The following is a 137,971-nucleotide window of genomic DNA, read 5'->3' on the forward strand; positions in this document are numbered from 1 at the left end:
CGCCTAGCCCCTCTGGGCCCTGGCTGCACTACGTGATTTCCATGAATCTTTCCAGTTCTTGCGATCTGTAGTTCCTTGAGTCTAACTCACCCTACAACTAGCCAGTAGCCAAAGTCCTGCTGCCTTACCTATTGAGTGACCGTGGGGAGACCTGTTCTAAAATGTAGGCTTGTTCTAGTCCAGAACAAAACAGAACCAAAGATCTCCATAGCTGAAGAAATTATGTGGGAGAGGTAGCCAGCCAGTCCACAAAAAATCAGTCCACAAAACTGATGAAAACAGAGATATAACAGAGGCTGGGCTTTCATGGCAAAATAAGGCAATCTAAGCAAAGAGACAGAGGAGGTGAGTGAAGACCGGGGGTGGGGGTGAGGGGGTGCCCTGAAGGGCAAAGTGGAGGACATTTTCATGAAGGACAACATGTCAAATTTCTGTACCTGGTTCTGCCCACTGTGGGCCACCATAACATTTATAACCATCCACTTCCCATGTGGACAATGCTTGTCAAAGGAAAGCAGAAGTCAAAATTCTGTATATATATGAACAACTGATGTTTTAAAATGTTTATTTGTGAAAGACAGAGAGCATGTGCAGGGGAGGGGCAGAGAGAGAGGGGAACAGAGGATCCGAAGCAGGCCCTGCACTGACAGCAGCGAGTCCGATGCGGGGCTCAAACTCACGAACAGTGCGATCATGACCTGAGCCAAGGTCAGGCGCTCAACCTGAGCCACCCAGGTGCCCCAGAGCAACTGAGTTTCAACCAAGTTACAAAAGGTAATTCAATGGGAAAAGAAGAGACTTTTCGACAACAGCAACGACAACAAAAACCACAGTGATTTCCAGTGCTGAAACAATGAAATATCCAAATAAAAAATAAATAAATAAATAAATAAATAAATAAATAAATAAATAAAAAAGGAGGAAGAACTTCTGTCCATATCTCATGTCATACACAAAAATGAACCCAGGGTTGCTTGGCTGACTCAGTCAGTAGAGCATGTGACTCTTTTTTTTTTTTAAGTTTATTTATTTTTTTTTAGTAATCTCTAGACCCACTGTAGGGTTCAAACCCATGACCTCTAGATCAAGAATCGTATGCTCTTCCTGCAACCAAGCATCCTGCATGTGACTTGTGGTTGTGAGTTCAAGCCCTAGGCTGGGCCTAGAGCTTCCTTAAACAAACAAACAAGCAAACAAACACCAAAAGGGATCAGAGACCTAGATGTAAAACCTAAAGCTATAAAATTTCTATTGGAAAATGTAGAAGAAAAAAAATTTTTTTTTTTTTTTTTTTTGGCTAGGCAAGGAACTCTTAGATATGATATCAAAAGCATGATCCGTAAAAGAGGAAAAGAATCAATAAACTTGACTTTATTAAAATTAAGAACTTGGGCTCTTTGAAAGACATGAGTGAAAAGACAAGCCACATAGCTCATGAGAAGCTACATATATTATGATAAGGGGCTTATATCCAGAAAAGAGAAGAACTCTCAAAATTCGACACTAAGAAACAAAGCAATCCATGGGCACCTGGGTTGCTCAGTCAGTTGAGTGTCTGACTCTTGATTTTGGTTCAGGTCACGATCCCAGAGTTATGGGATTGAGCCCTGTGTTGGACTTGGCACTGGGCATGGAGCCTGCTTGAGATTCTCTCCCTCTCCCTATCTCTCTCTCCCTTTTTCCCTCTCCCCTGCTCTCTCTCCTTTAAAAAAAAAAAAAAAGGCAATCCAATTAAAAATAGGCAACAGAGTGGTGCCTGGGTGGCTCAGTCAGTTAAGCATCTGACTTTGGCTCAGGTCATGATCTTGTAGTTCGTGAGTTCAAGCCCCGCATCAGGCTCTGGGCTGACAGCTCAGAGTCTGGAGCCTGCTTCAGATTCTGTGTCTCCCCCTCTCTCTGCCCCTCCCTTGCTCGCGTTCTGTCTCTCTCTCTCTCTCTCTCTCAAAATAAATAAACATTTTTTAAAAAGCTTAAAAAATGGACAAAAGATTTGAGCACCAAGGGGATGTAAGGATAGCAAGTAAGCACACAAAAAGATATTCAAAAGATATGGCACTAGGGAAATGCAAATTAAAACCACAATGAGATACTACTACATATCTGTTAAAATGGATAGATTCATAAAGAATCACCTTACCAAGGAGGTAGAGGAACTAGAAATGTCATCCTGCAGGGGTGGGGGTGGAGAAGTAAAATGGTACAACTACTTTGGAAAACACTTTGGCAGTTTCTTACAAAGTTAAATATACACTGACTCTATGATCCAGCCATTCTACTCTGAGATTTGCACCCAAGAGAAATGAATGCAGATGTCAATACAAAGACTTATTGTGAATATTTATCGCAGCTTTATTTGTAATTGCCCCAAACTGGAAGCAACCCACATATTCATCAACAGGTGACTGGATGATCAAAGTGTTGTATATCCATACAGTGGAATACTACTCAGCAAGAAAAAGGAATCAACTCAGGATACACGCAACGTGGATCAATCTCAAGATAATTATGCTGAGGCAAAGGAGCCAGACAAAAAGGACATCATATATAATTCCATTTATAGAAAATTCTATAAACTGCAAACTAACCTATGATGACAGAAAGCAGATCAGAGAGTGCCTGGGGAAGAGGGAGGGAGAAGAGGGTGGGATAGTGAGGGAGCACAAGTAATCTTTTGGAGTCACAGACATATGTTCGCTATTTTTGTCGCGATATACACCACACGTCAGAACATAAAATTGTTGGGGCGCCTGGGTGGCTCAGTCAGTTGCGCGTCTGACTTCAGCTGAGGTCATGATCACACGATTTGTGATTTCGAGCCCTGCATTGGGCTCTCTGTGGTCAGCACAGAGCCTGCTTTGGGTCCTCTGTCTCCCTCTCTCTCTGCCCCACCCCTACTTGTGCTCTCTTTCTCAAAAATGTAATAAACATTTTACAGGTCATGATCTCAAGGCTCGTGAGTTTAAGCCCCGCGTTGGGCTCTGTGCTGACAGCTCAGACCCTGGAGCCTGCTTTGGATTCTGTGACTCTTTCTTTCTCTGCCCCTCCCCTGCTCATACTCTGTCTCTCTCAAAAATAAACATTAAAAAAAATATATATATATATATATACACACATATATAATATATATAATAAACATTTTTAAAAGACACATAATGTCAGTTATACTCCAATAAAACTGTTTAAAACTTGTGATGAGCCTAGAACAACTTGTTACACCAGAAAGTAGGAAGCTAGACATTTTGCCAAAAGGATTCAGAGGCAACTTGAATAGGCACCCACTAGCCAAATATGGTTCTTTATTTTATTTTACTTTTTAAGTGAATTCTACACCCAAGATGGGGCTTGAACTCACAACCCCGAGATCAAGAGTCATATGCTCTACCAACTGAGCCAGCCAGGTGCCCCGAGGACAAATCTGTTTAAATCCATATGTTCAAATGATAGATATAAAATATGTCCTATGCGGGGGCGCCTGGGTGGCTCAGTCGGTAGAGTTATGTGACTCGTGATCTCAGGATCGTGAATTAAAGCCTCATGTTGGGGGTAGAGCTTACTTAAAAAACAAATAAAAATGTAAATAAAATATGTTTTGTGGTCATAATGATAATAACAATAAAAAATCTCATTGATCAATCACCTTTGAAAGATACTAGGGAACCAGTTAATTATTTTGAAAACTGCTAAAAATAGTCACGCATTTATCCTGCCTTTCTTCTATGAAGTGTACTTCATATAATCAATTAACCAATGAAGGGATATTCCTCTTACAGATGGTCCAGCTAATAAATGCTGAAATGATGTCACTATTTACAACCCCCAGGCAGTGTGGTGATATTAATGACTGCAAACATCACAAAATGAGAGACACGCAGGCACTGTGATTCTCCTTATAGAAGTCCGCAATACCACATAAGTAATCTTGTAAAATAAAAAATCAAACCTGATCTGATCAGACCTCCTAGCAAACAACACAGGAGGCAGAGAAAGATGTTAAAACAATGCCGTGCAGATGCCACAAGCCAGATCCAGACTGGGGAAAACGCTACGGGATAAACCACCTAGTTTCTTAAAAAACAAATCGAGAAAGGAAAAGAAATGAGAAGAACATGAAAGAAATTGCAAGCAAAAATCAGAGAAGAGGGAAACCATAGATTTGAAAAGACTTGAGACATACTAACCAGTTCCAGTGTATAGCCTGGATAGCAATTAGCCCAACTTTAAAAAAAAATGACATTTTTAAATGTCATTAAAAATGATAGGCCAATCAGGGAAATGTAAACACTAATTTGATATTTGATAATATTAGAAAAATTATAGTTAATTTTTTGGGGGGTGGGGATGGTAAGTTTGGGGGATATGCTTTAAAAGGGGAGTGCTTGTCTTTTAAAGATACATTCTGAAATGTTAACTGGTGAAATCATATGTTGTCTGGTATTTACTTCAAAATAATGTTAGGGGGCGACATAGGTGCAGGGATAAGGGACACAAAATTGACCATGAATTGGTTCATTGTTAAAGTTGAGTAATGACTGTATGGTGTTCATTAGGCTATTTTACTTTTGTATATGTATGAATGTTTTAACTTGTGCAATGAAAATGGTTTAAAAGTGTGCGTCAAAGTGATTGCACTAATGTGGAAAATGCAATTTAAAAATCGGGAATACTGTCCTGCAAAAAACGCTGATGCTACTTGGCTTGAGTGGTAGTATGACTCACTTCCTCCCTTCGTTTCTACATTTTCTGTAGGGTCTGTAATGTATTTCTATATCATTTTTATAATGAGAAATTATGCATAATAAACTCTAGGGGAAAACAAAACCTCTACATTTTTGCCGTCTTCTTCCTGGTTTCAAAAACCCATCTAGTCTCACTCCCAAGTCCTCCAGGTTTTAGCTAAACTTCCCGCCATCTCTCCCAAGTTTAGATTGTCCGGGTTCTGAGACTACGAGGGTTTTGAGGAAAACGGGTCAAGTTCAGCGCACCCCAAGCTTCCACCTGCCGGTTGGACGACGAAAGCCACACACCACTTGGCGCCGAGACCTCCAAGGGCGCAGCCTGACTTGGGGACGCGCCACGCGCGCGGCGAGACTACATCTCCCAGAAAGCTCTACTTCTTGCACGGGGACCCGCCTTCGTAGCGGCGGACTACATTACCCAGCTACACCTTGCGAGAGGTGTTGCGGTTCTACGGCTGTACAACTATTGGTCCAGCGTATGTCGGAAGCTGCGCAGTGATTGGCCCCGGAGCCCGTCAGTTACTGCCGAGTTCAGTTAGGGTTGCTGTGAGACTGCTGGAGTAGATAGGAAGAGAAGCGCGCGGAGCCGGGCCGCGCCCTTCGTGCCGGGTGAGTGACCTCTACCTCTTACTTCCTCACCGTGCGTTTGGGGACCCGGGGGTCGCACACGCGCGCCAGCACTCACGAGGGAGCAGGGTCTGTACGCACTCGTGTCACGCCTGACCTAAGAAGCATCTTCAGCGGCGCAGGAGGCAAAACCGCACACACGCGGGACACCCATACACGTGGGTGCCTGTTTGGCTGGCATCTTCTCGGACTCGGGGAGAAGACGCTCCGAGCCACTCCTGGACACCTGCGTCCACACGCGGGGACACCTGCGGGGACATCCCCCCCCCCCCCCCCCCCCCCGTTGAACACTTGGGCACACGGGCACCCGAGCTCACCATTCATATCCGATCTCAGGGGCTTCCGCAGTAAGAGAAGGGGGATGGCCTGGCCAAGGCAAACTCTCACGCACGCCATCCACCCTGCCACTCACTCCAGCGGCCCCCCATCCTCTGGGTGCTCTAGTCTATATATCATGCGTATAGCTCTATTTCATTTTTATTTTGTCTCTAGATAAATATCAAGGCTTACTGGTACAAGAAGGAAATCCAGCAAGCGGGAAACGTAAGGTCACTACTGAACTATATTTAACCAGCCCTTTCACGTGTATAAAACTTTTACCTTTTTTTACAAAACTTTACCACATATGTTATCGTGCATGATCCTCCCAGCAGTCTGGGCTGGGCAGGGCGGACATCATTCTCATTTTCCAGGAGAGGGATGGGAACCCAGGTTAAATAAGCCTCTCGGGGTACTAGGGAGGCAGAACTTAAGTTTATTGATATGAGATTTAATGTTATGTCCAGCTATGCACAGCAGCTTATCTGTAGAAATACCTCATTCCCTTCCTGATGGCAGAGAGCTCACCCTGCTCAGTGAGACCTCAGCAGTCGAGGTTTTGCCTGTCAATCATCTGTTTCTCACAGGTGCCTGGAGAGAAGCAGCTTGAATTAATGTCTCAGAAGTTGGTGGGCAAGACCAGATCTCCCTCCTCCTTTGAGAGTGTGGGGAAGAAAGTGCCGAGAAACGGACACATTCCTGGAGGGGTGGCAGTTTCACATCATGAGGCTTTTTTTGTTTTTGTTTTAATATATGTTGATTTATTTTGAGAGGGGAGGGACAGGGAGAGAGGGAGATAGAGAATCCCAAACAGGTTCCACACTGTCAGTGCAGACTCTGATGCGGGGCTTGATCCCATGAACTGTGAGATCATGACCTGAGCCGAAATCAAGAGTCAGATGCTTAAACGACTGAGCCACCCAGGTGCCCTGAGACTTTTTTCTTTTTAAGTAGGCTCCGCGCCCAGTGCGAGGATTGAATTCATGACCCTGAGATTAAGAGTTGGATGCTCTACCGACTGGAGTCACCCAGGTGCTCCCATACCATTAGACTTTTAATAAAATATTTTAGAATACTTTGCTGAGAGAGCCCCATGGAAATGCCTTGTTAATTTTAAGGATGGATTGAAGCACTACTTTCCTACTTTCAGAAGCGTGAGTTTGGGGCTCTCAGAGTTCCAGAGGAGAAAAAGAATCAGTGGTGGGATGGACCTTGTCTCTCTGTGGGCACCGACTTTATTGTAACTGTTAGTATTCAAAAACTAGGTTGGTTCTGCGGTTCCTTCTAAAATCATTTATATTTAGTTTTGTAACAAATTCATATGATATAGAATTATGTAAAGAAAAAGGGAGAGGAGTGCCTGGGTGGCTCAGTCGGTTAAGCGTCTGACTATGGCTCAGGTCATGGTCTCATGTTTTGTGAGTTCGAGCCCCACATTGGGCTGTCTGCTGTCCGGAGCCCACTGCAGAACCTCTGTCTCCCTCTCTCTCTGTCCCTCCCCCGCTCACGCACGTGCACGCACACACTCTCTCTCCTCTCTCTCTCTCTCTCTCTCTCTCTCTCTCTCTCTCTCTCTCTCCCAGAAGTAAAATAAACATTAAAAAAAAGAAAGAGAAAGGGAGAGATGTATTTTCTGTCTTCCTTTCCCAACCCTTCCCGTAAAGGTGATCTTAACCAGCCTGTTGGGGGGTGCGCTGTTCCAGACTTTGCCCCGTGCTCTCTACTACCCTACACAGTGTCATAGGTCTTGCTGGTTTACTTTTGCAAAAATGGGGTTTTGCTAGACACGCAGTTCTGAAACCTGCTGCTTTTTTTTTTGCCTCACGTTTCAGTGTATTATGGACATCTTTTCAAGTGTGCGTATCACTCTGGCTCGTTCTTCTTAATGGCGACGTACGAGTCCATTGCTTGGATGTGACTTAGTGTATTTATCCATCCCTTTGTGTTATATCCAGTTTTACAAAGAGTGATGTAATGCATGTCATTTTATACACCATTGCTAGTGTTTCTTGACAACAGTGGTTCTCAACCAGAGCGAGTGCTGTGAATGCTAGAGAGGACAGGAGTCCGGTCCGTGGCGGGGATGCTCTTTAGCTGAGCCCTGGTGCAGGGGGAGGAGCTACAGGGGAAGAGTGAGTGGGGGCATATGAGGTGGGGAAGAGCCACTGTGTTTCAGACATGGGGGACAGTAGATGCAGAGGCGAGGCTGGCAGTAGGAACTCAAGCAGTGTTTTCCAGAAACTTGTCCGGAGCGGAGCCCACCCTGATTGAAGTGGCTGAAGAGAGGTCCAGGGTGAGGTCGAGGAGGTCAGTGGAGATCGGGTGGGCCAGGAAGTATCATTTCAAAGCCTAGCAGCACCCCCCCCCCCCCATTGCTGCAGCTGGGGAGGCAATGGAGAAAGCTAAGGAGTCTCTGGGCTCTTCCTTGGGATCACGTGGGCTTGTTGGAGAGTCCCATGGGCCGTTCCTGGAGCCTGCATGTCTGACGTCTCCCTCCATGCTCATCTGCTGTCATGCTGGCTCAGCCTGGGACTTTACCTTGGATGGGAGTTGGCCATAGAGCCAGGTGTCTTGGAAAGCAAGCTGATCTCTGGAAGTGAATGATTTCCGCCCAAGCCTGTTTGTTCATTCAGTTAACAAATATGACCACTCACCATGCTGGGCTCTGTTCCAGGCTCTGGAAATACAGGGATGGGCAAATGGGAGCCAGGCCACATTTTCACGGGCTCACATTCCAGGGGGGGAGGGTGACAAGAAGCGTGCAGAATAAACGTCCAGTGTGCTAATGCCATAAAGAAGACTAAATCAGGGCGAGGGGACAAGAGGGCATGTAGGTGCTGTTTTAGATGGAATGGTCCGGGAGGACTGCTCTGAGGAGGTGGCATATGAGCAGAGACCCTAAGAACTTGCTCTGGTGTTTACTCCACGTCTCTTGCTTGCAGCCTGAAACTGATGGACGTTGTATGGGCCAGGGGCAGGGATGGTTGGCTATGACCCCCAAGCTGATGGCAGGAATATCTCCAGTTCCGAGGTGGCGGTGGCTGGGTCTGTGTCTGGACTTGTCACGCGGGTGATGATCAGCCCCTTGGATGTCATCAAGATCCGTTTCCAGGTACCTTTTTCCCCTCGTTCCACATAATGGGCTAGAGGGCAAGTTCTCTCTTCTTGGAGTTTTGTCAAGGAGAAGCACTTTGCTGCCTTTGTTAACCTTTTCTGAAAGTTCTCCTTCTCACCCCACACCTGCTCCTGTTGTCCTGACTTTTTCAATTTTGATCCCTAGCTTCAGATTGAGCGCCTGTCTCGCAGTGATCCCGGTGCAAAATACCACGGGATCCTCCAGGCTGCGAGACAGATTTTGCTGGAGGAAGGCCCGACAGCATTCTGGAAAGGACACATCCCAGCCCAGCTTCTCTCTATAGGCTATGGAGCTGTCCAAGTAGGTGGCAGGGGAACGGGCCAGGCCCCTGGGTTGGAGTTGTTCAATAGAGGAACACAGGGAGGGTGGGGCCTGCGGGGACCCTGTCTGGGTAGGGCAGCAGGAGCGGTCACCACACTTCTTACTTGTCTTAACTGCGAAACTACCTGAAGTTTGAAGTCTGAAATTGAAGATAGTCAGACTGAGTTATACCACGGGTATTCCCTTGCGCACCTCCTCCCCACCGCGGGCACTTTGCACCGACTGAATATTAGATGTTGCCCCTAGGAGACCGTCTTGACGCCATGCTTGGCAAAGGGCGATACAAATCTTTGCATTTTTTCAAAATAGCATTTTCACGTCTGTGCTTCCTTTAGACTTCCCAGCAGCATTGTGAGGGAGGTAGAATAGACGTTACGTGGATCACAGAGAGGGTCAGCGAGCCGCCAGAGGCCACACAGCCTGGCAGTGGTGGGGCCAGGATGAGAATTCAGGCTCCTTGGCTTTTGTTCACACATTCGTGCGGCTCGGTGCCGGTTGATTTCGTGGCGGATGGCTTGCAGCCGTACAGTCGGAGTGGTGGTAGTGGGCTGCCTGCGTGTGGTGCTAATGGTGAGCCCGGCTCTGCTTTAAGCGCTTTGAGGGGTGTTCTGTGGTCACTCCTGTGTTATAGACGGAAGACCAGGCAGAGAGAGCTTAGGTAATGACCCCAACCAAAGTCACTAGCCGGAAAGGCAGCCGAGCCGGGATGCCCACCTGGGCAGCTGGGGCCCGAGCAGTCCCTGCCTGCTTTTCTATGACATCACAGCGATGGCTCGGGTCGGGAGCTCATGAGTTGACGTGCCCGTGCCTTTCAGCCTCAGCAGCTGGCACTCAGGTACCGCAGCGTGATGAATAAATACAGCAGCGTGCTCTCGGGACCCTGGCCCATCTGAGTTGGCTGGGGAAGATCTGAGCAAAGGGGGTTTACGCCATAGAATGTGGAACATGTGGAATTCTCCCAAGAGAATTTCTGCTCCAGGGCAGAACGTCTGTCAAACGGTGCCACCGCCAGGTGAGCCCCGGGGTTGCCTACCGAGAATCAAATAAGGGCCTTGCTTCCCTGGTTGTGAGGAAACTCAGTTGAGGAGTAGAACTTTCTGATGTAAAATTTTTTCTCGGATATTTTCTTAACCCTTTGGATATTTGGCTCTCCTCACAGTAGAAAATGTGAGTAGAAAATGGCATTTGTGCTCTGAACAAAATTAGATGTTTATCGTGTCCCGTCGCTGCCTAAGAAGAATATTTCCTCGCCTGTAGAACCAGGCCGCGCGTGGATCATGGTGGCGTTTTTGGGTGGGGGGGGTTGTCAGTAACTTTGTCGCATGCTCTTGCAGTTTCTGTCGTTTGAACTGCTGACCGAGCTGGTGCACAGAGCCAGCAAGTACGATGCCCGCGACTTCTCAGTGCACTTTGTGTGCGGAGGCCTGTCTGCCAGCACGGCCACCCTCGCCGTGCACCCTGTGGACGTCCTGCGCACCCGCTTTGCAGCTCAGGGTGAGCCCAAGGTGAGTGGCTGGGCCAGAGGGGGCGGGAATGAGCTGCCGAAGGTGGTCCAGGAGGTGGGGCTCTTTTCCTTAGAGGAAACAAAGTGGGAGCACCCGGGGTTTGCGTCCCTTCCGCTGGTCCATCTGTGACACCCGTAACTGTGCTGAGCCCCGTGCAGGGTGCTCACAGCCTCACGTGGGAGACAGAACAAATCCTGAACAGCAGGCTGGACGGTGAGGGCGTCCGGGAGAGTGAGACTTGAGATCGTATTGCTGGGTTATTGTGAGAGTTGTTTTTGGTTTACGCCGAAAGTTTGAGTCAGATTCCAGGAAGAACTTACTGAGTGAAAGGGAGGGATTAAATCCTGAAATAGAGCTCCCCACCATAATCTCCGTTTCCTGGACTTACATAAGAACAGCAGTACGTGTGCGTGCACGTGTATGTGCGCGTGTGCCCATGCTCAACCCGATTCTTCTCAACGGAAGAATTTTTCCGTCTCCCTTCTGCTTTAGGGTGGGGAATGACGCTCTGCTTAAGAATAACTGTGGTTTCAGTTCTGCTGGTTCTTGGTGTTGCCTGGGCTGGAGATCCTGGGTTGGTGAAGCCCTTTTGTTCAAGAGACATCCTGATGACTTTTGTGGTTCAGAAGGGCAAAGTGCCCTGGGAACAACCTGCGAGCTCATGAATGGAGCATGAGAACTAGATCCCTCTGTATGGCACTTCAGTGGGAAATAGAGGTTTCTCCTAATGGGGAAATGAGATGAGGGGCCCTGGGCACTGAGCAGAGAGATGGGGACGAAAGGTGTTTGTAGATGGAAAAGACAGACAGACCTCAGCAACATGGTGGCTGCTGGGATGAGGAAAAATGAGGGATGACACTCCATCACCTTCCCTGCTCTGGGATGCTAGAGTCCTCTTCCATGACTGCCCAGCCTTTAGGGAAAAAAAAAAAATCTATGAGAAGGTGCGCCTTGAAACTAATATAACATTGTATGTCAATTATACTTCAGTAATAAATTAACCAAAGAAGTCTGTGAGAAGGAAAAAATATAAGAGAAAAGAGAATAGCTCATTACCTCTAGCTAAGGTGATTGAGATGCGGATTCTAGATTCTGGAATGATCAGGAAATCATCTGTGTGCAAAAGTGAATGGAAAAGATCTGTTTAAGAGCTGCAGATCAGGGGCGCCTGGGTGGCTCGGTCAGTTGAGGGTCCAACTTTGGCTCAGGTCATGATCTCGCGGTCCGTGGGTTCGAGCCCCACGTCGGGCTCTGTGCTGACAGCTCAGAGCCTGGAGCCTGTTTCAGATTCTGTGTCCCCCTCTCTCTCTGCCCCTCCCCTGCTCATTCTCTGTCTCTCTCTCTCTCTCTCAAAAATAAGTAAAACACTAAAATTTTTTTTTAAAAAAAGCTGCAGATCAGTAGTGGCCATGGTGTAAATCCTCAACTTTAAAATGTTTCTGGTTTTTTTGGTAACATCTTTTTTTTAATGTTTTTATCTTATTTTTGAAGGAGAGAGAGAGAGAGAGACAGGGCATGAGCAGGGGAGGGGCAGAGAAAGGGAGACGTAGAGTCTGAAATAGGCTCCAGGCTCTGAGCTGTCACCACAGAGCCTGAGGTGGGGCTTGAATCACAGACCACGAGATCATGACCTGAGCTGAAGTCAGATGCTTAACCGACTGAGCCCCCAGGCACCCCTAAAATGTTTCTTAATCAGCAATATAGGTTAAAAAGTCTGGTGGTTCTGCATGAATTATAAAGAAAACACCAGCCACCCTGATTCCAGTCCCCAAGAGGCAACCACTTTAATACTCGTGGCTCTTCTCCCGTTATTTACTTCCTAATTCTTCATAGCATGCTTAACCTTCTACATCTCTGTCTCTTTTTCTTTCTTTCTTTTTTTATTTTATTTTTTAAATTTTTTTTAACGTTTATTCATTTTTGAGAGACGGAGAGACAGAGCATGAGCGGGGAAGGGGCAGAGAGAGGGAGACACAGAATCTGAGGCAGGCTTCAGGCTCTGAGCCATCAGCACAGAGCCCAACGCGGGGCTCGAACTCACAAACTGCAAGATCGTGACCTGAGCCAAAGTCGGTCACTCAACTGACTGAGCCACCCAGGCGCCCCTGTCTCTTTTTCTTTCTAATTTTTAAATTACAGACAGTAACTCTTGATGGCTACTGTGGAAGATGAGAGTTTACCTCTTTACCATCACCCTCGTGTGCTTGTGTTTCCTCCTTTGTCTGATTACAGTATACCTGATTTCTAGATTTTGGCTAGATCAATATCAGTGTCTTGCAGATATGATTATGTAAATGTTATTGCTGAGCCTTGAAATACATTATGATTACATTTTCTTTTATATTTTTGTCTTGCCTGAAGTTAGTGATTGCCTTGTATTTTATTTGTTTAGCTTTCTGCATGCTCATCACGAAGTTATCCTCTTGATAGGGTCAGCCTGTGGTCATCTGTCCCACTTTATTACAGAGCCTCTTCTGGAGCCCTCCACTCTGGCAGCCTTCACCCTCTGGCTTCAGTGTGGACTCTTTGTCCCAGGACTGTTGCCAGCTGTTCTGTTAGAAATTCTCTTGCTGGGTCCTGTGTCTTCTCTTGATTAATCCCTCATTTTGGTGGAGCACAACATGAGATATGGCTTCTTTAGAGAAACCTTGATAGAAAATGCCTTAATTTGACCCTTACTTACACTTGACTCATGATTTGGGTATAGAATTCTAGGTAGCTCTCAGTGTTGCTGGGGAGAAGTCCAGAATCACTCTGATTAATGACCCTTTATATGGAACTATCACCCTTCCTGCCTTGGGAGCTTTCAGGATCCCTTCCTGATTCCTGACATTCTAGAAGTTTACCAGTGACGTGCACTGGTCCCTCTGTCATTTGTTGTGATGGGTACTTCCTGGACCCTTTAGTCCAGACCTTTTTCCTGGACACATTGGACAGAGGATCTGAAGTGGGCTTTGCAGCGAGCCCGACGCAGGACTCGAACCCACAGACCAGGAGACCATGACCTGACCCGCAGTCAGATGCTCAACCAACTGAGCCACCCAGGTGCCCCTGTCTCTTATAGTCTCTTTTGAAGATGCTTTTAATTTGGTAAGGTCCAGTTTATCAATTTGTTCTTTTATGGATTTGGTTTGGGTATTTTATCTAAGAAATCTTTGCCCAATTCAAACTCACAAAGATTTTTCTCTCAAGAGCTTGTCTTGTTCTCTGAAGCTTACCTTTTTTTTTTTTTTTAATGCTTATTTATTTTTGAAAGAGAGAGAGCACGAAAGCTGGGGAGGGGCAGAGAGGGGGGGGACAGAGGATCCAAAGTGGGCTCCGCACTGACACCAGACAGCCCGACGAGGGGCTCAAACTCACAAACTGCAAGATCATGACCTAAGCCAAAGTCGGACGCTTAACCGACTGAGCCACCCAGGCGTTCCCCTTACCTCTTTTAAAAATATCACGGAGGTGATCCCTTCTCTGTGGCCTGAGAATATCACTTCCAATTCTGTGGTTGGTTTCCATTTCCGTTAGTTTTCTTCTTTTGTCTATACTGTTTCTTCCTTCCAGATGATTTCTGTGCCTCCCATCGATCATTATGTTTTCTGGGTTTTTTATTTTTTTATTTTTTTGTAAGTCATCTTTATGCCCAACGTGGGTCTCCAACTCATGACCCTGAGATCAAGAGTCGCACACTCTACTGACTGAGCCAGCCAGGTGCCCCTGGTCTCCGTTGTTTATGAAGGCTCTCCTCAGATGTGTGTGTCCCTTGGCTGCCAGCCTGGTGTTAAAGGGGGCACAGGGAAGCAGAGTGGGACTGTGGGTGCCTGGCAGGCTTGTTGCCTCATGGCCTTCCTCTGAGTCCTGGCCCTTTCGTGGACATCCCCCGGGGCGAAATCCTTCAGTGTGGCTGTCTGCGTCTGGGAGCCAAGTGGTGAGGAGGCGGCCAGGGTCCTCCCTTCTCCGTGCAGAGTAACTCCCTCAGCTGCCCTGTCTGGGCCGTGCCTCACTGCGCCCACAACCCCCTCTGGTCCACTGCAGAGAGTATATGTTGAGTAGAAGGAAAATCCATGCCCTGTTGTCTTCCTACATGGAGATGGCCTGCTGACAGTTCACAAAAGGTTAAATATATGCACCTGGCAAATACCCAGAGAATCTAAAATGGTGAAAGTCAATCTCCCTCTTCCCCTGCCCCCACCTTTCCCCGCATGGAGGTAATGCTCGCCCTTCCTTGTTTCCTGTGGATCTTTGTGCGGGATAATCTCTGCATAGTTTTTTTCCTCCATAAGCACCATACCTGTTCTGCATTCCGCTGTGCTCATTTAGCTGTCTATTTGGGGGATGATCCCTTATCAGCCGCATAGATGACGTTTTAACAGCTGCTCTGTGTTCTTTTGACGTCATGTGCCCAGGGGTGGACATTGCGTCTTTGCTTTTGTGCGGAACACTGTGGCAGCTGTCTTTGGGCACATTCTTGTGTGCACTTGTGCAGACAGACGAGTTTTGTAAAGAGCTAGACAGGTTGTTGCTGGAAAACCCCACCGTTGGAGTTTTTGTCCAATATTTTCTCTGTCCTCTTGGCAGGACAAGTAATGCTCCTGGCAGCTGGGATTTTCGATGAGGGGAGATGCATGTGATGGGCGGCGTTCTAGGGCTAAACCGGCACCCACGCTCACTCGAGCTGCACATGTCTGTCCAGGTGTATAAAACCCTTCGAGATGCCGTGGTGACCATGTACAGGACCGAAGGCCCCTTGGTCTTCTACAAAGGCCTGAACCCCACCTTGATCGCCATCTTCCCCTACGCTGGCTTCCAGTTCTCCTTTTATAACGCCCTGAAGCACGTTCATGAGTGGGTCATGCCTGCCGAGGGAAGGAAAAACGGTGAGACAGCCCTCACACGAAGGGAAGCTGGGTCACCGCTGCACCCCCTCCCCCAAGCCAGAACATCTCCTTCTGAACCACCTGGGAAAGAAGGGCTTCCTGTCAGAAGCTAAGACATCCCGCTCTCCAGACCTTGCTCTGTAATACACCCAGCCAACCAAACCAGTCCCGCTGCTTGTAGACCCTCCCTCGCTTTCGGATCTTGCCACCCCATCGGTGGCACCGTCAAAATTTATTTCTGACTTTGGTCATGGTTTTCATTTTTGTCTGAGGTCCCACTTACACGCAGCCTGGTTTTGGTTGTGTCTTTTGTTTGGTTCTTGTTTGAGGAGGATGGGAAGAGCGGTGGGCGTCCTGGTCCCTCCCGAGCCTTGAACCGAGTCACACGGCAGACGGCAAGCCCTCACTTCTGTTCCATCCTCATTGTCACTCTTCCCCAACATAGCTGTGTGTGGTTCTCAGACTCAGGGTGCTGGTGGGTCTTTGTTTCACGGTGGAGGGCTAGGCTCTTGACCTTGAACTTGTCTGCCCCCGATAACACTTCTCTCCTTTATCCCCCTCAATCCCACTTTGATTCAGAGAACCTCAAAAACCTCCTCTGTGGCAGTGGAGCCGGAGTCATCAGCAAGGCCCTCACGTACCCCCTGGACCTCTTCAAGAAACGGCTGCAGGTCGGAGGGTTTGAGCAGGCCCGAGCCTCCTTTGGCCAGGTGAGCCGTCCCCCTCAGAGAGCTCTGAGTCTTGTCCCTCACCTGCCCATTGGGCAGCATTAGCCCCCACAGCTCTGTCATCCCTGACCTGTCCCTGGGGACCCCAGAAATGCGGGAAAGCCACACACAAAGCCCCGTGCATGTTGGGCACTGTGGGACGATCCAGGTGAAGGAGAGCTCGGTGTTTCCTCTTAAAAAGCGTTCGATTCAGTTTGGGCCAGAGAAAGGTCCCCAAAATACTAAAGAACACGGAGAAGGAGACTCCCACCGGCACATAGAGTTGTTTGCTTTATTCTGTAGTGGTTCCTGGAGAGGAATGAATTAAATCTGATCGACTCATACATGGATTCATTCTTCACCCAGAAGAGAGGGGTGGGATGGATTGGGAGTCAGGGAAGGGCGGGAGCATTTCTTACTTGAGGGAAGGGAAAGAATGGAGTTAGTTGTAATATATCTTTGTAGGAAATTCAGAGAAGTCTGCTAGACGGAAAGATTAAAATCACACATGACTCCCAACACCACCTACCCACAGGTAGCAGTCATGCAGAATCTTTGGCTCTAGGTTTGTTTCTTTGCATAAACATACGTGTATACATTTTAACAAATATGGAGCTGTTCACAAGGTTTTTATAACCTCCTTTTTCCTCCTTGTCCTGAAAGGACGGTTTGAGTTTGGACAGTTGGCGAGAGCCCAGGGCAGAGGAGCTAGGCCCTGCTTCTAACAGACTGTGTGGCTGGTTTTGTGGGAGGACCGGTGGTGGATGACGACAGATCAGGGAGGGAAGTTGAGGCCAAATGGAGCAACACTCTGAATACAGGCCACGGAGTGTGGACTTGATCCCTTCCCTTCCTTCCCCTTCCCCTTTCCTCTTCTCTTTTTCTTTCTTTCCTTCTTTTCTTTTTTCTTTTTTCTTTTCTTTTCTCTTCTTTCTTTCTTTCTTTCTTTCTTTCTTTCTTTCTTTCTTTCTTTCTTTTCTTCACTTAACGTGGGGCTTAAACTCACAACCCTGAGATTAAGAGTTGCATACTTTACCAACTGAGCCAGCCAGGCACCCCTTGGTTCTTTATAATACCACTGCCAACACCACGGGGAGTTACTGGAGATTTGGAGGGAGCTGTGTCTTGGGGACGCGAGTCTGGCAGCAATATGTGGTCAACTGAGAAGGCCAGACTGGAGGCTAAAGCTAACAAGGGCTAGATTCAGATCAACCACCCAAAGAGAACCAGGTGGGATGGGATAAAGGGTTGGAGGCGCCTTTCGGAAGAGGGTCCTTAAGAGGCGCAGTCAGTAGAAGCTCTGTCCAGTGCTGATTTCTAGGTACATCTGTTCAGTCTGAATTATTAGTCCACTTGGAAGAGAAAGAAAAGGTCTACTTTTCTGTCCTTTTTGCCTTGTCATTTCTTTGTCCAGCAAGTGTTTATTGGGAGCTGTGATGTGCCGGGTGCTGGGCTGACAAAAGAGTACAGCCAACACCCACATGTTGAGCTCTTCTTCTGCTCTCCACCAAGTACCCTCCCTGTTCCTCTCCCCAGGTTCGCAGCTACAAGGGCCTCGTGGATTGTGCCCGGCAGGTGCTTCGAGAGGAAGGCCCAAGGGGCTTCTTCAAGGGCCTGTCCCCCAGCCTACTGAAGGCTGCTCTCTCCACCGGCTTCGTGTTCTTCTGGTATGAGCTCTTCTGTAACCTCTTCCACCACATGAAGAAGGCGGACAGCTAGGCCCGAGGGCAGGAAGGGCAACCTCCCGAAGGAAGGCAGGCTCACCTACGATCTTGTGTTGCACTGAGAGCTGCCGCCCGCTCCATCCCTGCCAGCCAGCGTGTCTGTCACCAGAAGGGCAAGGAGAGCACACAGGACTCGGTCTGTGGGGACACAGCCATGCTGGTCCGAGGAGTTTGCGGTGGTTTCTCTGTAGCCCATGCTCACAGGAAAGGCAGCAGCTGCTACCCTGTGTTCTTAGCCCCTTCTACCCAGAGAACTGTCCCTGCTCTGGGTGGGGCCGTGGCCGGAGCACGAAGGCTGGGACTGGGCCCGGGCCCTTGGCAGGGGCCTGGTCCTCACGTGTAGGCTCTTACTCCCACCAACTAATTTAATACACATTGAAGCTACAAGCACATTCCTTAATCTCACTTCCATCTTCCCTTCCTCATCATCCCTCCTCACAAAGTGTGAGGGAGGGGACCGTTGCCTTCCTCAGATGCCATTTTTCTAAGTAGTTGCATCCCTCACCCAGCTTTGCTTCTAGTTCTGGGGGAAGAACTGGTCACTTTATAACCGCCCCCCCCCCCACCCGCACCCCATGCCCAGATCTTCATGTCTTAATTTCCACTCAGGCTGTTCTCTCCCCTGGACAACGGAGCACAGCTGAGGGCCTCTGGGGGGGGAGGGCGGGGGGGGGGTGGTAGGCAGGTCCCAGCAGCCTGAAGGCAGTGGGGGGTTGTGCTGATGGGAAGGACTGTGGGTGAAGATGGGGGCCCTTCTCCCTAGTCTACCTGGGATCACTCCTCTTGCATGGGGTGGGGGGAAGCTTACAGCTGAGCCAGTTGGCATCAGCTGCCCTCTCAGGGCGCCCCAAGGTGCTGTGTGTATCCTCTGTCATTCCTGAAGGGCCACAGCTCTGAAGCAGCCGTGTGAGCAGATGGTAGAAGGAAAAGGTCGGACAGACAGCCTGCTGAGGGCACAATTGGGGGCGGGGGGTGTCAGCGCAAGAATTTACATCTACTCATCTGTGCACAGAGGAGACACCGCACTTAGGGGGACGGGGGTGAGAGGGAATTTACAGAACACAAGCACCACCCTTTCCACCCAGTTCTGCCCCCCTACGTACCCACCCAGGGCAGCCCAGCCTGCAGGGTTGGCTGTGCAGGGGAGGCCAGCATGGAGGAGTACAGGAGTCCCCTGCAGGACTTCACCCTGCTCTGAGACTGGGATCTGGCTCCAGCCTTTGCAGTGACTTAGGATGAAGGCACAGGCTGGGAGCAAGCCTGTGTGGGTGTCGTGGCCCTCGGACTCCTGTCATAAGAACTGTTTGGGCTCTGACCTGGGGCTTTGTGGTATGTTTGGGACCCTGACTCCTGACGCTTCCCTGCTCTTGGCTGCTAATTCTGAAGATCTAGGCTGTGGGTAGGGTTTGGGGCACTGGAGGCCTGGGTTGGGGCTGCAGGAAGGCAGCTGCCTGAATGTATTTTTAAAGAAATTCCACTTGAGTGGAATAAAGTACACTTTATTCTTTTCATCTCTTCTACTCATTACTTTCTTTTGCTACAGCCGTCCTTCCTCATTTTTCTGGTGACCACTCCCGCCAGCTGTTTTAATCAGAGGAGAGAACTCTGGCAACAGGAAGTCACCATGGACACTTCTTGTCCACACCATGAAACGAGGCAATTCTCTTCCAGCCCCTTCTGGTTGCCCTTCTGCAACCCAGGGCCGACCTCGGGGAGGGCCCTAAGCTGCTAGGCCTATGCCTCTTTCCCAGCCCCAGCCAAGACCAAGCTAGGAGCTTAACCAACTTCGGGGTCACCCCAGAACTTCGCGGGTCACAGGCTAGCAGAGGGATGGGGTTCTTGGGCTGGTCCACTGGTTTTCAACTTATTTTACCAGTACTGTTTGTACTTGGGAGTAGGAGAGAAGGAAAGGGGAGCAGTGATCCAGCCGTTACAGGCACCCCTGCCTTCTCGCGTCGGGGGCAAGAGGCCACCACCTGTAAGTTCCTACCCCTCCAGCCATCACTGCCCTACCTCCGCAGGGTCTCTTTAAGTCTCCTCTTTGGAACCCGTTTTAGCCCGAGCCCCAGGCGTTGGGACGGGGTAGGGTGCCACCACTTGCTACCAATGGCTTCCTGTGGGCGGAGGAGTAGGTCTCGCCCGGCGCGGGCGAGTCGAGTGAGGACAGGGTGGGGACAGCGTCGCGGATGTTCCCCGTGGTACCGCCACTGACCTCCGAAGGACGAGCGGTGAGGACAGCGTCCCCGGGACTCCGGCAGGTGGCGCTGGCGAGACTGCTCCCGCCCCTCCCGAGCCGGGCCGGGCCCCGCCCCATCCACGCCGGGCTCCGCCCCGGCGCCGCGCTCGGAAATGACCTAAGCGGCTTCGAGGCCCGACCAGCCACTCCAGCTGCTGCTGCGCGGCGGCCGGGGTCGCGCGCACCATGCTCTCCGAGCAGCCTCCGGGCACGCGGGCGCGGCGCCGGCCCGGCAGGTGGGTTCCGACGCTCGTGCCGCCTCTCGCCCGCGGGACTCCGGACGGCGACCCTGCGCCGCCGGGCAGGGTGTTCCGGGTTTGGAGAAGCTGCCTGGCTCTGGAGACCCCAAGGTCGTCTCCTTTGACCAGCGGGGAGGCACCGCGTCCGGAGAGGGGACTCCCACAGGGACCGCCGCTGGGAGACGCGTCATCCCGCTCCTCTCTTCTTTAAGAGGAAGGGTCCAGAATGGAGCTCAGGAATTGGGAGTCCTGAATGGGCAGGACCGGGTTTCTGCCGCTCGGGAGGCGAGTTTAACCAGTCCGTCCCTGGGAGAAGTTGACCGGGACGGCGGCAGTTCGGGCTCCCGCACCCGCCCACACAGGCCAGGCCTAGGGCTGGAAGGGCGGGTTTGGGGACTGAGAGGGACTCTGATTAAAGCCGAAGGAGGGGAGACGGGACTTGGAACCCTGCTGAGACAGCTGCCCGGTGTCCCCAGCCCGGCCATTCGCCGAAGTCTGCTGGGCCAGCAGCTTCCAGGCTGGCTTATATAGACAGGGCAAGTGTCTGATGTGCCCCCATCCACACCCCCAGCGCCGCGCACCCCACCCCAACATTGGTATGAGCTGAGAATAACCCTACCTCCTGTGGAGACAAGAGGGTAGGCACGTTCACCTTCACCTCTTTACGCTTGTGTAATCCCAGAAGCTACTGGGGTTCTTAAACTGAGCAGCAGGTGCCTGGCTGGTGCCCAGTCTCCACCAGAAGCCAAACTTGGTGGGCGTTCAGCCAACCGCCCAATGCAACGGACTGGCTGGGAGGACCTGTCTCAGTGTGCGGGCCAGCCCTGCCTGGGGCGTGCAGGATCGGAACCTGGCCCCACAGTGCACACCTGAGGCCTCTCCCTTGCCCCTCTCCTCCTCCCTAGGTGCTGTCATTAGTCCCACCCCAGTAAAGAGCTGCTGGGGCTGAATGGTCATGGGGGAGCCTGGTAGAGAGGAGTATAAAATCCAGTCTTTTGACGCAGAGACTCAGCAGCTGCTGAAGACAGCACTCAAAGGTGAGCATGGGCACCCCCCTGAGCTGTACAGAATGGTCCAAAGTGTCAGGCCTGGAGACCTGAGTCTCAGCCCAGAATGCCCAGCTGTCCCTTTGCTTTCTGTGAGCAGGAGCGAGTAAGTCACTCTTGGACTGGAGGACAAGCTACATTTAGACCAGCATTTCAAAGTGTGAATCATAGAGTCATCTCTCAGGCAGTAAAGCCATTTTTTAAAGTTCAAGTTCCCATGAAAGGGGCTGGAGCACAGAGAAGAGAGTCGTCTCCTGAGCCCTGACATTGGACCAGGTTTCAGCCACAGGAGGCTGTCTTGAATGTGCAGAGCTGGCTGACTTGGGACAGAGGATGGAGCGTTGTGCTTGGCAGAGGAGATGTAGTAATTGGCCTGGATCTGTGCCTTCTGCAGCACCCAGAAGTTTGACTCAGCTAACAGTTAGTAATGCCCATCACATGCCAAGCTAAGCCTGTTGGGGAGGCCCTGCCTGGACCGCTCTTGTCAGGGTTCATGTATTAGAAGAACACTGTATTGTTAAGAACACTTTCTTCCGTGAAATTGCTGTCAAGTACATCGCTGTTCAGTGCTCCTTCCTCAGCCTAGTGCCAGGAAATGACGTGTGCCCTAAAAAAACTGGCCTTCTTTGATTAGTCTGTAGTGGCCACATAACCCTTCTGGTTTCCTCTGAGTGGGCCATCAGGCTCACGGTAGAGCTGCTCCTGTGTGTGGTTACTTCTCCATGTATCTTCTGGTCTCTTTACACGTCAGGTTTATAATGGGAGTGCTCTTTTGTAAGTATCTCCCATCCCTGTAGAAGCAAGTAGAGGCAAATGTGGTAATTCAGCAGCTCTGGATTCCCACCTGTCTCTACCCCAGATCCAGGTGCTGTGGACTTGGAGAAGGTGGCCAATGTGATTGTGGACCATTCTCTGCAGGACTGCGTCTTCAGTAAAGAAGCAGGGCGCATGTGCTATGCCATCATTCAGGTTGGCCGGGACTGGTAAAGCGGAAGATGCTTTGAGAAAGACCTCAGCACAGGGCAGAAAGCCTGGCCAGCAGGGCAGAGATGCACAGGGCTCCCCTCGGGTGGAGAGAGATGGACAGGAGGGTCCTCTGTCACCGAAGCTTGGGTGAGGGTTGCCATGGCACCGCCCTCTGCTCACCATCCTTTCCCTGGCTCACAGGCTGAGAGCAAGCAAGCAGGCCAGAGTGTCTTCCGACGGGGACTCCTGAACCGGCTGCAGCAGGAGTACCAGGCTCGGGAGCAGCTGCGAGCCCGGTCCCTGCAGGGCTGGGTCTGCTATGTCACCTTTATCTGCAACATCTTTGATTACCTGAGGGTGAGGCCCCGGTAGTCACCCTGTGCAGCAGAGACAGCCTGTCTCCTTCAGCCACTAAACCAGTGCTCTGGTCCCCACTCTCCCCCCACAGGTGAACAACATGCCCATGATGGCCCTGGTGAACCCCGTCTATGACTGCCTCTTCCGGCTGGCCCAGCCTGACAGTCTGAACAAGGAGGAGGAGGTGGGTGACCCGTTCGGACAGCTGTGGAGGGGGGGGGCAGTCTCAGATGCCTGTTGTCCATGGAGGCATCCGAGAGCATCACTTCTTAGGGTAGGAGCCTGGTGGGGACATGCGAGGCCTGCCTCAGTTCCAGGATAAGCTGCCAGGCCTGGAATTTATCCAGAACAGAGCAGCCAAAACCTACAGGCTCAGAGGCTTTGTCCCCAGTAGGAAAGCTAACCTGCGATAGGAATCCAGCTGTGGATACACATGGCCCAGAAACCCATCAGTTAGGCAGGTGAGGAGAGGGGTAGAACGGCTGGGTTAAGTGGCAGCTTACAGAGAGGGCCTGCACCCAGCCTGGCCCAAGAGACCTTAGGTAAGTCCTGAACTGGTCTCCTTTCACGTAAAATGTGGCTGATGCCCACCAGGTGGTGTGAGGATGACAGGAGAAAATGAGCATATGGGGCCAAGCACGGAACCCTGCAAGCGCTCCGTTCACGGCTGCTCGGTGATGGGCTGGCACTGCCTTGGGGGTCACCTCCCACTGCCCTCCCCCACAGGTGGACTGCCTGGTGCTCCAGTTGCATCGGGTGGGGGAGCAGCTGGAGAAGATGAACCGACAGCGCATGGATGAGCTCTTTGTCCTGATCCGGGATGGCTTCCTGCTCCCAAGTGGCCTCAGCTCCCTGGCCCAGCTGCTGCTGCTGGAGATCATCGAATTTCGGGCAGCCGGCTGGAAGACGACCCCGGCTGCCCACAAGTATTACTATAGCGAGGTCTCCGACTAGGCCTCCCAGTCAGGCTGCCGCACCAGAAGCACCGGCCTCTCACCTACCCGACTTCCTGCCTCTCCCAAAGACTGTCCTTCCAGACTCTCAACAGCTCCTGAGCGGTTTCCCACTTATGCTGTGGTCCTGCCCCGAGCCCCTTTCCTTCTGGATTCGGGAACTGGGGAAAACACCAAACAGACTTGCCCCCCACTGTCCCATCACCTCCAACCTGGGCCAGGCAGAGAAATGCAGCTTCTAAGAACCACTGCCTTGTGTAGCCACTGGTGCAACAGCCGTCTTGGTGCCTCAGTTTCCCCATCTGTAAAATGGGTACCCATAGCTACTGGTGGGATACTTTGGGATATCAAGGGGCAGAGCACAAGTCCCACCAGAGAGTGCTTTTTACATTTTGTACAAGGACCACTTCGGAAGCAAACGTATTTCTAGTCGGTTTTAGTAAACGGCAGCACCCCATCACATGCTACACCAGTTCAGGGTGACAGTTTTCTAATAAAGCTTTTCTAACATTAAAACTGCTTCCTTTCGTATCATCCTAAGTTCTACCCCCGAATTGAGGGGAGAGACTGGATGGGCCCTAAGTTTCCTGCAGGAAATCTAAAGTGGTATGTTCCTTCATTGTAAGGAGATGGGATAGGAAGAGCAAGTTCTAGGCCCGAAAGAAAGGACTAACAAGCAATACATATGTTGCTCCATCCTTATGAGGCCTGCCTGCCCTGAAAAAGGAACGACATCCTTAACCCTTAAGTGTTTCATTACTTCTTGCAGCAAAGAGCCCCGGGCTCCTCCCAGGGCCCCTACCCTCCCTCTACCACCAGCGGTAGTGAGCCAGCGCACGGTTGGCCTCGGCCATCTTGTGCATGTCATGCTTCTTCTTGATCACAGGGCCCTGGTTGTGAAAAGCCTCCAGCAGCTCATGGGACAACTTCTCCGGCATCAGCACCCGCCGGTGCTTCTTCTCCCGGCACTCAGTAATCATCCACTTCATGGCCAGGAAGCGACGGCGCCGGTCGGCTAGTGGCACGGGGACCTGAAGGAGACAAGACGTGGGCAAGTTAGTCCAAGAACTTGCCAGGCCTGCAGCCTCCTTCCTCCCTAAGCTGTAAGGGGTAGCCACAGGTTCCCTCTGACCCAGCCCTGGCAACGCTCCTGAGAAGAAGGGCCTCGCTTCTCCTCTTGTGAGTTACCCACACCCGAGTGACCTCAGTGTAGCAGACACAAAAGCGTTCACTGAGCAAACGCTCATTAAGCACAGACCTCTTTCACCTCTAAATGGAACCTTAGCCAAGTTGATACAAACATCAACTGGGAAAAGCCCCATCGAGCTGGGGTGACTCAGCTAACTCAGATCACAGGTGCCTATAAACACAATCCTCTTGTCCAAAAATTATCTGCTAGACCACCACTATATACCAGGTACCACACAAGACCCCAGGGACACAGTCATTAATGAGAGTCTCTTCCCTTGTGAAGTTTATGTTAAAAAAGCAGATGATGGGTGCCTGGGTGGCTCAGTCGGTTAAGCGTCCGACTTCGGTTCAGGTCATGATCTCACGGTTTGTGGGTTCAAGCCCTGCATCGGGCTCTGTGCTGACAGCTCAGAGCCTGGAGCCTGCTTCAGATTCTGTGTCTCCTTCTCTCTGCCCCTCCCCCACTCATGCTCTCTGTCTTTCAAAAATAAAGCAAATTAAAAAAAAAAAAAAAAAGATGAGAACACTGGCTTATAACAATGATGTGTAATTAAGTGCAGTAACAGACCCCTCATTCAGTTCAGGAAATCGTGATGAAGTATCAGTTACGGGTCAAGCGCTACTCTAGGCACCGGGAGATGAAGAGGAGTTATAAACACAGTCCCTCACTGCAAGAAGCTTACAATTTAGAACAGGGCATAGTGGACAGAATGGGGGTGGGGTGGGCTTCCAGAAAAAGTAATTCGTATGATTCTTTGCTCTCTTCCCCTCCCATCTTCGGCCTGTGAGTTTTACACTAGGACTCCGACGAGTAGATTCTGACAGAACCTAGTCCCTATAAAACTATCAATCTTGGCCTTGCTCTGGACCCTACCCCTCGCAAGCACCCCCCCAACCATCTTGTTTCATGGGTGGGCAGCCCTGCGTTCCGGCCCTGACCACTCACTTGGTAGAAATGGCCGCCTCTGAGGATGGGTACCAGCCCAATCACAGGCTCACAGTTTTTCAGTGCTTGGTGGAAGATGGTATAGGGGTTGCGTTCGATGGATGCCCGTTCCTCTGCAGAGGCAGCATGGTACTTCTCAAACTGCTTCCTTTTCACAGCTTCCAGAGTCTGCAAAGGCATACATTGAAAGACACCGCACCAGCCTCCCTACAGGGTTTTCCCAGTTGAGCTAGTACCTTGCCCTTTACTCCTCCCATCCTGCTCTCCTACAACAGTGCAGCTCCTCTCTCAGAACTTCTAAGGCAAAGTTCCTAAGTGCCTCCCTCTTTCTGAGCGAGGACCAGGCAAACAGGCCAAGATTTGTGATTGGGGGAGTGAATGGTGGTGGCCGACTCCTGCAGGATGTATTAAAGTCACCACCTCCACCCATACATAGGAAGGTCATTCTAATGGCAGGTATGCGAATTTGTGCTTTTTTATGCTAAAGTGAAAGCCACATACAAAGCTGTAAGAAAGCAGACGGGAGACGAGCTGCTTACCTGCGCCATGAGGGATCTGGCCAGGACTTTGTTTCCTCCTTTCATTATCATGTTGGTGAATTTACTTCAAGAAGAAAAGCAACACGTTTAGGTTTCCAAGGCCTAGGATTCCACAGAATCCTAACTGCAGACCCTCCCTGGTATAGTCCCAGTCTGTGGAACAGAAGTATTTGCTTCCATCTGACCTGATCACCGGGTCTTCAAACACAGAGCTTGTTTTCGACGCTGGGGCAGCTTTGATATGCTGAGTCTTCCTGAGTTCCCGCTCATACTTCTCCTCCTCCGTCAGCTCTGCCAATGGCTTACGGTAATATTCTTTGTCAACCTGTGGATCCTTGTATTCAGGACCATAGCGGCTCCCCCTCACCTGGGTTAGCCTAAGAGGGGGAAGAGGAAGAGGCGGGCAAAAGTTGACCCCACAAGAGAAAAGGCCTTACTTAATAGGCATGTTTGCCAACCCGTCGAGGAGAGAGAGGCAGGGTGAGCGTTAGGCAAACCTGAACGCAGTAATTCTGGCTCTTGTCCCAAGAGGTAAGTAAACTCCCCCCAAAAAGGCCAGGAAAGTCTCCCCCTCGTCAAGTGCCAACGGTAAGGAGAGCCTCCTGAAATCACAGGATAGGCGCCCCGCCTAGGCAGCTCTCCCCCCACCTCTCCCAACACAGAAAATCCCAGCACTGAGCTCTTTTCGTAAGACCGCACTTTCAGCTTCCAATCAGAACCCCATAGCCGGGAACAATCACGAAACCTTCGCACTGGCCCAAAGTCACGCCGCTAATTCAGAGTCTTGGACCCAGGTGTCCTGGCCCGCAGGCTCTGTCCAGGTCCCCGCACGGTCCGCTTGTGGTCCTTTCCTTCCCTGCAGGTCTCTCCGTGAAGACCCAAGCGGCCCCCCCGGCTTCCCGCCGCCCTCCTACCCTGGAAACCGCAGGAGACGATTCCGTACGCCCAGCGCCAGAACCGACCACCCTCGCGCAGCCTTCACCGCGGGCGCAGCCATCTTGGCTGGCCACAAGGACCCCAACAGGGCCGTCCTCGGCGTGCCTGAGCGAGGGACGGCAGGCGGGGAAAAAGCTCCACAGGGTCCTAAATCTGTGCGTCACCCTATTAGTCCGGACGTTAAGAGTCTCTCACTCCGAGGTCCAAAGGGAAGAATCGAAAGGAAACATTCGGCTTCTCATCCGTCGCAGTCTGATTCGACCGTCGGCGGCGGGGCTCTCTCCTCTCAGGCCCCATGCACGCCCCGCCCCGGCTCATCTCTTGCAAGTTCTCGCGAGGTTTGAGGCCGCAGGGCCGGCCCGGGCGGCTGCAATATGGCGGAGGCGGAAGGGGAGAGCCTGGAGTCCTGGCTGAGTGAGTAGCCGCGGCCGCTTCTGTCTGTCCTCGAGCCCCCTCGCCGCCCCCGCTGCCCCCCCTACACCTCCTCCCAGGGTCCAGTGGCGGCGTCTCCTAGCAGCTCGCGCTTCGGCTTGCCCTCGCCGCAAGCTGTCAGCGATCACGCCCCTTCCCCAGCAGGGCGCCCGGTCCCCCTCCCGGCGCCTCCTCCCACTGCTGCGCGCGGCGGCGGGAGCTGCGTACTGTCCCGGCCCCGCGGGCTGCGGAGAAGCGTCAGCTAAGTGCTCCCGGCTGACATGCATCGGCGATTTGGGGACATTGTGGTGGGGCCCCGCTTCTCAGACCCCCGTGCCTCAGTCTCAGACAGAGGGAAAAGCCGCGGATTGGGGCTGAAACTTCGGGAGCGGTGGGCACCAGTGAGTATACACATACTGCTTCAGAATTGCGACCATGTATTTGAGAAGTGGCCGCTTCGCTGAGGCAGAATGTTTGAAGTGAGAATAATCCAAAGTAGGGTAAAGAACAGAGCTCTATTTTCCTGCAGCGGCCAAAGCTTGGTTATGTCTGTGTTGGGAGACACACACACTTGAACACCTTAACGAGTCATCGTCGATAGCGTACTCTGAGCAAAGCTGAGGAACACAGCCTAGTGCTGTAGTTAGAGCGGCCTTTGCTCTAATTGCTAAATCATATTTCTGTTAAGGAAATACAGGTTAACCTTGTTAGCAGGTAGTACTCTGCTGAAGGGTTAATAAGTTAACTTTCCTATGGGCTAGAAGAGGCCCTTGGAGGCCTCTTTAAGTGAACACAGATTGGGCAGGATGGTGACAGGTAGGATGCCTAGAGATTGCCTTGCGCAGAGACCTCTTATGTACCAGAGCCTCCAGGCTGTTTCCTCCAATGGCCTGAGCTTTCTTAATAAGAACCCCCCTTCAGGTTGTTGAACCCAGGTTACATTTGCAAAATCTGCAGTTGCAGGCAGGTCACAGTCTTCTGTATATATGGAACTGTTCTCTAAGGAGCTCAAAGCACTCCAAAGACACTCATTTAATTCATTTATCAAGTATCCTAGTGAAGCAGGTACTAATGGCACCATTTCACAAAAAGAGGACACCCTGACTCTAATCAAACCACTTGTCCAGAGACATCTAACCAGATATAGATAAAACTACACTGGAATTAGATGTTGTTGTTGTTTTTTAAGTTTATTTATTTTGAGAGAGAGAGAGAGAGAGAGAGAGAGAATCCCAAGCAGGCTCTGTGCTGTCAGTGCAGAGCCCATCCCAGGGCTCAATCCCACGAACCGTGATAACATGACCCGAGCTGAAATCAAGAGTCAGATGCCCAACTGACAGAGCCACCCATGGGTCCCTGAAATTTGTTTGATTCACGAATATGAATAGGGACGTTGAAGTAATTTGACTTAAGCTGAGTTTAATAGGCTAGATTTAGAGTTATATTTTGAAATAGGAGAGGGACAGACCTGTTTTTGAGGGAGAGTAGAGATTGTGAGTGGGGGAAGGACAATGGTGTCTGTAGACTTTAGAGCTGATACTGGCCTTTGATTTTTCCCATTAGAGTGACATTAGGGGCGGTGTTCAGATTCCTTCCATTCTTATCCGTCATTCACCTTCACAGTTCTTGTGACTTATTGGTGTGAACTTGGCCAGGTGAACGAACCAGTGCTTGGGGTTTAGCACTATTTTAGTCTAGGTCCTTGTCACTCTGTGGATTGCCAGAATTATTATAGAAGCCTCTACTGGTCCCAGTGCTTCAGGTGTCTCCCCACGTCCCTTCTGTCCACTTGGCATTCTGCTCCCAGAAGAGCACTTCTGTGGAATCAGGTCGTCCCACTGCCGCACGCCTCCTGCCGCCTCTTGGTGGCTTCCTGAGCGTCTTCTTGCTTTGCTAAGTCAGATGTGTTCTTGTCCCATCAGCACACATTGCTCTCCTTCCCTGGAAACCCTGTTCTCCTTTGCTTAACTGAATGCTTTAAAACCCATCCCAGATTCTCCTTGTCCACGGACTGTCTCTTGATGACTTCAGCCTTTTCTGAATTCCTGTCATTACTATAATCAGTCCATAAGAAATACCTGTTATGTGGGGCGCCCGGGTGGCTCAGTCGGTTAAGCATCCGACTTCAGCTCAGGTCATGATCTCACAGTTGGTGGGTTCAGGCCCCCCATCAGGCTCTGTGTTGACAGCTCAGAGCCTGAAGCCTGCTTCGGGTTCTGTGTCTCCCTCTCCCTCTGCCCCTCATCTGCTCATGCTCTGTTTCTGTCTCAAAAATAAGTAAACATAAAAAGATTTTTAAGAAATACCTGTTATGTGAGGTATTATGAAAATTAATTAAGTTCAATCTGTCTTTACCTTAAGTTCGGTAAAGGTGATCCTGGGTGGATAAAGCATTATTAAAAAGATACAGGTACAAGGCAAGAACTGTAAATGCTAAAATGCAGGCAGTTTCTTCAGGAAATTGGGGAGAAGTGGAATGGAAACATGATTCTGTCAGTGAGGAGGTAGCATTTGATCCAGGCCTTAAAGACTGGGGAAAACTGGCTAAGAAAACACTGGACGGTGATGTAAATAGAGAAACCATATAGGAACAGGTTTTTGGCTGGTTCAGGCAGGTAGTTCCAGTAGGAGTGTGGTGGGAGAGAAATCTGGGAAGTTAGAACCAAATTCTAGAAAAGCTGGAATTCCAGCTCAAAAAGCTTAAATTTCGACAGTTATCAGGTCCCCGTTCTTACCATCTCTCGTGAAATCAGTGTTTTACAAGGGTTAGTATAGGGGTTTTATATAGGATGGCCAGGAGAAATTCAAGAAGCAGGTGAAGAAGGGGTTGGGGTAGGGGCAGAGGTAAGAAAGGAAGGAGAGATTTAAAAAGATTTTAAGAGGGGGACACCTGGGTGGCTTAGTCGGTTAAGCGTCTGACTTTTGATTTTGGCTCACTGTGAAATCAAACCCCATGTCGGGCTCTGTGGTGACAGCATAGAGCCTGCTTGGGATTCTATCTGCCCATTCCGTGCTTATGCTTGCTGGATAAATAAATAGACCTTGAGAAGGAAGGGACCCTAGGTTGATGGAAATGGGTAAGAGGGAAGGAGTCAGCAATGGGGGTTCAAATCCGGATGCCTGGATGTGGGGGCAAAAGGAGTTTTTGAATGATGGCACCATTTTTCTTTAATTTTTTTTTAATGTTTTATTTATTTTTGAGAGAGAGACAGCGTGGGAGGGGGACAGAGGATCCAAAGTGAACTCCGTGCTGACAGCAGTGAGCCCAGTGTGGGGCTCGAACTCATGAACCGTGTGATCATGACCCGAGCAGAAACCGAGTCCGATGCTCAACCAACTGAGCCACCCAGACACCCCATGATGGCACCATTTATAGAAATAGGGAAGTCAGGAAGGAGAAGTAATGAGCTTGTTTTAAAACTTGTTTCTGTAACAAATCATATACTCTAATTTTTTGCTCTGGTTATTTTGCACGTGTTGCACCAACAGAGTATAACCTCCTCAAGGCTAGGCTCTGAGTCTTGGACTTTTTCTGTAGTCCCTCTATGGCCAAATGCTCTGTACTTAGTTTTCCTTTAGTTACGTTATTGATTGATTGAATAATATAGTACAATACAGTTGATCTGTGTACTTAATTTTCTGTGAGCACTTAACAAAGACTTGGTGACTAAGACCCTCTTGATTCAAGACCCTAGCACTGAAGGCTGACTCTTGATTGCTTTTCCATCCTGTATTCTTGCCTCTCTTAATCTCTAAGTAATATGTTACATAGAATTTGTCATCTGTGAAATGTTTGAGCTGTGTTGGGATTGGGTAGCCAGTGTTGCCCCTATTTGAACCATCCCCACTTGACCTTTTGAGGCCCCACAACAGTCAAACCTAGTGTTGGAACTAAGCTGAAAAATGAGAGCAGAAAATCTAGATGCACAGACACACAAGAGAATAAGGCTTTCAAGAAAGACCTGAAAATAGAAACCTTGAGTCAAAGTAGAGTCCAGGGCTAGTTCTAGAGGGTGGGGTCGACAGGTGAGGCTGTGGTGTCAGCTCTGTGCCAGGTAATAGAGCTTGTTTTGTGGGTGGAAAGTTGTGTGCATCTGCTGGAGGGAGGCAGTGGGCAAATGGAGAGATCGAGTCACCCAGAAGTATCCCCAGTTTCCTTCCAGTTCCTAAGGACGCTGTGGTCAGCTTCCTGAGTAGGCTGGAGAGCTGGAGCAGATACTCAGAACCAGGACTGACCATTGCTGAACAGGGGCTGTTTGTGCCCACATGTAGGCAGAGAGCTCCCTGCAGAGTTGCAGTAGAAAGGTCTGTCCAGATGAAAGGAAGTGGGATTCTGGAGAAGTTGAACCCGAGTGAGAAGGGAGTGGGCGTATACTTGGAAGCAGAAGTGCTACAAGAATTACAGGAGGCCTGGGGAGAACACGTGTGGTGGCGGTCCATTGCTCATGCACGTGCGGGGGCAGGGGAGCATCCATGCAGCACTCCCCGCCGTCCTTTTCCAGTTGTGAACAGTGCAAGTGAATGCGTTAGTCTTTCTTACGCCATGAAGTACGTGACTCTTCTCAAAATGATAATAGCAGCGATGGGAGGGGTATGGCTTCTCAGACCATCTTCTTTTTGCATCCTTCAGCTTCTTGATGTCATGTGAGAACTTTAAGCATCTCAAATGATGGGGATTAGTAACACGGCCATGCTAACACCTGAGAAGATATCAGGCAACTGATGGGAGAAACATGGGGCTTCTGGAAGGTGACAGCTTGTAGGTCACCATGGCAATAAATAGCCACTCTTGACGGAATTAAATTAATTTGCTTCCTTTCTAGCTTGACATTTTAAAGGGCCTGCTAATTCTCTCTTCATGATTGAGGACAGACATTTCTCTTTTCCTCCAAATAGGAGCTCAAAGCATCAGAATCTTCTTGCGATCAGAGCAGAAACACTGCCAGGCACGCGCGCTGCGTCTGTGGGTCCTGCACGCCTTCCCTCCGCCTCCGGGTGGCGTCTGCTGACTTCTTGCACCTCAGAGCCCTCTTTGGGGCAGGGTGGGGGTGGGGAGATGCTGGGAGGCCTTGTTAGGATTTGGTCACGGAGCAAGTGATTTTTGATATTAGGAAAAAGGAAGTTAAGAAAACAGAGTCACGAGAAACCAGAATTCAAGAACTTCTGACAACACCCCTTGTGTGGAGGGGCTTTTTCAAGGTTCTCTTGCTCTGCTTTTGGGACTTGTGGAAATGTGTGGGAGTATGGGGATTTAAAAACGATTTACGCCTTCAGCCTTCCATTCCTCTTCTGAACCTGAAGTCCTAAATTTAGCAAACAGCTTGAGAGTGCTTTCTGGAAGAGGCAGACTCCAAGATCTGAATCAGAGGTGGGAACACCCTTAACCACCCCTGGCAAGGTTCTGGGGGATAACAGGGGAGAGGGGACCCCACCAAATATTAGGAGACTTGACATTTAGCACGTGGGTTTTAAACCCTCAGTGATCCCTCTGAGAACTCTCCAACACTTGTCTTGGTCCTTAATCATAGGAGACCACTTATTTTTTTATACTTTTATTATTTTCAAAAAAAATGTTTCAAGTTTCTTTCTTTATTTTGAAAGAGAGCGAGAGCAAGCAGGGAAGGGGCAGAGAGAGAGAATCCCAAGCAGGCTCCTCACTGTTTGCACAGAGCCAGATGTGGGGCTCTAACTCACAAACCGAGAGATCATGACCTGAGCTGAAATCAAGAATTTGATGCTTAACTAACAGAGCCACCCAGGTGCCCCATAGAAGGTCATTTAAACTGTAGGGGCGGTCTGTATCTGCGGTCCTGGGGATGGAGCACGATGATTGGTGTTCAGTAGGGGCTCATTAAATATTAGTTTCACTTAAAAGGATGACATCGTGGGGGTGCCTGGGTGGCTCAGTCGGTTAAGCGTCCGACTTCAGCTCAGGTCATGATCTCATACTCTGTGAATTCGAGCCCTGCTCGGGCTCTGTGCTGACAGCTCAGAGCCTGGAGCCTGCTTCAGATTCTGTGTCTCCCCCTCTCTCTGCCCCTCCCCTGCTCATGCTCTGTCTCTCTTTGTCTCAAAAATAAATAAAAAGATTTAAAAAAAAATTTTTTTAAAGGATGACATTGTGTACAATTTAAAAAACATTTAAAGCGTTAAGGAAAGTTGGGTCTTGAAAAAATGTTTGAAGGGTACATAGGAAATACATTTCCTAAGTATATATATATATTTTTTTTTTATCAAGTATCACCTGACTTTAATTTCTCCAGGAAACACTTCTTGATAACTCCTACTTGCTTAATAGCTTATTTTTATGTAACTAGAATTATTTATACTTATTTGTTACATTAAACATTTTTGCGTATATCAGTTTGAAGATTTTTATCATTTGTGTTTATAATTATTCATCTGTACTATCGACCGTGGTCAACTCTAAGCTTTGCAAGGCTAGAATTTGTTTTCCCTTTCATCTGTGACTTTCAAAATACTGGACTGACCTGTTGAGGATTTTCTTATCAGAAAAGAAATGTGGAAACAAACTTAGCTTCACATCAATGCCTAAAAATTGTTGGAACACTTTCCATTGTGTCCTCAATTGTCCTCCGCTTTGCTCTGTCCCAAGATAAAGCCACCAATCCTTCCAACCGCCAGGAAGACTGGGAATACATAATTGGCTTCTGTGATCAGATCAACAAAGAGCTTGAAGGGTGAGTCTCAAAGCTGTTGGGAGGCAAGTGGGAGAGAGCTGACTGTAGAAGTAAAAACTGGCCAAGGAGGGCCAGTCACGTGGTCCCAGGGTCAGTGCCTGAAAGCAGGGTCTGCTTGTCTCCCAGGCCACAGATCGCTGTCCGACTGCTGGCCCATAAGATCCAGTCTCCACAGGAATGGGAGGCAGTCCAGGCCCTGACGGTATGTGGTTTCATTGCGATGGTGGATTTCAGTGAGCCCAAGCCTTTCCTCATGCGCCCACTGGGTTCTCTGGGGTTTTCATGGCTCACGTCCTAAGGCAGCTGGAAGTCCCTGATACTAGATCTATCTGGAGCGCGTTCTGTAAACTGTCCCACGAATGCGTATGACTGAAGTGCAGTCCCTGCACCATGGCCACCGGTCTTGTGGGAGAAGCTGAGTGGCTAAGGGAAGGAGCCAGAGGCAGGAGCCCTGAGCCCAGGGTGGAGCCCAGAGGCGGCTTCTTGAAGAGATGCTAACAGCTGTGTTGCCAGTTAAGAGTTAGCCAACTAAAGGAAAATGAGGCAAGTAAAGTTGTTCTGTAGCTAAAAGTGACGCTAGCTCCTGCTGAAGGCACCACCGACAGGTGGAGCTTAGTGTTTATTATTCAGAGGGGACAAGTGTGGCACTGAGCCAGAGGTGGCTGAGCTCACAGGATTCCTAGGTTCTCCCCGACTTCAGCCGGGTCATGCATGGGAAGGGCGCTCAGACGGCTCACGTGCACACCTCTGTTGCGTTCACTGCAGAGAGAAGGCCTTATAAAACAATGCTTCTCAACCTGGAGTGGGTTTCCTCTCCAGGGGACCTGTGGCAGTGTCTAGAAGCACTTTTGGGTGTCACGTGTCATGGGGCATTACTAGTATCTAGTGACTAGAGGCCAGGGATGTTGCTGAACATCTTACAATGTACAGGACGGGCTTCCACAACAAAGAATGGCCCAGAACGTCAGTAGCGATATGCTGGAAAACCCCTGCTTTACAAAGTCAGAAGCCAAAAAAGGGAACACTGGGGTGGAGCTCTCCTGGGCATAAACCGCAGGCCCCAGGGCCCCAGGAAGCACCGAAAACTTAAGGTAGTTTATGTGCCTCAGAAGGAAAATCGATGGGAGCAGGGAGGGAAAATATGTCTTTGAAAAAGAAAACTGTTTAAATATTATCTTCCATCTTCCCCAAACATTGATCAGCTTATAGCAAGAGCCCTGGACCCAGAGTCAGAGAAACTTTCTGTCTCTGGGCCTCAGTTTCCTCATCTAAATGATGAGGGCGGAATCTTGCAAGCAGGCACTTTCTACGACAGACATTCAACTGTCTTGGTATCTGGGTCCCAGTGCTTTGTTCTTTAGTTCCTATTCGGCTTCTCCAGAAGAGGTTTAAGGGGCCCAAGGTGTCCGTGATCCTGTTGCCCTGATGCTCCGGGGGGGGGGGGGGGGGGGCGGGCAATGCACACAAACTTCCCGATCGGTTTCTTCTTGTGAAGGTCTAGTCACTGTGATCTATGTGCAGGGTCCTGGCTGAGCGCCAGCTCCGACCCTCACCCGCACTGAGCACCTCCCCTCCATGTGGCTGTAGGTGCTGGAGGCGTGTATGAAGAACTGTGGCAGGAGATTTCATAATGAAGTAGGAAAGTTCCGGTTTTTGAATGAGTTAATCAAAGTCGTCTCTCCAAAGGTCAGTCAGTGGCGGTTTTCTCATTTCTAGGAACTCCTTTCGTGTTCCTCCCCCTCTCCCGTCTTACTGGCTTCACCTTGCAGCCGGCATCTCCACAGAGCTGTCTTTAGAGAGCTGTCCACATCTTGTCCTCAGAGAGCTAGGCCCTGAGTGTAGCAGGGTGACCATGAGGCCACAGGGACAGGCAGCCCTCTGATGGACTCCTGGCCTTAATGTGACAGGTGATGTGGCCGCAGGTGTTAACGCGCACCCTGGCTGGGGGCGGGGGGGGGGGGGGGGAGGGGGGCTCCTGGGACCGCGGTCACTTTTCTTTGGTCCGTCTTCCGTAGGTCTAAGGAGTTACTCTTCTCATCACTCAGCTGCTCAGCTTCTGTTGCTCGCTGGTGTTGCTTCGGCTCTAGGCACCACTTAAAGCACAGAGACCAATTTTTCATACTTCAGACATTCTCATTAATTCCTCTGAGATAAATTGCCATTGTTTCTGGGAGATTGTGCATGGAAACTCCCTGTCTGAGCACAGACTGTAGCCCTGATAGATCCTGCTCTGCCACGGTGGTGTCCTTCTATGTCACACACACCGGACACCTGCCGCTCTGGGACAGGCCTGAAGACTGGGGCTAACCAGCCACCTTTCGTTGCCGTGAAGAGAGCTTTCCCGTGGTCTCTGCCTCTGACACCAGTTACGAGGTTTTTCCCTATTTCCTTTTGCCTCTTAGTACCTGGGGGACAGGGTGTCTGAGAAAGTGAAGACCAAGGTGATCGAGCTGCTTTACAGCTGGACATTGGCCCTGCCAGAAGAAACAAAGATCAAGGATGCTTATCACATGTTGAAGAGACAGGGTATGTGCTTACCTTCCCTCGGCCTCCGAGCAGCCCCAGAGGCTGGTTAAGGCCAGGAAGAATGAGGGGGTGTCTGCCATCCCCTCCTGAAGGGAAGATCCTGGGAAGGGCCCAGCTGCGGTTTGATAGGTTGAGATGGTCCTCACCCCTTGCAGGTCCTGGTCACAGGGCTGTGCCCGCCCTCGTTGTGTGAGGAACGGCCACAAGGTGACCCCAGCCTGAGCAGACACTCCGCCCCCTTATGTTCCCTTTCAGGCATAGTGCAGTCTGACCCACTGATCCCCGTGGACAGGACACTGATCCCCTCTCCACCACCTCGTCCCAAAAACCCTGTTTTTGATGATGAGGAGAAATCCAAGGTAAAGTGCATCCCAGCCGATAGCGTCCTCAGATGAGGCGTGGGCTCACTCAGTGCCACGGGAGCTCCGGTTCCTCTGCGGTCTCCCAGGTGGGGTGTTACCTTTCCCTTTACCTTCGGTACCTCCTCTTCCAGCTTTTAGCCAAGTTGTTGAAAAGCAAAAACCCAGATGACCTACAAGAGGCCAACAAGCTCATCAAGTCCATGGTGAAGGAAGTGAGTGGGCCCTGGGCCTTGGGGCGGAGGAACTCTTGACCACAGAACAATAGTCCCTTCCCCTGGTGTGAGGCCTGCTGCTTGCCCTTGCCCCCAGCCCTCATCTGGAGAGGCCAGAGAGCGGGAGGCGCACTGGAGCTTCTGGGGGGAGAATGGACTAGAGGAGCAAACCTGGATGGGGCCAGCCTGGGGGGTAGGGCGGGCCGTTATTTTAAAAGAAAAAGTGCGTCAGGACTGGGACTTGTGTTTCCCAAGAACCGTGCATGAAAAGGAGCTTCCACTGGGACTGGCCTCTGCGCGTGTCCTCTGGTGCAGTCCTTGCTGTGGGGCATCAGGGGCCGTGGGATGAGTCTAGTTGAGCTTTTTCTCCTTGATCATCTTCGATACAGGACGAGGCACGGATCCAGAAGGTGACCAAGCGTCTGCACACTTTAGAGGAGGTTAATAACAACGTAAAGCTGCTCAATGAGATGCTGCTTCATTACAGCAAAGAGGATTCTTCAGAGGCAGATAAAGAGCTCATGAAGGTAGGCGCGTCTCCGGGGGGCTGGGCTCTGGGAACGGGGGCCAGCCTTTGCTCAGTACCTGCCATTCCTCATTAATCAGCACGGCAGCCGGGTGGCGGTGGGAGCAGTGACACCCCCATTTTACACGAGCTGTGGCTAACTCAGGCTAGAAGAGCCGTGTGTACACCCGAGTCTGTGTGACCCCGCGGACCCACCATCAGGGCTCACTTCTCTCTGCCTCAGGGACATTTGGGTAGAGAGACCCACCCTGTGCCCCTGACGCTGCTGCACCTTAGTCCTTGGTCACATAGATGCTCTGAATTCTGAGGCATGTGCTCACCTCGGGGACAGGAAGGGACACACTCCCACTGGTCCTAAGCAGACCTTTCGGGTGATCCACCGTGGTGACAGCTGGGAGCAGGAAGATGTGTGCTCTGAGCCCAGTTCTGCCGGTAACTGACCATGGCACTAGAGGAGCCCCCTGAGCGCCTGGACGTGAACACCGCACCGGAGGATTTCCAAGGGACTTTGTAGCTCTCATTTTTAGGTCTGGGACTCTTTCAGGAGCTGTTTGATCGGTGTGAGAATAAGAGGCGGACATTATTCAAACTAGCCAGTGAGACAGAGGACAATGACAATAGTTTGGGTGAGTTCAAGAGTAGTTGGCAAGGATGACCCAGGAATGTGGGTTTGGCCCGGAGGCGTGGAGTGGGGGAGTGTCATGGCCTGGAGTGAGAAGTACCTCTTTTCTGCTCTAGGGGACATCCTCCAGGCCAGTGACAACCTCTCCCGGGTCATCAGCTCTTACAAAACAGTCGTTGAAGGGCAGGTGGTCAATGGTGAGGTAGCCACCTCAGCCATTCCAGACTCTGAAGGTAAAGTGTTCCAGTTCTCCATTCTGGACCCGTCCAGACCAGCCCCGGGCCCCACTACCGAGCCATCCAGACCAGCCGTGGGCCCTGACACCGAGCCCTGAGCCCTGAGCGCTTGACCCACAAGCCATCCTGCAGGGCCCGAGGGGATTCTGAGCCACTCCAAGTGGTCCTCCAGCTTCCCAGAGGCCAGGAGCTGTGGACAGGGTTTTCTTTGCTTGCTTCTTTTCAGTGTTGCCCAGGCTGGAGGCCGCGCTCAGGGTTCTGCTTCCTTCTGTGCAGCCACTAGAGTGGCCCCTAATCAGTCCCGTCCCCCTCCATTCGCCCATCCAGGAAACCACTCCAGGGACCAAGGCACTCTCATCGACCTTGCTGAGTTGGACACACCAAGCAGCTCATCCTCAGTGTCGGCCCCGGCCCCGGCCCCACCGTCCTCCGGCATCCCTATCCTCCCTCCACCCCCCCAGACCTCAGGCCCTGGGCGCAGCCACCCATCCAGTCATGCCGAGGCCGCCCTGGGACCCAACAGCACAAGCAATGCCCTCTGCCTGCTGGACGAGGAGCTGCTCTGCTTGGGTGTGTCCTGGAGGGGCCAGCAGAGCAAAAAGGCGTGTGGAATCGGGAGGAGGGCTGAGGGGTGGCTGTGTACTTAGCAGAGGTGGAGAAGGGGGCTTCAGGTGGAGGGATAGAGTCCAGTTCAGTGGCCTTCAGGGCAGTCTGCACCCAGGCTCCAGCGTGGACGCAGTGGACTGTCCTGCCCTGCTCCCCACCTCTGCGCCCCCCGCCCCCCACCACATACGGAACATAAGGACTGAAGAGGATCCCTCTCCCCCTGGAGGCTGCCTGGGGGAAAACCTCCCCGCCTGTCACCCCTTGATGCTCATTTTGCCATGTGACCTTCCCTGGGTGAGGTGGGACTGCCCAAGGCAGAGCCCCTTCTCACCATCATCTTCTGTTTTCAGGCCTTGCTGATCCAGCCCCCACTGCCCCTCCCACAGAGTCAGCTGGAAACAGCCAATGGCCCCTGTTCCAGGTAGGGACATAGGGGACAACACTAAAATGCTCGGCGAGCTTCACTTCTCTTTCCCGACTCATCCTCAGCCCCAGTTGGCTGCAGCCAACTGCGGCGACTGTCCTTACTCCTTGGGGCACTGCCCTGCGTGCATTTGGGAACGTGGATCACATCCAAGGGCTGGCCTTGGCCTCAGGGAGCTGCTCGTCCAGTGGTGGGGTCACAGGGTCCCCAAGGGAAGGGGGCCAGAGTTGGAGACCCGAAACCTGCCATCTGCGGCAGACCCCTCCACAGCCTTTGCTCATGCACTTTCCATCCCTAACAGAACGAGCAGCTGGACCTGGACTTTGGCGGCCCCGAGCCCGGGAGTGCTGCCGCCAGCCCCTCGGATGGGCCTCTCGTCCCGCCCTCAGCACCGTCCGCGGGCAGCTCCCAGGCTCCACTGCCGCCCTCCTTCCCAGCTCCTGCGGTCCCAGCCAGTGTTCCCGCCCCCAAACCAGGCTCCTTCTTGTTCGCAACTGGACCAGCCCCAGCCCTCAAGGCTGAGCCCACAGCCCTCGGGTGCCACGGCTCGGCTTTGGGCGATAGCACCCTGCACCAGCTGGATGCCCTTGATCATCTTCTTGAAGAGACCGGAGCGTAATGAGTGGGGGAGAGCTGGGTTGGGGAGGGCTGGACCTGGGTTTGGCAGAACCAGGGGCAGCTCCAGAGGGTCTGGGGATGTGCCCTTTTGGCCTACTGAGTCAGCTGGGAATCTGGAAACGGTGGGAGGTGGGGTAGTAAGAACCTCTCTGCCTGGCAGGAAGGGGAGAGGTGCTTTGAGGGTTGGCGCTATAGCTTCCCCAGGTCTCTGACTTGCCTTGTCCTCCTTCCTGCCTCTCAGGACATCAGGTCTGGTGAAACCCGTCTCCTCCATCTTCTTCCCTGGGGCCACCACCTCCCCTCTGGTCCCCACCAGCACCACTGCTCGGCCTCTCCTCCCCTTCTCCCCTGGGCCCAGCAGTCCTCTCTTCCAGCCCCAGGGCAGCCCCATGAAGGGGCCAGAGCTCTCCCTGGCCAGTGTCCATGTTCCCCTGGAATCTATCAAGCCTAGTAAGTGTCGGAAGCATGGGGCAGGAGGGGATGTGGGGCCCGGGCTGTGGGGTCATAGGGAATGAGGGGCGGGCCTAGGCTGTCTGCCCAGGTCCCTTAGAGCCAGACATGACCCGCTTCCCTGCTGTCTTGGGTCTCTCCTTGTTGCCACTGGACTCTCGGGAGGTTCTGAGAGGCTCTTTCCCAGATTCTTGCAAGGAGCCTGCTGGCCACAGGGTTGCCCGGTCCTGCCCACTTGGCTGTGGCCAACACCCTCTGGGCTCTGTGAGGTTTCTCCTTCACCCACATGATCTCTCCTCACAGGCAGCGCCCTTCCTGTGACAGCCTATGATAAAAATGGCTTCCGCATCCTCTTCCACTTTGCCAAGGAGTGTCCGCCTGGACGGCCTGACGTGCTGGTGGTGGTAGTGTCCATGCTGAACACAGCTCCCTTGCCCATCAAGAGCATCGTGCTGCAGGCCGCAGTGCCAAAGGTACCCCTGGCTTCCTGGGGCCTCTAGAGGCAGAGAAGTAGCCTTATCTTGAACCCACTGGGTTGAGGGGCCCTGAGGCCAGCAGGGAGCAGCCATGTGTCCATTGTGACTCCAGTGGGCTCCCTCCTAGGGGCACCTGCCATCTCTCTTCAAAGGAGCTTCTCTTTTTCTTCAGTCAATGAAGGTGAAGTTACAGCCACCCTCTGGGACAGAGCTGTCTCCATTTAGTCCCATCCAGCCGCCTGCAGCCATCACCCAGGTCATGCTGCTGGCCAATCCGCTGAAGGTGAGCTAGAACCAAGGTCCATCCTGAAGCCCTAGCTGCCCCAGATTAGGACCTCTGCCTCCCAGTTTGAAGTGCCGTGATACCGCAGCATTAACTGTGTCCCTTCCCTACCCTGGTTCAGTGGCCGAGTGAGCCTGGGGTGGTGAGGGGAGCACAGAAAGGGCCCCCAAGGTTTGAGGAGAAGAGGAGGTCTCACACGCTTGCCCCTTTGTCACAGGAGAAAGCGAGGCTTCGGTATAGGCTGACCTTCGCCCTGGGAGAGCAGCTGAGCACAGAGGTGGGCGAGGTGGACCAATTCCCTCCTGTGGAACAGTGGGGTAACCTATGACCCCAGAGGACTCCGTGTCACCTCCGCATTGAAGCTCAGGCAGGCTGCCACGAGACAGGAGGGCTCTCTGGTCCAGTCATTCTCCACATCCTGACTGCAGTGCTTAGAGCTTTGATACGGAACAGGGGCCCTGGGCATTGCTGCTGGGAGCCAAGCTGCTGCCGTGATGATCTCTCATTGGCCCCCTAAAAGGACCTGGTTTTTTTGTCTACCTGTGTGACTTGAAGTGGCCATGTGCTGTCAGGGGTGGGGAGTGGCTCCAGACTCTGCACTATTGCCCTGGGAACGTGGACCCAAGGCAGGGGAGTAGGTTTTTTCCTCCCATGCTGGCATCCTGATGCCATAAGGGGGGAGGGCTCTAAAGAGACTTGGCACCCTCCCTCAAGGACCGTGTTCTCACCCCCCCCCCCAGAGGCCTCAGCCCCCTCATCACTACTTTGTGCTTCCCCTGCTGGCAGGCTCCTCTTGGGAGGTAGGCAAAACCCAGTGGTCCCAAGTGGCCCTGGGCATAGAGAAGTTGACGTACTACCGAGTCTCCAGCCCTGCCTTCCATGGGCAGCAGCATCCTGGAATGGCCGCTGGGTGAGGAGTTGTGTGCTCGTCTCTGGTGGTTGCAGGCTGTGTCCTATGGACATCGCAGTGGGATATGAAACTCAGCCTATTAGAAACAGAACTTGGCCTTGTGGCAGCCAAAACTAGGGATACAAAAGAAAATGGAAGAGAACCAGTGTCTCCCCTTCTCTGGAAGCAGGTACTCAAAGCTTTCTGGGAAAAGTGTGCCTCCTGCCTTGGGAATAGGCCATCCTACTCACTACCTCTTGCTTGGCATGAAATAAACTCTCCTGCCCTTTGAGTCTCTGAAGGAGAGGACAGCTCCCATCGTCCTCTGCATTCTCCTGCTTAGGCTTCCCCCTCTTCCATTTGGCCTGTGGTATGGCATGTATTTGGGAACAGGCAGCCTCAGGGTCAGGCATATTGCACTAGACTTCTTACCTGTTGCCTAGGAACCTTGACTGTCCCCAGCTGCTGAGGGGCATGTCCGCAAGATACGGGGTCTGGAGGTGGTGAGATTAGGAGCCGTGCTTGAATCGAGTCACCAGACCCTATTGCTTCGGCAGTGCTCAACCTCCGACCGCTTGTCCGAGTTGCTCCTCCTACCAGATGCAAGTGGGCCAGGGACTCCAGGCCTCACAGGGCAAGAAAGGGACAACCACCAGCTGAGGAAAGAGCACTCAGCTCATCTGGGCTTAGCTGGATGGCTCCAAGCCATCTCTGGGGAAAGGTGGCACATGCCACAATCCCTGATCCCTCCCTGCACTTTGCCAGGTTTCCTTACTGTATCAGAAGGTCCCCTCCCGCTTCCTTTCCAGCTTCCGCAAGCAGAATTCACTGCTTGATTATTAGAACAGGTCAAAAGTGAATCCATTCACAACATACAGAGTAAATCCAAGAGCTTTCCAAAAGCCAGCTGCTAGCAGCCCTGGGAAGGTTTATGGGATTACTGTGTGAAAATACACCTTTATAATAAGCTTTAGACATTAAAATTGAGTGTTACTACTGAGGTCACTGCTTTGTGACAAATGGCTGTATACAATATCCCAACTCTGCTGCCCTTGTTCTGCTGCATGTCAAATAAAATCATTTTTGCCGTAGCTGGAATCCTAATACCCATTCACCCCACGGTGGACAGAGTACCATTTAATGAATTCCAAATGTAGACACATCTGCTGGCATCACCTGAGGCTTTTGTTGATGAAAGTACAGGTTCCTGGACCTTTTCCTTTTTTAAAGGACAGAACAATTAACAATGTTCCAGTTGATTCTAAAATGAGGCTCAATTTCAGAAGCCTAAGTAAACCACTGACTGCTCTCGTTTGATTTTCAAATAGGAAGAGGGCAATGCACTCATCATAACCTCCAGGAGTGGCTTTTTCTTTTGGGAGACCAGGAAAAAAGTTCCATGCTAAGGAGAACAGAACGCGTACTTTCTAACACCTTAAGTTCACAGCAGAGGTAGGAAAAACCCCTAGCTGAACTTTTAAGAATTTGCCTTATATTTGAGGGGGAAAAAAATGTTTTTATTCTTTCAAAAATTTATATACATTGTCATACAAAGATGCCAGGCTACAGCAGCTCTTGGCTAGCCTCAGGAGCCTTCCAGTGAGCCTTCTTTTATAATGGCCCGGGCAAGATTTCGCGCAAGAGCAAGTCTCAGCATTTCCAGCTTGGTGTTCTCTATGTCCTCCTAAAAAGTAAAGAAGGCCAGCATAAGGTATGGCAGGAAGTGTTCCTTCTTTAAAGTTCTGCAAGGTTCTATGTGACCCGGAGGCAGACCAAGGGCATTTAACCCTTAATAGCTTCTAGCAAGTGGTTTATCTGAGGGAACTGCATGCAAAGAACCTCTGCGACTGACCAACAGACAAGTAGAGACCAGAACACTAGGATCACCCCACTTTCTCCTAAAACAAGCTGGTGTGTCAATTACAGGTTAAGAGCTAAACCAAGAAGCACAAATTTGTAAGGGGCCAGCGTTTCAGGAGGGAAGTAGGGGAGTCCAAGATAGAGGGAGCCTTTTCTTCTCGCCATTACAGAATCAACAACCCAAAAGCTAAAATGACCTGGAGTCGCTGAGCACCAGGCTCTCCCCGCACTGGCCTTCCTGAGGCCAAGTCCTCCAGACATCTCATCAGCTCATATGTTTGCTCTGTTGTAAAAATCACCTAAAAGAGAAAAAAGAAGCTGTTTTGCTTAGATGCTTCCCAACCAAGGCCTGCGCTGATCTGGGCATGTGCCCGGGTTCAGAGATTGCCTTCCGTGCATGCCCTTTGGAGGGGCAGGCTTCATATATGCAGCCCTGGAAGAACAGCACCTGTACTGTCATCCCCAGCCTTTCTCGTCAGCGCACTAGTCTGAGTATTGTTAGTAGACAGCTGCCTCATTTCAAATTAAGTAGCTTTTCTCGTTGTAGATAACTCTCATTTCCAGACAGGGCATTACGAGAGAATGCCCCACACACAGGGCTCTACTTGGGAGATGATGTGTGGATGTGCATCTGCAACAGCTACAGAATGAAGCATTCTGTCAAAGACTATAAAACACAAAATCACTGTGGATTAAAACCGTACCTGTTTCTGTTCCAAAAGGGGCAGGGCATCTGTTAGTAGTGTTACCCAGAAACATCGTGGAGCAATCTGAGAAGTCATCAATGACAGGAGAAGAGAAGCCGCATCAAAAAAGCGCTTCTCCCCATAAAATCGGTGGAACTCACGGTACTTTCCTATTGTGAAGAGAGAACACTAGGTCACCTCTCGCCCTAAACAAGCCAAGAGAAACCCCAGACCAGCCACGTGAAAGCAGAGAGATTCTTTCAGAACTGACTCCAAACGTCCTGGACCAATGAGAACAACAGGATTAAAAACAAACAAACATGTTTTGGGTGCCTGGGTGGCTCAGTGGGTCAAATGTCCACCTCTTGATTTCAGCTCAGGTCATGACATCACAGTTTGTGAGTTCAAGCCCTAAGTCAGGCTCTGTGCTGGCTGTGTGGAGCTTGCTTGGGATTCTCTCTCCCTCTCTCTGCCCCTCCCCATTCACGTAGATTCTAGAGAATGTTCTATGAGAGCTGAACAGATTCTTCAAAAATGTCACAGTGAAGAAACACCAAGAAAGGCAGGGGCACTAAAGAGACAGGACAACTGAATTTGTGAACGTGGAGTTGATAAAAGACCTTGCTGGGACAGCAGATATAATCAGAATGTAGATTACAGATCTGAGGAGAGCCGTGCATTCTGGTAACTGGTTATATGAGAGGATGTTCTTGTTCTTAGAAAATACATGCTCAAGTATTTATGAGGAAAGGGAAACAAAGTCTCCAACTTACTTTCAGACTGTTCCCTAAAAACCTAATAAAATAAATGAGGCAAAATATAAATGGTGAATCTGGATAAAGTGTACATGGGAGTTCCTTCTTCCTGCAACTAGTTTTGCACCTTTCTCTTTAATTTTGAAATTACTGGGAAATGTTAACCAGAAAGTATGCTTTGCAGAGTCTGGCACACAGGGTTCTACGTGGTTTGGAATTTGGGCTTAACAGGAAGGAAACACTGGAGAAGTCTAGATAGTACCTCCCATCTCCACCATGCCGAAGGTCCAGGGGACAGAGCCCAAAGACTCACCCAAGAATGTCAGTCGATCACTGAGCATCATGGCTGGCCCAAGGTTGTCAATGAGATCCAGATCGGAAAAGCAGCCTCGCTCACAGTAATCCCTGAGGAACCTGCAAGGCCAGGCCCAGAGGTCAGAGCGGCAGTCCCAGGCCCCACTTCCTCAACCTCCCAACTTCCCATACGGCTCCCAGAAAGCCAAAAGGGACTGACTGAACCCACCTGTCTGACACCAGCGTGGCAAAGGCTGCGTCCTTGGCTCGGATGCTCCAAGACAGGGCAGAGCCCAGGCGATTGTTGCGGACAGCTTTCATGGCTAAGATCTTACAAATGCTGCGAACTTGGCAAGAAAAAAGAAAGAAGGTTAACTTTTCACCCTGCAAGTCACTCCATTCATAACCCTTGCTGGAGAGAAACAGGCTTCCCGACTCCTCTGAGCTTTCTGCAGCCTGTCCACAGGCTCCAAATACAAGTTGGTCGGTAACACTGGGAACTTTGGGGTTTATAAATTGTCTCCTGACTCTGATCACACTATGACCCACCCTGGCAGGACTGGCTTTGTGAGTGGGTTTGATTTCAGGGATGGCAAAAAATTTTTATTGCTCTCCACAGGTCAGCTCCTTCATTATCTGTCCAGGTGTCAAAAACCCTTTGGGTCTTGAATGCCATGTGCTTTCAGAGATGGTCATATGCAAGCAAATGCCTTGAAAAGAAAACTTGAGTTTTTGCACTCAACGGTGAGGGGAGGAGGAACAAATAACACTGCTTTCCTTTCTGTGCTCCTCCTGAGCTGACTCTGGTCCTACTTCTTCCCCACTGAGCAGCCTTAGCAACAGCAACCCACCTGGGAGAAGCTGACCCCAACCCTGAACTTAGAGTAGGCAGGAGACAGAAGTGGGTAAGAATCTTTTTAAAAGGTAATGTGCTCCATTGCTTTCTAAGTCTCGGTGGATCCCCAGCTCCTTGTCCTTCCTTCCTCAATAATTTTCCTGTTTTGGCTTATCTCTTGGCACGCACTGCCCGGCCTCTCTCTAGTGTGGCTGGCACGGCATGAGGAGAAAGTATGCCGGGAAGAGGGCAGGCTCACCTTGCTCAGTCATCTGCCGCTGCTCACAAATCCGCAGCACCTTAAGGGCTTTCTGCTCAGTGCTCAAAGGGATCCGCTCAATGTGCAGCTCCAAGGAAACTCGGCCCAGCTCAGGGCAGTAGTCAAAGTAATCCACTCCCAACTGCCAGAGGCTGCAACAGTCCGAGGACAGACATGAGGGCCTGGAGAGCCCAGGTGCTGCCCTGGAGCTCAAGGATTGGCACTGAGATGGCTCCTCCCGCACGCCCCGTAAACTTCAGGGAACCAGATGGGAAAGAACACCATCTTGCATGCTGAAAAGCACCGTTGGGGTCTTCCTACCTATGATGAGCGAACAGGCCGGAGGCATATTCCAGCAGGAGGAACTCTCTCATGTTGGATCCGAAGCTGGAATAAAATGTAACATGAGACCAAAACCCATGGCCTGCTCCATTCAGGGCCCTCCCATAGCCCAACCGTGCTTCCATACAGTGGACCCCCCTCCCCCCGCCAAGTCCCAAGGACTGGCCTGGCTGCCACATACTTACTAGAGGTTGTGTGACTGGAGGAGCTTGCAGTGATCCAGCAGGTCTGTCAGATGGGCCACAAACCACCAGTTGCTTAAGGCAATGCTGTGGGTTCAAACCCAAGGAGGAGAGTCGGGGTCAGAGAGTAGGATCCATATGAGCAGAGCATGACCAGGACCCCTCATGTTCTTTGAATAAAAGGATAGGTGGGACAGTGACAAGCTGAAATCCGTTTGGAAGAAATTTCTCTGTGTCGTGTGAGGACTGACAGTGCATACCCAGAAGGAAGGTCAACCCTCAAAGTGGCAGCCAATAATCTGTATCTATGGAGAATGTCACAGTGAAAATAAAATTCAGGGATCCAATCAGATGCAGACAATGTGGATACAGAATAATGTGTAAGAACAAAAAGAAACAGATTTATAAAAACAGAACTGGTGGTTGCCAGTGGGGAGGAGGGTGGGAGGATGGGAGAACTAGGTGAAGAGGTACAAACTTCTAGTTAGAAAATAAGTCAGTCATGGGGATGAAAGTTACATCACAGGGAACATAATAATCTTTGTGTGATGACATAGTAATTACACTGCTGGTGGGGAGTATTTTGTAACGTACAGAATTGTTCAATGTCGTAAACCTGAAACTAACACATCAACTATACTTCAATTAAAAAAAAGATGGGATGGTTGTAGGTTAAGTGTCTGACTTTGGCTCAGGTCATGATCTCATGATTCGTGAGTTCAAGCCCCACACTAGGCTCTCTTACTGTCAGTGCAGAGCCCACTTCAGATTCTTTGTCCTCCTCTTTCCCGCTCCCCTGCTTACGTGCTCTCTCACTCTTGCTCGCTCTCTCATAAATAAACTTAAAGATAAAAAAGAAAAGATCACGGCACCTGGGTGGCTCAGCTGGTTGAACGTCCAATTTTGGCTCAGGTCATGATCTCATGGTTCATGAGTTCAAGCCCCAGGTCCAGCTCGCTACTGTCAGTGCAGAGCCCACTTCAGAGTCTCTGTCCTCTCTCTGCCCCTCCCCCACTCATGTTCTCTCAAAAATAAACAAACACTGGGGCACCTGGGTGGCTCAGTCAGTTGAGCATCTGACTTCTGCTCAGGTCATAATCTCACAATTAGAGAGTTTGAGCCCTGCATCAGGCTCTGAGCTCTGTGGTGCCAGTGTGGAGCCTGATTGAGATTCTCTCTCTCCCCCCTTTCTCTGCCCCTCCCCCACTTGCATGAGCGCGCACGCGCTCTCAAAAAAAAAAAAAAATTAAAAAAAAAAAGACTAAAAGATTAGTGGTTTCTGATGCTTCAGGAAACATGGAATTCAGAGGAACATATTTTCATTTGGATTCACTGTTAATGTTTCTCATTGTATAGCTTTTGATTAGCGTACTTTATGAATACAACTGTAAACATAAGACAGTTTAAAAACCATCTTGTGTTCAGGTTTCTTTTAATACTTTGCATGAAGAAATTTTTGTTCAGTTACAAGATTTGTAATTTTACTGTATTTATAGTCTGACCAGGATGAAGGTTAAGTCCTTCCCCAAACTATACTTCACCCCCCCACCCCCCCTCAAATCAAACTTTTAATCAAAGCCTAGAATCATCTAGGGCCCTTGTGAAAAATGAAGGTTTCTAAGCCCCTTTGAAGGTCTGATTAAGTAAGTTCCTTGGAAATCACTGTTTTACATCATCAATGTTTGTAAGCTCCCTAGCATCCTTTTGTACGGTGTACCAGAACACTTATCAGTGTGCCTCCATCATTTCAGGTTAGGTTATTCATTTGTTACTTGGCATAGGCCTTCTGTATTTGATGCCTATTTTTTAAATCTTGGGAAAAGGGAAAAGAAGCTTTAATGATTGCTTTCTGTAACAAAATCAAGCACAAATGAAAGGAGCAGACTATCAAGGCAGACAGAGTCTCGGAGGTGTAATAATGCATTACAGTAAAAAATGCTACTTTCGTGATATAAAAATAGGGATTGGCTTACACTGAATTATTGGGACAAATGTTTAAAACTTCTGCCTCTGCCTCATTCTTAAGGATGTGGACATACTCAGAGACTCCATCTGTTCCAGGATTCCACCATTAGAGAATAAATATGCTTGTTGGCCTTCCTAACATTCATTTTGAAGGTTAGCTATTTTCCAACTTTATTAATAGCTCTGTATTATTCATTCAAAAAACTATGTGTGCTGGGGTACCTGGCTGGCTGAGTCAGTAGAGCATGAGACTCTTGATTTCAGAGCCATGAGTTTGAGCCCCATGTTGGGCACAGAGATCATTTAAAAAATGATCTATGCTGGGGCATCTGGGTGGCTCAGTTGGTTCAGCATCCAACTTTGGCTCAGGTCATGTGCTCACAGTTTGTGCGCCCCATTTCAGACTCTCTGCTGTCAGGGCAAAGCCCGCTCTGTCCCCATCTCTTTCTGCCCCTCCCTCCGTCTCAAAAATAAACATTAAAAAAAAAATTATCTGTGCCAAATTTCAAAGATTTTCCTCTATTTCTATCATCCTCCAATACTAAGTTCTAAAAATTCATTACATGCTACACGAAGTCCTAACATGCTCAAGTTTTTAAAGAGTTCTCTCTTGGGGCACCTGAGTGGCTCAGTCAGTTGAGCACTGGACTTGATCCAAGTTCATGATCTCATGGTGCATGAGTTCAAAGCCCATGGGCTTTGATCTGGGATTCTCTCTCCCTCTCTCTCTGCCCCTCCCTGCCTCTCAAAACAAATAAACTAATAAGCAAACAAATAAACAAAAGAGTACTCTCCTGGGCCATGTTTTCCTTAGCTATGGCTCTACTAATTTTGTTATTCTGCTATGTTCCTTCCTGACCTTGTCCTTTCTAGACAAGAATTCCAATAAATCTCTGTTTATGGCAGCCCCCTAAACAAAACCCCAACTCATCAGATAATGTTGTTGCTATTAACTATTCTAACTTCGTCATACGTCCTTATGTATCAGTAATTCAACTGAACACTGTCATTGGGTTAACTAGACAGTGCTTTCGTGGAAAAGACACTACAAATGGAACTCGAGACCACCATTTCAGTCAGTCCTTACCTCTCTGTCCCTGTCATCTGGAAAATGGAAGTAATTTTATCTCTTGCCTACCTGGACTGTTTAAAGAAAAAAATGGGAAAATTGATACAAAATATCTTTAAAAAATTCTTTTCAGTAGTGCTCTATAATACAAAAATCAGTAAATCCAAGCTTTGAGGTTAACACATAAATAGTGCCCTACTAAACTGCTTAGAGACCACCATGGATGTGCTCTAGCAGCACTGCAAATTGGTTCAAATCCAGTCCTGCTAACTCAGTGACTGGCCAGTTATTTAACTTCAGCTTCTTTGCCAAAGTGGAGGAATTATGATGGTCAGTACAGCTCTCTGAGACTCTGAAGCTATCTTTAGAGACTGAAGTTCTAAAAAATTCAAGGGTAACAGATGAAATCAGAAGTGGCCAGTCTTAAGGAAGAATATTAAATAAGGTGAGCAAATGTTAACCCATAAGATCTAAAAACAAGTTGCCTCCCCTACTCACAACTACAGGCACAGTCCACCCTCCTAGAATAAGGACCATAGAGAACATTAATGACGAGGGACTAGTTCTTTGAACAGAGGGCTGGAGGAGGAGGGAGAACCTGCCACAGGAAGACAAGAGAAAGGAACAGCCCTGAAATAGAGGCAACAGTCAGTGTAAAGGCTCTGGAGCAGGAAGTCAGTCTTGTTCCTACTTCAGACTGAAGCCCGTGTGACTCAAACTTCAAGTCAGGCAAAGGCCAGCTCACTTAGTGCCTCGTGATGGGAAGCCACTGGGACAGAAAGCAGGAAAAAATGGTTCAACACTGAAAACAAGTAGCAAATCAAAACTACAATGAGATATCACCTCACCCCTGTCAGAATGGCTAAAACCAACAACACAGGAAACAACAGGTGTTGGCAAGGATGCCCAGAAAAGGGAACCCTCACGCATTGTTGGTGGGGAGGCAAACTGGTACAGCTACTCTGGAAAACAGTATGGAGGTTCCTCGAAAAGTTAAAAATAGAGGGGATGTTTGGCTACCTCAGTCAGTAGGCATGCAACTCTTGATCTAGGGGTCATAAGTTCAAGCCCCACATTAGGTGTAGAGCTTAGTTTAAAAAAAAAAAAAAAAGTTAAAGATAGAACCACCTTGGGTCACTAGATCTCTTTTGATTTCCACTCAGGTCACGATGCCAGGGTCATGGGCTCCATGGGGCATTAGGCTCCATGCTCAGCATGGAAGTTGCTTGGGATTCTTGGGTTTCTCTCCCTTTGCCCCTCCCCACCTCACTCACAGGTGTGTGTGTGCGCGCTTTCTCAAAAATAAATACATGAATAAATAATAAACATAGAACTATCCTATTATCCAGCAATTGTACTTCTAAGTATTAACCCAAGAGATACAAAAATACTAATTCAAGAGGATACATGCACCCCTATGTTTATTGTAGCACTATCTACAATAGCCTAATTATGGCAACAGCCCAAGAGTCCATGGACCTATGAACGGATAAAGAAGCTATGGTAGGGACACCTGGGTGGCTTGGTCTTTTTAGTGTCCGACTTCAGCTCAGGTCACAATCTCACAGTTCATGAGTTTGAGCCCCACTTCAGGGGTGGAGCCTGCTTGAATTTTCTTTCCCTCTCTCTCCCTCTCTTGAAATAAATAAAACTTTTTAAAGAAATGCTTCCTGGGGCACCTGGGTGGCTCAGTCAGTTAAGTGTCCAACTCTTGATTTTGGCTCAGGTCATGATCTTGCAGTTTTTGAGTTCTAGCCCCACATCGGGCTCCATACTGACAGTGCAGAGCCTGCTTGGAATTCTTTCTCTCTTTCCCTCTCCCTCTGCCCTTCCCACTCTCTCTTAAAAAACAAAAACTAAAAAGCCTGGCTGGCTCAGTCAGCAAAGCATGGGACTCTTGATCTCAGGGTTGTGAGTTTGACACTCACCTTGGGTGTAGAGGTTACTTTAAAAAATCTTAAAGGGGCTCCTGGGTGGCTCAATCGGTTAAGCGTCCAAATTGATTTCGGCTCAGGTCATGATCTCATGGTTCATGAGTTCAAGCCCTGCACTGGGCTCTGCACTGAACATGTGGAGCCTGCTTGGGATTCTCTCTCTCCCTTTCTCCCTCTCTGCCCTTCCCCCATGCTCTCTCTCAAAATAAATAAACTTAAGAAAAATAAATGTTTAAAATAAAATAAAATCTGGGGCGCCTGGGTGGCACAGTCGGTTAAGCGTCCGACTTCAGCCAGGTCACGATCTCGCGGTCCGTGAGTTCGAGCCCCGCATCGGGCTCTGGGCTGATGGCTCAGAGCCTGGAGCCTGTTTCCGATTCTGTGTCTCCCTCTCTCTCTGCCCCTCCCCCGTTCATGCTCTGTCTCTCTCTGTCCCAAAAATAAATAAACGTTGAAAAAAAAAAATTTTTTTTAAAAATAAAATAAAATCTTAAAATGAGCAAAGAGGGAATAAAAAAGAGAGAGAAAAGAGGCAATCCAAGAAACAGACTCTTAACTCTAGAGAACAAACTGATAGTTACCAGAGGGGAAGGAGGTGGAGAGATGGGTTAAATAGGTGATGGGGATTAAGGAGTGCACTTGTGATGGGCACCGGGTGTTGTATGGAAGTGATGAATCACCATACTGTTCACCTGAAACTAGTACTATACTGTGTGTTAACTAATGGGAATTTAAATAAAAACTTAAAGACTGAAAAGAGTACTCGAACGGTTGTGTCCAAATGGACAATGTAGAGATGGGGACAGTGGTGAAACCAGTCAACCTGCAATAGTTCAGGCTGTTGATAATGGCAGCTGGGCTAAGGTGGCAGCTGAGGAGGGAACGAGAAGTAACCAGTTGTGAGATAATTTTGAAGTTAATAGAACTTCTTGATGGCTTCATTAGTGCTTAAGAGCTCAGCAAACTGTATGGGCTTTAGCAAGTGGCTTTGGGGCCAAACAGCCACAGGGCCCTTGTTAGCTGGCAGTGTGACTTTACCAGGGCTCACTTCCCTCATATGTGAGATAGGCTTGAAAAAAACAGCACTTTTGGGGCGCCTGGGTGGCTCAGTCGGTTGAGCGTCCGACTTCTGCTCAGGTCGTGATCTCACGGTCTGTGAGTTCGAGCCCCGCGTTGGGCTCTGTGCTGACAGCTCAGAGCCTGGAGCCTGCTTCAGATTCTGTGTCTCCCTCTCTCTGTCCCTGCCCTGCTCATGCTCTGCCTCTCTCAAAAATGAATAAACATTTAAAAAAAATATAATAAAGAAGAAAAGAAAAAAACAACACTTTTTATCTCAGGGCACCCGGATGGCTGTCAGTTAAGTGTCCAACTTCTGATTTTGGCTTGGGTCATGATCATGAGATCGATGCCCCACGTGGGGCTCTGTGCTGTGGCGCAGAGAGAGGAGAGACAGAATGCCAAGCAGGCTCCGCACTGCCAGCACAGAGCCCACCGGAGGGCTCCAACTCACAAATCATGAGACCATGACCTGAACTAAAATCCAGAGTCAGACGCTTAACCGACTGAGCCACCCAGGCACCCCAAAATAAGTAAATAAACTCAAAAAAAAAAAAAAAAGGCACCCATCTCAAAGGTCTGTTCCAAGATAAATTGAAATAATCCATTAAAACTTAGTCTAGTAAATCTTAACTATTATCACCATTACTGTAGTTACTAACCATTTTAGTAATTTTGTTAAGTTACCAGCTGCCAGCCTTGCTGTCCTCCACACTCTTCAGATTGTTCTTTCTCAAATACAAATTTCACAGCACTATCCTGCTAAAATCCTCAGTGGCTCCCCATTTGGATACAATCAAAACTACTGGGTACAGTGTATCTGGTCCTTGATAATCTGACTCCTTTCTGACCTCTGTCATTTCAACCCCTCACTTAGTGTTTTGGTCCTAAGAGATGTTTAGTTCCTTCAGCAGGTAACAGGCCTTCTTTCTTTCCTGTCTTTCCCTGTGTTTTTGTTTCTGCCCAAAATGATGTTTTTGGCTGAACTTTTCAGGACTCCGCTTTGAGTGTAGCCTCCTTTGAGAAGCTTTTCCTCACCTCACAATCTGATATAGGGTCCTCTCTTAAGGGGTTCCACAACATCTGGCCTAGATAATACATTCAGGAATACAAGAAAAACTGCTATAATCGCAAAGCTTGGCACAGGGTGGGGCATAAAGGATGGGTGAGGGGAGATGGTACCTTGGCCCTCCTGAACAGCTGCTGTTGCCCAGACTGATGTGACAGTTAGTGAGACAGCCAGTGAGGTGGCTGAGGAGCCACAGCATGCCCTAGTCTGGCAGCCCTCAAGCATCTCCCAAAGGGATACAGCAGCCTCCAAGGCCACAGGGCAGCGACCACTGAAGGCAGGTGCTAATGACACTGCTCGAGTGACCAGGACAGGATGGAGTGTTGAACAAGGCCGCCACACCCTCCCTGCAAAGCCAGACAAGTCTCAACAACAGATTTTGGAGCTTCACACACAAATGATGGAGAATTCCCAAGGCAACCTCTATACAAACCAAGCAAACAGCCTCATTGTTCAAAAACGTTTGAGGAAGACTCAACAGCTCTGGAGTGGCCTCTGCCAGAAAAGAGAAAATTGTGGAGCTGGGAAGACCAGCCGTGGCGAAGGCCCTACCCAGAGCAAACAAGTGTAACTCTCCACGGGACTGTTTGCCCTGCACTGGGCCACTGCTGCCCCCTTACCCCAACTCCTGTATCTTGTTCTGGCACCTCTGCAGCAACCACTACCTAACTGAGCTCTGGCGGCTGTGGACCTTCTTCTGTAAATGGTGTGTGAGGGTCTGCACACCGCCATAATCCGCAGCCAAAGTTATGGGCCGGGACAAAGTTCTGGCAAGAAGATTCTAGATTAGGTAAACATTAAACTGGACCTCTTCTTAATTTTTGAAGGAAGACCTGTTTCCTTCTAGTTCAATATTGTGACAGGACTTTAAGGGCACCAGAAAGCTGCCATCCTGCCTAGCTCCCAGTGAAGTACATGCCAGCTCCCTGTTTCCTTTTGCCAGGTAGCAAGGAACTGGCTTTTAGAGGAAGCTGTAAGCCAGAGAGGAGGAAATGAGCACTTGGAGGATTCCCAACTTCTCCTTTCGGCTGTGGGGATAATAGGCAAACATGCAGCTCTCCAGCAAGGGCTGATGAACTATAGCCTCTGAGGGCCTTTATGCTCCACTTCAGCACCCTTCACTGCCCTTTGTGCCTCTTAGGGTCTGGCTAACATGGGGATCATCGAATACTCATTTAGAAATCTCCTTTTTAGCACCTTTAGAAAGGATTCCCTTCATTCCCCTTTACAGGGTAGTCATGAACCCAGTTGACGTCATACCCAAAGAAAGCTGCGAGACTTGCCTACATCACCAGCCCACTGGCCCAACACCAGACGTTCCCCACTTTCCCAGGAACCAAGCTTGGGTCTGACTGGTACAAACCAAGAGAAACCAAGTGTTCGTAAAATGCCAAATCCAATCCTTCCCCATCCAGGAGGGCACATTCCTAAAGCTCTACTACTCTCTCTAAAGGTACTTCAGCCTTTCCTCCAGTTTCTGGGATGAGGTTTCAAGACTTGCATTATGGTGCCTCTTTCAGAACAGAGTAGGAAGTAGCTCCCGGATCAGAAAAACCCAAGCTCCAGGGGCGCCTGGGAGGTTCAGTTGGTTGAGTGTCCGACTTTGGCTCAGGTCTTGATCTCGCAGTTTGTGGGTTCAAGCCCCAAAGTCAGGCTCTCTGATGACAGCTCAGAACCTGGAGCCTGCTTCGGATTCTGTATCTCACTCTCTCTGCCCCTCCCCTACTCACACTCAGTCTCAAAAAGAAAAAAAAAAAAAATGTTAAAAAAATTTTTTAGAAAAACCCACACTCCAAAGTTTATAGCAAACAGAAATACTTTAGACTCTTTCCTGCTTGCCAGGAGACAGAGGTGCTCAGACTGAGGGGCTGAGAGCCTGATCCCTATGTGTGAGTAGGAGGAGGGTGATGCCATTTTCTGGGACATTCATGAAAGCCACTCCTCTTCTCTGGCATTCCCCTTTTTCTTCTACTGTCACTGCAAAGAACAGGGTGTTTTCCCTTTTCATTATCCTTCCTCCTGGTTCTGTTCAAATCTGATTTGTTCCTAAAAATTCAGATGTGGCTTATGAAGGAAGCCTTAATGGAAATAACCCAGTACTATAACAGACAGTATATTTGGGAATGCCTATTACTCCGAATTATAGGCTGAGGCAATGACAAAGCCAAATAATGACACGTGTGTGCCTTTGTAAGTGATTCTCACTAACGGTTCCGTGCAGATGCCCCTCATCAGCTGGATTCTGAGTCACCTTCCAGCTCCAACTACAGGTCTGTGAAAAGGATATAGACATAAAACTCGGTTTTCTTTCTCCAAATCTAGCACCATTTCCTTCAAGCCCTGGTTCTCTTTTCGCTCCAACAGGAGCATAGCAGGAAAGGATCCCTTCCCACTGCCCAAATCTATTAAAAATTATCCAGTTGAGATCAGTGAATTTGATAGTTGAGCAAGGTCATCTGCTATAGTTCCCAACTCTCTCCCTTCCGGGAGTCTTCAATTCAATACCCACTTGTCCAGGATGCACAAGAAGGGAAGATAAATTGTGTCTGACTTCCTATGTATGGAAACTCCTAGTAAGCTTTACCTGTGACTCATTACGTCTGATACTCCTTTTCCAGCCTTGCTGAAGGTTCAATGCGATGACAAGATACCCTTTTGAGGAGAGGGGTGGTGTAGAATCCCTGCTCTAAACAGACTCAACCAGCAGTTTGCTGGTGTGGTAGCCCTTGGCTCACTAGAGAGGGAAACTAATGAGAAGTACTGTCCCTTAAGGTGGTATGCATATCCAGCAGGTTCCAAGAAATAGGTCTGCTGGCTTTTTATGGATTTCAAATACCAAAGTAATTTACTGCAATGTTGTTCAAGTAAACATCCCTGAAATGAAAACTGCTGTAAATACAGTAGCCCCCAAGCCTTAGGAAGGTCCCCAAGCTTGTCCAGAGAGAAGCCAGGATCTACCTACATGTGGCCTAGGAGAAGAGCATGTCTGTGGGAAGAAAGTTAAGACACCAGTGAGAAGGAACAAGACATTCTAAAAAAGGATGGTGGAGGGGCGCCTGGGTGGCTCATCGGTTAAGTGTCTGATTCACAGTTCTTGAGTTTCAGCCCTGCATCGGGATCTGCACTGATAGTGTGGAGCCTGCTTAGGATTCTCTCTCCCTCCCTCTCCCCTGCTTTCCTGTGCACATGTGCACTTGCGCATGGTCTGTCAAAGTAAAACGAAACTTAAAAAAAGAATGGTAGAGATGGTTGCACCAACACTGGGAATACACTTAATGCCGCTGAACTGCACACCTCAAGACAGAATGGTGGGGGTGTAGCAGGTCCTACCTGCACTCCTTGATCACTTGGTGGATGTCAAACTCAAAGGCCGCCATCAAGATGTTGTCCAGGGGTTCTGGGCTGCTCTCTCCTCCCAGAAACAGGTCAAGGCTGGACTGTGAAAAGGTGGTGACCAACTCAATTCCCAGATGTAAGCAGAGACTCAAGGGGGCAGGTAGGGCTTCTGTGTAGGGAACCCTGGAGAAGGATGATGGGTCCCTCAAAAAGGGCCAAAGTAGGGGATGCTGAGCTAGCTCAGTTGGAAGAGCATGCAACCCTTCACCTCTGGGTCATGCTTTGAGCCCCATGTTGGGGACAGATGACTTAAAAAATAAAGAGGGGCACCCGGATGGCTCAGTTGGTTGAACATTCAACTCTTGATTTTGGTTCAGGTCACGATGTCAGGGTCTTGGAATTGAGCCCTGCATTGGCCCCTGCACTGAGCGTGGAGCCTGCTTAAGATTCTCTCTCTCCCTCTGCCCCTACCCTGCTCACGCATACATGCTGTCTCTTGCTCAATTAATTGATTGAGCCTGGCTGGCTCAGTCAGAAGAGCACGCAACTCTTGATCTCTGAGGTCATGAGTCTGAGCCCCAAGTTGGAGGTAGAGATTACTAAAAAAAGATAAACTTAAAAAAAGGAGGGTGCAAAAGGAAAGACCTTTCCTGTTCTCCAGGGAGGTTCAACTCAAAGAGGCCACACAGTGAAAATGACCTACCCCCATGATTCCTACTCCCTCCTCCCACTCCTTAAAGCTCAGGCTCACCTGGGCATAGAAGTGCAGGTCAATGGGTTTTACTGTGGGATGAGAGTACAGGAGCCGGGTCACTAGGAAATGATACCAGTTATTCAGAAGTTCCTTTTGCTCCAACAAGGCAGCTTCATCTCCCAGCATGATCTAAGGAGAGAGACATTTTCCTTTAGTTCCAGGGGCAACTTCTCTATTAACTCTCCTAATCTCAAGTAGAGCATTTGGTCTGAAAGCTCTCTCCTTCATGACAGAGATGATGGACAGCCCTGTCCATCATGTTCCTGCTATTGCTGCACTGGAACCACAGCTCCAACTTGGACCCCAACCTGAACTTCCTTCCCACAGACCTTGCAGAGAGACTCCAGGTGAGGACTGGAGGCGAACGTGCCATCCTGGAGATGACGCTCACATTCCTCATGCCAGTGCTGCCACTTCAGTTCCAGCTCTGTCAGCGTCTGGGTGTTTCCAGGCTAAGGGGAAAGACACAGTGAGATGCCATTGCCACTCACAGTGAGTGACCCCTTGTGCTTAGTGAACAAACCCATATCTCATGGCCCAACAGAGCAGGTCTGCTCCCACATACACTGAGAACGGGCATTGTCCTCATCAGGTCCCCCAGAATTCGGCACATGCCCGCAGAGGTGGGGCTGACGTCGGCTTCTTTGGAGAGCATCTGCCGGGCCTCATCCAGCCGGCCCTGTAGCACCAAGATGGTCACCTGGGAGGGCACCAAGAACATAAGCATTCAAGTAAGGCCTGGAAGTCAGTCTCCTCGATCCACATTTTAACTTCCTACATTGGGGAAGTATGATGGTTCCTTTCCTCCAGAGGTAATCTAGCTCATCTAGTCTCATGGTTTTAACCTAAACCATACTTTTCAAACTGCATGTTGTAACCCATCACAGATTGCAACCAACATGCTTTTTATATATTATATATTTTATTGTTTATTTTATATCTTAAAAAAAATTTTTTTAAATCTTTATTCATTTTTGAGAGAGAGAGACAGAAGGACAGAGCATGAGCAGGGGAGGAACAGATAGAGAGGGAGACACAGAATCTGAAGCAGGCTCCAGGCTCCGAGCTGTCAGCACAGAGCCCAACGCGGGGCTCAAACCCACGAACCGTGAGAACATGACCTGAGCCGAAGTCAGATGCTCAACCGACTGAGCCACCCAGGCGCCCCCTTTTTTTAATTTTTAAGCAATATTTATTTTATATCTTATATTTATTTAATTTTTATTTTTCGACAGGGCACAAGTGAGCGAGGGACAGAAATACAGAGCGAGAAGCGGGGATCGAACTCACGAAATGTGAGATCATGACCAGAACCAAAGTCAGAGGCTTAATTGAGCCATCCAGGCACCACTGCAACCAACATTTTAAAAATAAATGATGGGGGGGGGGCACCTGGGTGGCTCAGTACGTTAAGCATCCAACTCTTGATTTTGGCTCAGGTTATGATCTTGTGGTTCATGGGAATCAAGCTCCGTGACAGGATCCGCTCTGACAGTGCAGAGCCTGCTTGGGATTCTCTTTCTTTCCCTCTCTCTCTGCCCCCTCCCCTGTCCCTGCTATCTCTCAAAATAAATCAACTTTGAAGAAAAAAAAAATGAAAAAATGAAATAAGGGCGCCTAGCTGGCTCAGTCAGTAGAGCATGTGATTCTTGATCTTGGAGTCACGAGTTCAAGACCCACGTTAGTCGTAGAATTTACTTAATGAATAAAACAGAAAATGGCAGAGTATAAATAAGATTGATTTATAAGTTTCAGTTCAATCTTTCAAATAAAAATTGATTCATAAGTTTCAGTTCAAATAAATAGATGCACAGATGCATACACTCAATATAGTCAATCCTGTTTATTCATAGATTTCATGTTTCTGAATTTGCCTACTTGTAACCCCCAAATCATTATATGATGTGCTTTCACCGTTACTTGTGGACATGTGTAGAATGGCAAAAAATTTGAGTCACTTGATATGCACATTTGCAGCTGAGGTTAAATAGGTGGTGCTCTACCTTCTTGTATCAACTCACACTAAACAAGTATCTTTTCCAGGATCTATTTAGTACCACTTTTTTTGTATATTTTTTTCAGTCTTTTTTTTTTTTTAAGTTTATTTATTTTGAAAGAGAGAGAGTGTGAGTGCGGGAGGGGCAGAGAGAGAGAGAGAGAGAGAGAGAGAGAGAGAGAGAGAGAGAATCCTAAGCAGGCTCTGTGCTGGGAGTGCAGAGCCCAATGTGGGGCTCAAACTCATGAACCATAGTAAGATCATGACCTGAGCAGAAACCAAGAGTCAGATGCTTAACGACTGAGCCCCAGGCTCCCCTGTATGTCTGTGCTTTTTCCTGAGCCCCTGAGCATAGTGCTGAAGTGCTATACAGTGTTTTAATTTTATTTTTTTAAATTTTTTTTTAACGTTTATTTATTTTTGAGACAGAGAGAGACAGAGCATGAACGGGGGAGGGGCAGAGAGAGGGAGACACAGAATCGGAAGCAGGCTCCAGGCTCCGAGCTGTCAGCACAGAGCCCGACGCGGGGCTCGAACTCACGGACTGCGAGATTGTGACCTGAGTCGAAGTCCGACGCTCAACCGACTGAGCCACCCAGGCGCCCCTATACAGTGTTTTTAAGTGTTAATGAAGGCCGATAGGGAGAAAATACATGTCAGATAAGCTTCATTCAGGCATGCATTACAAGGCTTTTAGCCATGAGTTCAATGTTAAGGAGTCAGTGATATATATTAAAAATTTCTTTTAATATCCACTTATTTTTGAGAGACAGAGTGCAAGCGGGTGAGGGTCAGAGAGAGAGAGGGAGACACAGCAGGCTCCAGGCTCTGAGCTGTCAGCACAGAGCCTCACGCAGGGCTCGAACCCACAAACTGTGAGATCGTGACCTGAGCCGAAGTTGAACGCTAAACCGACTGAGCCACCTAGGCACCCCAGGAATCAATAATATATATTTAATAAGGTATCTTTTTAAACAAAAACATATATAACACAAGGTTACATACTGATCAGCTGACAAAACATGATCAGAGGCCAGAAGAACCCTGTATTACAGTAATCAGTAATACAATGTTCCAGGCAACTTTACAGACCCTAACCGTTATGAATAATGACAATCAACAGTAATATACACACAAGTATACATGTAAAACATACATAGTAACATTCTCCCTTACTAAGTCATGCTGAAAAAAGCCAAGGATATATATGCTGACAAATCCCCAATTTCTCTAACCTGGACTTCCTTCTCTGGATTCCAGACTTGTATATCTTACAGCCTTAGTCAGTGTCTCCACTTGGATTTTATAGGCATCTTAAACATAGCATGTCTAAAAGTAAACACCCAGATGCCTCCAACTCACCAACCTGATCATCCTACCTTCTCTTCTTACACACACACGCACGCACATCCAATGCACGCACATCCAATCTATTAGCAAATCTCACCAACTGTATCTGTAAGCTGCACCAGAATCTAACCAATTCTCACGACCTCCTCTGCTCAGCTCCTACACTTGTCCAAGTCCCCAACATCTTTGCCTGGTTTAGTACCATAGCCTCTAGACTGGTCTCTGCTTCTGCCCTTGCTCCGTCCTCAGTAGGGCAGCCAGAGAGCCTTGAAAACCTACATCAGATCATGGTGTACCTTTGCTCAGCTCTCCAAAGCCCCCCTCACCCCATCTGACTCCAAGGTAAAACAGGAGCTCTGTGTCTATCAACCAGCTTACACACATTTATGTGCTTTAATTTCATCATTACATGATCTTAAACATGATCTGATCACTATCCCTGTTGCACAGAAGAAACTAACGGCAGTTAAATAACTCATTCAAGACCCCACAGCTAGTTAGAGGCAGAGCTGGGATGCTAACCCAGACAGTTTGGCACCACAGACCATGTTCCTACCACTCTGCTCTACAGCCTCTCTCAAAGCTAAAGTCCTAGGACAGTCCAGGGGGCCCTATGATCTGGCCCTTTGGCTCTCTGCCCTTACCTCCCCAACTCCAGCCCTTGCTCCCTCTGCTCCTCGTCCCACTGTGCCTCCAGGTCAGAGCGCTTGCAGGTCTCACTGCCTGCAATGCTCTTTCCCCTCCTTTGGCCCAGCGCCCCTCCTCCCATATCACCTCATGAGGGTGGCCTTCCCGGACTCCTCTGCTCTCCATACCACTGGGCTTCACTGTGAGGCATGCTACATATTTTACTTGTTTCTGTATTTATTTTCTGTCTCCCCACCCAAGATGTAAGACTCAGAAGAGCAGGAATCTTTGCCCACTTTGGTCATAGTTGTTTTCCCCCGTGCCTTGCAAACAGGAGTGCTTGATAAATATTCAGTGAATGAATCAGAGACTCAAAATCTGGGCCCAAGATTTCCTGTCTCAAAGGCAACAATTCTTTACCTGAATTCCATATTTTATAAGTTTAATCAACCTTCCATTATTCAGGTCAACTGCAATCTTCTCCCCAGGCCCTCCCAAATGGGTCACAAGTCAGGAAAGGTAAATGGAAAAAAGCATTGCTTTCATAGGCACAGAATACATACATACATACATACGTACATACACACACACAACACCAAGAGACATGCTGACCTTCTTCACGGTTGTTGTTTTTTTTAAGTTTTTATTTATCTTGAGAGAGAGAGAAGGTGCGAGTGGGTGAGAGGCAGAGAGAGAGAAGAGAGAGAATTCCAAGCAGGCTCTGTACTGTCAGTGCAGAGCCCAATATGGAGCTCGAACTCACGAACCACGAGATCATGACCTGAGCCAAAGTTGGACACTTAACCAACTGAGCCACCCAGGCGCCCCTGAGACCTGTTGACTCCCAAACTGATAATCCAAAATGACTTCAGGATCATCAATCTTTAATAGCTGTATGGACCTATAATTTACACACCACCAACATTCACCTATTTAAGTAGTAAGTTTACAGAGTTGTGCACCATCATTACAATCCAGTTTTATAACATTTCTATCACCTCAAAACCCCTCATGCTTATTTACATTAAGCTCCCACCCCCAGCCCCTATCAATCGGGTTTGTATTACCCCATCTTCTCTTCTCTTCCTTAGATTCACAAAGAAACTAAATTTCCCTGCTCACCAGAAAGCCTACAAAGCATTACTTTTTTTTACACGACAACTTAGTTCTAAACTCTCCTGTGGATCAGGGAAGCAAAGATCTAAGAGCATCTCCATAATCACAGACCCAAAAGCCAGTCTGAGTGTGAGCAGGCTCAGCAGGCAACTCTCAGGCCTGCCTATGAATACTGGGAAAACACTGTGAGGTGAAAGTCAGGAAGGCCCAACCTGCATGAGGTCCTTACCAAGTTCCAGAAGCTCTCATGCTTGCTTGGATTCTCACTGCCCAGGACATCTGCCAACAAACTGTCCACCTCACATACATGCAGTCGGACCCAGTCAAGGAGGTGGAGGAGGAGAGGGCCGGCTAGGAGGAAAGACTCTTGTCACACACAAACCTCAGCTTCATCTGTAGCAAATTCCACTTTCCCACAGTACGGACAGAAAGTATAGGGCAGAGAAGAGAACTATGGAGAAGTGGCTTATCCCTCGTAGGTGGGCACACATATGGTCCTGAATAAAGGACTGGGCTGACAAATGGACCTTTAGGAATACTTCCTCTGAGCCAGGCAGCTCCACCTTTCACTGAATCTTTGATAGGGCTGAATCTCACCACTTGCACCACCCCCAATGCTTCACAACGATGCAGTGTGCAATGGCCAGGTAAGGAACAGCCACTTAGGGACTGGTACTGATTAGGTGCTAGGTAAGCAACAATGACAGAAACACAGCAACAGCCCTCAAGATATACTGGAGGCAGTAAACATAGAAACAACTAATTTTCATTTCAAGTTGCTCAGGACTTTAGCAGGAATGGGAGTAAAAAGCTATGACTACAGAGATTACTAACACTCATTTATGGGTAACAGCAAACATAAACTATCAAGAGATACAAAAAAAAAAAAAAAAAAAAAAAGCCTGCAGCACCTCCACAGAGAGCAAGGATACCGTACCACCCACAGTTTGGTTCAAGAACATGCGATAATTCAGAATGGACAGTTCACGTGTAGGGCTGCCCCTGCCCCAATCACTGGTGACAGAATTCTCCAAGTGACTTTGCCTCCCACCATATAATCCCTCACATCCTTAAAAGTTTCTCTTTCTTTTAAATTTTTCAACAACAGATCTTTATTATTTCACACTTCTGGAGGCCAGAAGTCTGAGATCAAGGAGTAAGCAGAGTTGGCTCCTTCTGAGCCTAGGAGGGAGAACCCATTCCATGCCCCTCCCCTGACTTCTCCTAAAACTTTCATAAGCTTGACCAGTCCACAACATAAATACTGACCACCCCTGTCATACAGCAGTTTAACACGTTTTACTGGTGTTTTTCAGGGGCCACCAGCCTAACATTTTAGGTTTTCAGGAGGCATTTTCTAAGAGGTGACAAAATGGCAGGCTTCTTTGGGTGTTACGTACAACTTTCTGATGGTTACGTTGATGGAGAGTGATAAAAAGAGCATTCTGGGCAATTAAACTCTCATCATGACATGCAGGAAAGGTAGACACCTTTGATGTTGGGAAGGGATGATTCCATGCTCACCTGGGGCTACTTCAATAAAAAGAATCTCACAAAGATTCCAAATAAGCTCCATTGCTGACAAAATGGAGACCTAAGGAAGAAATGGAGACAAGGCTGTAAAACTGAAAACATTCCTGATATTTGCTCTCAGAGCAAAGGAATGAAGCACATGATGGTCATTCATTATTAACCCAACATTTACTGAATATTCCTATGGAAATCCCACAGGATTTCCCACAGGGAATTCAGTGAGAGAATTTTAGGGGATGGTACGCAGACTAACATTGTTTTTTTTTTTAATAGTTCTCATTTTAGTTTAATGTGCGTTAGAGAAAAATATAATTAGCCCATCCCGCCCATGGTCTTGATGAATATTAGGATTTAGAAAGAGGCTCTGAGTAAAATGGAAGATGATTTTTAGAAAAATTTATTCAGTAAATAATATTAAGAATTCTACAGATATACCAAAAATCATGAAGGTGGTATTCAAGGGACTAAAGTTTAAGAAAGTCTACTAAAAAGCAAACCTAATATAAGACCCAAAAATAAGTCAGGTATGGACCCTGCCCTAGGAAATATTCAGTCCCCTTCCCCACCATCCTTTCATACAAAAACACAGACGACCTTATTCAGAGAAAATAAATGCTTTGCTGCACCAATCCCTACTCACCACTGAGCTTGAACACTATCAAGATTCTACCAAAGAAAGAGAATTCTTTCAGCCATCTTCCAGCTCCAACAAAATAAACAACTCAGTAAAAATGCTGGGTCACGAGCTGAGTCCAGCTTATAAAAATAAGCAGTGGTTCCAAAAGCTCAGTTCACTAACTCAGGTGACACAATGTGGTTAGGACTGATATTTCCCCGTAAGAATTGTAAATTCATACAAGTACTTATCAGGCACACCCTTGTGTTCCAATGCATTATGCCTTGAAGGGGGCACCAAGAAGTTCAAGATGATCCTTACCGCCCCCAAGGAGTTGCCTGTCTACCTGGTAAGAAGAAAGACTTGTACATAACAATGACTGCAAAGCCACCCCAGGTGGGTGCTGAGGATGCAGAAGGACAAAACGGTGCCAGGACAACAAAGGCAGGCGGCGCCCCTACCTGGCTGCTGAACTGGCGACCACTGGCTGGATCTTTAGCAGCAACTAACAAAACACAAAACATTTTGAAGTAAGCAATGAAACTTTTAGTCTCATAGTTATAGCTTCATATACAAGGTTCTTTGCTTGTGCCTATTTCCTCTAATGACTACCAATTTTCACTGTAAGTTTTTAAAAAGTGCTTCATATCTCTTTGTTGCAGATCAATGATTTGTAAACCCAATGCCCTTAAGTTACAAGCAACACTTTCAACCGCAATAGAACAGAGACCATCATGTTATAAAAGACTTTACTCAGCACCCAGAAATCACATGGCTCTCAAGGTTATGGTGACTTTAAATTGTGAAAGTAAAAGAACTGGGAATATGATTTTCAAAGATCTTTAATTTGGCCGTTAGTCTCACACCTGTCAACTCAATATGTTCTAACTTGAAAAACGTACTCGACGATTGCCAAAATATTAGGTTACGTAAGATGGGAAAGTAAGATTTTTGAACTGTAAAGTCAAATAGACTTTACCTTGCAGTACTGACAAACATTTCAATTACTGTAACATGTACACACACAAAATCCTTACTTGCAGCCTGGTGCATTTCCTCCATACAGGCTCTTATGACTGATCGGTAGTTCTTACTCACTCGGACCAATCTACAAAAATGAAATGACATACAACAGGAACATGGAGCATCTTGTAGTGACAAAAAGCAAGGAAGTCTGCAATAGAAGATAAGAGCTTGCTCAAATACAGGAGCCAACCTGAAGGAGTTCCTAACGGCCTAGGCTGGAACAACTTTAGCATCAAAATAAGTAACATATAAGATAACCCATTGAGTACAAAAAATATCCCGGAGGGGCGCCTGGGTGGTTCAGTCAGTTAGGCGTCCGACTTCAGCTCAGGTCATGATCTTGCAGTCCGGGAGTTTGAACCCCGCGTTGAGCTCTGCGCTGACAGCTCAGAGCCTGGAGCCTGCTTCAGATTCTATCTCCATCTCTCTCTGCCCCTCCCCCACTTTCACTGTGCCTCTCAAAAATAAAATAAAAACATAAAAAAATTATTTTAAATAAATAAATATCCCCAAATCCATAGTGATATTAATTGTTGCAAATGAGATCTACTGATAGACACTAAAAATAATGGTTGAAAATTTAAAGAGAAATAGAATTTGCATAATCTCAAAGTTTCTCCTCCAAATACCCATTAGTTACAAAGGAAAGATGGTAATTTTACAGTGGAGAAACCCAGGAGAAACCACATTAACCAAGTGATGAAGGTCAATAAACTCAGTAATAAAACTTCAACATGATAAACCCCGTAATATGATGTACTGAAGACACATCATACCAGTTCTGTGGTATTCTTACTAAAAATGCATTATCTCAAAAACGATACATAACCTTTGTCTAATCATGAGAAAACAGACAAACCCAAATGGAGGGACAGCACCAAAATAACTGGCCAATATTTTTCAAAAGTGTCAAAGTCATAAAGAAGACTATGGGAAAAAAATTAAATGCAACCTCAGTCACAGAAGAGAAAAAAAGGACATTAGTGTAAAAACTGGTGAAATTCAAATGAAGTCTTCAAGCATACTGCATTGATGTTTAAGTTTCCTGGTTTAAGTGACAGTAATATGGTAACATATAGATATTAACATTATAAAGCTAGATGAAGGATATGCAGTAATCCATTATTCTTGTACCTTTTCTGTAAGTCCAAAATTACTTCAAGATAAAGTCTTTTTAAAAAAGGAAGTGACGGGGTGCCTGGGTGGCTCATTCAGTTAAGCTCAGGTCATGATCTCATGGCTCATGAGATCCAGCCCCACATTGGGCTCTATACTGACAGCACCGAGCCTGCTTAGGATTCTCTCTCTCCCTCTCTCTGCCCTTCCTGTGAGCACACATGCATGCACGCTCTTTCAAAATAAATAAACATTAAAAAAAAAAAGAAAATGACAAAACATAACAAACATCCATAAGAAAGTAACTGGTTTAGTTACCAAGATGCAGTCCTTAGCAACAAAAACAGTTCTAGAAGAAGAGACCTAAAGACCACCTATTCGTTCCATTTAAAAATGAACAGCATGCTTACTTCAGTAGCACATATACTAATATTGGAACAATACAGAGAAGACTGGCATGGCCCCTGAGCAAGGATGACATTCAAATTTGTGAAGTGTTCCATATTTTTTAGAACATATAGAATTGTTAAATCACTATATTGCACACCTGAAAATAACATGACACTGTATGTTAATTATCCTGGAATTAAATCAAAAAAAGAATAGCAACATTCTGCATATGACCTACAACAAGACTGGCAGGAGGTAAAGCAATCTGCACGTATTCCCTCACCCAATCCTCACTACCCCACATCCCCTTTCACTGCCGAGATTCAGGTCCAGATAAATAATTCAGCCAAAAAAATAAGGTGATATGCTAACCCCGATACACAGAACAGGAGCTATCACCCCACCATTAGGATGGCATTCATTCATTCATTCAACATTTTAGAGCATATATTTTATTTTTTTATGTTTACTTATTTTGAGAGAGAGCAAGGGGGGAGGGGCATAGAGAGAGGAAGGGAGAGAATCCCAAGCAGGCTCTGCACTGACAGCACAGGGCTCAATCTCACATACTGATCTCACATATCATGAGATCAAGACCTGAGCCGAAATCAAGAGTTGAATGCTGACTCTTGATTTTGTCTGAGCCACCCAGATGCCCTTAGAGCACGTACTTTATAAACGTGCAAGGGTATGTGGGAACAGAGGGCCCACATAAATAAGACAAGTTCCCTGCCTTCCAGGAATTACAGGATCTTCGACATGTTTTTCTCTTAGAATAATGATGTTTGAGTCACCAATATTCTGTTACCAGAGCCTCTTGAAACCAGTGATTTCCCCTTCTATCCTTCCCTCCCTCTCTGCCATCCCCCGAAGCTGACTAGGGTATCCTCCAGAATGAGTCATTTGTAAAATTTTACGAGGAAGTAAAATACTGTGATACTGTGATTTATAAGAAATAAACATCGGGGCAGCCGGGTGACTTAGGCAGTTGAGTGTCCAACTTTGGCTCAGGTCATGATCTCCCAGTTCATGAGTTCAAGCCCCCAAATCAGGCTCGCTACTATCAACCTGTCAGCACAGAGCCCACTTAGGATCCTCTGTCCCCCTGGGGCACCTGGGTGGCTCAGTTGGTTGAATGTCTTCAACCAACTTCAGCTCAGGTCATGATCTCATGGTTCATAGGTTCAAGCCCTACGTCAGGCTCTGTGTGGACAGCCTGGAGCCTGCTTTGAATTCTGTGTCTGTCTCTCTGCCCCTCCCCTACTCATGCTCTTACTCTCCCTCAGAAATAAACAAACACTGGGGGACCTGGGTGGCTCAGTCGGTTGAACATCCGACTTCAGCTCAGGTCACAATCTCACAGTTCGTGAGTTCGAGCCCCGTGTCAGGCTCTGTGCTGACAGCTCAGAGCCTGGAGCCTGCTTCAGATTCTGTGCCCCTCCCTCTCTCTCCACCCCACCTCCTGCTTGTGCTCTGTCTCTCCCTGTCTTTCAAAAATGAATAAACATGTAAAAAAAAAAAAAAAAAGAAAAGAAACATTAAACAAAATTTAAAACAGGGAAGCCTGGAAGGTTAAATAGGTTAAGTGGCCAACTTTGGCTCAGGTCATGATCTAGCAGTTCATTAAGTTCAAGCTCCTTGTCAGGCTCTGTGCTGACGGCTCAAAGCCTGGAGCCTACTTCAGATTGTGTCTCCTTCTCTCTCTGCCCCTCCCCAACTTGTGTGCAGACACTCTCTCAAAAATAAACAACCTTAAAAATCTTTCTTTTAAAAAAAAAAAAAAAAAAAAAAGGATCCTCCGTCCCCTTCTCTCTGCCTCTCCCCATCTTGCACTCTCCCAAAAATAAGTTGTTTTTTTTTTTAAAGAAAGAAAGAAAGAAACATCTAGTCTTTATCCTAGTCCCTGACACAAGATTCCTATAATCCTTGTGAATTCCTAAGTGATGAGCGCATCAGGAGCACCTTACGTTCTATTGAGGCCATTCTGGGTGGGCTCCTGGATTGGGGTTGGTCAAAGAAAGACTCAGCCATCAACAGAAGACCGAAATCTTCTGCTGTGCTAGGGTGGCCTGTCAGTCAGTCTAGATCTCAGCTCTTGATCTTGGCTCATGATCTCGGCTCAGGTCAAGATCTCCTGGTTCCTGAGATAGAGCCCAACAGGCTCAGGTCACGATCTCCTGGTTGAGACAGAGCTCCATGTCAGGCTCTGCACTGAGCATGGAGCCTAAGATTCTCTCTCTCCCTCTCCCTCTGCCCCTTCCCCAATCACACACTTCCTCACTTTCTCAAAAACAAATAAAAATAAAAAAAGAGAGGCGCCTGGGTGGCTCAGTGGGTCGAGCATCCAGCTTCAGCGCAGGCCACGATCTCACGGTTCATGGGTTCAAGCCCCGCGTCGGGCTCTGTGCTGACAGCTTAGAGCCTGGAGCCTGCTTCAGATCTGTGTCTCCCTCTCACTCCACCCCTCTCCTGCTCGTGCTCTGTCTCTCTCAAAAATAAACATTTAAAAATATAAAATTAAAATTAAATTAAATTAAAATAGAAATTTTCAGCCCTGCACCCTACCTCTCTGGAGAGGGGAGAGGGGCTAGAAATGGAGTTAATAATTGATCATGCCTCCCTCCATAAAATCCCATTAGTATGGAGTTCAGAGAATTTCCAGGTGGGTATATAAATCCACGTACCGGGAGGGGGACACACCCAAACTCCACAGGGACAGAAGTTCCTGTACTCCAAACCCTCCCAAACCTTGTCCTATTTATCTCTTCACCTAGCTGTTCATCTGTATCCTTTATCATATTCTTTAATAAATTGGTAAGCTAAGTGTTTCCCTGAGTTCTGTGAGCCACTCTAGCAAATTCATTGAACATGAGGAGGTTTAGGAACCTCCAATTTGTAGCTGGGCCAGAAAAATGCTTTAAGTAATGTGGGAATGCACTAACTGCAATTCACATGTGAAGCGGGGAACAGTCTTGTGGGACTAAGCCCTTAACCTATGAAATCTGATCTCCAGGTAGATAGGGTCAAAACTGAGATAAATTATATGATACCCAGGGGACCTGGCAGGCTGTCAGTAAAGCATGTGACTTTTTATTTTTGAGAGAGAGACAGAGAGCAAGTTGGGGAGGGGCAGAGCAAGAGGGAGACAGAATCCCAAGAGTCAGATGAGTAACCAACTGAGCCACCCAGGCACCCCAAGCATGCAACTCTTTATCTTCCGGTCGTGAGTTCAAGCCCCATACTGGGAAATACAGCTTACTTAAAAAAAAACAAAAACAAAAACAAAAAATTATAGGATGCCCAGCTGGTGTGACAGAATTGTCTGGTGCCATACATCTGGCATCAGAAAGGAATATGGGGGTGCCTGGTGGCTCAGTTGGCTCAGTGTCCAACTCATGGTTTTGGCTCAGGTCATGATCTCACTGACAGTGCAGAGCCTGCTTAGAATTCTCTCTCTCTCCCCACTCTGCTTGGAATTCGGTCTATCCCTTTCTCTCTGCCCCTCTCCCGCTCATGCTTTCTCTCTTTCAAAATAAATTTAAAAATTTTTAAATAAACAAACAAGGGGAGCCTGAGTGGCTCAGTCTGTTCAGCGTCCAACTTTGGCTCAGGTCATGTCATCACAGTTCATGAGTTCGAGCCATATATCGGGCTCTCTACTGTCCGAATGGACCGAGGACTCTGTTTCAGATCCTGTCTCCCTCTCTCTCTGCTCCTCCTCCACTTGCATGCACTCTCCCTAAAATAAACATTTAAAACAAACAAAAAAAACAAAGAAATGAATATGGCAGTAGTGTGTAACAAAGGAGACACTCAACAGGAAGGAAAAACTTTTTTCCCCCAATACAAATACCAACACTGCTCATGCTCTAACTGTATTTAGGGACACTGATAAAAAACTAACATAAAGGTTCTCACACTCCATGGTGCTTAAGACTCACCTGGAGATTTTAGATTTGAGGATCCACCCCAAGAAACTTTAATTTTTATGATCTGAGGTGGGGCGCAGATATCTGCCATTAACAAGTATCTGATATTGATGCAGTTACCTCATGAACCACACTTCAAACAACCCTAGTCTATATACAGTATAATAGTTTTCTGGTCTCTTACCAAAAATGCCTTGAGAATAATTCTTTAAAGATACAACAAAACTACTTTTTTAAACTCATTTTTATAGTAAGATAATTCCAAAATCTTCCCACAGTGGGACTTCTTTCAGTGATTTTCAGGTGCTTATTTGGCCTAAATTTTCTTCTTTGCAGGGTAAATGAAACAGGAATATAAACAAACAAAAAGTTTATCAAGCCACCAAATCGATCAACAGCCATTTGCACAGTCCCTGAAAGACATTTCATCCCTACCTACCTCCACTGCCCAGGACAGAAGCCTCAAAATAGAACCAGGAGCCCCTTATTTCTCCAGGCACTCCATCCATCATGCAAAAGGACGAGGCAGTTCATTTGGCTTTCACGCTTTAGTTGTGGACTGCAGTACCTACCAGCAGCCTACTTACTGAGCTTTTCTGGATTTTCCAGTCAATTCTTCTTCAACTCTCTGGAGGCCCACAAAGATTCCATGGGATTCATTGAAGAGTTTTCTCAAGATCTGAGAGTAAACATCTATATCCTTTCGGATGATATAGATAAACGGGCAGCCTGGCACAGTCTCTGATTTTTCTGAAACAGGAAAAATTTAACATCGATCACCATTACTCTCATATAACAACTCTAAAATTTTTAAATTGAGTTATCTAATTACAACAGCTTCAGCTACTTTGCTAGATTTCATTTTTTAAAGTATGAATTATTTATCAATTATCCACACATGAATTATTTAATATACATGTTTACTTTCAGACTTTACTCCTCAGCTGACTGGCTTATTTTATTTTGTTAATGTAACTTCTAGGCCTGGAGTGCCTGGCTGGCTCAGTCAGTGGAGTGTGCAACTCTTGATCTTGGGGCTGAGTTCAAGCCCCATACTGGGTATGGAGATTACTTAAAAATAAAATGTTTAAAAAAATAAAGTAAGCTCTAGGCCCAAAATGGGGCTTGAACTCACAACCCTGATATCAAGAGTCACATGCTCTACTGACTGAGCCAGCCAGGTCCCCTCTCACTGGCTTATTTTGGAACTTTTGCCTCCAACAGTTGAAATATACTAAAAAAAAAAATATGGGGCGCCTGGGTGGCGCAGTCGGTTAAGCGTCCGACTTCAGCCAGGTCACGATCTCGCGGTCCGTGAGTTCGAGCCCCGCGTCGGGCTCTGGGCTGATGGCTCAGAGCCTGGAGCCTGTTTCCGATTCTGTGTCTCCCTCTCTCTCTGCCCCTCCCCCGTTCATGCTCTGTCTCTCTCTGTCCCAAAAATAAATAAACGTTGAAAAAAAAAAAATGAAATATACTAAAAAAATTAAACTCACTTCATATTAGCCTAAATATAACTCAAAAAATATGATATATCTACAGACAAAATTTTACATAACCTCAAATTCAAGTAAAATTTTTATATCACTTTGTACTGCCATTACTCCTAAAGCAAAGAATCAAAAGTTAACTGAACTATTTTGCAACAGTGATAAAAAGGCTCTATAATGATAAAATATAAACAACCAATTTGTGGGAATTTCTTATGCAACAGCTTCCCAAACAAGCTATGATGATGTTCAATGGCTCATCTCTGATGAGACTGCAAGAGATGTAAACCTCACGTTTTCAACAATTGAGGACAAACTATCAAATGTTGACAAGCCTTCCCATTAAGTACGAAAAGAGGACAGACATATTCAAAGAAGGTTCTCCTCTGAGCAACTGTCCCTTTGGCAGCTTCTATAGCTCTGCCAACCTTGAAATCTTTAATACCAAAATATCCCAGAAACAGCAACATCAGGGACAATTCTTAACTACAAAATCAAGAAAAACTACATCACTTAAAAATTGCATGAACTGTGCTCACTTCAGCAGCACATATACTAAAGTTCAAACAATACAGACAAGATTAGCATGACCCATGCGCAAGGATGACATGCAAATTCGTGAAGCTTCCATATTAAAAAAACAACCAGAGCACCTGGGTGACTCAGTCAGTTAAGTGTCTGACTCTTGATCTCAGCTCAGGTCTTGATCTCAGAGTCATGAGTTCAAGCCCCACACTGAGCTCCACACTTAGCATGGAACCTACTTTAAAAAAAAAAAAAAAACAAAAAACAAACCAGGGGTGCTGGGTGGCTCAGTTAAGTGCCCGACTCTGGCATAAGTCGTGATCTCAGTCCACGAGTTTGAGCCCCATATTAGGCTCTCTGTTAGCACAGAGACCGCTTCAAATCCTCTGTCCCCCTCGCTCTCTGCCCCTCCCCCACTTTCACGCAAGTGCTCTGTCTCTAAATAAATAAATAAACTTAAAAAATAAATAAAATCGGGGTGCCTGGCTGGCTCAGTTGGTTAAGCATCCAACTTTAGCTCAGGGCACGATCTCATAGTTGGTGCCCGGCTCTGGGTTCCGCACTCTCTCTGTCCCTCTCTCTCTTCCCCTCACGCACTCGAACTCTCCCATAAATTAATTAAATAAATAAACAAACAAATAAATAAATCTGCATGAACTGCACACGATTTGCCAAAATTTTAAGACTTTCATTAGCTCCATCTCCTCTCTATAATAAAAGAAAGCCTCCACATTTGAATAATCTGTCAAAGATCTGCACAAAAATATCTTCAGCATTTCCCAAGACTCGTCTTGAAAAAAAGAAAGCAAAATCAAATGTCAAAATTTAGTTTTATCTTACTAGAAAAGTCTATATCAGAAAGAGAATATCCAAAAAAAAAAAAAAAAAGAGAGAGAGAGAGAGCGCGAGAAGATCCAGGGTGCCTGGGTAGCTCAATTGGTTGAGTGTTGAACTGATCTTGGCTCAAGTCATGATCTCATAGTTCGTGGGTTCAAGCCCCACATGGGGCTCTGCACTGGTGGTGCTGAGTCTGCTTGACATTCTCTGTCTCCCTCTCTCTCTGCCCCTCCTGGCTCATGCTCTCTCAGGGAGAAAAAAAAAAAAAAAAAAACAGAGAGAGAGAGAAAGAAAGATCGATCCATGTCCAAAACCTGATGGAACTTAGAGAATAAAGAAGAGCCATTTCACTCTCCAAATCCTTTGTGCTTTTATCAACAGCCTACAGAATTCGATTAAGTTCATAATAATAAAAGGTAAGGACTTCAAAGTCTTCATAGATCTGCAGTTTCACAATAAAGGGGCTGCTGTAAAGGGAATTTAGTGATTCTGGACAAGAAGGGGAAAAAACTTGAAGTTTTTAAATACACAGGAAACATTTCAGGGTGCATGGCTGACTCAGTGGGTAGAACATGCTACTTCTGATCTCAGGGTTGAGTTCAAGCCCCACGTATGTTGTAGAGATTACTTAAATATATTAAAAAATAATAATAATAAAAGAAACCTTTAACACCTGGAAGATTATTAATTTTTTTCCCCTGGACTCAACATCTGCCAGGTCTCATAAGTTAATGAAAATCTTAAATAGCTAAAGTTTCAAAAGTGAAAATGGTACAAAATAAGTTTAACTGTTTCTTGCCTCAGTCAAATCTGAGAGAAGAAAACAACCAAATGTGCCAAGATGGATAATCTGGAAGAAAAAAAAAAAAAAACCTACCTTTTTTGTTGAAGGAGGTTTCACACACCAGCATCTCTCCTGGACCCCAGTCAAAACACATTTGCTTCTTCTTGGAATTCACTCCTGGAATCAACTAGTAAAAAAAAAAAGCCAAAGAAACTTACTTTTACTAAAGGCTTTGCTTTCAACTGATTTGCAAGTATAACCCTAGAAATCAATGTTCATGAAAGTTAAGTGCTACTCTATGTATACAGCTGAGTGTGGTTGAGATCAAACTAATCTGTTAAAGTCCGAATAAGCAAGTGAGCTTTGTCGGGCACCTCAACCCAGCCTGCCACTTAACAATCAATTACTATACGATAATTTAGTGATCTACAGTTCAGAAAAAGGGAATTTAAAAAAATAAAGAAATTGAAGTGTTTGTTACTCACTAAAAGGAGCCCTCCAATCCCATGGCTTCTGTGCCATCTCTTAGATGAGGACTCTCAATTTTTCTGACTCAGACCAATCCCTTTGAGTCTCAGCTTCATACATCCAACTACCTAATCCACACTTTTATAGGTTACCTAACCTAGGTATAGAGCTATATCCATAACATAAGAACCAATAAAGGACTCTTGACGCTCATCTCTAATTCTCCCCCCACTGGAGCAAAGCCTTCCCCAATTGTTAGGACTGATTTGTGATTCTTCTCTTTCCCTTACCGCCTTTGTCCAATCTATCAGTAAATCCTGTTCTGCTCTTAAATAAGCCTGAATCCAACCACTTACCACGTCTACCAGTCTAATCCAAGCCACCATCAACTCTCACCTGACTGCAACAGCATTTCTCAGTGCCTGAAATGACTCTCCTACATGGTTATTGCCTCTCCCTGTAAATAGATAAAAGCTCACAAGGGCAAAGGACTCCGGGATTCTCATTCACTGCCTAGAAGAGAACGTGGCACAAAATTGGCACTCCATAAATATTTTTGGCAGACAATAAATTTGTTATCAAGACAAATGCACTCAGTTCTTAGGAAGAACTAATGCAGTCATTCAACAACTAAGCAATGTTTAGTAAGCCTTTTTCCGTGCTGGGCTCTAGGAATACAATGTGTAATACAGTTTCTGTCCTCCAAATGCTAGCAGTCTACTGAGGAAGTCCAATAAACAGGCAGTAAAAAAAAAAAAAAAGTGGAAAAATGCCAAAGCAGAGAAAAACACAAAAGAGGATGTTTTAGTAGACTCTTAATGGATGAGTGGGCAAGGCAAGGGGGAAACGTTACACACAGTGCTGCTGAGGCAAATGGGTACCCACATGCAGAAAATAAACCTGACATCATACACAAAATAAAAGTTAGAAACAAATGTAGAGCAAAATCTGTAAAACTTGAAAAGCACAGTAGAAAACCTTTTGATCTTAAAGTAAGCAAAGAGAGGACAAAAAAGTACAAACTACAAAACAATTTATAAATTGGGGCTTCGTCAACATTAAACTTTTGCTCCTCAAAAGACACTGTTAAGAAAATGGAAAGACAAGCCACAGACTGGGAGAAAATATTTGCAAAACACATATTTGATATCTAGAATATACAAAGAACTCTTACAATTCATTAATAAAAATAACCCAATAACAAAATGGGCAAAAAATTTTAACTGCCACTTCACCGAAGATATACAGATGACTCATATATAAGCATATAAAAAGATGCTCAATATCTGTCATCATTAGGGAAATACAAATCAAAGCAATAATGAGGTACCACTATATACCCACCAGAATGGCAATGGCTAAAATTTAAAAAGATTGACCACACAGGGGCGCCTGGGTACTCAATTAAACATCCGACTTCGCCTCAGGTCATGATCGTTTATGAGTCCGAGCCCCATGTTGGGCTCTGTGCTGACAGCTCAGAGCCTGGAGCCTGCTTCGGATTCTGTGCCTCCCTTTCTCTCTGCCCCTCCCCAGCTCTTGCTCTGTCCCTCTCTCTCTCTTTCAAAAATAAATATAATTTTTAAATAAACAAACAAATAAATAAAAAGACTGACCATACAAAGAGTTGATGAGGATGTGGAACAACTGGAACCCACATGTTGCTGGTGCAAAAATGGTATTTGAAGAAACGAGTTTATTTTAGCTAAATATGAATCTACCCTATAACCCAGCAATTCTACTTCTAGATATTTGTCTTAGAAGAAAATAAAAAAGGCAACAAAAACCAAAACTTACATTTCTTAAGTATCTTTGAAACAAAAGGATAAAACCACTGGTCTAGAAAAAGAACTAAAAGATTATTCTACCCTCTACTTTGAATCTATACATAAACATCTTTAAATGTGATTACTAACTGGCCTTCACAAGCCTTAATGATAAGCAAATGGGACACCTGGGTGGCTGAGTCGGTTGAGTATCCAACTTTTGATTTCGGCTCAGGTCATGATCCCGGGGTCATGAGACTGAGCCCACATCGGGTTCCACACTGAGTGTGGAGACTGTTTGAGATTCTCTTTCTCTCTCTCCCCCTCTCCCCTGCTTGCTCTCTCTAAAATAACTGAAAAGAGGCGCCTAAGCAGCTCAATCAGTTAAGCATCTGATTCCAGCTCAGGTCATGATCTCACGGTTCCTAAGTACGAGCCCCGCATCAGGCTCTCTGCTGTCAATGCAAAGCCTGTTTTGGATCCTCTGCCTCCCTTGCTTTCTGCCTCTCCCCGACTCACGCTGAAGCTTTGTCTCTCAAACTTAAACATTAAAAAAAAAGGTTGAAAGAGGGGCACCTGGACAGCTCAGTCAGTTAAGCATCCGACTTCAGCTCAGGTCATGATCTCACGGTTGGGTTCATGACTTCAAGCCCTGCATCAGGCTCTCTGCAGTCAGCATAGAGCCCACTTCGGATCCTCTGTCTCCATCTCTCTCTGCTCCTCCCCCACTTGTACTCTGTCTCTCTCAAAATAAATAAATAAACTTAAAAAAAAAAAAAGCTGAAAGAAAGGAAGAAAGAAAAAGTTCCATTGGGGGAGGAAAAAAAAAGAAGTTTCAGCAACTCTGATATTCTAATTTTTCTTCCTGCGGACAATGACATAGTCCCTCCTGATAGATATAAAATATTTCAAGTACTTTATATAGATCTTCAAATTTTAATACTCTGCAGCAGTAAACTTTTTGGAGTTACAACCCACGTTAACTGCTATTTAAGATCTCAGGTCTCATTTTGTCCAGTTAGCTTTGAAATGACCCCCATCTTTAATTTTCGGTTTTCTCAGACACTGCTTTGCAATCTGATGGCTTTAGCTCAAAACTGGAGGCACATTTCGACTTTCTAAAAAGCAAAGATACAAGATCAGGCAACCAGCAGTTTAGTGAAGCTTATCGCTTACCAACAGCTAAGAGGGGCAGAACAAGCCAATGATGGACAAACATATTTTACCTAGCCAGGGAGGGGAGGGAAGGCTTTCCTGAGAAAGAGGATGCAGGTTCTTGCATTTGAAAAACGAGGAGAGAAACCTAATAGAGAAAAAGAGAGGATCCCAGGCAGGGGGAACGGTAGGTGTCTGCGACCTAAAACCCATGAATCTCTTTATGGACATCACAGATCATTCACATTCGACATATGCTCTCGTCAAAGTCCAGACAGAAGTGGGAGCAAACAGCAATAAAGACAAGAAGTCTCCGGGGAGAATGTGCTTTCAGCAAACCTCGGGCCAGGACGGCACACGAAGCAGAAGCCAAGCTCACGGTGTCGCGATGTGAAGCTGAGCTCTGCGAACGAAAAAAAGCCCCAACTGCTCTATATGGTCCGAGCCCGCTCACTAGAGCACTAGCCCAACGGGAGAAGCTAGGCAAAAATGGGATGGGAAGGCGAGGAAGACAAGGCAGGGTGAGGGATGGAGTGAGGCCTCCGAGCCAGGCATTTCTGAGTACACAAAAGAGTAGACACCTAGCGAACACCACGACCCAAACACAAGCACCTTGCTAATGGGACCTCCGAATTGTGGCAACTGAGCTGAGGGAAGGGGAAAGGAGCCTCGAGGGAGCCTGCAGTGACGAAGCAGACACACTCCTCGGACAGCGAAGGCAACACTTTTGCAGGCGCCCTTACAGTGACCGTCGGCTCGCCGTCGAGTTCCTCCATAGCGCTCCGCTTCAGCCACCAAGAATTTCCACAGCCGCTAAAGCTCCCAGCTCAGGCCTCCCGCTCACAACCGGCTGCGAGAGAGGACCCCTCCCGAGCGCCTCCTGCGCTGCCTGCAGGCCCCAACCCCCACCCCCCCATGTAGGGGCCTCTCCTCTCCGCCACGATCCTCCTTCTGCCACACTCTAAACGTGTCGTCCCTTCTTTGCCGGCGACAACGCGTCAGGGAAAACAGCGGAAGGGCAGCCTGTCAACCCAGTTATCTTCCAGCCGGGTCAGGCGCCGCCGCGGACAGGCCCGCGCCGGGCAGGGAAAAGGCCCCCCGAGACGGCGGGAGCAGCAGCAGTGCGGCTGCGCGTGCGCGGGCTGGGGCGAGTGCTGGGCCTGGTCCGGGAGTCAGCGAGCGAGCGCGCGGTGTTTCCAGACTCTGGCAATTCTCTGCCTTGTGCGTCTGCAAGTCGCAACTGCTTCGCTGAATGGTGTCCAGGCCTTGTCCAAGTCCCGTCGGGCCACTGGGCTGTGTAGGAAGGCGGTCGCCACCACTCCCACCCCGAAATGCTCAAAAGGCACGTGGACAGAATTGTTGCAGCTAGAAACAACTGTGAAATGGAGACAGCTGGGCTTGCTTAATTAAATACAAATACTGGTTTGTTATCTCACCAAGGAAAAGCAGGAAGGGACACTCAAATCAGGGAATCCCAGAATTTGTTATGGAAAACTCAAAAGTGCTCCAATAATTTAAAGGAGCCGTTTGTTGTAAATGTCATATTCACAAGTACATACACGTACAGGGAAGAAAATAGGAATGCTTCTAAATTTCCAAATAAACTTTTTGAGCAAATTGAAGATAATTGGAAATTTAAAGATAAGTCGTAGGAAATTCCGCCTGGAAATGTAGTAGCTGCTTTTATTTAGAAAAGAAATTTGATCTGAAAACAAGACATAATTTCAAGATGCTCCTTTCCCTGAGGTGCTGAACGGCCTGTCTGAATTGGTTTAAAAAAAAAAAACAAAAACAAAAAAACCCACGACGGAGTGGTTAGGAAAATCCCGTCTCCCCAATAGTTTGTTCTTTTGAGATACAGACTGTTGGGCAAGGAAGAAAAATCTCGGGGCTATCAAAATTTCATCGAGATCCTTGTCTCTGAAGACAGCCATCCAGAGGATAAAATTTAATGTAGTTTTGCAAAAAATTCCACACTGTCCTACCAACTAGGTCTTCCTACATGTTCCAGATGTTTCAGTTTCACTGATCTGTTTCTTTTCTTTTTTTGATTATTATTATTTTAATTTACATCCAAGTTAGTTAGCATATAGCGCAATAATGATTTAAGGAGTAGAATCCAGTGATTCATCCCCTACATATAAACCCCAGTGCTAATCCCAAGTGTCTTCCTTAATGCCACCTGCCCATTTAGCCCATTTCCCCACCCACAACCCTTCCAGCAACCCTCAGTTCTCTATATTTAAGAGTCTCTTATGTTTTGTCTCCCTCCCTGTTTTTATAGCATTTTTACTTCCCTTCTGTTCATCTGTTTTGTATCTTAAATTCCACATATGAATGAAGTCATATGATACTTGTCTTTCTCTAATTTCACTTAGCACAATACACTCTAGTTCCATCCACGTTGTCGTAAATGGCAAGATTTCATTATTTTTGATTGCCAACTAATACTCCATTGTATATATATATACCACATCTTCTTTATCCATTCATCTGTTGATGGGCATTTGGGCTCCATCCAAGCTTTGGCTATTGTTGATAGTGCTGCTATAAACATTGGGGTGCATGTTCCCCGTCGAAACAGCACACCTGTATCCTTTGGATAAATACCTAGCAATGCAATTGGTGGATCATAGGGTAGTTCTATTTTTAATTTTTTGAGGAACCTCCATACTGTTTTCCAGAGTGGCTGCACCAGCTTGCATTCCCACCAGCAGTGCGAAAGAGTCCCTCTTTCTCCGCATCCTCGCCAACATCTGTTGTTGCCTGAGTTGTTAATGTTAGCCATTCTGACAGGTGTGAAGTGGTAATCATCTGAGGTGTTTCTAACACCAGTGGTATGACTATGAAGTATGAGGAATGTATTCATGTCCATTTTCCGGGGAGTAAAAAGAGGCTGCTGATATTTTCTGAAAGTAAAATAAACATTTGGGGGTTGCCTGGCTGACTCAGGAGAGCATGCGACTCTTGATCACATTGAGTGTAGAGATTACTTAAAAATAAAATCTCCTGGGGCACCTGGGTGGCTCAGTTGGTTGAGTGTCCAACTTAGGCTCAGATCATGATCTCACAGTTTGTGAGTTCGAGCCCTGTGTTGGGCTCTGTGCTGACAGCTCAGAGCCTGGAGCCAGCTTTAAATCCTGTCTCTCTCTCTCTCTCTGCCCCTCCTCCACTCACATTCTCTCTCTCTCTCTCTCTCTCTCTCTCTCTCTCTCTCTCAAAAACAAATAAACCTTTTAGGGGTGCCTGGGTGGCTCAGTCAGTTAAGCACTGGACTTCAGCTCAGGTCATGATCTCACAGTTCGTGAGTTTGAACCCCAAGTCGGGCTCTGTGCTGACAGCTCAGAGCCTGCAGCATGCTTCAAATTCTGTGTCTCCCTCTCCCTCTCTCTCTGCCCCTTTCACGCTTGCACTCTGTCTCTCTACCTCTCTCAAAATAAATAAACATTAAAAATAAATAAATATTTTTAAATAAATAAAATATTTTAGAGGTGCCTGGGTGGCTCAGTTGGTTAAGGGTCCAACTCTTAATTTGGGCTGAGGTCACAATCTCACAGTTGTGGGATCAAGTCCCATTGGGCTCCATGCTGGGCATGAAGCCTGCTTGGGATTTTCTCTCTCTCTCTCTCTCTCTCTCTCTCTCTCTCCCTCTTCTTCTGACCCTCTCCCACTCTCATGCATGCACATGGGCGTGCTCTCTCTCTATAAAAAGAGTAAGAAAAATAAAATCTTGTTTAATGTTTATTTATTTATTTATTTTGACAGAGAGAAAGAGAGAGAACGCATGTATGGAGAAGGGGTAGAGAGAGAGAGGAAGAGAATCGAATCCCAATCAGGCTCTCCACTGTCAGCACATAGCTGGACGCAGGGCTCAATCCCATGAACTGTGAGATCATGACCTGAGTCGCTTAACTGAATGAGCCACCCAGGTGCCCCTAAAACAAAGTTTTTTAAAAAATTAAAAATGGGGGTGCATGGCTGTCTCAGTCATGGGAGCATGTGACTCTTGATCTGGGGGTTGTAAGTTTGAGCCCCATGCTGGGTTATAGAAATACTTAAAAATAAAAATCGTGGGGCACCTGGGTGGCTCAGTCGGTTTAGTACCCAACTCTTGATTTCAACTCAGCTCATGATCTCACGGTTTGTGATTTCACGCACCATATCAGTGCAGAGCCTGCTTGGGATTCTCTTTCTACCTCTCTCTGCCCCTCCCCTGCTCGCTCTCTCTCTCTCGCTCTCTCTCATCCAAAATAAATAAACTTTAAAAATTTTTAATAAGTAAAACATTTATTTTTTTTTTAAACTTGGGGTATCTGGGTGACTTAGTCAGTTAAGCATCCAACTTCAGCTCAGGTCATGATTTCACAGTTCCTGGGTTCGAGCCCTGCATCAGACTCTCTGCTGTCAGCACAGAGCCCTCTTTGCATCCTTTGTCCCCCCATCTCTCTGCCTGCCTCTCTCTCTCTCTCTCTCAAAAATAAATATTAAAAACATTGTCATGTTTAAAATTAAACATTCAGTAGCAGATCAGTTTTTAACTGAAAACATGCCTAATTTCCTTCTTTTTTTTAATTTTTAAAAAATGTTTAATTTTCAGAGAGAGAGAGAGGGACAGAGCACAAGCTGGGGAGGGGCAGAGAGACAGGGAGACACAGAATCCAAAGAAGGCTCCAGGCTCTGAGCTGTCAGCACAGAGCCCGATGCGGGGCTCAAACCCACAAACTGCAAGATCATGACCTGAGCCAAAGTCGGACCCTCAACTAATTGAACCACCCAGGTGCCCCCATTTTTTTTTAAATGTTTATTTTTGAGAGAGAGAGAGCACAAGCAACAGAGAGGCAGAGAGAGAGGGAGATACAGAATCCAAAGCAGGCTCCAGGCTCTGAGCTGTCAGCACAAAACCCAACACAGATGCCTAATTTCTTTCAGAGAAAATTATTCTCGGGAACAGGATTAGCAGAAGAAAAAAAAAATAATAGGATGAAAGATCAAAAAGGAAATCAACCCTTTCAAAAGGAGATCTGAGGAAAAAAATAATTTGAATGACAAAAGACCTTAGAGAATTTTAGTACTACAGTTTCTTGATATTTTAAGACTGTCACCTGAAAGGGCACCTGGCTGGCTCACTCAGTAGAGCATGCAACTCTTGACCTCAGAGTTCAAGCCCCATGTTGGATGTAGAGATTACTTAAAAATAAAAATTAAAAAAATCTCAAAAAGAAAGGCTGTCATTTGAAGATAATAAAAGTAGTGAAATTGTCTGACCTAGAGCTAGATAATACGAGGAAAAAGTATTGGAAACATTTTTTAGTCTAAGTGCACTATGCACCAGCAACTTTACACGATCATTCAAAACCACTTTGTTTTTTTTTTAATTTTTTTTAACGTTTACTTATTTTTGAGACAGAGAGAGACAGAGCATGAACAGGGGAGGGTCAGAGAGAGAGGGAGACACAGAATCCGAAACAGGCTCCAGGCTCCGAGCTGTCAGCACAGAGCCCGATGCAGGGCTTGAACTCATGGACCGTGAGATCATGACCTGAGCCGAAGTCGGACGCTTAACCAACGGAGCCACCCAGGCGCCCCAAAACCACTTTTTAAAAAAATGTTTATTTATTTATTGGGGGGGGGAGGGACAGAGAGAGAGAGGGAGAGCGAGAGTCCCAAGCAGGCTCCACACTGTTAGCACAGAGTGGGGCTCAATTTCACAAATCCTGAGATCATGACCTGAGCCAAAACAAGAGTTGGACATTTGACTGACTGTGCCACCCAGGTGCCCCTACTTTTTTTCCCCCCTAAGAAAACTACAGCCAATGGAGCTATTATTATTGTATGTATGGACCTTTTTCTTCCTTCTAATCCTTCTCAGTATACTTCCAAGAATGAGGTTTCAATTACACAGTTTATGTATCCTCCTTTTTTTACATATAATCCCAAAGGAATACTTTTGGAAAAACAAATTAAATAATCAGCATGCAAATCTTTTTGTCTTCTTTGCTCTCCATAGGCTCTTCCTCTCCCTATATTGGTTGGTTGAACTCTAGAATTCCTGTATCTATTCTGAAGAGTCTTGAAATATGCAAGAGACACTTCAACCTGAGGTATATCAGAACCTGAGAAAGATAGTAAAATATTTCTGGAATCAGGGGTGCCTGGGTGGCTCAGTCTGTTAAGTGTCTGCCTCTTGGTTTTGACTCAGGTCATGATCTCATGGTCATAAGATCAAGCCCTGCATTGGGCTCCATGCTGAATATGAAGCCTGCTTCAGATTTTCTCCCTCAGGGCGCCTAGATGGTTCAGTTGGTTGAGCGTCCGACTTCGACTCAGGTCATGATCTCACAGCTCGTCAGTTCAAGCCCCGCATCAGGTTCTGTGCCGACAGCTCAGAGCCTGGAGCCTACTTCAGATTCTGAGTCTCCCTCTCTCTCTCCCCCTCCTCCGCTCATGTCCTGTCTCTCTCTGTCTCAAAAATAAATAAACATTAAAAAAAAAAAAGATTTGGGGCGCCTGGGTGACTCAGTCAGTTGAGCGTCCGACTTCAGCTCAGGTCATGATCTCACAGCTCGTGAGTTCAAGCCCTGCGTCAGGCTCTGTACTGACAGCTAAGAGCCTGGAGCCTGCTTCTGCTTCTGTGTCTCCCTCTCTCTCTGCCCCTAACCCACTCACATTCTGTCTCTGTCTCTGTCAAAAATAAATAAACAAAACAAAAAAAAAATTAAAAAAAAAAAGATTTTCTCTCTCTTCCTCTCTCTCTCTCTGCCTCTCCCCTGTGTTCACATGTGCTCTCTCTCTCTCTCTCTCCCTCTCAAATAAGTAAGTAAATAAATAAATAAAAATATTTCTGGAATTAAATAAAAACCTCCTAAAACAAAACATATATATTGCACAACAGTCAAACCAGAAATCCCTTTCAGTCACTCCAAAGTCAAACTAAGAATCATTCTCAGATCAAGCCAGAATTGTGCTAGAGATGTGACCTAGGTAGTAAAGTACTAAGTGGAGGCATATAATGCTCCCTAGCCTGCAGAGAAAGAAATACATAATCATTTCAAGAGACATAACTATTTTGGAAAACAAGGTAGACATCTATTATCAAGAGACCTATCAATATTTATGCACTTTGACCCTGCAAGTCCTCTCTTGAAAATTGATTTCAAATAATTCCAAAACAAAAGACGTATATGAATTTTGGTATGTGCTATATATAATGCAAAAACAAAGATTTCTCGAGCTCCAGGCTATTGACATTTTGGGCCACAAAATCTATGTTGTGAGAGCTGTCTTCTGCATTGCTGGATGTTTAGTGGAATCCCCAGCTTCTACCCACTAGATGCCAATAACAGCCCTCATCCATTGTGAGGACCGAAAATGCCTCTAGATATTATATTCCCAATGTCCCCTAGGGGACAAAATCACCTCTGTTAAGGGTTGCTGGTATAGAGGTGCCTGGCTGGCTCAATTGGAAGAGCATCTTCATCTTGTGGTTGTGAGTCTGAGCCCCTCGTTGGGAGTAGATATTACTTAAATAAATACAATTTTAAAAACAAAGAATTACTGGTATATATGTTCACACATAGAGGAATAGCTAAGAAAATATAATAGCAATAGGATTACTCAGCTATTTCAAAGAACTATGAAAAACATGGAAAAATCAAGAATTTTTAAAATGTTCACGTTTTTTGTACCCATAATTGTAATTCCAGGAAATAATCAAGAAGTACATTTTGAATAATGACCCCCCCAAAAGGAAGTAATTTAAATGTCTCACAGTATGAAAAAGCTTATGCAATCATTAAAAGGTAACTGTAGCAAAAAATTTTAAAGCTAAAACTCAGGAAAATTTTGTAAAAAATTAAAAGTATCTATCGATATTTATGTAGGAAAACAAAAAGACTAGCAAAGAGGGGTCCTGACTGGCTCAGTCAGTGGAACACATGACTCTTTAACTCAGGGTCATGAGTTCGAGACCCATGTTGGATGTAGAGATTATTTAAAAATAAAATCCTGAGGCACCTGGGTGGCTCATTTGGTTAAGCACTTGACTCGTTTTAATTCTTTTAATGTTTATTTATTTTTGAGAGAGAGAGAGAAAGCACAGGTGGGAGAGGGGCAGAAAGAGAGGGAGATACAGAATCCGAAGCAGACTCCAGGCTCTCAGCTGTCAGCACAGAGCCTGACGTGGGGCTCGAACTCATAAACGGTGAGATCATGACCTGAGCCAAAGTCAGATGCTTACAGACCTAGCCACCCAGGTGCCCCTAAGCATTTGACTCTTGATTTCAGCTCAGGTCATGATCTCATGGTTTGTGGGATTGAGCCCTGTGTCAGGCTCTGCGATGACAGTGCAGACCTTGCTTGGGATTCTCTGTCTCCGTCTCTCTCTGCCCCTCCCCTGCTTGTTCTCTCTCTCTCTCTCTCTCTCTCTCTCTCTCTCTCTCTCTCTCTTTCTCTCAAGATAAATAAACATTTAACAAATAAAAATAGGGGCGCCGGAGTGGCTCAGTCAGTTAAGCGTCTGACTTTGGCTCAGGTCATGATCTTACAGTTTGTGAGTTCTAGCCCCACATTGGGCTCTGGGCTGACAGCTCGGAGCCTGGAGCCTGCTTTGAATTCTGTGTCTCCCTCTCTCTCTACCCCTCCCCTGCTCACACTCTGTCTGTCTCTGAAAAATAAATAAACATTAAAAAAATAATAATTACAACAATAACCAAAGTATGGAAAGAGCCCAAATGTCCATAGATGGATGAATGGATAAAGAAAATGTGGTGTGTGTGTGTGTATATATATATATATATACATACATACATATACAATGGAGTATTACTCGGCAATCAAAAAGAATGAAATCTTGCCATTTGCAACTACATGGATGGAACTGGAGGGTATTATGCTAAGTGAAATTAGTCAGAGAAAGACAAAAATCATATGACTTCACTCATATGAGGACTTTAAGAGACAAAACAGATGAACATAAGGGAAGGGAAACAAAATTAATATAAGAACAGGGAGGGGGACCAAACAGAAGAGACTCATAAATATGGAGAACAAACTGAGGGTTGCTGGAGGGGTTGTGGGAGGGGGGAGGGGCTAAATGGGTAAGGGGCATTAAGGAATCTACTCCTGAAATCATTGCTTCAATATATACTAATTTGGATGTAAATTTAAAAAAATAAAAAATAAAGTTAAATTACAAAAAAAGAAAAAATAATTAAAAATGAAATAAAATTAAAAATTAAAAAATAGAGATAAAATCTTAAGGGGCATCTGGGTGGCTCAGTTGGTTGAACATCTGACTCGATTTCAGTTCAGGTCATAATCTCATGGGTCTGTGAGTTCGAGCCCCGCATTGGGCTCTGCACTGTCAGTGCAGAGCCTGCTTGGCATTCCTGTCTCTCCCTCTGGCTCTGCCCCTCCCCTGCTCATTCTCTCTCTTTCTCTGTCTCTATCTCAAAATAAATAAATCAACTTAAAAAATTTTTAAAAATCTTTTAAATACATACATGTATACATATACTGTGTATATTCAAATACATGAATAAGGCTATATTTATGAAAACACCTGCTTTCTAGCCCTAGTAATGTTTATCAGGCCACATAAGACTTCAAGTTGAGAAATAAAATTACGAATGTGACAAATTTAATATTGGCGGAGTGTAAGTTGCTCTGACTCTGTGGCTCTCAACCACAGCTTCAGCAAACTTCAGCATTATCTAGAGAGCTTGTTAAACCACTGACTCCTGGGCTGTATCTCCAGAGCTTCTGATTCAGTAGGTCTAGGGTGGGCCCTAGGTATTTGCATTTCTACCAAATTCACTAGTGAAGGTAATGTTGTCGCCAGGGGACCACCCTTTGAGAACCATCCTTCCAGCTTCCAGTTACCTTCTCCACCTCAGGCTGAGAGTGATCAATCACAAACAGGAGCTTGAAGGGTACACAAATTATCTATATTTGGCATGACTGTGAAATACAAGCTTTGTTCAACTTGCTTCTGTTCATTTTATGAAACAAACAGCCTCAAGTCACTGGACCCTGCTTGAATCCAGTAACGGACAGAGAAGTAGAACTGGAGTGTTAATGGGATTAGAGGAAATTCCAGTGTAGAAGCTGCATTCAGGAAGCCCAATTTAGGCATTTTTGGTGTTCTCATGACAAGTATTACGTTACTATTGCATCAATAAGTCAGTAAATATTTATTGATCCCTGGCTATCAGGACTTTGTTACTTGCTGAGATTACAAAGTTGAACAGCAGTGATACGTGCCCTCAAAAAGCTTATAGGGCCATCCTCTAAGTTATGTTTGTGTAATATGTACATTACTAAACAGTGATGTATGGTATTATGAAGTGGGACAATATTTCCCTACAGTTATACCCCAGCTGACACATTTAAAGTGTAATATAGCAGGTTCTTGGCTTTGACTGCTGGCACTATCTTGAGTCCCATCTTTGCCATGACGCAAAGATAGAAAGCTGGAAGTTTTCTATAATATCACCATTCTGCCTCCAGATTTCCTGCAGTATTTAGGCATTAAACATTCAGTGTTCACAGAGATAGCTCAAGTACTCAACTAACCTTTGTTAGAATGTGAAGGAAATTTGATGGTATAAAGTACACGCTTTGGTTGTCTGTTATAAATTCAGTGATGTGTTTCTCGGTGTTTTTGGCAAAGACTTAAAGCTCAAACAAGACTCTCTGTGATTCCTGCTTTCCCACCCCTTGTAGGAATAGTGCTTTTTCTTTGCCAGCTGACCCTGAGGTCACCCTCTTCTTACCCTCTTACACAAATTATTGATGTTTAATTTGATTTCTGGAGAGGGCTTTCTTGACCAAGTTCCTACTCAACCACTAATGGTGAAAACACTCACCACACAGCTTCCTCCTCCCTCTCTTCTTCTTTTATCCTTTAGGACCCAGGAGCTGAGCAAGCAAGGTGTTGGGGATAAAACTGCCAACAAGGCACCCAGGTCTCTGCTTTCATGGAAATTTTATTCTGCCGGGACACAACCAAACAAAAATTTAAGTCAAAACAACTTAACTGGTGCTCCTGGCACTACTCCAGGATTTTTTTCTGCATGTTTTTTTCTCTTCCTTCTATAGGGATCTGTTATATGGTCCTGCATTAACTATGCACTGGGCTCTGAGCCAGAAAGCCCAAGTTCAAAAGGATTCTGGCTCTACCACTTCAAGCTGGGTGATCAAGTTGCCCAAACTGTTTACGTCTCATTTTCTTCTTCATCTGTAAAATGGGGATAATAATAATAATAGAGGTTTCCTGAAGATCTAGAACTTAGCACAGAATCCCTAGGTTATAATCACTCCATTAACATCTGCCATTGCTCTTCTTTTCTGTATTTACTACCCCTTCTACTTTCTTATTCTAAAGCACCCTTTTCCAGTGCACAGCCATCTCCTTCCCACCCCTATAAACATGATGAAGGGAGAAACTTTATTTTGGGAAATTTCTATCTTTTCACATTCCTTCCCCCCCACCCCCCGCCTTGGAAATTGGAAAGAGATTCTCAGTATATAACTTCAGTAGATCCCCTAGGTTCAGCTCACACAATCCCAGTCTGCCATTGGAATATATATTGCTCACACATTTGAATATGCTTAACTACTTTTTAAAGGAGCTCCTCCTTTGCCTGAAGGTGATTTTGTAATTTAGCGTAACTTTGGAAAAGAAGGATATGGTAAGATACACCTGTCGCCCAAAAGCTAAGGACTAAACAGTCATTTATTGGAGGCCCTCATATATTAATAAGGGTAAGTTTAACATGACCTATTCCTCTTTGATGGTTCTGCAGTTTTACAAGGTTGGGAAGGTATGTAATGGCAACAGAAGACCTGGGTTCAGCAGACCAAGGATAGCATCTCTTTCTTTCTCTATAGTACTTGGCATAACACCCAGCATGTTCTTTCCCAAGCATACCATAGAAGCTCAATCAACGCTACTTGCCAACTGTCTGATATTGGGCAAGTTACCTAACTCTTTGACCCTCAGTAGCAAATAAATACCACACCTTTTTTGTAAGTGTGTGTAAGGAGAAAATGAGCTAATATTATTAAAGCCCCCCTCAGTGCCTAACACAAAGCAGTTGATTCTCTTCCCCTTTCACTTCTTGTGTATTTCCTACCCACCACCAACTCCCCCCCACCCCCACCCCCCGATTGATTATAAGTTATTTCAGTGAGGGACTTTTCCCAATGCCTAGCATAGGACCCTACACATAGTGATAGCTTTAATATATTTACTCATTCAGTGAGTCTTTGAATACCTACAGTGATATTAGAGTTGGTAGAGAGCGCACATTTAGGAACCCTGGGTAATTCAGTATGACCGAAGCAGAGACTTTCCAGGAGGAAATGATGAGAAAGCTAGAATGGTCAGCATGGATTAGCTTTCAAAGGGCTTTGTAGGTCTTATAAGACTTTTGGACTTTACACCATAAGGCAGAGGATTGCCACTGAACCAAGGAGTGGCAGAAACTTCTTTTATTTTGTTTTTATTTTAGAATGGCTTGTGGTTCTCAGGTCAGTGTGTGAAGAATCACCAGGGAAGCTTGTCAAAAAAAAAAAAAGGGGGGGGTGGTTCCAGAGCTACACTGCCTGAGAATATGCATTTATTTTATTTTATTTTATTTTTCTGAGAAAATGCATTAAACCAGTACCCTAGGGGCACCCGGCTGGTTCAGTTGGTAGAGAGCATGCAACTCTTGATCTCAGGGACATGAGTTCAAGCCCCACGTTGGGCATAGAGCTTGCTTAAAACAAAACAAAACAAAACAAAACAAAAACAAAAAAAGGGGCACCTGGGTGGTTCAGTCAGTTAAGCATCCAACTCTTGATCTCAGCTCAGGTCTTGATCTCAGGGTGGCGACCTCAAGCCATGCATCGGGTTCTGCACTGGACATGAAGCCTACTTAAAAACAAAAATACCAACAAACAAAAAACAGTACTCTAGGTGATTCTGATCCATTCACATACTCAGACACAAGAGGGACATACCTTACTGTAACAACAGCAAAAAAACAAGAGGCTATCGCAGTAGCCTTGGCGTAAGCTGATTTGAATTCGGGCTTCCCCTGCTTCCCCTGATCAATCTGCCTTCCTTGGCCTGTCTTACGTCTAGTAGGGCCTTAAGCTTCTTCTTCCCCACAGAGGATCAGCTGGAAGCCCAGCAAATGTAGACTAGCCCAGAGACCAGACATAGGTTAAAGAGAAGTAGCTACCTTTGCTAGATATTTGGAAAATGGAATCGACAAGACTCAGAGATCTATTGCAGGGGGAGGGGCCAGGGAGAAGAAGAGCCAGGAGTCAAGGATGCTCCCTGCCTTTCTGGCTTGGAGGAACAACAGTTGCATTGGTGTGCCATTCAGTGAACTAAGAACTCAAAGAGGGAAGGTGAAGTGGGGAATTTTAATTGAGATTTGCTGAGTTTGAGGTGCCTCTGGGACATCCAAGTGGAGATGTTCAGAGGTCAATTGGATTTATAGGTTGGAAGCTGAGAACAAGATCTAGGTTAGAAACACATTATTTGAGAATCATTAGCTAATCAATGGTAATAGAAATAGGTGAAATCATCCCAGGAGAGACAACGGAATGATAAAAGGATCTAAAGCACGATGCAAGGAACATTTAAGGGAAGGTCTGAGGAGGAAACAAAAAATGGCAGTGGGATCAAGGACAGGCTAGAGTCAACAGCCCAAAGTCACAGGGAGGGAATTCAGAGGGGTGAGAAACTGGGAAGCACACTGGATTCAGCACAGAAGTCTGTGGTGACCTTGCAGAGAGCAGTTTCAGTGGAGCTCCGGGGACAGCACCAGATTGCTGTGGATTGAGGAGTGAGTGGGAGGTGAGGGAGTGGAGGCAGCTGGCATGGACAGTTTTTCAAGATGTTTGGCCAAGAATGGAGCGAGATTTGGTGGTAACTTAAGAAGGAAATAGAATCGAGGGAGAGTCTTTTTCTATGCTAAGGGAGGAACGGAAGAAAGCATAGGGACCAAGGAAATAATCAATAAAGCCTACCTAGAGGAGCGGGAGGTATCCACTGCACTGGAGTCTGGATTGTTTGTTCTTAAGACAGGAGGGACCTACTTCTTTTTTAACTTGACTGATTGGTTTGGAAGCTCGATATGGGGTAGTTCTCGGACGGATCCTGTTTCCTCTTGGAGGCTGGGAGCCAGGCCATGAGTAAGGGGTTTGTAAGGTGAACATCTTTCCTCAGCTAACGAAGTACGGGTTTACCAGCAAGACACAAGTAGGCACCGCACTGAGGCAGGAGACTGGTGGGAAGCGGGCTGAGGCTGAAGCTTTAAAATTCAAAGGATGAGAGGCTGAGTAAGTATGATGTTCCCACAACCGTGTGGAAAGCTGCATTTAGGCCACTAAACAAGAGGGTTTTTTCCAGAACCTCATGCTAGGGCTTTGACTTAGGCTCCCCCTTTCTCCTCTAGTCAGTCTGCCTTCCCCGGCCTGAGTCTCACGTCTAGGCCTCAAGCCTCCTCGTCCCCACCGAGGACCAGCTGGAAGCCATTTTGATTAAGCTCCACCACAGAAGGAGGACAATACAGCCCCGCCCAGAGCCAGGCGCGCCCCCGCGGCGGGCCGGGTGCGCGTGTCCGCGCCTCTTCCCGCCGGCCTGGCGGGCGCCGGGCCCAGGCCGGGGCGGTGCGAGGCGGGGGGTGGGGGTGGTTATGTAAGCGTTGCGCGCTCCCGCGAGCTGGCAACCAATGGGAAGCCCCGGCGGCTCGTGCTCGCGCACGCAGGGTGGGGGGAGGGAGCGCACGACGTGCGCGCGCCCTCTCCCTCCTCCACCGCTGCCGCCTCCTTCTTCTGCCGCTCCTGGTGCTGCTTGTGTGCTCGTTCGGTGCGGACCTGGTACCTCTTTTGTGAAGCGGCAGCTGAGGAGACTCCGGCGCTCGCCATGGCCGACGAAAAGCCCAAGGTGAGCTCGGCGCCGGCCTCCTCACCTCGCCGCGCGGTCGGGGTCACGGCGCGGGCTAGGGTCCGGCCCGAGCCCGCCACGGGCTCCCCGCGCCTTCCTGGGCCCCCCACGGGGCTGGCCGCGGCTCAGGCCCGGGCGCTCCGCGCCATTTTCCTCCCTCCCCTCTTCCTCCCTCCCGCGCCGGAGGAGGCCCCGCCGCCCTCCCCCGCCCCCGGCCGCCTCGGAGTGCGCGCCGGGCGCGAGTTGGGCGGGCGGATCGCGGACGCCCGCGGGCCCACCGGCCGCGAGCGGGGCTCGTCGGGCCCGGCCGGCCGGGCGCGCGTGCGGAGGGGCGTTAGGGCGCGCGGTGTCCCCACCCTCCGCGGACCCCGCGCCGGGCCGCGGCGGGTGTTGCCGCCTTCGCGGTGGCGGGGAGTTCCCTTGGCCCGGGGCTTCCCCCTCAGGGGAGGGGGTAGCCGGCATCTGGGGACCCCTGCCCCGGGCCGCGCTGGCCTGGTGAGGGCTCGGGGCGAATCAATGGGCTGTCGATGGGTTCCCCATCGGGCCGTCGCGAGTGGCCGGGGTTGGGGGGACTCCCGGGGAGTGTTTCCCACTTTGATGGCCTCAGGGTCCCCAGGGGGTCAGGGCAGGGGCATTTCCCTGAGTGCCAGATAACCCCTAACCTGCGGAGACCATGCGGTTTCGAGAAGTTGGGAGGCAGATGTGCGAGCAGAAAGACTTGGTAGGGCTTAACTTTTTAACGCGGGTTTTGAGGCACCGGGAGGTTCTTTCCGTGAGGACTAGGGCACACTTCTTCCTGGCACACGGCACTTTCGTTTGATTTGTTTTGTGACACCCCCTCCCCCTTCCTTTCTGAAGTGATTTGGGGGCTACAGATTTCCATCTACTCTTGATTTTGATGAACTTCAGGTAGGGTCGAAATTTACAAGGAAGAGTTGCAAGAAAACTGCATTTGACCCATGACAACAAAGGGGAGGGGAGAGTAAGAGCTCTGAACTGAAAATAAACAAAAATGAGGCTGCTCATAGAGGCGAACATTAATAGTGGTTCTAAGTTATTACCGCTGCTTGAAGAGAGAACCGACGGGTATTCATCAGTTAGGTTTTTTTAATGTAGTTGAGATTTAAGTTCCTAAACAGAGTTTGTAACTTTTTAACAGGAGAGTTGTAATGAGTTATTAGTTGCAAGTTCTAGATTTTTATCCTTGCATTCGGTACTTAAAGCACTTTATAAAGGGAAAAGACACTTATTTTTAATCTTTTCGGGGCAAACACATATTTTGAGAGAGATGCAAAATACGCTCTTTTAGAAAATTCAGATTTAGGAGTTCTTGACAGTAAATTGAGTGGGACCCATCTTTAAAAATCGATTGTTATCGCTGATGGTATTACATGTTAAGGCTTCTTTTCTGTTTCTGTGACAGCTATTTAATGTCGTTGCTCCAGGATTTTTCATCTTTCAGATTGATTTCAGCGGCCGAAAACAGCTGTATGCTCTTTTATCATACAGAATGAGAAACCTGTTGATTTCTGAAGCAAGTTGGGCTGCTGCTACTTTAAAAGGTGTTTGTTTTTCACATTTTCCAAATTACACTTTTATTTTTCTTTCAACAGGAAGGAGTCAAGACTGAGAACAACGATCATATTAATTTGAAGGTGGCGGGGCAGGATGGTTCTGTGGTGCAGTTTAAGATTAAGAGGCATACACCACTTAGTAAACTAATGAAAGCCTATTGTGAACGACAGGTGAGGAAATGACATATGCACTTCCCATAAAACGTGTTTTTAAAAAAACCTTATTTTTTTTGAGAGTAGACACTAGACTGGCATAATATTATAATAGACTTCTTTGGTTGAATGAATGCACTTATATACTTAACATATCAATTTTATCATACCCTTGGTATGTTGATGCTTCATGAAAATCCTTAGGATGGTTTGGCTAATATGCTCTATGATTCTAGTACTGTGCCAGAATGCATCAAATTATGACAACATGCGATTAGTTCCCGAGGGGATGTGATTTTACTTTTATAAGAAAATAAGGATGAACTTGATAAAATTTCTTGTCAGGCTCTCTTCTTTTTTTTTTTTTTTTTTTTTTTAAGTCTATTTAAAATTTGTGTGGTGTCAAAACAATTTATTTTGAGCATTTAAACCAGTTTGGAAATAAAGTTAAATTGTGAGTTTAGCGACATTGCAGTTTTCCTGAAGCATATAAAATTGTTATATTTTTTTAATAGTAGAGGTCAAGAAAGAAAGTTAACCTCCTGAGTCAGACAAAAACATTCCTATGTTATAGGGACATTTGCATTTTACTCAGGAATTAGTAAATAGACAGCAAAAAGAGGAAGTAATGAATAGATGCTGTGAGTTGAATGCCAGGTTTAAAACAAAGAAGCTTCCTTTAGTGAGGTTGAGTCTGTAACAATACAGAGGCAACTTTAAAGATGACTTTTGTAAGTATAACAAAAACTCTGATACCTAGATCAGTTAATTCAACAATAACCTGGGAGAAGTATTTTTTTATTCAACCCTGAATACGTAACATGTAAAAGTTGGGAAAACCATTCTTTTAGACTAAAATCAGTTGTCAGCATTGCAAATTGTCCTAAAAATAGGCTCAAAATAGAGTAAGATTTAAACCTACAGAAGTTGAGAGGTTGAGTTTGAGCTCATAGTTGGACTTCCTCCATGAGATCTAAGGGCATTTGGAAGAAACAAAATAAACTTCTTTTTGAGATTGAAGCTTTATTTTATGTCTGGTGTATTTACAATAATTTATAGTGAGAATGTGCTTATAATGCTTTTATCTTCACCATATAAATTAATTTTACAGCTCCCTGGAAAGACAAAGAGTTTTTAGTGTACTCTTGTTTGAAGAATTTTGGTGAAATCCACTTAAACAACTAGTAAATATGTACTTACTAGTTGTGCTAAAGAATTTTTGCTCTAGCATCTTAACATATTTGAACACTAGTGCCCCCTCAGGTTAGAGGGGGATTTTAAAAGGTAATCATCTTGTAGAACTTTTACGTAGCACACCATTTGCAAAATAGAAGCATGCATAGATTTAGTGGTTTTCAACAAAATTCTTTGCATATTTTTCTCGTTACTAAATTTTAGGTTTTATTTTATTTTATATTATATTATTTATGGGGGGACAACTGGGGGAGGGGCACAGAAGCGGGGGGCACAGAGGATCTGAAGTGGCTCCATGCCAACAGCAGAGAGCCCTATGCGGCTCAAACCCATGAACCGTGAGATCATGACCCGAGTTGAAGTCAGTTGCCTAACTGAGCCACCCAGATGCCCGATAAATTGAAGGTTTCAGATGGTCATATTTTCCAACACTTAATATGAAAACTCAAACGTAGTGCACAGTTGAAAATACTTTGAATGCTCATGTGCTCACCACCTAGATTTAACTATTAATATTTTATTATACATATCTATTGATTCTTCATCCTAAAATGTTCATATTTAAGACTTCCTGTATTTCCTGTTGGGGCCTCAAAAGAGTTTTTTTTGCTTACCTGATATTTACCAGATACTTACCATGTGCCAGGGCATTATACTATGTGCCAGAAAAACAAAGACACAGCACATCCTGTGTTGCAGATTGTCTTTATAAGAGATCTATGAGATTGAGTTAGCTGGTCAATCAAGAGCTTTTGGGTTTTCCTGGTATGTTAAATTTAGTGTATTACTCATGTAAATAAAGTTTTTTGTGAATTTTTTCAGTTAGGTTTAAGTTGACTAAACTTGGGGCCACTCAATTTGCAGTATGGGAAAAAGAAGCATTGGTAATCCATAAAAAATGTAATTCCACTGCATATCACTTAGAATGCAGATATGATTTAAAGATATGATCCAGGAAGAATTTGAAAAGATTTGTTCTCAATTTCCTTTTAAGTTGAGAATAACCTCAGAGTTTTGACTGAAACAAGATTCCTGTTTACTTTTCAAATGTTTATTTCTCTCATTCTAAGAAGGAGGGAGTTGAAGAAGTATCACCTAATTGGGCTGATTCTCTACTCCCCTCTCTTTTTTTAAGTTAATGTATTTATTTAGAGTATGAGCAGGTGGGAGAGGGGCAGAGAGAAGGAGAGAGAGAGAATGGGAGGGGTTTGATCCCATGAACCATGAGATCATGACCTGAGCTGAAATCAAGAGTGGGATGCTTTGACTTTGAGCCACCCAGGTGCCCCTGATTACTTGCTTTTTAAGTGTAGATAGAGCCTTTCAAAAGTCTAAAATATTTATGCAACCTAATTTGCGTAGCTAAAGGTTTTGGTTTGGTTTGGTTGGTTTTTTGACAGTTGAGGATTCTTGAGTAAGGATTTCTTATCCAGATTAATTGAATGCTCATACTTTCTGCTGAACTCATTTGGCCTCAGATCTTTGGGGGAGTTGTAGTAGATGTCTAATAGGCATCTCAAACTGAGCATCTAGGTGGGAGGTCAAACACTTGGGATCATCCTGATGATGCTTCATAACTCCTATAATAAAATCCACCAACAAATTCTGTTCTCTACTGAAACCTGTGCTCTTCAAAACTCAACAGTGTGCTGTCACAAGCCACATGTGACTTTACCACCTGAAACATGGCTAGTCCAAATTAATATGTGTTGTATAGTGCACAGTATATGTCAGATTTTGAAAACTCATAGCAGAGAAAAAAGTAAAGTACTCACCTTTTCAAATGTTAGTTACATGCTAAAATAATAGGATTTTGAGTATGTCGATTTAAAACAATATTTACCTGATTTTAATGTGGCAATTGGGAATTTTAAAATTGCATATGTGGCACATATACATATGTATCCATCCGTCCATCCATATCCCCCGGTGCAAAAAGGTGGTTGTAATTAAAGCACAGGGACAGGACCTTTTGGGCAGAAAGAGCTGCCACATTGTGTTTGTGTTGGATAGTGCCAAGCCCTCAACCATTTTATTCCACTCTTGCTCAGTCACTAACCTGGGAGACTTTTCTGATTAATTCAGAGTGCCTCTGCTCCCATCACTTGGTCCTCTCAGCTGTTTTTTGCATTGATGTATATTTGTCTCTGCACTAAAATGTAAGCTTCATGAGCATGGGGTCTTTTTGTTTACTATTTCTTTAGAGCTTAGACCAGTACCTGGTTTATAGAACGTGTTCAGTAAATGCTTGTAGAATGATAGAGGACATTCAAACTGTCTCCAGAGGTTGATTGTGAAGAAGTTTTCTATTCACATGAAGAATTAGAGTTTGCCCACTTGTCACCGTGTAGCCTTCTGCTGAGAGCATACTACTTCATTCTAGTGTGCATTTACTGTGACTTTCAGAGAGCATAGATTGATTCATTGGTTTATTCCAGTTCATTTTTGTGAAATGAAGGAATGGGGATCCAAAGAGATAACCTCACACAGCTCTTCTGTGGCACATCTCTGAAGCCAAAGCTCAGAGATACGATTTATTCAGAAGTGGAACCCAAATACTGGTTTAACATAAATTCATTGTTTGAGTTGATGTCATTTATGGAATTGGAAAGGCAAGTTTCCTGGGTTTTGGTTTTTGATCTGTGGCGAAATAAAAGCTTTTATTGATAAGGAAAAGCATGAAGGAATACGATGTGTGTTCTGGACTGTGCTCCCCCCACCCCCCCTTGTTTTGAACGGCCATGCCATTGACCTAGGACCGTACTAGTAGACGTACTAGAGGAAAGATCCAGCATATGGCTTAGTATTTTATTAAAGTAATGGGTTTTCAATGGAGTGTTTGCAAATATGTAATTAGTACTTAATGGCTTGGCATTTAATTCTTGGTTGCTTTGCATAATTACAAATTAAATTTGGATGTCATGAGAAATGAATTAAGGTTATGGATATCCCTTATCTGGTCTGGGAATTGCTTGTATTCCTTAAGACAGGCTAGTCTGAAAGTGTTAGTGTCAAAGACCAGGGTTTGTAAAGGAAAGTAACATGATCTTCATGTTAGAAGTAGTTTTAAAGACAGATACAGTGAATCCTTGTTAAAGGAATACAAGTGTCCTCTAAGTATTTATTGAGCACTTTGTTTCAGTATTCTAGTCCTAGGAATTCAGTTTAATTTTTTCTTAAGTAAATTAAAGCAGAGTGTTCTGTGTAACAATAATTACAGTTTGTAATTTGAGTATGATACAGGAGTGATTTTTTTTTTGTAGGATGCTTCCTATGCTATTTTTCCAGGTAATATGTACACATATTATCTCCATACATATCTCTAAAGATAGTTTATTTTCCTATCTTCATTTGGCTGCAGTTCCCAACAGCTTTGCTGCTTTTGCTCCTTTCCCCTTCTTCCTACCCCTGTGTCAGGTAGGTAATGATGAGTACAACATCGGAATCTGCTTTGCAGAAGGGGCATGCTCAGGCTCATTTATCTCCTTAAAAACATAAAAATTTCTTGAAGCTAAACTCTAGTAATATAAATTTTAAATTGTCTTTTTGTAATGAAGCTACTCCTTAACTTAGTTTTAGGTGTACTTTTAAATAAAACAAATCATGGTAAAACGAATCATGATATTGCATTTCATCCATTTTATTCCATCAGTAACTTATACCTGTGAGTACCAACTATGTGCGAGGAATACAGTATAACCAAGACAGTCTTAGGTTCTTGTCCCTCCTGGAGCTTACTTTGTAGTGAGGTTGACAAATAGTAATTGTTGGTCTGGGTAAGTACTAAAATGGAATTTACAAAGCAGGTGTTTCTTTTGAACTATTCCATAGTTCCAAGCTTGTGTGCTTATGAATGATTTTAGGACAGTTCTAGTGGGAATGTCCTGCCTGCCCGAGGGTAAAAACTTGTTGAATTCCTGTGGTGTCCCTAGCATGGTGCTGGGTTGGGACACAGGTTACTTTTGCTTAGCGATAGGAGCTGTTTGGATAGAAATGAAGGTGAAGTGGCTTTAAGGCAAACTTAATCTTTACACTTACTTAGGTGAATTCCAGTTTTCATTATGAAGGGTGTTTTCCCCCCCATTTGGAGAGCTCTTTAACATGGATGGAAGAATGTTGCTGTATCTGTTAACTTTAAATTTCTTTTCAATATCTTTCTAACTCATTTATATGTACTGTTTGACTCAAGGTATATGATCTATCCAAGCTTGGATCTCAAAAGCAAAACAGCTTTTTTAAAAAGACCTTTTTTTAAAAAAAGAACACTTTTCCAAAGAAAAACAAACATGGTTCAAAGAAAGTGAAAATCCTACCAAATCTTTTTACCCACATAGAAATGTTAATGTATTGATTATTTATTTGGGTCCCTCTTTTAATATATTTGTGGCTAAATATGCATATGGTTTCAGTTTTTACTGTTTTCTTTGCATTCTTACTGTTTTTAAACTCTCTTGTAGGGTTTGTCAATGAGGCAGATCAGATTCCGATTTGATGGGCAGCCAATCAATGAAACAGACACACCTGCACAGGTAAAAAAAAATCTCTTTGTGCTAGCTAGAAAAGTCAGTGTGGTTTGTAATTTGCTCAACAGTCTTGTTTGTTAATTTGTGAACTTTGAGACATTGCAGTATAGTTCTTCGCCAGAATTCAAAACTATGTAAAATATGACCAAAGGGGCACAGAAGGGAAAATAATAGGAATATTAATGTTAGTATTTTCTCAGGAGATGTCAGAGGTTTTTAATATGCAATTATCATTTTGTAAAACTAATAGGTCATTTGGTTGCTTTAATCCATTCCTCCCTATTGCCAGCATTATTCGGAGCAAATAATTCAGAATGTTGTTTTCATTGCTGCAGTTCTTGATGATTCTCCAGGCTCCCCCACAGGTGATTGGTTGGCTGTCGATCCTGGCCATTTTAACTTCTCATGCTGAATTCTCTTTGACCTGTCCTTGTCAACTAAAGGCATCTTTGGGCTCCCAACTGCAAGTCTCTCGATGGCTTAGCTCGACCAGTGTTGGGTTCTTGATAATAAGTGGCTTTCCAAAGCCTTCTGCAAAAGGTGACACAGTCTGATCCTTTAATCTCTTTACATATCACCTCAGTTCTTTCGCTTTGTCAGGGATCAGCTGGGCTGTCTTCCGTGGCAGAAGCTCTTTGTCTTTGTTTCCTTTTACCCTCTGAGGTTCTACTTAAGGCTTCTAGTTTGGGGAAAGAATATTTTGATAGAAACTTAAGTTGGAGCTCTTCTACTTTTGAATTTATCACTCCATAAAAACTAGCAAGTAATAAATATGGTATGAGTGAAGTAGCCTACCCTGGTTGTGGTTTTGTTGATAAACTTCAAAAATTTGAAATGTCTAAGTTGTACTTGAGGGAAGAATACCTTAAAGTAATTTCCCTTGGGGAGTCTCTAAGAAGCAATTATAGTATGTAGCCACAAGGAGGAGCTGAATTCTGTTGGTGAATGAGAGACAGGAAAAAGTCTTTTATCCTTTGAAGGCATTTCAAGTTTCACCATGAAATTTAACATCCCAGGAGTTTTATTTCAGTGGATAGGCTGAAGACATGTTTTCATGGTTTAAAAAGAATAAAAACCCATTATGCTAAACTCTGATGTCGAGAATGTATTTTCTGTCTTTTGATGCTCTCGCCCACCACCGTAAAAAAGGTTCTTGTTTCTACAGTGCTAGCTGCAAATATTAACTGTGAGGAGGATTTTTGCACAACTCCATTGTAAAATCTTCAAATTGAATTTGGAATTGAACTCACTGTAGTATTTGAGATTGAATTCACTGTAGAATGAAATTGATTCATTTTAGAATTATTCTCCCAGTACTAAGTAGCAGAACTGTGATAAATTAGAACATCTTAATGACCAGTTTTAATAGTAATATAATTATGTGCCCACCATTCTGTTTAAATACTTAACTTTCTTTGACTCATTTAATTCTTACAACTGAATGCTGTTTCACTTTACAAAGAGGGGATTGAGGCTTAGTCATTAACATTTTAATGCTATACCCTTACTTTTAGTATATTTGAACTGTGTTAGAAATGATTCCCTTTCTTGTCTTTATGTACCCAGGGTTCTTGTTCTATTTCCAAAATTACCAGTGTTTAGAAAGTATTTTTCAGAGGTAATTATCAGCATAATAAACCAATAACAAAGATTATTTCTTTTACAGCACTGCCATAGGTACCAAGACCTTTCCACTCTAAACATGGTTGTTTTATGTACAATGGGTGGGTAGTGAGCCTTACAAAACTTAGTTTGTGAATAGCATTTTAAAATTTAAATTAGTTTTTTAGTAAGTTTTTTCTTGCCATAACCTTCCCTTGCTGCACAGAGACAACCACTGTGCTTTGTGCATATGTGAGGATATATATTCGTGGTATGCACTCATGCGCACTCGCGCACACACACTTTTGAAAACAAATATAATAATACTATAACCACTTTTGCTGCTTACTTTTTATATTTGTTTTTAATGCAATACTAGATCTTAGGAATAGTTCCATTTCTACACATATAAACCTATTTTTTAATAACAACTGTGTGCTTTTCATGTAAGAGTGTACTGTATTTCTTTGAGTTTTTTTTTCTAATGTTTATTTATTTTGAAAGAGTGTGCTCATGCAAGCAGGGGAAGGACAGAGAGGAAGAGAGAGAATCCCAAGCAGCATCCCTCCGCACTGGCAGCAGAGCCTGATGCGGGGATTGATCCCACAAACCATGAGATCATGACCTGAATTTTCAGTAATTAAAAGTGAGGTGATTTAACTCTTGGACATAGCTTTTTCACTTAAAAACTAAGTTTTCTATACTGAAATAAAGACCAAGTGAAAGATTAATTTAAACCCAAGCCTGATGCTACATTAAGCTAGGGGTTGTTTAAAATAACGAACACTGGAATTGGGTGGAACTTGTGTAGTTTTTCAGGGTACTTAAGTCTGATAGTTACAGATTTAAGAGCTGATAATCAGTGACCCTCCATTTGTGTTTTTTTTTTTTTTGTTTTGTTTTATCTCTTTCATGCTAGTTGGAAATGGAGGATGAAGATACAATTGATGTGTTCCAGCAGCAGACAGGAGGTGTCTACTAAAAAGGGAACCTGCTACTTTACTCCAGAACTCTGTTCCTCCAGACCAAGAAGACATTCTCAATTAGAAAACCGCAATTTGGTTCCACCACATCCTGACTACTACAGTATAGTTTTCTCTATTCTTTCATTTTCCCCTTCCCCATTCCTTTATTGTACATAAAGTAACTGTGTATGTGCGCAAGCATTTTGCATTTTTTTTTTAACTAAATGGCCAATGGTATGTTTTGACCGACATCAAATGGAGATGGGATGGGGAAAAATACTGGTTCTGTGAAAATACCCCCTTTCTCCATTAGTGGCATGCTCATTCAGCTCTTATCTTTATATTCCAGTAAGTTATTTTGCTCTCACTGTTTAACAAAAAAAGAACAACATAAAAATCCTTGCATACCTTGTTCGATTGGAGAATTTTAATGTTTTTCATTTATCATTGTAAAACCAAGGACAATTTTATAACTTTTTTGTACGTAGCTGTTACATGTAGGGCAATCTGTCTTTAAGTAGGGATAAATTACTCTAAAAGAAATGAATCCTAGATAGTTTTCCCTTCAAGTCAAACGTCTCGTTGTTTAAATAAACTTCTTGTTTAAAATGAGCTGTTTTCTTTATTCTGAAGAATATTAAGTAGAAAAGTTGAAGCTTAGAAAAAGCCCTGAAATGAGTAGGCCTGCTAGAAGTAACATTTCAAGGAAGAACTAAAGCTACACTGCATTCCTGACAGACAGGTGCAAAACAAAGAATAACAAAGTGTATAAATGACTAGCAACTGATGTTTCAGCCCCTTTGTTTAGTAAGCTTAGTTCCAAATCTGCAACTTTACTAGCAAAAATCGGGTCATGATGTGGATTTACTCCCAAGTCGAGTTCTGTGTAACACTACCTGGCAGAATGGGTTAGTACGTGCAGCTAGGAAAAAACCGTGATTTTGCTAACTCTGCTGATAAATCACTCAGTTTACCCTTTTTCTTTTCTTTTCTTTTCTTTTTTTTTTTTAAATGTTTGTTTATTTTGAGAGAGGGAGGGAGAGAATCCCATGCGGGCTCTGCCCTGTCTGTGTAGAGCCAGATGATGTAAGGCTGGATCTCACAAACCACGAGCTGAAATCAAGCTTAAAGGACTGAGCCACTCCCAGGTTCCCCCAGTCACTTAACCATTCTGACTCTCATGCTGATGAGTAAATATTCCCTAACCCAAAACAGAGTCTTTGTTCTTGAGAATGTTGAGGGACAGAAGGTATTTACATGTATCCACTCTTAAAGCTTTAAATACGCAGGGTACCACAGTTTTTAAATTCAAATGTGGGGAAGGATACAGCTATAGAACCAATGAACAGAATATTAGAGCTGGAAAGATTTAGATTACCTAATTGTAACCCCTGTTTTAGAACTGAAGAAGCAGAGGTCCAGAGATGATTATGAAACTAGGACTAGAGAATAGGTCTGATACCTGTTCATTGTGTTCTTCCATATTGGTTCTCAAACAATTCCCACCCCTCCTCACCAATGTGGCCTTTTTGGGTCAAGTCCCCATTGTTCCCTTTCCTGCCTTGTCATTCACTTAGTTCACCCTACCACTGCTGTAATATGGTCTTTTTTTATATATATCCATTTTTATGGTGAGTGAGCTTCCCCAAAGATAGGTGTTCAATAGATTTTTTTTTTTTTTAAGATTTGTATAATCTCTACACCCAATATGGAGCTTGAACTCATGACCCTGAGATCAACAGTCACATGCTCAACAAACCTGGTGCCCCTGTTCCATAGGTTTTGGACTTTGACTCTGTATATATAGGAGTTAATCTTGAACCAACAACTTTTATTTTCTTATATGTATCGTGTTAACAATTTTTACAATTTATATTGTGCAACTGTGTGGGAAGCCTGCCCCCAAGAATTCTTAGATCAGGTAAGTGCATGTCTCTTGATTTGTTGCACTAGGTACTGTTGAATGGTGGAATTTGGTGGTGCCCTAAATATTAAAAATTTGGATTGAAATTCATGCCAGAGAACTTTATTATGGAAAGGATTTGAACTGGGTTCTTGTTTAATTAGGAATTTACTAACTAATGTCATGGGTGCTTTTGCCATGTTGGGGGGGAATATGAAACTTCATGGAAATACTTGATAGAATTTTAAAAGCCAGAGGGTAAAGCATGAAAAGCACACAGATAATATAGTGTGTTGTGGCTTATTAATTAGTTGGGTCAGTGTATAACTAAAGATTCACCTTATTTCTGTTCTTAAATGAACTGTTCATAATTGAATTCCCCTATTTCACATACGTTGTAACCAAGAAAACTATGGGAAAATATGTGGAGCACTTTTTTTTTTAAGCTTTTATTTCTAAGTCATCTCTATACCCACCATGGGGCTTGAACTCAACAACCCTGAGATCTAGAGTTGCCTGCTCTCCTGACTGAGCCAGCCAGGCACCCCTTTAATTTGAGAGAGAGCACTAGCAGGGTAGGGGCAGAGGGAGAGCGAGAATCCCAAACAGCATGGAGCCCGACAAGGGGCTTTATCTCACAATGACCTGAGCTGACTGAAGTCAAGAATTGGATGCTTAACCTACTGAGCCACTCAGGGCACCCCCTTCCCCCTTCCTCCCACCCCTGGCTATGAAGCACTTCTTAAAGAACACTTTGAAAATAAGTACATTGTTGAAAATACTGAAAGTAATCTTGACATTTTATTTTGGCTTCAGAGGGGAGGTTCAAATGATGGGAGTTACACTTCCATTTTGATTAATTGCTCAGACAATTTAGCTAAACTCTTTCTGGCTGCTGTCTCGTTGATACCCACATATTTATATCCTGCAAGTAGCAAATTCTGTCTAAGTGAACACAGTTCTGTGTAGAGAAATGAGAAAATTTCTGCTCCGAAGCACCCCTACTATTCATACACGCTGCTTGACCCAAAACAAAAGGTATTCGGAATTTTTCAGAAAAAGGAGTGTCAAGTTGTTTGCTTCCTTGTTTTGCTTGATGTTTGTAGTTCTGTGGGACATTGTGACAGCAGGAGGTCAGTAGAAGGTGGAAACCCAGGATGTGAGGGAAGCCTGTTGGAGAGTTTCTCAAGGCCCTTGCAGAGTTTATGGTGTATTGGAGAGAGTCAGCTGTGCTGCTGAGGATTATTTCTGAGTTAAGATCCTGCTGCTTTTAAATATGACAGTGATTCTAGGTTGTGGTTTTGCATCAGAATCCCCTGATGAGCTTTTAAAAATGTACCAATGCCGGGGCCCTACCCCCAGAAATGTATTTTCAAAGCGGTATGAAATTGAGAAGCAATTCTGGGAGGCATTCTCACAACTCTTAAGAGTTAAGCACCTTATGGTGAAGATTACATGAGATAATAAATATTTTAGCTGCCTAACATGGTCCCTCCCACGTACTGAACCCTTTAAAGAAAAGTATCTTCTGCGTTGCAGTAAGGGCTCTGTCAGGGTGCTGAGGCTTCAGCAGAATACTATAATCCGTACCGATGGCTTGCACTTAATGTAAATGAAAAAGGCCAAAGCTTTTCTGTTCATTTTTAAAACTGAATACAACCTTTGTCTTGTTACGTGTTTTAATAAATGCTTAATGCTAAATTGTGCCCTAATGAGTCTTTAAAGAAAAACACTCTTCAGGATTTTAATGATTCTCCGATACTCTCAGAACCAAAAGACCCATCCACAACATGCTTCAAAATTCTGATTCTGTAGGTGATGATTTAAGGGGTAGTCTTCCGTGTTGTAGGACGTACACATGTTTTATAGTGAGATTTCAGTCTGTATAGTGGTTAGCTAATAAAGAGTTCTTCAGAGTGGAACATAATTAGAATAGAGCATATAAACAGGTTAGGAATTTAATCTATTTGGAATGTGGAGTGTTATTTCCCGGTAAGCAGTGACATGTGACTACATATGAGATCATTTTAGGATTTCCCATACCCTTGGGGCCTTTATGAAACAGTTTAAAGTCTCAGAATTGTCATGTAATGTTTGCTTTCTTTGCAATCCCTATTTTTAAGGCATTTTAGGTGGCTAACCTTGTCTCAAGTTACAGAATTTGGAATACTAAGAATTTTCTCACATTTTCCAGGGCATGCTGTTTTGAATTGTTTGATGTTTTGTAATTTTAGCAAAGGAGGCCAAATTCATCTCTAGGAGAGCAGGGCAGATGGGTGAGGGGAGTTTTTTGCTTGTTTATTAAATATAGAAATAGTAGCATGGGATTGGGAAAAGCGAACACACTTAATCCACACCATTTTATTCAGCTTGGTCTGATAGAAAGGGGAACTCATGGGAAAATAGGAATCACGCTCTCCTTCCACAATCCAGTGATTTAAAAGGATGTGAGAGTGGTGTGTCAGACCTAGTAGAGTGTATGTGCCATTTTGTTTACCTTTGACAGTGAAGGTAAAACATGACAGCCATTTTCCGTATTTGAGACCTCTCATATTTGCTTTGTGGTGAATGAGTTTCAAGAGAAAATGAATTCTTTCACTTGTCTTTCTGTGGCATTGATCTGCCTTTGTGTGTATGTGTGTGTGTGTGCATGCATGCGTGCAGCTAAGAAAAGAATGGACAGATGCATACTAAATTTGGCTTTAGGAGTGATGGATACAGAATGTATGTGTAAATATGTGTGGTTAAGTCACACATAAGTGACATGGGCACCCTGCAATCCTGGGGTTCAAAAGCTTGTTAGAAATACTTGTCAGTGAGTCATTCATTAATTCAGTTACTTAGTGAAGTTCAAAAGCATAAGACCAGCATTTTCTTTTAATAATAGGAGGAACGGAAAATATTAAGAAAATGTATCGGGGCACCTCGCTGGCTCAGTGAGTAGTAGAGCATGTGACTCTTGATCTCAGACTCATGAGTTTGAGCCCCACGCTGGGTGTAGAGATTACTGAAAGAAAAAAGAAAAGATGTATTAAACTATGGGTGAATATAAATAATTATTGTTCTTGTAGGTCAAAAATAGTTAAATGTCTGCAATTTATTTCATAGGGGCTCAACCTAATATGTGTGTTTTGGATCAGAGGGAGAGACATTAACTAGGAAATTGGTTCAAACCCGATCGCATTGGGGCGCCTGGGTGGCGCAGTCGGTTAAACGTCAGACTTCAGCCAGGTCACGATCTCGCCGTCCGTGAGTTCGAGCCCCGCGTCGGGCTCTGGGCTGATGGCTCAGAGCCTGGAGCCTGTTTCCGATTCTGTGTCTCCCTCTCTCTCTGCCCCTCCCCCGTTCATGCTCTGTCTCTCTCTGTCCCAAAAATAAATAAACGTTGAAAAAAAAAAAAAAAAAAAAAAAAACCCCGATCGCATAATCTAGGCAGAGTAATACCAATAATAAGGCCCTGTGGTTTGCCCATTTCTTCTAGGGTGCTGGAATAAATCGGGGCAGGTTGAAATTATGGGGGATTCAGAACAAAGTTGGTAACATCCAATGCAAAAACAGATGCTTGAGAGCTAAGAGACACAATGTTAGTATGTTTTTGTGTTTCATTTAAATTTAGGTATTACTTACCTTAGTAGGCTCAAGAGGTGAAGAGCGACTTCCAGATTATTCTGAGTAAGTTATACATTGCATTCTCGAATAAAACTCCACATACCTAGAAACAAATGAAAAAACCACTAGGATTTCTGTTCATGTTAAAGGAAAATTATTAGGGCTTTTAAACATTTTTGACATCTTTTATTTTTTAATTTTTTAAATGTTTGTTTATTTTTATTTATTTTTAACATTTATTTTTTGAGAGACAGAGCATGAGCACGGGAGGGGCAGAGAGAGAGAGGGAGTCGCAGAATCCAAAGAAGGCTCCAGGCTCTGAGCTTTCAGCACAGAGACCGACGCGGGGCTCGAACTCATGAGCCTTGGGACCGTGACTTTAGCTGAAGTCATATGCTTAACTGATTGAGCCACCCAGCCACCAATAACTGACTGGTACTTTGTAGCAGGGAAGTGGCAGCATGGGACTAAGTGAAATCAAAGGGCACTTAACTGCTTAAAGGCATGAGAAGTTATGTAGAGTGTGGATAACTGCTCATTCCCTCCACCTTATTTAAAAAGCAGGTGTAAGTGGAACATACATATAGGGCAGTGATTTTGAAATTGCATAGAACCATGGAGTGTGCCAAAAGAAGACAGTGGAGAGAAAGGCCAGCCAGGGGTGGGGAAGCAGAAAGGGCCAGGATTTTGGACCCTCGGCTCGGTTTCAGTCACAGATGCCCTCTTGTTCATCTGTGTTATATATTTGGATTCTGTTTCATAAAAGTTTGGAAAACATTGGTATAGTCGTGAAATAGCTTGTTGGACCGTTCCTTGTCATAAGCTTTCATTTGTCTTCTATTTCTTTAGGTTTTTAGGTTAACCTAAGGGTTTGGAACAACTGTTGTATAGATACAGAGCCCTAGATAAGTATTTAAAAAATCAGTGATATGGACCATTATGATTTTAAAAGTAGCCATCCTTGGGATGCCTGAGTGGCTCAGTTGGTAAAAGCATCAGACTTGGGCTCTCAGGTCATGATCTCGTGGTCTGTGAGTTCGAGTCTCGCGTCGGGCTCTGTGCTGACAGCTCAGAGCCTGGAGCCTGCTTCGGATTCTGTCTCCCTCTCTCTGTGCCCTTCCCCCACTTGTGCTCTGTCTCTGTCTCTCAAAAATAAATAAATATTACAAAAAAATAAAAGCGGCCATCCTTTTGCATCTTTTCATCCTGATCTGATCTGTGATCTTTTGTATAGAATGTAATTTCATTAATGTCCCATTTTCAGTTGGTCATCTGGAGCAAAGGTCATTATAGCCGAGTTATGTATCATACCTGTTTTACCCCACATCTCCATCTTGTAGCAGAAAGGGGGAGTGCAGTGATTTTAGTCAAAACTGCTGTAGGACATGAACAAGTAAATAGGAGGGCTTGTTATTCTGGAAATTTTTGGCAATTTTACTTTATTATTTAAGGCAGGAATCTCTTTTATTTATTTTTAAGTAAGCTCTATGCAGGATTTGAACTAATGACCTTGAGCTCAAGAGTCACATGCTATACTGACTGAGCCAGCCAGGCACCCCTGACAATTTTACTTTAAAATACAATGCACCAGGGGCGCCTGGGTGGCGCAGTCGGTTAAGCATCCGACTTCAGCCAGGTCACGATCTCGCGGTCCGTGAGTTCGAGCCCCGCGTCGGGCTCTGGGCTGATGGCTCAGAGCCTGGAGCCTGTTTCGGATTCTGTGTCTCCCTCTCTCTCTGCCCCTCCCCCGTTCATGCTCTGTCTCTCTCTGTCCCAAAAATAAATAAAACGTTGAAAAAAAAATACAATGCACCAAACAGGCCTGCTTAAGATGGCCTTGATCAGTTATCTGTCTTATATACTTTATTCTTCTTTACAAATCATTAGAATAAAAGGGTGCCCTGGTACGGATCCCTTACCTTTGAAGCAGAGGTGTTCAGCCCAAGCCACATGGGAAAGCTATCTGTTTAACTTCTTTTTTTTTTTTTTTTCAACGTTTATTTATTTTTGGGACAGAGAGAGACAGAGCATGAACGGGGGAGGGGCAGAGAGAGAGGGAGACACAGAATCGGAAACAGGCTCCAGGCTGTGAGCCATCAGCCCAGAGCCCGACGCGGGGCTCGAACTCACGGACCGCGAGATCGTGACCTGGCTGAAGTCGGACGCTTAACCGACTGCGCCACCCAGGCGCCCCATCTGTTTAACTTCTTAAAGATACCCATGAGTAGACCCTACCCCACACCCCCCCCTACACTCTCCCGCCCCCCCCCCCCCGGAAATTCCAATTCAGGAGATCTCAGAGGGGGCCTGGCATTCATTTTTGTTCCTTAAAAGCTCATTGGTTATTCTGATGTTCAGCCAGGATGGGGCAGCTCTCATAGAAAGCTTTAGTTTACCAAGTCAACATTCTTAAAATTCTCTCGTTTCAAGCCCTTCACAACAACGTAGAATAGGTGCTGTTAACCCCATTTATAGATGAGGAAGCAAGAGCATAAATGACCTAGAAGTGTCTTTTATGGGAGAAGTGTCTTTTTAAGGGAACAGAATCAGAACTTAACGGTTTTCAATTTCCAGTCTGGTGTATTGCCCTACCAATCTGTCTTTTACATTACAGGGGATGGAGGAAATAGGGCAAGTCAAGTATGAACTCAAAACTTTAGACCAAAAGGGACCCACCTGAAGATATGTCCAACCCCCTCATTTAATATATAAAAAACAATTTCAGATTGTTAAAAAGTTTGTAATTACTTTCCAAGTATATCTGACAATAAGCATAGCTACTATCACTTTGATGACTTCTTACGTGCGGAGCCAAACACTTTCTATCCATTACTTTACAAGTCTGGAGTTGAAATACTATTTTGTCCTTTTTTTTTTTACAAATGAGGAAACTAGTGCTCAGAAAAGGTAAGAGTTCAGATTCAAACTCTGGTTTCTCCTATGAGAGCCTGAGAGACCATACTCTACCTCTTAGTCGATAATTATATGACTTACTAGAAGGGTATGTGTGCTCACTGGCCAACTTGGTCTGAAAGGTGTTCTCTTTTTTCAAAAGTTTCAGAAATTTAGGCCCAGTCTTTAAGAATGGGAAGATTTTAGGGGTGCCTGGCTGTCTCGGTCAGTGGGGGGGGGGCAACTCTCGATCTCAGGGTTGTGTTTCAAGCCCCAGGTTGGGTGTGGAGTTTATTTAAAAATAAAATCTTACAAAAAAAAAAAAAAGAATGGGAAGATTTTAATTCAAATGAGTGGTCAGCACATAAAGACATGATCCATGCCTTTTAGGAGTGAACTTATCTCTACCTTTCCACGAAAACCCAGGAGAGAGGTTAACCAAGAATATAAACTTCCAAACTGCCAAGAAGGGGGAGGCCACACGGAGTCAAATGTTGTTCAATTTTTATGGAAATACTGAAAAGGGTCTGCCTTGAGGAAACATGCATGACATGGGAAGCCCTCCACTCTTGTTTGCTCAAGACTTTCCCATTACGATCTTGTAAACAGCCATTCTTGAGTCCTCCAAGTGTTGTCTGCATTTGTTGCAGGGATAGATTTACCCAGACAGGTGGAAGAGTCATGACTTAAGGGTTATAAACAGCTGCAGAGGCCAGGCCTGCTCGATAGTCTTGGTAGCAAGGGATGTGACCATTCCCCACCGCCGAGCATTAACCAGCCTTAGAACAGGCCCTCAAATCGGAACGACTGTAATTTTGGTCTAGTACATGCACCACCCCTGACAGCTAAATAGTAACATTAAAATGTGAAGAATTTCCAGTCGTTTTCAAAGGGATCGTCTTGGCTTGCTTTCTGTTGCTGACTCATAGTGCTGCTGCTTTGAGACTGTCATGTTTCCAAACGGGACACACAGTAGGTATTCAATGAATGTCAATTTGCAGCAGTAATTTTCATCCCTTAAGGAGCATGCCCTTACTATCTCACCATGAGTAAGGCAAGTAAGTGAAATGGTCAAGATAAATCTGCCCTGGGCTTGGTGGGGGCTGACCGAGCTTTTCCCTCAGTCAGGTAACTTTTTTAAGTGACAGTGAGCACAACTTGTGCCCAACGCTGGGCAGGTTTGTCCTTTGTCCAATCATCACCAAGATTTGGGGGTGGGGGAGGGGGAACTTCCATAGACCCACCCTGACCAGGAAGGGGGCGGGTTTAGGCCGAGCAGGGCCACCGCAGCCCGTCGGGGTGCCGCCCGATGCTTGGCACTTCAGGGAACCAATAGGAACGAAAGAGCTATTTGAATTGGCCAATACAGGCACGGTGGGGGCGGGTTCTTTTGAGCCTTATAAAGGCTGCGGCCCGTGAGGCAGGCGGTGGCGGAGGCTCCTGCAGCGGTTGCTGGCGTTGCGGTGCGGAGCTGCTCTGCGACCCTCGGACCCGACCCTCAGCACTCTGCTCCCACGCCAGCCTACCTCGCTCCTCGGCACCATGACCACCACCACCACCTTCAAGGGAGTCGACCCCAACAGCAGGAATAGCTCCCGGTGAGGCTGCGGGGACGCCCCCGCTCGGCGCGGGGCTCGAGGGCAGGGAAGGCCGCCGTCCGGCGGGGCCACGGGGGCAGGGCGGCGGGTCGTTGGCGGTGACGTGCCCTGGCTGTCGCGCTCGTGCCCGGCCGGGCGGCGGGGCTCGGCCGTCTGCTCCGTCTTTGTGCCGTCGGGCGAGCCCGTCGCGCCGGCCCCGCCCGACTCCCGCTTCTCCCCCATTCATTCCTCCCCCGGAGCGAGGGGTCGGTCGGGGAGGGCCGGGGCCGCTGGTCCTCGCAGTGCTGTGGGCTTTCGGTAGTCAGACCAAGCGGACAGGGTTCGTTTCCTTCCCTTTGCGGTGCGGCTGACCGGCCCCAGGGCGGTGGTCTTGGCCCCCACGTGCCGGGGCAGCCCCCGGGGCGTCCCGGTCAGGCCCCATTGTCCCACCTCTGGCCACGCGCTCTCGCCTCTGGCCCCGGGCAGGTGGCGGTCCCCCCCCCCCGGTGGCCACCCCCTTCGGCCGCAGCGATTGAGTCTTGCGGGCGCTTATCCACTGGGGCCCGCCCGGCAGGTGGCATTTGTGGTCGGGCGGGGCTGGTCATCGCGACCCCCACGCCCGTCCGGGACCCAACCGTCAGCCCTCTGCGAAGTGCTTCTCCTCTGCTAACAAAGGAAAGACCCCTGCTCCTTCCCCTCCCGCGCCCACCTCCGAACGCAAAAGGGGGGTGAGCCTGTCCGAGTGGGTTTTCTGCGCTCAAACCTTCGGACCTCGGCCTTTGCATCCCACCTCTTTCCCTCCCCCTTTTGACGTTTGTCAAACGAGTTCTTCCCCGGCCCGGGTTCCCTAGCAGGAGGAGGTTTCCTGTTCTTGGGCGGGGCCGGAGACATCCATTGTCTCTTCCGTACTATCTGCACCTGGGATGCCGGGGCCTTTCTGGCCACAGTCGCTACTGCATTAGGGGATGAGGGCACTGGGTGTTTGCACTGGGATCCTTTTCCAAGCCCTTGCCTGACTTGGTGGAAGGGTTTGGAACCGGCGGAAGGTGTCCACATTGTCTCGGCTAATTGCACACTGTTCTCTTTTAAGACGGGATACAGGCATCTCTGGGATCCTGCTCAGGGCTTCTGGAAGCTTAGGTTCCACTTTTTCTAGGCATCTATTCTTCATTGATCACGACCTGCAGTCGTGTGCGGCCAGCCTGGGGGTCCTGGGCAAGTGGCACAAAGGGAGCCATTTTGTGGGGCTAAGAAGACAGCCGTGAAATAGCAGTGCCTCACAGGGGTTGGAGAACTTGGGGACAAAAAGCTGGCTTCAGCAGCGAGGCTTAGGCGGCAGGTTGGAAATGACACCCCTTTTCAACTCATTCCTTTCCCTTATACAATGTAGGAAAGTGGGAAAGATTTAAAATAAATTAGTGGGTCCTGGAAGGTTGGGGACCTTGAGGAGGATAGACCTACAAAAATACTGGTCACTCCCTCTTCTGTTGTCATTCTTGCAATGAGATCATTTTTTTTTGCCGAGGACACTGGAACACGCCGAACCTTTCTTTTTGTGCCATGCGGTCAACTTTCTGCTGGTCAAACTGTAGTGACTGGAACGTGAAAATTTATACATTATGTAAAAAAAATCAGGTTTCATCTTTTGGGGTTGAGTGTAGTTTAGTGCTTCATAAAAAATTTCAGTAACCAGGTCAAAGGAATCCTCATGCTAGTTTTTTGATATGGATATTCGAAATGTGAGACCAAATGGTTTTGGGTTCTGCAGAATAAATGCTTTCATTCACCTTTTGTCATCAATTTCCCTCCAGTATCGTGATCCTAGGACTGGAGCTTTGTCCTTTTATTTACTTCCTACCTTTACTTCCTCTGTAATCTCACCTAATTTTCCTTCAGTTGTTTCTGCAGTAACATTCTTCTGGCTCCATAAGCACATTGTAAATTTAGTCTGGGACGGGATGATCTGCAAAGATCACATGGGAACTCTGGCATCTAGAGAAAGAAGAAAGAAAAAGTGATTTTTGTTTTTTTTAATTGTTATCCGTGGTACATGGGTCCATTTTTGGTGAGTCTCAAGTAGGTAATCCTGGTTTAGTTACCCTGTGTGGTTCAGAAAGAATAGGAGAAACTTAAAAAATAAAATTGGAATAATTTCTGTCTTATGATCCAAATCCTTTGTTTGGGGATGTCTCACTGTTACAAACGGGCTTTACAACACTGACGTCATCGGAGTAGGTATTACCTGCTCTTGCAAGAGGAACACAGACCTTTAAAAAGTTGGGTGCACAGAGCTTTGACTTTCTTTTTAAGCCGGTGTTTGGGCACTAGTGTCTTTTTTTCTTTTTTTAAGGCCAAAAAATACTTCCCAGACCATTAGGGTTCTGGAGATTTTCATCTGGCTAATTCATGAGGGTTTAATTACGATGATAAAGGAAAAAAAAAAAATCATTCTAATCTCAAGGGAACAAGTGAATTTTGATTTTATTGACTCTTTGTTGATTTGGGTACAAACAAGGGATAAAAACCTGGTTGCTTCAAACTTTAACATGAGAGAAAGCCTATTAAGAATTTATAATACACCTTTAATTATGATTTAAACCATTTAATTAAGCAAACCTAAAATTATCAACTTTATATAATGTATGCCTGAATACACTTATCTTAATTCATATAATGAAATTAATCCAAGTGGATATTTAATATCTAAAACTTGAAAAAAAAAGTAGAGTTATAAATATTTTACATGTTACCAAAAACACAATGGGTCTCCCCAACCTCCCCTCCCCCCCACCTCCCCGCCCAAGGGGGAAAATAATGACATTTTTATTTAGTGCAATTTCTGTATTGAATTATACTGTGGACACACACAAATCTGTGATCCAGGGGAGGACGCTAGAGGACCTACAGAAGAAATAGAAGACACTCTAAGATTGGAAAACATGGAAACTAATCAAAGCACCAGTACATAGGTGTGTAGGAAAATGAAAGAGAAAATGGCCTTCTGTGCCTCCTGTATTTTAGCACGTTGAGCACTTCCGTGCTGGCCAGAGACTGAGGATTTGGGTTCTGGTCCTCGCCACTGTCAGTTAACTAATGTTGGACAATTTCTTCAGAGGCTCTCGGGGCTTGACTTTGCGCTCTTTAAATTTTTTTTTTTTTTTTACATTTATTTATTTTTGAGAGACAGAGTGAGACAAAGTGAGAGTGGGGGAGGGACAGAAAGAGAGGGAGACACAGAATCTGAAACAGGCTCCAGGCTCTGAGCTGTCAGCACAGAGCCCGATGTGGGGCTCGAACCCACCAACCATGAGATCATGACTTGAGCCGGAGTCAGACACTCAACTGACTGAGCCACCCAGGCGCCCCAGACTTTGCGCTCTTTAAAATGAGGCTGTTGAACTAGACAGAACAGAGCCCAGCAAACAATCACCCAAGGGCTAAACGCAGCAGGTACCTGATTTTTACATTTATAAATGGTTGCAAAAAAAAGATTCATTTCATGACTTGTGGAAATTATAGGAAAGTCAGATTGCAGTGTCTGTAAATAAAGTTTTATTGGAAAACAGCTGCACTCGTTTGTTTGCATGTTGTCTGTGGCTGCCTCTGTGCCACATGACAGACCCCAATAGTTACAAAATACTGCATGATCCACAGGCCAAAAATATTTACTCTTGGGCACTTACCAGAAGCCATCCTTTCCTCCGTGTTCTACCTGGTATTCTTTGAGCCTATGGAGAGCTCTACTAGTCTGCTTTATGGAGGAGGTTGAGGTTTAAGACATGGGCCCGGTTTTGAGGGATGCTTGAGGAAAGGGTGGAGAGTGCTCTAGGCAGGAGTAAAGATGGGAGTAAATACCCCACAGTGGAGATAAACCAGAACTGTTCTGGGGAACAGTGAGAAAATGACTGGATTGGTGAAGAAGCTGGTAAGAACTAGATACGGTTGAGAGGCCATGTTGATAGTTTGTCACGTTACCTTGCATCTCTGCTGGCTTGTGGGTAGTGGCCACACGGGAAGAAGAGGCAGTGTTAGGGAGTCCAGGCCAGGGTGTCAGCAGAGGAGCCACGATTACTGCTGAAAGATCCAAGGGGACACGGATGTCCACAAATGATCACATGCAGTGGCCAGTAGGAAAATTAGTACTGTCAAAAGAAAGATTGTCAGGGAGGGGAGCTTGGACTTCCGCTCAGGTCACAATCTCACGGTTGGTGGGTTCGAGCCCCACATCAGGCACTGTGCTGACAGCTCAGAGCCTGGAGCCTGCTTCGGATTCTCTCTCTCTCTCTCTCTCTCTCTCTCTCTCTCTCTCTGCCCCTCCCCAGCTTGTATGCTCACGCTCTCTCTCTCTCTCTCTGCCCCTCCCCAGCTTGTATGCTCACGCTGTCTCTCTCTCTCTCTCTCTCTCTCATTCTCGCTTAAAAAAAATGAATAAATGTTAAAAAAAATAAAGTTAAAAAAAAAAAAGAAAGATTGTCAGGGAATTCTGGAACCCAGAAGGAGTCTTTGAAAGAATTTTAGATTAGTGGCAATACAGAAAAATATGAAGTATAAAAAAGGACATTGAAATTCACCTGAAATCCTATCTGAGAGCACAAACCCTGGATGCCATTGTGGTGTGGGTACTTCTCAGGCCTTTATGTCTATGATGCTAATAGCTACGACTGCTGCCTTCTAAGCACAGTATATTGGATATTCTTAGAATAGTCTTATGAGGCAATTACTACCAACCTCTTTTGGTAGAAGATAAAAGCAGGGGCCACTGGGTGGCTCAGTTGGTTGAGCATCTGACTCTTAATTTCACCTCAGGTCATGGTCTCAGGGTTGTGGGATTAAGTCCATGTTAGGCTCCGTGCTGAGCATGGAGCCTGCTTAAGGTTCTCTTTTTCCCTCTTTCTCTGCCCCTTTCCTCTAAAAAACTGCTCTCTCTTTTAAAACAAAAACAGAAACAAAAGAACATTGGAAGAGAAAAGCAAAACAAAAGTCAAGCAGTTTATCTAAGATCACACAACCAGATAAATTTATCTCTGTACACGTCATTTTATGTAACACGTCATTGGGCTTATGTTTGTCTTCCAGCGTTTTTCATTCACTGTGTTTTGGGTAACTTTTCACATCCACTAATGAAGGTAACTCTCACCCTAATGTATACAGCTTTCTGTTGTGTGGACATGCTTTGATAATTAAGCCTTTGCTAATGGACAGTTAGGGTATTCCCAAATTTATTTGTAGATGAACATTTTTAAAGGAGTATCCTTGTATATATATCTGGTTATCTAATTAGGGCAATTTCTGGAAGTAGAAATGCTGGTTCATATAAAAAGCAAACAGTTGACACATATTATCAAAATGTCCTTTAGAAAGTTTGTACAGGGACACCTGGGTGGCTCAGTCTGTTAAGCGTCTGACTTCAGCTCAGGTCATGATCTCACAGTTCGCGAGTGGGAACCCGAATCAGGCTCTCTGCTGTCAGCGCAGATCCTGCTTGGGATCCTCTGTCTCCCTCTCTTCTGCCCTTCTCCCACTGGTGAGTGTGCGTGCTCGCTCGCATGCTCTCTCTCTGCCAAAAATAAATATTAAAAAAAAAAATTTTGCAAACAAAAGTTTGTACAAATGTGGTCCTAGTCTTGAAGAAAAGGGCTTTATTTCTAAGTACAAGATGAAAGCCAGAAACTGAAAAGATGGACGAATTAAACTTGGCAAAAATACACATAATCAACAAAGGATAACATCACTAGTATATGAAATGCTCTCAAAAAAGAAGTAAAAGAGGGTGCTTGGGTGGCTCAGTCAGTTAGACATCCGACTCTTGATTTCAGCTCAGGTCATGATCTCATGGTTCGTGGGTTCAAGCCCCATGTGGGGGCTCTGTGCTGACCACACAGAGCCCGCTTGGGATTCTCTCTCTCTCCCTTTCTCTCTGCCCCTCCTCTCCTCTACCCTCTTCTCTCTCAAAATAAATAAATAAACTTTTAAAAAAATACATAAATTGAATAAATAATTTTGCCTAGCTGGAACTTACTTTGGTAAATAAAATGAGTGAGGGATATGTTTTGTTTTATCAAAATGATTAGTCAGCCAATGCAGTTTTTCCCACTGATCTAACATTTACTCCAGTGGCAGTCATTCTGAGAGAGAACTCTTATCTTGACAGAATTCTGAGGAGAAACTGGCAAACTCTTAATTGTGGTAAGAATTGTTAATGGATTCACTCATTAAGTGCTAAAACATACTTAGGGGAGCCTGGGTGGCTCAGTCAGTTAAGTGTCTGACTTCAGCTCAGGTCTTGATCTCAAGGTCCGTGAGTTCGAGCCCCGTGTCGGGCTCTGCTCACAGCTCAGAGCCTGGAGCCTGTTTGTGATTCTGTGTCTCCCTCTCTCTGCCCCTCCCCCACTCGCGCTGTCTTTCTCTCAAAAATACATTAAAAAAATTTTTTTTTACATACTTAAAAATCAGATTTGAACAACTCATTAGCAAGCTTGATCCTAGTAGACATATAGAACATTAACAAATACACATTCTTTTTAAGAATATATAGATTTATAGAATTGAGTACATATTAGTCCATAAATCACATCTCATCACATTTCAAAGGATTCGTATCATACAGACTGTTGTCTGTGTTGTAGTTAAAAACTAGAAATTGGGGCGCCTGGGTGGCGCAGTCGGTTAAGCGTCCGACTTCAGCCAGGTCACGATCTCGCAGTCCGTGAGTTCGAGCCCCGCGTCAGGCTCTGGGCTGATGGCTCACAGCCTGGAGCCTGTTTCCGATTCTGTGTCTCCCTCTCTCTCTGCCCCTCCCCTGTTCATGCTCTGTCTCTCTCTGTCCCAAAAATAAATAAACATTGAAAAAAAAAATTTAAAAACTAGAAATTAATAAACCAGAAAGACCCCTGTGTTTGGAAACTGATACATGTACTTCTAAATAATGTATGGGTCAAAGAAGAAAATAATGGGAAGGAGAAAATATTTAGAGTGGAACAATAGTTAAAAAAACAAAACTTGGAATGCCTTTAGAGGGGCACTTAGGAAGGCATTTATGCTGTAAGTGTTTAATTTTTCCTTTTCTTATTTTTAAAATTTATTTTTATCTTTTTCACTGTTTTAAAAAGTTTAAATTTTAGTTGACGTGCAGTGTGGTATTGGTTTCAGAAGTCATTGATTCAACACTTACATACAACACCCAGTGCTCATCACAAGTGTTCTCCTTAGCACCCAGCATCCATGTAGCCCATCGTCCCACCCACCTCCCTCTGTCAACCCATAGTTCTCTATCACTAAGAGTCTCTTGTGGTTTGTTTCCCTCTTTTCTTTTTTTTTCCCCCCTCTTCCCATATGTTTCCTTTTCTTTTCTAATATAAGGAGCTGTGTTTGCAAATGACAACTGTTCTTTATTTGGAAACTTGAATAAAATGGACATCCTCCTAGAAAAATATTTTTCAAACTGACTTAAGAAGAAATAGAAAACCAGACTACTCCTGTCTCCAGTAATAGAATTGAATCTGTAGTTAGAAAATCTTTCCTTCCATAAAACCATCTCCATTTTCTATGTTTTGAGCAGTGACAGGACAAATTAAATTGAGTTCTTCCAGGGATGGGACACGTTGGTCAAGCCAAGCAGGAAGCTTTGGAAATGGACAAGTGCCGGGTTTCCTTGCTGAACCGAAAGCTATAGAGTCCAAAGGTGCCTGGTTATCGAACATTCTGTGAATCTTAACACCAGTTTCTCATACGGACTTCCTCCTTGTGGCTAATTGTTCATGTTTTCTAGTGAGAATACTGTGGTGCAAGTGTATAAATGGGGCTCGCTGGCGATGCCTAGATAGGAAGAGACTAGTATCGCTCTCCATGGGCTTCTAAATTGGTCAACTTTTTTATATGTATAATCTTCCATTTTTAATTTTGGTGAAAATAAAAATGGAAATGCTTTCTGAATAAATAACAAGATATGCTTCTAAACTTTTTTGCAAATACATCCAGCTGATCCTATTAGGCAAGGTCTGTTAGGTCTTTTGCCATTATCTAAAAGGGGACGTCAGCCAGGCTGTTATTTGTGATAACTTTCAGGCTTTTTCAGCTGTCTTCATGTCAGAAGTCCTTACTACAAATATTATAAAACAGCATTTTGTATCTTAACATCCAGTGTTGAATTTTTAAAAACTTTCAGTTTTTTAATTGAGAATAATCTATTAGTCTCAGGTGTACAACATAGTGATTCGACAATTCTATACATTTATGAAATGCTAACCACGATAAATGCAGTCCTCATACAAATTTATTATATTCTTGACTGTATTCCCCATGCTGTACTTTTCAGCGCCATGATGTATTTATTTTATAACTGGAAATCTGTATTTCTTAATCCCCTTTACCTGGTTCACCCACCTTCCTACCTGTCTCCCTTCTGGCATCCACCAGTTTTTTCTCTGTGTGATTGTTTCTAGTTTTGTTTTTTAATGTTTTGTTTAGTTTTGAGAGAGAGAGAGAGAGAGAGAGAGAGAGAGTGAGCGGGAGTGCGTGCATGTGGGGGAGGGGCAGAGAGAGAGGGAGACGGAGAAGCCAAAGCAGGCTCTGTGCTGTCAGCGCAGAGCCCGATTCAGGGCTCACACAAACTGTGAGATCATGACCTGAGCTGAAGTCAACACTTAACCAACTAAGCCACCCAGGCGCCCCATTTCTGTTTTTTTTGTTTGTTCATTTGGTTTTTTAGGTTCCACATATAAGTGAAATCATGTAGTATTTGACTGTTTCTGTCTGACTTATTTCATTTAGCATCATACCCTGTACATCCGACCATGTTGTCTGAAATGGCAGGGTTTCATTCTTTTTTATGGCTGAGCTGAGTAATATCCATTTTCTTTATCCATTCATCTATCAGTTGACACGTAGGTTGCTTCCATATCTTGGCTATTGTAAATAAGGCCGCAGTAAATGTAGGGGTGTATATATCTTTTCAAATTAGTGTTTTTGTTTTCTTTGGGTAGATATCCAAAAGTAGCATTACTGGATCATATGGGATTTCGATTATTAATTTTTTCAGGAAACTCCACCAGCAGTGCACAAGGGTTCCTTTCTCTCCACATCCTTGTCAACACTTAATTCTTGTCTGTCTGCTACTAGGCATTCTGACTGATGTGATCCAGTGTTGACTTTATACCACAACAGAATCAGTTCCCTTTTCCCATTAGCAGCTCTCTCTTGGAGGGGGTGGGGTGGGTGGGTGGGTAGGAGGAATGAATGGGTGAGGGAAATGAATTTGAAAGGTGTTTGAAAACATTTACACTGAGAAATGTTTTGGCATGATCTGAAATGGATGTTTTTTGCCATTACTCCCAAGGGTTTTGCGGCCTCCAGGTGGTGGATCCAATTTTTCATTAGGCTTTGATGAACCAACAGAACAACCCGTGAGGAGGAACAAAATGGCCTCTAGCATCTTTGGGACACCTGAGGAAAACCCCCCTTCATGGGCCAAGTCAGCAGGTACTGCTTATATGTGTGACCACTGATCAAAGGTACAGACCCAGCATGAATAACTACAGTTGGTTTTGTGCTGAGGAGCAAAATCTAGCCCAACCATAATGAGATCAACAACAGTTAAGTCTTGTCACTGGAGGAAAGCCTGGGAGAGGGGTCAGAATAGGGATTGAAGTCAAATTGGGCTATTTGGTTCCTCTGTAGAATTTTTAAGCTCTCACTTAACCTGTTTGCACATTTTTTGATACAAGACTAACATGAACATCATTCACAAAAGAAGTGTTTTGCTTTCGGTCTTTCTGTCATAGTCCTTAAGAAAGTATGTTTTAATTCAGGTGCCAAGTCTAGTGGTGGCAGAGAGGATTCTGAGTCATCTGGACCCCAGAGAAGGAACTCTTCTGAAGCAAACTCTGGAGACTTCTTAGATCTGAAGGTCAGTGTGACAACACAGGGTTGGGAGGGAAAGAAAGGCTTTGAGGTTAATCCGGTTTGGAAATTGACTTCCTTCCTATTGTAATAAGAGCTTCAGTTCTGTCACTAGAGCCTTACATAGAGGTGACTAGGGAAGGGCCTGAGGCCATACTGGTGCTGGAAGATCCATAAAGAGAAAAGTCAGAAAACTGAAGTGACATGATCTGGGTTGGTTCACATGCCTTTTCTACCAGTTGGATCAGTCTCTCTCTTTTCACTATCGATTTTGGGAACTTCTGGATCACACTTCCTACCTAAGTGGTATATAGTAGCGTGTGTGAGGTCAAAGACCTGACGAACGTTGCCCAGTTGTTCTGAGCTGAACTCGAGGAGACTGCAGCCTGGGTGTTATCATCAGTTGTCTGCAGAGGAACATGATCCCAATGTCCCCAGGCAGGTGTCTGGAAGCCTGGTAGGGTGGCCTCCTAAGTAGGGCCCTCTGAGCACACAGTGGTGTCAGCCGTCCCAGTGTGGAACCCTCTTAATGGACTTTGGAATTTATAGAGGCCCCTCAACAGCTAGATAAGGAAAAAGGAAAGGGAGCATGGAAAAATAAACTTACCAGTTTCACATTCTGATAAAAGATCCTATGAAATGCTAATTGATATTAGGCCATTGGTGTAAATGTTAAGGTTTGTTTGGTGTGTTGGGTATTGCTGGCACCGGGGCAATTTGTCATGCAGCAGTTTTGTATAGCATTGTCCCAAAGTCAGTATAAAGGTTGTAATGTAATTGTGTTGTGGCCTGACCCTGAACTTGACTGCATCAAAATGAACTTCCACGTTTGGTTTCAAATAGTAGCCTCTCAGAACTGTGACTGCTTTATTTGTTACAAAATTAAAATCTGAAGTAAAATTTTCTTTTCTTTTCCAGGGAGAAGGCGACATTCATGGTGAGTCCTTCTGAAGTACACATTTCTGGTTCTGTAAATGGTTTTAGAATAGAGCGGAATTTTTCTTGAAATAGTGTCTTGGGGAGTGAAACCTGGCTTTGCCCCAAGGGCCAGCACAGCATACCCTGGGTGGAGAGCAAAGAAACACAAAACTGGGAAGTTAGCAAACATGGCCACATGTGCGTCCGCCGCAGTGAGAGCAAGGCCGGGAATGCACAAGAAAGGAAAAATGGAGAGTCCTTCACAGATATGTGTGCAGTAGTCGGGCTGGTGGGTGTTCCTGTTAATGAGAGCTTTTTAGTAAAAGGCTCTGGCATTTCAAGCTTGGCACACAGCATTTAATTTACAAACTTTGTTTGGTTTTACACTGAGGTGCTTATTCAGCAAGACGTCGGCAACTCTGTGATCTCGTGGCTGATGATTTAGGAGGCAGATATAAATTTTCATCCATGTTACCAATTATATGTGGAAATGAGCTATAATCATTTCTTTAATGATGTTAAGTCTTTGAAGTATTTATTGGCACTTCCTTAACAAGTGCCAGAGAATGACTATTGCATGTAACGAAAGGCATAAGTGTGTCGGGCAGCAGGAATCGGGTGAAAGTTGACTCGGTGAAATGCAGCAGTCAGAAGGCCCTCTGGTCTGGAAGGAAGACCATTACATTTTGTGAGGCAGTCTTCCCGTGAAACAAGTGTTGAGGAGCCAGACTCCTCTTCTGCCCTCTCACACAGCGTTTCTTTCTTTTAAAAACAAAATTTTTTTAACGTTTATTTATTTTATTTATTTATTTATTTATTTATTTATTTATTTTTTAACGTTTATTTATTTTTGAGACAGAGAGAGACAGAGCCTGAACGGGGGGAGGGGCAGAGGGAGAGAGGGAGACACAGAATCCAAAGCAGGCTCCAGGCTCTGAGCTGTCAGCACAGAGCCCGATGCGGATGGGGCTCGAACTCACAGACTGCAAGATCATGACCTGAGCCGAAGTCTGATGCTTAACCGACTGAGCCACCCAGGTGCCCCACAGACAGCGTTTCTTGATGGGCACGGTGGGAAGAGAGTCTGTTGGGCCTTTGTGAGCGTTACCTGGGTTCTTCCTCCGTGAACAAATCACTTTCTCACTGGATTGAAGATGTATTAGTTATTGTTCATGTCCAGTGTGTTCTGTCTGAAAAGACTCTTCTGGAGTTTAGAAAAAAAAAAAATCTTGAAGTCTTTTCAGTTCTGCTGCTTTTCATATTCTGAAATACTTCCACTAGCAGACCTTACTTAGCAAGAATTAGCTAATCCTTAGTCACTACTTTTGGGCAATGGATATAGTTACGAATTTGGGAAGCCTGGAGAAGGATGAGAGGGCCTTGATGGAGTTATTAAAAAAAAAAAAAAAAACGTGTCACTTGACGTGCTACTAGTAATTCTCTCCCAGCTCGTTTTTTTTTTCAGATTCTTCAGGTGAGTAGCACACTCATGAAATTGTCATGAAATGACAAGGGGCACAATAATTCAAGATCCATCTGGGGGAGTAGAGGTCAACCCCGATTCTGTTGCCAAATTTACTTCGAAGCCAAGCTATTCTGCTTGGTTTAAGATAGATTTGGTTTGGATATAAGGAAGATTGCCGTTCTCTCTTAGAGAATTAAACCTAGGGATGGCTAAAGGGAGCAGTGGGAAATCTGCAGCAGAGGGAGTAGGTCTGCAGAATTTAGGTACAAGTCTTTCCTGCCTTTAGGCAAGTTAGTCTGCTGCATCTCTTGCTGTTCTGATTCTTTCACCCTCGTAATGAACCACTTTATCATTTATCCTGATGTAGGTATCTGTTCAGTGCCTTGTTGATTTGCCAAAGAAGAAAGACAAGTCAGGAGTATATTAGATGTGTATTATGGTGAAGTGTTTGTTTAAAGTCCCATTTTTCAGTCATTAGATTCAACAAGCAAAAGCTTTCTCAGTCAATCCTGTATAAGTTTCTAAAGCCTCTCAGTTCCTGTACTTATTACTTCATTACAGACTAAGGGGACGTAGTAACAGACTAGTCTCTGTTCTTTTTGGCTGGAGCATTTCTGACTAGACAAAGGAGCATTTATTTATTAAAAATGTTTATTTATTGGGGGGGGGGTGTGGGGCAGAGAGAGAGGGAGAAAGAATCCCAGGCAGGCTCTGAGCTGTCAGTGCAGAGCCCAATGCAGGGCATGAACTCACAAACCATGAACTCATGACCTGAGCTGAAGTCCAAAGCTTAACCAACTGAGCCACCCAGGTGCCCTGACAAATTTGAGCATTTATTTTTTTTTTATTAAAAAAATTTTTTTAATGTTTGTTTATTTTTGAAAGAGACAGAGCATGAGTGGGGGAGGGGCAGAGAGAGAAGGGGATACAGAATCTGAAGCAGGCTCCAGGCTCTGAGCTGTCAGCACAGAGCCCAGTGTGGGGCTTGAACTCAAAAACCACGAGATCATGACCTGAGCCAAAGTTGGATGCTTAACCGACTGAGCCACCCAGGTGCCCTGACAAAGGAGCATTTAAATTAAGGCCTACTGTTGTTTATCCTCCATATGTGCTTTTTTTCTTTTTCGGCATGTTATCTAGTGAAAGACAAAACAGTTCCTTTAATAATGAAAGACGGGGGATACCTGGATGGCTCAGTCTGTTAAGCATCAGACTCTTGATGTTGGCTCCAGTCATGATCTCATGGTTTGTCAAATCAAGCCCCGCGTCAGGCTCTGCACTGCGAGTGTGGAGCCTGGTTGGGATTCTCTCCCTCTCCCCCCACTCTCTCTTCCCCTCTCCTGATCATGCACGTGCTCTCTCTCAAAATCAAAACAAAACAATAACAACAAAAAAAAACTTTAAAAAAAATAATGAAAGACAAATATAAGAATGGTAGGTGTGAGCTTGATTTATCCAAAAATCAGTAGGAAATAAATGATCACGGTAGAGCTGCAAGGTAATGTTTTGTCCTTTAGAAGTACTCATAACTGCTTGATCCAGGCAGACAATGGATACCTGTGAGAGCCTGTGCAGCGGTGAGGCCAAGTCCTAGTAGCAGCAATGAAATTGCTTGAACTGATAGGCTGGCTGGCTCAAGTGGAACTCATGCCCCGTATTTGTCCATCTTGGATTATTTCAAATCATGGGTTTTGGGGTTTTGTTTGTATTTGTGGTAAATGGGACATATTTTTCTAGGTTATTCACGGGACACTTATCAGAAGACTTGGGTTCTCAGTGTTGATGCATTTATTTTTTTTTTTTTTTTTTTTTTTTTTTCAACGTTTATTCATTTTTGGGACAGAGAGAGACAGAGCATGAACGGGGGAGGGGCAGAGAGAGAGGGAGACACAGAATCGGAAACAGGCTCCAGGCTCTGAGCCATCAGCCCAGAGCCCGACGCGGGGCTCGAACTCACGGACCGCGAGATCGTGACCTGGCTGAAGTCGGACGCTTAACCGACTGCGCCACCCAGGCGCCCCAGTGTTGATGCATTTAATCCTGCTTCCCGTGCAAACAAGAATGTAGCAACAGGAAATTAAGGCGTGACCCTTTCTCACCAAGCTTTAAGTTAATTATCATGAGGGCTGTCATTCTGGAAAGCTCCATACTGATTTTTACTTGTAGTTCAATACTATAGAACATCATATGTGTTATGTTACTTCTATAGAATGTCATAAAAATTCTTAAAAGGAAATGTCAAAAGCAGCAGTAGCATATTTCTGAGATTTTGTTGAGTTTCTCATTGAAGACTTCTTCCCCCTTGGACTTCTCAGTATCAGTTCGCTAAAACTTGGTACAGGTGCTTTTAGGAACATGAGCTTTTAATGGTTAGTCTTTGGGGAACTTAAAGTACATTTTTTCAAAATTAGAACTTTTCATCAGTGTCAAATATGAGGGCCATATGAATTTCTTAAATGGTATAGATCATAACCAGTATTTCTGTTTCACTGCTTCCAGGGCTTTGGAACACCTTAATCTAGGGGAGGAGGGAATAAATGTCTTTAAACCTTAAGGTAGTTTTCTCCCAAGTTTTATGAATTAGTGTTTGGTTTCTTACACTAAAGTTGCCTTTGTGTGTGTGTGAGAGAGAGAGAGATTGAGGAGAAGAGATTTTAATTCTATTTTTTTTTTTTTTTTTTTTAGCATTTATTTTGAGAGAGATAGTACATGCATACATCCAAGCAGGGGAGGGACAGAGAGAGAGAATCCCAGCAGGCTTCATGCTGTCAGGGCAAACAGAGCCCATCTCGGGGCTCGATCTCATGAACTGTGAGATCATGACCTGAGCAGAGATCAAGAGCTGGGCACTTAACCAACTGAGCCACCCAGGCACCCCAAGAAATTTTATTCTAAAATTTTTTTTAAATGTTTATTTTTGAGAGCTACAGAGCACAAGTTGGGGGAGGGGCAGAGAGAGAGGAAGACACAGAATCTGAAACAGGCTCCAGGCTCTGAGCTGTCAGCACAGAGCGCAATGCGGGGCTTGAACTTGGGAACGGTGAGATCACGACCTAGGCCAAAATCAGATGCTTGACCGACTGAGCCACCCAGATGCCCTAAGAGATTTTAAAGCAGGTGTGAGATTATGCAACTGAATTGAGACCTGGAATTTTACTGTCACTTTGGACTTTGAACAAAGACTTCCATATTTTGGAAAATGCCTCATTAAGAATATATATTTGTTGGGAATTTCACAGATTAGTGAATCATCAAGCAGTCTCTAGGATGCTGGATAATAGTACACTAATTCTGAAGCCTTTAACATGGAAAGTACCTAGTTAATATATATGGGAGTGATCTAATTAATGGAGATATTACTAATCAGTAGGGGAAAGGTAGACTCTAATAAATGATGTTGGTACTATGGGTTATCTTTGTGGTTAGAAAAAGAAATCAGGCTCACCTAGTAATCATGGAAATGTAACATGAAACAGGAATGAAATAATATTTCACCCATCAGTTTGGCAAATTTTAAAGTGAGGTGGTTATCAAATGATGGATGTGCAAAGGTGTACGGACAGCACAGTCTGACACAGGTTGGGGGTAGAATGTGGCACAGCCTCCTCTAGGGAGGGCGATGCATAGTGTCTGTTCAGATTGAAGATGGTAGCCCTTGTTTCCCCGTGGGCACCTTTGCCAGTCTATATACATTCCAACTTTGTTTGGAATGGTTGGGTCGGTTCCAGTTTTCATGACTAGTACAGCTAATGCAGTACTGTATTATATCAAATATATTGAATCATGTGATAAAATACTATAAAGGAGTTAAGTAGGGTAAATTATGACCATGTGTATAAATATGGGTAAATTTCCGAGTGTAAAAAAAGGAAGTTGGTATCAGTACAACAACAACAAAACCCAGAAGTATATGTTATCTGTTGGGAATAAAGTACACTTATAAGTAAGTATAACAGAGGGGCTAGAATGGACACAATTCCGAGTAGGGCCTCTGGGAGTCAGAAGAAGAGACCCACACGGAGGTGGACTTCTAATTTAAAATACTACATCTTCATATATCTGTACAATTTAGAAATGAGCACACACAGAAAAAGGCCTGGGGACAAATAAGGCAAAACACTAAGTGGTTAGTTTTGGGTTGTGGGAACATGGGTGAATGATTCTTGTCTTATATATCTCTAGGTATGATTTAAACCATCCTCTAAAAAAAAAAAAATCTTAAGACTCTCCATCTTTCCTAGAAATAGTTGCTTAGTAAGCCTGAACCTCCTTCTGTTTTTCTAGAAAATGTGGACACAGATTTGCAGGCCAGCCTGGGGCAGAGCGAGGAGAAGCCCGTGCCCGCTGCCCCCGTGCCCAGCCCGGTGGCCCCGGCCCCAGCGCCGTCCCGAAGAAATCCCCCTGGCGGCAAGTCCAGCCTCGTCCTGGGTTAGCTCTGACTCTCTTGAACTCTGTCGTTTTATTTGTTTGTTTTCTCCATGCTTGTGAACTGCACAACTTGAGCCTGACTGTACATCTTTTGGATTTGTTTCATTAAAAAAGAAGCACTTTATGTACTGCTGTCTTTTTTTTTTTTTTTTTTTTTAAGAACAGGTTTCTCTTTATCTGTCCTGATTCCTCCGGGTCTGTAGGCCATGGCATGAGTGTTTTCTAGTAGTAGATTGGAGGGAAAGTTTTGTGACACTTAGTATGGTGTTTTTAAGAATAATCTGGTTCCAAATGTGTTAGAGGATCTTTTGTACTGAGGTTTTTAAAACCCTTTTCTTGTCAGCTTTACTTGGGTTTACCAAGCCTTGATTGGGCAGACCAGTAAACAGTCCACAGGCATGTTCCTTCAGGCCCCCAAACACAGGGTTGTCTTTATGCCAAACCTACTCATTGTAGCCCTACCTTGTCCGTGCCCTTTGCTAAAAGCATCTTCCTGTGCCATATGGAACAGTAGAGGTCTGTGCCTCATGCCTTGCTGCCTGCAAAGCAAAAAAAAACAAAAACAAAAACAAAAACTGCCTTTTTAATTTTTGAACCTTAAGAAATAAGCCAGATACTAACTCAACTAGCTGATGAGCTAAGCCTGCTGCTGTCTTGCAGAGGAAGGCTTCGATGTGCACTCAAACTGACAAATTTCCAAGTGGTAAAGCAAGTGAGGGCGGTGGCCACACAGAAGTGGGTCTTCGTCATGAACAGACCTCAAGGGGGCAGTGCTCTTCTTAGATAACTTGAAGCCGTGTGCATGATGCTGGTGCTTGACCATGAACTGAAGTCTCATCCTTAACATGTGTGTTGTACTTCACAATCCTGGACTGTTGCTCAAAGTAAACAATGTGCAAATTTGGAACATCGTGTCCTGTGTCATCTTTTTGAGATCGTTTCACTGTTCTACCTGTTCAGTTGCTTTTTTCTTTACTATAAATCCTGTTGCCCAAGAACCGATGAGTCACTAAAGTTAAAAGACTATTGGAAGGCCCAGAGAAGTAAGTGGGCTTCTCTCAAAAGAGAACAGGTTTACAGTCATAGCAGGAGTTCAAAATGCCAAAAAGATAGATAACTGATACCTGTGCTAATAAAATACAGGGATACGGATAAATGATAAAATATTTATTAGGTAATATATTTAAAAAAAATTTTTTTTCAACGTTTTTATTTATTTTTGGGACAGAGAGAGACAGAGCATGAACGGGGGAGGGGCAGAGAGAGAGGGAGACACAGAATCGGAAACAGGCTCCAGGCTCTGAGCCATCAGCCCAGAGCCTGACGCGGGGCTCGAACTCACGGACCGCGAGATCGTGACCTGGCTGAAGTCGGACGCTTAACCGACTGCGCCACCCAGGCGCCCCTAGGTAATATATTTTAGACTCTTGTACCCACTCTCTGTGCTGGGCAGTAACATGTAAGTTTTTAAGTCCTCTCCTCCATCAAGGTGCTTCTCAATGGTGGGTGGCTACAGAAGAGCACTCCAAAGGAAGGGGAGGAGGATCTGAGCAGACAGAAGAGAGGAAAGCTCTTTGCGTTCAGGCAGAAGGTTCCAGACCAATATGCTATATTTATATTAAATGTCCAAATTGGGCATTAAGACTTGGCTTTTAGGTCTAGTTGCACTACTACCCAACTGTGTTCTTTAGGCTTGTCATCTTGGATCCAGTTTCCTGTCTTAAAAAGTAAGACCGTTGAGACGATGAGCATAACCACTGGCTTCATTTGAACTATTGGGACATTTCTTTGGGAAGAATAGATTCAGGGGGTAAAGCTTTTCTCCCTTAAGGTGCAAAGGAAGCATTTGCAAAATGGAGAATCAACAGCTTTGGTATAGGATCTGTCTGATTTGATGAAAACAGGTTAGCTCTGCAAATACTAGCCTGAGTTATGGTTTCTATTGGAGCCTCTTTGGAGGTAGGGAACCTGTCTGTACCCTTCTCTCTCTAATGGTGGGGATCCTGGAAAAGAGATGTCCCTGATTTGTGTTACACTTGTACCTTGGCTTTAAGTTTTTATTTTTTGAAGATAAGTGCCTAATCAAAATTCAAGTGTTGTGAGGGAGGGACAGCTCTGCCAATCATTCAGATACTATCAGAACAGATTTTATGAAATTCTATGTAACATGTTTGCTAAGGGTGTTAAATTTTCTACTTAGAAAGCTTAGGGTTTACAAAGTGGAGTTGAATGATTTTATGATGATGGCAGAACAATCAGTATTTCGTTGACACTTTGGCCTGGGTATAAACTGGGTATAAACCCAGTTTGTGTGACTTGAATGGGAAGGAGGGGGAACACTGGAGGACTCACTATTGCCTACAGCGATTGTACCTCTTCTTGAGAGTTTTTTAATTAGATCACTTTAGAAGGAGAGGCTAGTCTCCCCTTTATAATGGGTTTCAACATTGGTTTGGAAGTACTGGGTGCTCAGATGGGGAACTAGAGGAAGATGGGTCACTTAATCAAATCTGAGTTTATGGTTTGTAGGAAAATGTATGTGGACGTAGGAAATTGAGAAAAATCTACAAAGGAGCGTCAACAAAACTTAGCCATGTTAGGCATTTTCTAGAGGGGGCTGTAACTGCCAATTCTAGAACAGCGGTGTCCCTTCCACAGAAAGGACCTTCCCCGATTACCTGAGCTTGTTGGAAATCGTGTCCTCTGGGTGGGACTGGATGCATAAAGTGGATGCTCCCAACTCTGGTTTATGAGTTCATCTCTTAGGAGCTCTACTCACACGAGTCAGGGGTCTTCAGCAGTCATTCACTCCAAAGTTACTGAGAGCCCCCATGATTCGGGCCTCAGGGAGTTCTGGCCCGGGATCCGGCGTGATCCTGTGCCCTGTCCCACAAGCAGGGAGGGCAGAGTTGTGCCGGTGGCCCCGGCACTCGCGGTCGCGACTCTAAGGGCGGAGCCAGCCCCACAGGATTCACCCATCGCAGAATTTGAGATCCGCCCTCGAGCGGCCCACGACCCGCCCGGGTCCGCTTGGGGTGAGCGGGTACGTTCCCCCGCGCAGTTGGGGGAGGTACACGTGCAGGCGGGCGCGCTCTCGGGCCGCCCCGCGCCGCCTCCAGGGGAAAGTCGCGCCCTCCCGCGAGGCTCGGCTCACCGGCGCCCATGCAAATGAGCCCGGTGCGCCCGCCCACCGCGCGCCTCCGGAAGCTGCGGCCCGCGCCTGCCCGCCCACCCCTCCCCCCCCAATCCCTGCCCGGCCTCTGCGGCGATGGCGGCGCGGCGCGCGCGGTCGGTGCGGGTGCTGGTGGACATGGATGGCGTGCTGGCCGACTTCGAGGCCGGCCTCCTGCGGGGCTTCCGCCGCCGGTTCCCCGGGGAGCCGCACGTGGCGCTGGAAAAGCGCCGCGGCTTCCTCGCCCGCGAGCAGTACCGAGCCCTGCGGCCAGACCTGGCGGTAAGTAGGCAAAGGGCGGGAATGCAACGCCGGGTGTCCGCGGGCAGGGAGCCCCAGTCCCCACAGTGTCCCCGGGAGCGAGGAGTTCCGACCCCGCAGGATACCCGGGAGCAAGGGCCCGAACCCCATAGGATGCAAGGGAGCCCGAGCCCCGACCCCACACGGCACCTAAGAATGGGAGCCCACCCCTTGGGCAAGACTGTCTTCCCCCTTTGTTTAACAAAACCCTCCGTTTAGAATCCATTGTTCGCCCTGGACGAGAAAGTCTGTCAGAGCGCTTCCCCCTAAGCAAAATCGTCTCCCCGAGGCTTTGATTTGAAGACCAAAACCCCCCAGGAATCTTTGGAGAGTCCTCACTGGGGCTAGATCTGCTGGAGGCAGAAGCTGGGACAAGAACATGGTATCTTTCAGGACAAAGTGGCCAGTGTGTATGAAGCCCCAGGCTTTTTCCTAGACTTGGAGCCTATCCCTGGAGCCTTGGAAGCCCTGCAGGAGATGAACAACATGCAGGAGTGAGAAAGGGCAAAGAGGGGAGGGGCGGTGGAGAAGAAGGGAGGGCACCACCCTAAGTCTAACCTGCGCCCCTTGCGTGCAGCACCGAAGTCTTCATCTGCACCAGCCCTCTGACGAAGTATGAACACTGTGTGGCCGAGAAGGTGCGGCTGCCCCAGCGCTTGATAGCAAACTGCTTCCTAAATCCTGAGGATTAAAGTAAACTAGCAGAGGGGCACCCGGGGGCTCGGTCGCTTAGGGCTCAGGCTCTGTGCTGAAGGTGCCTAGCCTACTTCGGATTCTCTCTCTCCCTCTCTCTCTGCTCCTCCCCTGCTCTCTCGCTCGTGCTCTCTCTCAAAATAATTAAACTTAAAAAGCCCTTTTTTTAAATAAACCGGCAGAAACACAGGAAGTGTGGGGGGAGGGGAGCAGCATCTCTCAAGGGCTGGAGACCCCACTCCCACCTACTTACTCACTGGCCCTGCTGACCGACCTGTGCCCCCTCCACAGTACCGCTGGGTGGAGAATCACCTGGGGCCGCAGTTTGTGGAGCGCATTATCCTGACGAGGGACAAGACGGTGGTCTTGGGGGACCTGCTCATTGACGACAAGGACACCATTCGAGGTTAGACCCGTTTTCCTGGCAACCTTCCAGGCATTTGGCCTGCTGGATTAGGGAGGGAGTAAAAATAACCAGATTACAGACTGCATCTCCCTACCTTTCTCTTGCATCCTGTCTCAGGCCAAGAGGAGACCCCAAGCTGGGAGCACATTTTGTTCACCTGCTGCCACAACCAGCACCTCGCCCTGCCCCCCACAAGGAGACGGCTGCTCTCCTGGAGTGACAACTGGAGGGAGATCATAGACAGCAAGCGGGGGGGCCGGGACAGTGGGTAGTAGCTGAAGGAAGGGAAGGCAGGCCATCAGGGAACACCAGCAGAGCTGGATGACAGGGCAGTGCCATGGCGGTGGCCACCAGCACCGTGGAGCAGGGAGACACAGTAACCTTGGTTCTCACAAGGCAGCCACCTGGAACCCCACAAGACGGCTGGCAAGGAATCATGGTGGGAAAACTACTCAGGAACCTTTTTAATAAAACACTTTGGCTCACCACTCTTTAAAGGCCCTTTATTTGGGAAAGTAGAGGTACAGGAGCCCTAGGGAGGGCAGCTGGAATGCAGGCTGAGGAGGAGGCTTTCTCGTCCCTTCTCCTGTCCTCAGTCCCACCTCCACACCCATCTGGATACCATGCCTCTTGCATCTGCCATCTTTCATCGTGGCCATGGAGGTCAACCTTAAGGGACTGCAGAAGGGAGGCCAGGAAGCTCCCCATTGCTCCTGAACCCCAACTTCCCATGGTCGTCCCACACCGCTTCCCCTGTGCTGGTCAACATACACTGTGGACTCTAAACCACAGATTTTTGTCAGGAGGTCCTCTGTGTTCCCTGAGCACCACTCTTGCATTCGTGAAGCCCTCCTGAGTCTGAGACTTCCAGGGGCCAGGGACCTGCCCTCACTAACCCAACCCTGATGAGAGAGGAGGAAGGCCAAGGCGTTCAGGCCAGGGCCATGGGGTGGTGAGGGGAGAATATGAAGCTTCAAGGGTCTGTGCCTTATTCTGATGTGTCCTCACCCTCATACTCGTGGTCTTAACACCTGATGGCCACCTTCACAGTCAGCGGACTGCATCACTCAAGAGTAGAGACCAAACCTTCGTCTTTGAAGCCCATGGTGCCCGGCAGATAGGCCTGTGTGGGTAAACAGGTGATCCCGGGCCACAGAGTTCTCCAGGCCGGTGTCCACCATACCCAATGCCCAGCCTGGAGACCTTGTGGTGTAGGTACCCAGCTTCCATAGCCCTGGAGTGGGCATGACCAACTTCCCAGAGCTGGCTTCTCACTTGTATTCCTCAAGATTACTTCAGATACTTCTGTGAAAGGAGAATTCCTATTCCCTCAAGCATGAACAATTCTAATCCCAGGTCCAGCTGCTCCTCATGAAAACCCCCTTCTGCAAGGCCTCTGGATCTAGGGTCCCAGCTGCTTCTCTCTCACATTAGGTTGAGAGCCTGGCTCAAGTGGGGGGTTTGGGGGGGGGGTAGGAGGCAGGCTCTTGACTTCTAGCTGGTTAAGGGTGCAACCTATGGAAATGGCCTTTGCTCTCCTCCATGGGCCTCCAGGTCTGGCTCCCTCACTCATCTAATGCCTCTCATCACAGTGTAAATACGTGTCACACTGAGAAAACTCACCTTTAAAATACCTTAAAGGGCACCTTTTGGGGAGAACACACTCAGTGGGAGCCAGGCTGCTCCCGCTCCCCGAGTCCCCACTGGGATTGTGGTCTTGTCTCTAGCAGTCAGGGTGTCAATGGCCATGAGATCTCCCTGGATCAGGGCTGCTGCAGGGCCTCAGTCCTTGGCAGTGGGATACCCAGGGCAGAGTGAGCCCGCCAGCTACGGGCTTCCGCCACCTGGCTTGGGGAACAGAAGTCTTCGAGGAAGATCTGGGCCAGGTTCCGGAGCCTGGTGTTGGCCGAGAGAGAGAAGCGCAGCATGCACTGCACCACGGGCAT

At 46.0% G+C, this 137,971-nt stretch overlaps 9 protein-coding genes and 2 non-coding genes across 22 annotated transcripts in view; 8 read left to right on the forward strand and 3 right to left on the reverse strand.

The window, feature by feature from the left end:
- The first annotated feature begins 4,922 nt into the window (after nt 1-4,922).
- SLC25A19 (solute carrier family 25 member 19) lies at nt 4,923-19,453 on the forward strand. Of its 8 annotated transcripts, none has more exons than XM_047081419.1 (9): nt 4,923-5,345; nt 5,856-5,911; nt 7,920-7,988; nt 8,624-8,793; nt 8,962-9,117; nt 10,473-10,643; nt 15,328-15,511; nt 16,091-16,221; nt 17,755-19,453. In XM_047081419.1, the coding sequence occupies exons 4-9, from the start codon at nt 8,662-8,664 to the stop codon at nt 17,935-17,937; spliced, it is 957 nt and encodes a 318-aa protein (XP_046937375.1). In that variant the 5' UTR covers nt 4,923-5,345; nt 5,856-5,911; nt 7,920-7,988; nt 8,624-8,661; the 3' UTR covers nt 17,938-19,453. The 8 variants fall into 8 exon arrangements, with proteins under 8 accessions (XP_046937375.1, XP_046937374.1, XP_046937376.1 ...); XM_047081418.1 differs by having other exon boundaries at nt 5,856-5,906; nt 7,910-7,988; XM_047081420.1 differs by having other exon boundaries at nt 5,856-5,906.
- MIF4GD (MIF4G domain containing) lies at nt 17,798-24,255 on the forward strand. 2 transcript variants are annotated; one of them, XM_047081427.1, is made up of 6 exons: nt 17,798-17,885; nt 21,323-21,454; nt 22,323-22,432; nt 22,631-22,786; nt 22,878-22,970; nt 23,513-24,255. In XM_047081427.1, the coding sequence occupies exons 2-6, from the start codon at nt 21,367-21,369 to the stop codon at nt 23,738-23,740; spliced, it is 675 nt and encodes a 224-aa protein (XP_046937383.1). In that variant the 5' UTR covers nt 17,798-17,885; nt 21,323-21,366; the 3' UTR covers nt 23,741-24,255. The 2 variants fall into 2 exon arrangements, with proteins under 2 accessions (XP_046937383.1, XP_046937382.1); XM_047081426.1 differs by lacking the exon at nt 17,798-17,885 and adding an exon at nt 19,544-20,414.
- MRPS7 (mitochondrial ribosomal protein S7) lies at nt 24,161-27,647 on the reverse strand. Of its 2 annotated transcripts, none has more exons than XM_047081424.1 (5): nt 27,330-27,647; nt 26,601-26,792; nt 26,416-26,479; nt 25,877-26,044; nt 24,161-24,770 (listed from the first exon to the last, which is right to left on the reverse strand). In XM_047081424.1, the coding sequence occupies exons 1-5, from the start codon at nt 27,410-27,412 to the stop codon at nt 24,549-24,551; spliced, it is 729 nt and encodes a 242-aa protein (XP_046937380.1). In that variant the 5' UTR covers nt 27,413-27,647; the 3' UTR covers nt 24,161-24,548. The 2 variants fall into 2 exon arrangements, with proteins under 2 accessions (XP_046937380.1, XP_046937381.1); XM_047081425.1 differs by having other exon boundaries at nt 27,547-27,615.
- GGA3 (golgi associated, gamma adaptin ear containing, ARF binding protein 3) lies at nt 27,639-43,784 on the forward strand. Of its 2 annotated transcripts, none has more exons than XM_047081410.1 (17): nt 27,639-27,765; nt 34,379-34,463; nt 34,590-34,665; nt 36,051-36,149; nt 36,866-36,989; nt 37,245-37,348; nt 37,483-37,563; nt 37,953-38,090; nt 38,634-38,715; nt 38,828-38,944; nt 39,275-39,517; nt 39,904-39,974; nt 40,279-40,592; nt 40,837-41,045; nt 41,349-41,518; nt 41,694-41,804; nt 42,022-43,784. In XM_047081410.1, the coding sequence occupies exons 1-17, from the start codon at nt 27,726-27,728 to the stop codon at nt 42,130-42,132; spliced, it is 2,175 nt and encodes a 724-aa protein (XP_046937366.1). In that variant the 5' UTR covers nt 27,639-27,725; the 3' UTR covers nt 42,133-43,784. The 2 variants fall into 2 exon arrangements, with proteins under 2 accessions (XP_046937366.1, XP_046937368.1); XM_047081412.1 differs by lacking the exon at nt 27,639-27,765 and adding an exon at nt 28,094-28,163.
- Nucleotides 43,785-44,188: 404 nt separating this feature from the next.
- NUP85 (nucleoporin 85) lies at nt 44,189-80,662 on the reverse strand. 2 transcript variants are annotated; one of them, XM_047081414.1, is made up of 19 exons: nt 80,554-80,662; nt 76,515-76,608; nt 73,376-73,538; nt 67,365-67,435; nt 66,789-66,832; nt 65,703-65,772; nt 64,408-64,529; nt 59,655-59,789; nt 59,419-59,541; nt 59,087-59,218; nt 58,330-58,436; nt 47,910-47,993; nt 47,704-47,769; nt 47,383-47,534; nt 46,518-46,635; nt 46,308-46,408; nt 45,258-45,409; nt 44,751-44,852; nt 44,189-44,377 (listed from the first exon to the last, which is right to left on the reverse strand). In XM_047081414.1, exons 1-19 carry the CDS (start codon nt 80,584-80,586, stop codon nt 44,279-44,281), a joined length of 1,968 nt encoding a protein of 655 aa, XP_046937370.1. In that variant the 5' UTR covers nt 80,587-80,662; the 3' UTR covers nt 44,189-44,278. The 2 variants fall into 2 exon arrangements, with proteins under 2 accessions (XP_046937370.1, XP_046937369.1); XM_047081413.1 differs by having other exon boundaries at nt 67,365-67,501.
- Nucleotides 68,872-68,978, forward strand: LOC124513692 (U6 spliceosomal RNA). The gene has a single exon (XR_006962512.1). It is a non-coding gene; the product is annotated as a U6 spliceosomal RNA (small nuclear RNA).
- LOC124513702 (U6 spliceosomal RNA) lies at nt 74,807-74,913 on the forward strand. Its single transcript, XR_006962521.1, has one exon. It is a non-coding gene; the product is annotated as a U6 spliceosomal RNA (small nuclear RNA).
- Nucleotides 80,663-94,619: 13,957 nt separating the features above from the next.
- On the forward strand, nt 94,620-105,377 carry SUMO2 (small ubiquitin like modifier 2). The gene is made up of 4 exons (XM_047081428.1): nt 94,620-94,754; nt 96,368-96,499; nt 102,133-102,204; nt 104,720-105,377. Exons 1-4 carry the CDS (start codon nt 94,734-94,736, stop codon nt 104,780-104,782), a joined length of 288 nt encoding a protein of 95 aa, XP_046937384.1. The 5' UTR covers nt 94,620-94,733; the 3' UTR covers nt 104,783-105,377.
- Nucleotides 105,378-114,607: 9,230 nt separating this feature from the next.
- JPT1 (Jupiter microtubule associated homolog 1) lies at nt 114,608-131,578 on the forward strand. Its single transcript, XM_047081429.1, has 5 exons — nt 114,608-114,767; nt 124,081-124,223; nt 124,553-124,650; nt 125,562-125,580; nt 131,311-131,578. Exons 1-5 carry the CDS (start codon nt 114,712-114,714, stop codon nt 131,457-131,459), a joined length of 465 nt encoding a protein of 154 aa, XP_046937385.1. The 5' UTR covers nt 114,608-114,711; the 3' UTR covers nt 131,460-131,578.
- Nucleotides 131,579-134,566: 2,988 nt separating this feature from the next.
- Nucleotides 134,567-136,510, forward strand: NT5C (5', 3'-nucleotidase, cytosolic). The gene is made up of 5 exons (XM_047081431.1): nt 134,567-134,908; nt 135,320-135,420; nt 135,504-135,564; nt 135,911-136,025; nt 136,143-136,510. The coding sequence occupies exons 1-5, from the start codon at nt 134,723-134,725 to the stop codon at nt 136,295-136,297; spliced, it is 618 nt and encodes a 205-aa protein (XP_046937387.1). The 5' UTR covers nt 134,567-134,722; the 3' UTR covers nt 136,298-136,510.
- Nucleotides 136,511-136,513: 3 nt separating this feature from the next.
- Nucleotides 136,514-137,971, reverse strand: part of ARMC7 (armadillo repeat containing 7) — an 18,890-nt gene continuing 17,432 nt past the window's right edge. Inside the window, exon 3 of the mRNA XM_047081432.1 lies at nt 136,514-137,971. This exon is cut by the window's right edge and continues 179 nt beyond it. Within this exon, the coding sequence (XP_046937388.1) occupies nt 137,789-137,971 (183 nt within the window). The 3' untranslated portion in view covers nt 136,514-137,788.

Source organism: Lynx rufus, unplaced genomic scaffold (assembly GCF_022079265.1).
Source record: "Lynx rufus isolate CCGP_SWC_20201006 ecotype Redwood Valley unplaced genomic scaffold, mLynRuf1.p SCAF_18, whole genome shotgun sequence".
Taxonomy (NCBI): Eukaryota; Metazoa; Chordata; class Mammalia; order Carnivora; family Felidae; genus Lynx; species Lynx rufus.

What these genes read in the sequence shown, in the direction of transcription:
- SLC25A19 (XM_047081415.1), top strand. Translation starts at nt 7,828, where the DNA reads ATGAGGTGGGGAAGAGCCACTGTGTTTCAGACATGGGGGACAGTAGAT. An exon ending in CAGCTCAGGGTGAGCCCAAG is followed by an intron (nt 10,644 to 15,327) that starts GTGAGTGGCTGG and finishes ATGTCTGTCCAG; the next exon opens with GTGTATAAAACCCTTCGAGA. An exon ending in CCCGAGCCTCCTTTGGCCAG is followed by an intron (nt 16,222 to 17,754) that starts GTGAGCCGTCCC and finishes TCCTCTCCCCAG; the next exon opens with GTTCGCAGCTACAAGGGCCT.
- MIF4GD (XM_047081427.1), top strand. Translation starts at nt 21,367, where the DNA reads ATGGTCATGGGGGAGCCTGGTAGAGAGGAGTATAAAATCCAGTCTTTT. An exon ending in TGTGCTATGCCATCATTCAG is followed by an intron (nt 22,433 to 22,630) that starts GTTGGCCGGGAC and finishes CCTGGCTCACAG; the next exon opens with GCTGAGAGCAAGCAAGCAGG. An exon ending in GTCTGAACAAGGAGGAGGAG is followed by an intron (nt 22,971 to 23,512) that starts GTGGGTGACCCG and finishes CCTCCCCCACAG; the next exon opens with GTGGACTGCCTGGTGCTCCA.
- MRPS7 (XM_047081424.1), bottom strand. Translation starts at nt 27,412, where the DNA reads ATGGCTGCGCCCGCGGTGAAGGCTGCGCGAGGGTGGTCGGTTCTGGCG. An exon ending in CGTCTCCTGCGGTTTCCAGG is followed by an intron (nt 26,793 to 27,329) that starts GTAGGAGGGCGG and finishes TCCCCCTCTTAG; the next exon opens with GCTAACCCAGGTGAGGGGGA. An exon ending in GAGGCGGCCATTTCTACCAA is followed by an intron (nt 24,771 to 25,876) that starts GTGAGTGGTCAG and finishes TGTCTCCTTCAG; the next exon opens with GTCCCCGTGCCACTAGCCGA.
- GGA3 (XM_047081410.1), top strand. Translation starts at nt 27,726, where the DNA reads ATGGCGGAGGCGGAAGGGGAGAGCCTGGAGTCCTGGCTGA. An exon ending in ATGATGAGGAGAAATCCAAG is followed by an intron (nt 37,349 to 37,482) that starts GTAAAGTGCATC and finishes CTCCTCTTCCAG; the next exon opens with CTTTTAGCCAAGTTGTTGAA. An exon ending in TGCTGGCCAATCCGCTGAAG is followed by an intron (nt 41,805 to 42,021) that starts GTGAGCTAGAAC and finishes CCTTTGTCACAG; the next exon opens with GAGAAAGCGAGGCTTCGGTA.
- NUP85 (XM_047081413.1), bottom strand. Translation starts at nt 80,586, where the DNA reads ATGGAGGAACTCGACGGCGAGCCGACGGTCACT. An exon ending in GGCCTGTTCGCTCATCATAG is followed by an intron (nt 47,535 to 47,703) that starts GTAGGAAGACCC and finishes GGACTGTTGCAG; the next exon opens with CCTCTGGCAGTTGGGAGTGG. An exon ending in GCCACGCTGGTGTCAGACAG is followed by an intron (nt 46,409 to 46,517) that starts GTGGGTTCAGTC and finishes CTGGCCTTGCAG; the next exon opens with GTTCCTCAGGGATTACTGTG.
- SUMO2 (XM_047081428.1), top strand. Translation starts at nt 94,734, where the DNA reads ATGGCCGACGAAAAGCCCAAG. An exon ending in TGGCCGACGAAAAGCCCAAG is followed by an intron (nt 94,755 to 96,367) that starts GTGAGCTCGGCG and finishes TTCTTTCAACAG; the next exon opens with GAAGGAGTCAAGACTGAGAA. An exon ending in AAGCCTATTGTGAACGACAG is followed by an intron (nt 96,500 to 102,132) that starts GTGAGGAAATGA and finishes ACTCTCTTGTAG; the next exon opens with GGTTTGTCAATGAGGCAGAT.
- JPT1 (XM_047081429.1), top strand. Translation starts at nt 114,712, where the DNA reads ATGACCACCACCACCACCTTCAAGGGAGTCGACCCCAACAGCAGGAAT. An exon ending in AACAGCAGGAATAGCTCCCG is followed by an intron (nt 114,768 to 124,080) that starts GTGAGGCTGCGG and finishes ATTACTCCCAAG; the next exon opens with GGTTTTGCGGCCTCCAGGTG. An exon ending in TTCATGGGCCAAGTCAGCAG is followed by an intron (nt 124,224 to 124,552) that starts GTACTGCTTATA and finishes GTTTTAATTCAG; the next exon opens with GTGCCAAGTCTAGTGGTGGC.
- NT5C (XM_047081431.1), top strand. Translation starts at nt 134,723, where the DNA reads ATGGCGGCGCGGCGCGCGCGGTCGGTGCGGGTGCTGGTGGACATGGAT. An exon ending in GAGATGAACAACATGCAGGA is followed by an intron (nt 135,421 to 135,503) that starts GTGAGAAAGGGC and finishes CCTTGCGTGCAG; the next exon opens with CACCGAAGTCTTCATCTGCA. An exon ending in CGACAAGGACACCATTCGAG is followed by an intron (nt 136,026 to 136,142) that starts GTTAGACCCGTT and finishes ATCCTGTCTCAG; the next exon opens with GCCAAGAGGAGACCCCAAGC.